Source organism: Phocoena sinus, chromosome 15 (genome assembly GCF_008692025.1).
Source record: "Phocoena sinus isolate mPhoSin1 chromosome 15, mPhoSin1.pri, whole genome shotgun sequence".
Lineage (NCBI taxonomy): Eukaryota > Metazoa > Chordata > Mammalia > Artiodactyla > Phocoenidae > Phocoena > Phocoena sinus.
The window spans coordinates 10708814-10830709 of NC_045777.1; the positions used below are offsets into that span (position 1 = coordinate 10708814).

The window sequence follows — 121896 nt, forward strand, 5'->3', positions numbered from 1 at the left end:
CTATAAACTTCTGTTTCTTTTTCCACTCGGCACCATGTTTTTGAGATCTAAATGTGTTGCTAAACGTACATCTAGTCCGTTGCTTCTAATTCCTGTGCAACCTCCAGGCATCCGCCATCTGCATCGCTTGTTCACTTCCCCCCCTGGGAGGGGCACTGGGAGGCCTCCTAGCACCAAAGCGACGCAAGCTGCACGTTCTCGTGCCGTGTTCCTCGCTTCGATATGAGTCCCCAGAAGCAGATGCTGAGTCAACTATTTGAGTGTAAATAATATATTACAGACAATGTCTATCACAACCCCTATGGACCCAGGTCTGGGCAATATACCAAAGAGTGGGTTTCCTGCGTCATAAGGTACATTCCCCTCAGTACCCCTGATGGCTTTCCCAGAGGCTATACCAGACTGCACTCCCTCCAGCAACGGGCTCTGGGGGTCAGACAATGCTGGGTTCCAGTCCTGTTTGATCAGGTCAAGGAAGGAGTCGCAGCTGGCTGCTGGAGGGGGAGGACGACAAACCTCCCTCATAACTAATAATAATACAGCAGGCCCACTGAGGGTCCACAGGGTGTCAGGCACTGGGCCAAGCACATCGCCCGTGAAATCTGCTTTAGTCCTCAGCATAACTCAGGGAGGTTGGAGCAACTCATAGTCCCATTTTACAGAGAAGGAAACTGCATCTCAGAGGCAGGACATGACTTTTCCAAAGTCACAGAGTGACTGGGCTTGAACCCAGATGTTCAGACTTCAGAGCTAGTGGGCTCTTCTGCTTCCCCGTCTTGGGGTAGTCATCAAGTTGCCCCCCAAGCTGGAGTCTAACCAGCTTTTTCTCAACATCCCCTGTATTTGTCTCCTATTGCTGCTGTAACAGATCACCACAAACTGAGTGGTTTAAAACAACAGGAACTTCACAGCATTGTAAATCAACTATACTCCAAAAAAAAATTAATTAAATTTTAAAAACCACGAACTTACTACCTCACACTTCTGGAGAAGAGAGGTCTCAAATGGGCATTACAGGACTAAAATAAAGGTGTGGGCAGGCTGCGTTCCTTTCTGGAGGGTCTAGGGGAGAGTCCATTCTTTGCCTGTGTTGGCTTCCAGAGGCTGCCTGCTTTCCTTGGCCCGTGGCCCCTTCCATCTTCAAAGCCAGCATTGGCCAGTCGGGTCTTTCTCACAGTGTTGCATCACTCTGATGCACCCTCCTACCTCCCTCTGCCATCTTTTAAGGACTCTTGTGGTTGCATGGAGGCCCCAGAGACTCCAGGAAAATCTTCCCACCTCAAAGGAAACCGATTAGCAACCTTATTTCCATCTATAAGCTTGATTCCTGCTTGCCACGTAATCTAACATATTCAGGGGTTCTAGGGGTTTGGATAAGGACACGGACATCTTTTGGGCAGGCCAGGGTGGGGACTGGGGGGATTATTCTGTCTACCAGAGCCCCCCTAGTGGTATCTACCCACACTGACCACTCGGGCCTGGGGTGGAGTGCAGCTTCAGCAGGGAAGTGGGTGCTGGGCGGCGGGCACTGAGCACAGGGAATACCGGCTTCTGCGCCTCGCCATATCTCTGCTAGCCTGGCCCTCCTGCCCACCCCAGCCCAGCCAGGTCAAAGCTACCAGCTAATACCATCCCCTCCCCGACCACACATGATCATCAGGTCAGCTTTGGTGGTCTGACACCACCCATCCATCTATGTGCGAGGCCCCCATCCCTGCTCTCTCTCCCTGATTTGCCCACACCCTCTCCTGTCCATCATCCCACAGCCAGGAAAGGCTGCCTCTAACTCAGGCCTCATCACAGCACCACCTATCGGTCACCTGGGTGAATGGCACCACTGGAATCATCCTGCAGCCTAGTCTTTCCCCCTCACCACACTTGTCCTGCAGCAGGTCCTGTCAGCTCTTCCACCAAAGTCCACCCCAAATCCATCCAATTCTCCAGAGCCCTCCACTGATCCAAACCTCGATGGTCTCTTTCCAGAATGACTACAGGGGCTTTCAGCCTGCTGTCCCCAACCCAGCCTGAATCTTCTCCTGAGGATGCCTCGCCCACGAGGAATAAACCCCAGCTCCGTCTGATGCCTGCCGATGCCCCCACACACATCTTCTCCTACCTTCCCCTCACTCACTCTGCCCAGCCACTCGGGCTTCACTTTGGTCTTTGACCATCCAAGCCCATGCCCAGGTCGGGGAGCAGGCTCTTCCCATTCCCACCACCTGAGACACCCTCCCCCAGGTCCTCCCAGGGCTGGCTCTGCCCCCAGGGTCCCCTCCTCCGAGAAGCCCTCCTGGGTTAGCCCTCCAGCTAACATTGACCCCCAGTCATTTCCCATCTGTCACCTTGTTCTGTTTTCATCACAACACCCACTACAGCCTGTGTACTTATTTAGAGACTGTCTCCCCCACTAGAACGTCACCTCCGTGAGGACAGGGCTGGGTCCGTCTTGTCCTCTGCTGTGCCTCCAGACCTAGCCCAGTCCGACACATGATAAGTGTTGACTGAATGCATGACTCCCTCAGGACTCCTCCTCCTCATGCCCACCATCGGAGCCCCTTTTTCAAATGGCTTCCTCTTCCCAAGTACACATATAGACCCTAAGAGGCAAAATCATTGAATTTCACCATGCTCGAGAACTGACAGACCTAACACTGTAGGGTAATTTTAAAAGATCAGCCTTTTTGTGAGGGTATCAGGCTGGGTGAAAAGAAGCATTATATTCCAGAAGCAGGACTTTGGAGCCTGTTTGAGCTATGATCCTCACCCGAGACTCTAGCGTGCAGAACTGTCGCCCCACACCCATCAGACTGGGTAACCCCAAGACTAAAGGCGCAGGAGAAGTGTGCCCACCCCTCGCTTAGCAAATTCCAGCATCTGGGCCTCCCCAGGACCCTGTGGCCCTCTGCATACAAGCAGCCTGAACGAAGCATGTTTTTTCTCTCCTCTCCATACTAACAAGTCTCTGAGACAGGACAACTTTCCACATAGGAGGCTGAGGCTTTAACTCACAATTGACTTGGGTCATGAGAGAAAAAAAACGAGGAATCGTTCATTGGGGGAGCTTTCTGCTGGAGGGAAATTGAGGAGGGTTGAAAGAAGAAATTCTGCAAGAAGAGAAGTGATTACAGATGTGGGGTTTCACAAGAGCTCTCCAGGGCTTGCAGGATGAGAGGAATATTCCTTTACCTTCATCACTATTCTTGCCAAACAGAATGTCGTTTTCCCTCTTGTCTTTGGTGGCAAAGAGAATGCAGCAGAGCTGAAAAGCGGTCCCACTTAAAAGCGATCTTTCCCCTTCAAGGGATTCTGGCAGGCTTTGCCTGAGGAGATGAGTTCCAATTTTAGGTGAAGTTAAAAACACTCAACTCTTTAAAATCAAATCATGTTTTTCAAACACGGGTGTACCCTAGTTTTCCAAAACCTGATCTGTGAAACTATAGCTTGCCCCAAAGATAAATGAGTGGCGTGAGGATTTGCTTTTGTGAAAGAATTTGTTAGGAAGGCACCCCTTTCAGATGTGGAAACCGCCGTGGCTCCTGTTAAGCACTGCTTCTCATCCATGCAGGGCTGCGTGTATGTGTGTGTACCCGCGTGTGTTTCCCCTGAACATGTCCATAGCACAGATGGACACTCAGGTATCAGAAATAGTTTCCATTTGTAATTGATAGGCTTTGCTGGTACCACTTGCATCCGTGGGGAATTGAGCTGGGGAGAGGAATGGTGATTTTTAAAAGCAAAGTATTAGACTCTTACTACTTTTCCCTGGATCAGCTGAATTCTGGAGAGCTCTGTTGCTGTCATGTAGGGGTCTCAGACTCAAATGCCTACAGGGGCCAGGAAGGAAACATACATGAGAGAAGTAAAGTGGGTGTTAGAAAGACAACAGGGAGGGGTAGGGACTGTGGTGTATTGTAGCGTTCATGCCCTGCCTAAAGGGGGCAGTCATTTCTCAGCTGGAATTTGGGCCAGACATTACCAGATAGTCTGATTTTTCAAAAGAAACCAAGATATACGAATTTTTACAGGAAATGTCTCCATTTTCAAAATCTTCTCCAAGCCAGGCAAAATATTTGTGAACCAAATGCAGCCCATGAGCTATGAATGAATAAGCGATCTCATTCTAGTGGCACAAACCCTTAGCTTTGAGGGTTGGGAAGGAAGAAGTCTATAGAAGCTGAGATTTTGACCTCAGTTTCTCAGAAGTGCCCTCATCGTGTTGGCCTCACCAACAGGAAACGTAATCATTTGTTAAGCATTTCTTGGAGCTTTTACACTGCTGGGCACAGGGATTCAGAGACGAGTAAAGCACACTCTTCCCCCAGGGAGCAAGTGGTCTACTAAAGGAGCCAGGCTTGCACACAGATCATTCGAAAACAGGTGACAAGTGCAGTGAAGATAAATGGTGGAGGGGGGGCTGACATTCGATTTAGCTGGAAGAGCCAAGGAGGGCTTTCTGGAGGAGTGAGCATGCCTGTCCGATTCATTCCTGTATCCTTACGATGGTGTTTACTGATATATGAGCAAACATGGCACCGTTGTGATAACTGTGCATATTTTGGACATTGACCCTGATTTATGGCAAGTGATACCAGTTTTCCATGTATGGAAGGAATACAAGGTGTCTGTTTGAGTTAAATACTAATAATAGTAGACAGTGGGAGTTCTCTGGTGGCCTACTGGTTAGGATTCCAGGTTTTCACTGCCATGGCCCGGGTTCAATCCCTGGTTAGGGAGCTGAGATCCTGCAAGCCACATTGTATGGCCAAAAAATAAATAAAATAATTTTTAAAATAATAGTAGACAGCAAGTATTGAGTACCTACCATGTCCCAGGCACTGTAGTAAGTGGTCTTAGACAGTACATAATTCATTGAATCCTCTCAGTAATACTGTGAAGTAGATCATATGGTCACACCCATTTTACAGATGAGGAATTGAAACACATTGAGGTCGAGTAACATGCCCAGGCCGCGTGGCTCCAAAATCTATGCTTGTAACCACAACAGCAGACAGACATTTATTACTCACAGCTCTGGAGGCTGGGAGTCTGAGATCAGGGTGCCAGCATGGTCGGGTTCTGATGGGGGCTCTCTTCCTGACTTGCAGGTGGCTACCTTCTCACTGTGCCCTCACATGGGACCTCTAGTGTCTCTTCCTCTACTTATAAGGGCACTAATCCCACCACGGGGGCTCCACCCTCATGACTTCATCTAAACCTAATCACCCCCCAAAGGCCCCACCTCCTAATACCAACCCATTGGAGGTTAGGGCTTCCCCCTGTGAATTTGGGTAACACAATTCAGTCCATATCAGCAAATATCTGCAGAATCAGCATCATCCGGGAGACTCAGGAGTCACTGTGGGTCTTTCCTCCCCTCTCCCCCCAGGCCCGAGAGGGATGTGAAGGCCCAAAATGACCCTCTTACCGGGAGACAATTCTGATTACGACTACAGCGCGCTGAGCTGCACCTCCGACGCCTCCTTCCACCCGGCCTTCTTCCCCCAAAGCCAATCACTCAAGGGCGTCTTTTACCGCCGAGCCCAGCGGCTGCGGCCACAAGACGAGCCCCGCCAGGGCGGCCAGCCAGAGGACCGCAGGCGCCAGATCATCATCAACGTGGGCGGCATCAAGTACTCGCTGCCCTGGACCACGCTGGAGGAGTTCCCGCTAACGCGGCTGGGCCAGCTCAAGGCCTGCACCAACTTCGACGACATCCTCAACGTGTGCGATGACTACGACGTCACCTGCAACGAGTTCTTCTTCGACCGCAACCCGGGGGCCTTTGGCACCATCCTGACCTTCCTGAGGGCCGGCAAGCTGCGGCTGCTGCGGGAGATGTGCGCCCTGTCCTTCCAGGAGGAGCTGCTCTACTGGGGCATCGCCGAGGACCACCTGGACGGCTGCTGTAAGCGCCGCTACCTGCAGAAGATCGAGGAGTTCGCCGAGATGGTGGAGCGGGAGGATGAGGACGACCCGCTGGACAGCGAGGACCACGACAGCGAGGGCCCCACGGAGGGCGAGGGCCGCCTGGGCCGCTGCATGCGGAGACTGCGCGACATGGTAGAGAGGCCACACTCAGGGCTGCCCGGCAAGGTGTTCGCCTGCCTGTCGGTGCTCTTTGTCACCGTCACTGCCGTCAACCTCTCCATCAGCACCTTACCCAGCCTGAGGGAGGAGGAGGAGAAGGTAAGAGCCCAGGACCACTCTCCTCCCAGAAGTGCACAGCCTTCTCACCTGCACTGTCACCTCCTCCAGGAGGTCTTCCCTGAGTGCACTGGTTGAGCAGCAGCCCAGTCCATCATTGTGCTTACATCTGTTTATAAGTGTGTTTATATGTGTGTTGCCCATCTCCACGTTCAAACACAAGCTCCATGCCTGTGCAGGTCTGCGCTGTGCCCTGCCTCCCCCCCAACATTGTCTGGCAGGGAGGAGGCACTCAGCCACTCCCTGTTGGATGGATGGATGGATGATGTGATTTATGATGTGATGTACCTGGCCCCAAGCTAAGCACATGACATATACCATCAAAATTTATTTCACCAACTTGCATCCTTTCTCAGCCTTGCTAATTCCCTTGCATGAAAATATCCCAGAAAGCTTTTTTGGGTCCTGAATATGAGTTTTATTGATAGATGTGTGTGTGTGCACATGACCTCAAATAATGAGCATTTCTTTCTGTTAAATAAGAGAATTCCCATAAAGTGCTTACTCCAGGGCCTGACGGGGTGTGTGTCCAATTCTCAGGGATACCACTCACTTAGCCAGCTGTTACTAGGAGCCAAGGGCTGGGCTGCCACTCTGCCTGCATCTTATCTTCTCAGCGAATCTTCCAGCATCCTGGTATGGGAGGTGTTCTCACACCCACTTGACAGCTGAGAACACTGAGGCAAAGCAGCTTGCCCAGACCCAGGTCTGACCGAGTCCCTAGTCTGGTTCTTAAACATGGAAGTATGGTTGCCACGTGGCAGCCTGAGACCTCATCTAGCCCCACAGTTCAGCCTCCTTATGTATGAGACCCTCAGCCTTTGAGTTGGGACCCTTTCCCCATACATAGGGGTTCTGGAAGCAAGTCTCAAGACAGACCAAAAGGTTCAGATGGTGCAAATTGTGTAGGCATTGGAGAAATAGGTAGTATGGCGGTAAGAACTCAACATAAATATCATGCCAGCCAGCATTTATTGAGCACTGGCTGTGTACCCTGCATGTGCTAGGGGCTTTACATGAACTCTCTGATCAAACATTAGAACCACTCACCACGTGAGGGTTTTCCCACACACATATATTATGGAAAAAGTAGCAATTTTTTGCTACTTTTGTTGCATTTTTTGTTTTCTTGCTACTTTTTGTTGCATTTATAACTCGCAGGGAGTTTCTGGCACTTCTTTTTTAATACACTGAATTTTAAAACCAGTGTTAAGAAAACAGCACTCAACCAGTAAAATGAACTTTTGAGAAGCATAAGGGGTAGTGATGAAGGGGGCAGGGCTAGAGCCAGACGGCCTGAATTTGAATCCCACTTCGTCCACTCTGGCTGTGTAACTGTAGGCAAGTTACTTAACGTCTCTGTGCCTCAGTTTCCCTACATGTCCAAGAGGCTGTGAACAGGCTCACCTCACAGCACTTGAGGGTTCAGTGAATGGGTCTACGGGAAGTGACTGGAACATTGCCTGGCGACGTGCGTGCAGGAAGTGCTCACTATGACGATTATACGTGCCTACCAAAAAAAGAGAAAATGCCCGTCATTTGAGACCTGTCTGCAAGCACCTGTATTTAGTGTAGATTTCTTCTTGGCTCCAACATACACAATACTGATTTTATCAGGAAAATACTAACAAAGCCACAGTTTTATTCAACTTCTGATACTTGCTTTAAAAAAAATACCCGGCCTTTTTCATGACTCAGTAAAAATGCTGTTCTTCTGCTTCATTTGGGGGACCAGTGGGGTTCACTGTTTCACCTGAGTACACGTTTGAGTGCCTACTGTATTCAGGCTCCACAGGGCAGACAGGATGACCAGAGTGAGTCTCCAGATTCAGGAAGCTCAAGTCTAGGTGACAGCCCCGTGACCATAAGTATGACACACAAGCCAAGGGGGCTCTTGTGAGAGGACCACCAACTGTGCTGGGGATACTTGGAGGGGAAGCACTCCAGGAAGGCTTCCCAGAGGCGGGGGCTTCCTGTCCCAGAGGTCTGAGATCTCAAAGCCTCACCCAGTACTAGTTCATCTCTCCAGCCTCTCACATATTCCTAGAGAAAAGCCTAGCAGAGCAGGTCTGGTAGAACCCAGCTGTGCCCGGGAACCGACAAGATGCCCCAGGTAGAACCATTTGTGCCTTCCCTCTCTGCCAAAGGCCCCTTTGAGATTGAGGTCCAAACCCACTGGGGACGGTCCACCGTCCAGTTGTATTGCAGACCAGAGCAACAGCTGGCAGCCCACATGACAGATACAGGGCACAGATGTGTTTGAGTGAACCATGGAGTGCTTTCTTTGTATTGAATTGTCACAACATTTAAAACCCAGGAGATTTCATGTAAAACTCCAAATTTCCAGCTTCTCTTAAAAAATTCGGTGAGGCAGCCTCAAGACCGAATTCTCCTGGGACAGCCATCAGGGGGCGACGAGCTAGATGGCTGCGCCCCCCAGCAGGCCTCCACCCCACCTGGGCCACCTCCGCGGCTTTCCCTTTGCCTGCCTGGCCTTCATCTGACACCCCGTCTAAACACCAGGCCAGGGCTCTTCCGTCCATCCTGGTAACAAATATGAATGGATCACTGGGTGCATGCTGGGCCTTTCCAGGCACTGGGGTCCTGAGAGTGAACAATACACAAACTGTCCTGCCCTGTGGGGCTACAGTCTCCTGGGGCAGGGGGGCAGGCAGGCAGGGCTGAGACAGATGATAAACATGGTAAATAAGTAACTTATTAAGCATATTAAAAGATGATGAGCCTTACGATCGAATAGAGCAAGGGGAATCGGGGTACCGGACAAAGGGGGGAGGGCTTTTAAACAGGGCAGGTCCCAAAAGCCCTCCCTGGGGAGGTGATATGGAAGTAAAGAGCTGGAGGAAGGGAGGGCAGAGCGATACGGGTGTCTGTGGGAAGAGGAATCCTGCAGGGAAAGTCAAGAAAAGTCAACGCTGAGCTGCGGGTGAGCCTGGGGTGTTGGAGGAGCAGTGAGGAGGCCCGTGGGGCTGGAGCAGGTGAGCGAGGCAGGGAGGGGGCAAGGAAGTGGGAGAGGTGGTGGCTTGGCCACCTGTGCCCCTGGGGGACTTGAGCCATCTCTCTGAGCCATGGAGGATGCTCAGCAAGGAGGGACAGCATCCGATTCATGTTCTGAGTCCCTCTGGCCGTGTGTGCGAAGTGGACTGCAGGGACCAGGAAGCCCAGGGAGGAGGTGCCTGCAACTGTGCCAGTCAGAGAGGGCGGTGGCTGGACCCAGGTGGGGCAGTGGACAGAGTGAGAAGTGCTTTGACTCTGGAATCATTTTAAACGAAGCACCAGTGGGATTTCATGAGGATTACAGGGGAGGCGTCAGGATGAGGCCAAGTCTGTCCTGAGCACCCGGAAAAATGGGAATGCTGATCGCTAAGAAGGGAATCCACAGTGGGCAGGTGTGCAGGCAATCAGGAGCCCAAAGAGACTAGATCGTAAATGTTCTCAACACAATAAACGGAACGATAATTATTCATACTGCAATATATACATGTATCAACTCATTGTACACCTTAAATTTGTACACCATGTTATATGTCAGTTACATCTCAATAAAAATAAATTTTAAGAAGAAAGAAATCAGGAGCCCGTTTCGGGACATGATGAGTTTGAGACACCTACCAGACATCCCAGGAGGCAGCCCGTCTGGGGGCTGGAGTTCAGGGGCGAGGTCTGGGCTAGAGAGAGATTAGGAATTGTCAGTGTTGAGATGGTACTTCAAGCCCTAGGTCTGCACGGGATCAACCAGGGAGTGAGCATAGCCAGAGAAAGAGAGGACTCGGGGCCGCAGGACACGGACAGGCACATGCCCAGACCACCCTTCACCCGGGTAGCCCAGCCAGGACAGAGCCCCGTGCCCCTTGCTGGTGGGACCGCTGACCTCTCCCCTCTCTCCCAGGGCCAGTGCTCCCACATGTGCCGCAACATCTTCATCGTGGAGTCCGTGTGTGTGGGCTGGTTCTCCCTCGAGTTCCTCCTGCGTCTCATCCAGGCGCCCAGCAAGTTTGCCTTCCTAAGGAGCCCGCTGACGCTGATTGACATGGTGGCCATCCTGCCCTACTACATCACCCTGCTGGTGGACGGCGCCGCCGCGGACCGCCGCAAGCCCGGCACAGGCAACAGCTACCTGGACAAGGTGGGGCTGGTGCTGCGCGTCCTGCGGGCGCTGCGTATCCTGTACGTCATGCGCCTGGCCCGCCACTCGCTGGGGCTGCAGACGCTGGGGCTCACGGCCCGCCGCTGCACCCGCGAGTTCGGCCTCCTGCTGCTCTTCCTCTGCGTGGCCATCGCCCTCTTTGCCCCCCTCCTCTACGTCATCGAGAACGAGATGGCCGATAGCCCCGAGTTCACCAGCATCCCTGCCTGCTACTGGTGGGCCGTCATCACCATGACAACTGTGGGCTATGGCGACATGGTACCCAGGAGCACGCCTGGCCAGGTGGTGGCGCTCAGCAGCATCCTCAGCGGCATCCTCCTCATGGCCTTCCCCGTGACCTCCATCTTCCACACCTTCTCCCGTTCCTACCTGGAGCTCAAGCAGGAGCAAGAAAGGGTGATGTTCCGGAGGACCCAGTTCCTCATCAAAACCAAGTCGCAGCTGAGCAGCATGTCCCACGACAGTGACATCTTGTTTGGAAGTGCCTCCTCAGACACCAGAGACAACAACTGAGCCCAGAGGACACACCCCGCCACCGCCACCGCCAGGACACCCCCAGCCCTACCCGCCCTCTGAGGCTTGAAGCTATCGCCATCACTGCAGACACCTTCTAAGGCACGTGCTGCTTCTGAGCGCAGCCCTGGCCTAGGAGTGACCGAGCCACGCCCCAGGGAGGATGTCCCAGCATCCATCCGCAGGGGGTCCCTGGTCCTCAGAATCCAGAAGTGAAGCCCAGCACACAGCCCTGTCGGTCCCCCCGCCCGCCCCAGCCCCCATGCCTGTTTCCCTAATAAGGAAATGGCTTGTTCTTTCCAACATGTAAATAACATGCCCAGCAAAGACTTGCTTTCTGGGGCTGCCTAGAGAAAAAATACCAACAGCAGCAGCTACACGTCTGTCTTCAGTGTGGATCATGTGCAACTAAAGAAAACCGGTGAAGAAGAGAGAAAAAGCCTTCCACGGAGCTCTCTTAAGAGAGGAAACGGCGCTTCCCAGCAAGGCCAGCCAGTGTGGGAACCAGAAGTAGAAGGGCCTGTTTCCTTGGGTCCTTCATGCCTGGTGGGGTCCCCGTGGGGTTGGAGGAAAACAGGGCAGGTACCTTTGGGAAACTGCTGGTAAAGACTGCAGTCCCTCGCTCTTCTTTCTCTTTGATTCCTCCCACCTCCAGGCCTCTCTTTCCCTCCTTTTTCCTTCTCTCCCATCTGCTGTTCTCCTCGTTTGCACCTTAAGGCCTTTTTCTCAAACTTTTCCCCCAAGGCACCCCTAAGCCTTGTAGACACCAAGTCAGCATTGCTGACTACAAAGGTGAAATCACTTCATTTTCTCTTTAAAAAAAATAGTGTGGATTTTTTTATTCTATGCCACATTTATTTTAATTTTTGAAAAAAAAATGCTTCAGACTGTTTATCTGAATCTAAATGTAAACCTAGATGACATTAGGTTGATGCTTTGGGAAGGTGGACCACAGTTTCCTGGGCCATCTGAGAGCATAGTCTGAAGCCGCCAAAGGCCTCCCTGGGCCCCTCAAAGACCTACAGAGCACCCACCCGACCAGGAACACCTCCCGATCTCATGCAGTGTGGATGGTGCCAGGTAGAGAGGGAGCCCCAGGGCAGCCCACCAGATTTACTCTGATTGCAGAGTTCAGAGCCCCTCGGTGCCAGTCTGGAGAGGGGGCTTGGCGCCCAGGTGGCGGTCACACGCCTGCCTTCCGCCTCACAGATACCGCAGCATCGCTGGCTTCTCCACCCCAAACACCTGCTGCCTTGGCCCCGGCTCCTCCCCTCGGCCAGCTGCGGAAAGCAAGCTCTAAAATAAATCTGGTCCCATCACACTGTCCTGCCTAAACCCACAGCGGCATCCATCACGCTGAGAATAAAGCATAAATGCCCGGCATTGCCTGGGCCTGCTGCCCTCTCCAGCCCCATTTCCCACGTGTCTCTCTTTCGCTCACTCCATCCAACTACGCTGGCCTCCACACTGCTCTTTAGAAGCATCCAACCCATTTCCCGCCCCAGGCCTTCACACATTCAGATCCCTCCACCAGGAATGCCCTTCCTGCCGAGCACTGCAGAGCTGCCTCCTCCCATCACCTTCCTGACCACTTGCCTAGAGAATCCCCTCCAGCGCACGCGCGCTGCCCGCGCTGTCCCTCTCACCCAGCTTATCTTCTCCATCCACTTATCGGCTTTTGGAATTGCCTTGTTTATTTCTCTGCTCCTCACTTATGGTCTGTCTCCCGCCCAAGGAGGTCAGTGCTATCATGGCAGGGATTCAGCGATAGAGCTCACGGCTGACTCCCAACAGCTAGCACAGGGCCCGGCAGCCAGCAGGTACTCAACAGACATTTGTGGAATGAATGAAAGACTGAGGGGAAGCAAGAAAAAGGGCCAGAAAGTAGAAAGGTTTTTGCTTTTAACACTGGATAGCGGGACGTCCGAGCACCTCTCCCTCTCCCTCTCCCTCCCTCTTTCTCTCCCCGTACCCAGTGGGGAGGCAGGGGCAGTGCTACCTCTGCACAGTGTACACGCAGTGATGCCGACTGGAAATATGCAAGTCACGAGGGCCTCGTTAAAGCCTCCCCCTGACACCTGCTTCCAGTGACTCACGCCTGAAAAGTAAGTGTTCCGACTAATTAGCTCTACCCTCCGGAGCCCGGTGGGTGTCATAGAGATCAGGCACTGCCGTCACCCGTAATAATACCTTAGATTTATGGAATGAGTTTGCCCCCCTCCGAAGTGGCTAAGAGAGAACGGAAGACAACTGAAAACGCAGAACAGAGAGAAACGTGACACACAAAGAGCCTTTAAAACTCCAGGGAGGGGAAAGCAAATACCATCTGAGGTGGGGGGAGCCCAGAGCGGGCCACGCTGGGAGGGGAGTCACGCGCCCACCACACCGAGGGCAGAGGAGGAGCTGGGTCACTGAAGGTCCAGGTTTCTGGCATCTTCTTGCCCAGATTCTCATCTGTGTTGGTGGCTGAGGTGGAGGCCCAGACGCAGGCGCCTCTCAAGACCTCCCTTGAGGGACAAAGGGGCTCGAGATACTGACCTTCACACCCAGAGTGGTGCTTAAGGATCCTTTGCCCTAATTAAGAATCCGGAGGCCTCAGGACACCAAACTAGCCACTTCTAGGACCAACATCGACTTGACTATAGTGGCTTTTCCACTCTTTTTTAGCAATATGAAATCTGATGAAGAAGCCCAGCTAAAAATTGGACTGAATAAGGGCTGTTCTGTTGGAAGTTGGGGGCACAATTCTTCTCCCGGTCCTAAGGGCACCTCCCTTTTGACCCCGGTTCAGACAGCTAACTCCATGCAGTGAAAATTACAGTGAGTGAAAATCACTGCTCTAGGGGAAACGGCAAAGCAGACCTTTCCCAAATTTGTCTTATTTTTTAGGTCACATGGACATCCCCCATCTATAGTTGAGCTCAGGGCTTCCCTAAGACTCACAGTGGGGACTGGGAAAGGCTGATTTCACAGTACAGATTCTCAGCCCACCTCAGAGGAGGGCTGGGACCTCTTACCTCGGGTACAGAATTTAAGGGGGAGTCAAAAAAAACCTTAGTAATCAAGATAAATCATATTTCAATGCAATATTTTTAAAATATCAAGACTAATGCTAAAAACCCATGATGAACAAAATAAAGACAGGATCTGCCTTTGCAACTGCATAACTCTGACCCACATACCTCTCTTTAGTTCCGGTCCTGACTGGACACCCCTGCCATATTCTATAGGACAGTTCCAGCCAGCCAAGCCAGTCCCCCAGGAAGCACAGGTGGGAGCCTTTAGCACCTGGCACCGCAGCTGCTGGGCATGGGCACCCTTCCCACTGGAGGGGATCAGAATGGCCACCAACCCCAACTCCTACCCCAGTGAACGTTTGAGAACCAGGCCCCTGCCCTCATGGGGCCCGCACAGTGATGGGGAGAGAGAGAGACAGTGAAATGCAAATTGAAGAAAATAATTTCTGATGTTGGTGAGCACAGGGTGACCTGGCAGACAGCGACGGGGGCCAGAGGAGAGGTGGAGAGCAGCCCCTGAAGAGAGTCAAGGAAGGACTTTCTGAGTAGGTGACATTGAAATGGGGACCAGGAGGAGGGGAAGGGGCAGCCATCCAAGCAGAGGGCACAGTCAGTGCAAAGCCCAGAGGTGGGGAAGCCCTGGACATCCCACCAGCTGTCGAGGGAGCCTGTGGGCACATGGCCCCACTGCGAGAATCCTTCCTCCTAGGGAGAAAACTCAGATCTGCAAAGTTGACACTCTTTGAACAAACATTTCCAGAGACCTTACTCTGAGCCAGGCCCTCTCAGAGCAGCTGGGGACAAAACAATAAAACAACAGAGCTGGACTCAGTCCCTGCCCCAGAGGTGCTTATTATTTAATGGAGAGAAAGACACGTGAATAGAAGATTTCTGCGCACGTGGGATGATGGGGGTGCAGGCGCAGGGAGCTGTACGAGCATGGAGAACGACATCAACTGGGAATTCCCTGGTGTTCCAGTGGTTAGGACTCGGTGCTTTCACCGCCAGGACCTGAGCTGGATCCCTGGTTGGGGAACTAAGATCCTGCAAACTTCACAGCACAGCCAAAAAGAAAAAATCAGCTAAAGGAAGCATGGTTTTCACTCAGATTTACATTTGCTAAAACGGCCTCACATACATTTTCCTCCAGAAAAAAAAAAAAAAAAATAGTATTCCTCCTAACACTGGTTCTCCTATCTCTCCATCCAGTCCTGTTAACTTGTATCAGGAATCTGGCCACTTAACCTCCTCCAGTGGTCCAGCCCCCATCCTCTGCCACGTGGATTGTTGCTGAAGCCTCCTCCTTGGTTTCCCTGCTCTCCTGCTTCCCCTCCCATCTGTTCTCTGCACAGCACCAGACGGACCCTGTTGAAACGCAACTCTGATCATACGCATCCTCTGTACAGAGTGTCTCCCCCAACCTGGTGACATTCCATCCCACTCAGTCAAAGCCAGTGTCTCTCGCGGCCCCAGCTCCCTGACCTGGTGTCCTTGTCTCCCTCTCATCTCTCCCTTCAGCTACACCAAACTCTTTATTCAATGAACAGACCAAATACAGTCCCTCCTCAGGGCCTTTGCACTTGCTGTTTCCTCTGCCTGGAAGACTCTTCCCTAAGGTATATCCACGTGCTCCCTCTCTTTATTAGGGTCTCTGCTCAAATGTCACTTAAACAGAGAGCCCTTATCTGACCTCATCCGCACAGCCTGTATAAAAGACCACACTCCTAGCATGCCCCCAGTGTATTAACCATGGCTTTTCTTTTCTGTATTCTGATGCTTTGACATCCGGGACCTTGCAGACCCTGCAAGGACTGCTCCTTCCAGGGACAGCCAGTTCCTAGAGATGGTAAACCACTCACCCGCAAGCATGCTTTTCAAATACAAACCAACCAATCCGGATTCCATACCCTTAGCCACCTTCTTCCACCTCCCTTTTGGAGCTCTCACACACCAGGCCACTGTCCACATGCCCTCATCACCCCAGGGCTAGATCAGACAACCAAGCACAGCCCTATGCCCCAGGGCTCGCTGAAATTTTTCAAACTAACCAATCCTAAGCCTGCTTACCCTGCCTCACCCACTCCTTCCCTCGAAAACCTCAGTAAAGATCTTGCCCACAGTTACCCCCTCCCTCTGCCTCTGACCAGCCCTGTGCTTCCCCATGTGTCCCCCCATGATGTGGCATGCCCCCTTCTCTTGGGAACTATGAGTATAACAAACTGTCTCTTCAATGGCAACTGATCTGTTGGCCTCGCCGTACCTGAATAATAATAAAATCTATATTTAAAACACCCAGCCCCTTAACCTGCTTCATCCTTCTCTGAGAGCCTTATTATCACCCAATACCTTATATATTTGTTGCTCATGAGCTTTCTTTCTCCCCTAGATGGTCAGCTCCATGAGGGCAGGGACCTGCACAGCAGTATCCTCAGTCTACGACAGCACCTGGCACGTAGTAGGTGCTCAATAAATATTTGCTGAATAAATGAATCTGTGGATCCCTTCTATACAGAGTCCTACAAAATACATACACATATCAACCATATTTGTTCATACATATGGTGGCATGACTCTCATTATAATCTATTCCTGTAAAAGGGCACCACAATTAAGCGGTCAAATAACCCACCCCCACCCCCACGTCACCAGATGATTTCTGCTTGGAAACCATCTCCACCATGTGAATTTATTTATTTTATTTTTTTGGCCACTCTGCATGGCATGCAGGACCTTAGTTCCCCCAACCAGGGATCAAACCCATGCCCCCTGCATTGGGAGCGCGGAGTCTTAACCACTGGACCGCCAGGGAAGTCCCTCCACCGTGTGAATTTAGTCCTCCATCAACATCCATGTATTTTTAATTAAATGTATAAAAAGAGGGCTTCCCTGGCGGCGCAGTGGTTGAGAGTCTGCCTCCCGATGCGGGGGACACGGGTTTGTGCCCCGGTCCGGGAAGACCCCACATGCCGCGGAGCGGCTGGGCCCGTGAGCCATGGCCACTGAGCCTGCGCGTCTGGAGCCTGTGCTCTGCAACGGGAGAGGCCACAACAGTGAGAGGCCCGCGTACCGCAAAAAAAAAAAAAAAAAAAAAAAAAATCATTAAGCAAATGTATAAAAAGATAACGTGGGAGTTTGTTTGAAAACATAAAACAGAGCCCGAAATATATATATATTTTTTTGTGTGGTACGCAGGCCTCTCACTGTTGTGGCCTCTCCCATCGCAGAGCACAGGCTCCAGACGCGCAGGCTCAGCGGCCATGGCTCACGGGCCCAGCCGCTCCGCGGCATGTGGGATCTTCCCGGACCAGGGCACGAACCCGCGTCCCCTGCATCGGCAGGCGGACTCTCAACCACTTGCGCCACCAGGGAAGCCCCCGAAATATTTTTTTCATTTTCTTTCCTGAGAAGAACGTGCCATTTACCCAAATGACCTGGAAATGTCCAAATAAATAAATTTGTTGTAATAAATTTAAAGCCACCAACTAGCCTTGCCTTTAAAAATAGGGGGCAAAAAGAATCTAATAGGACTACGTTCCAGGTCTGGATTACTTGGTAGCTATTGGCATTCCACCATGTCTATTATTATATATACATGGGACACAAAAAAGAAGTCCTTAGAATCATTCTCTAAATGACAAGTCCATTTAATAAGGACAAGCCCAAGGAGGTGGGTATGTGACCGCATTTAACAGAATAGCTGCTAGATAGACAAAAGCTGTTTCTCCATAAAGAAGATTAGATGGAAAATGCCTCATTTTGGAAGCTCAGAGGCTTTTGAAACAGGCATAAAAATTACTCAACAGTGAGAGTCAACCAAGGTTCCTAGGGGCAGTTCTGGGGAAGGGAAGGGGACTGGCCAAAGTGAAGCAATGTTGCCCTCAGCTATTCAGTCTTACCCATCCCAGACTGCTGGGCTGTGCTTTGATTTTGAAGGAGAATAAATTGGAAGGCCCAGCTGAAAGCACATCCCCAAACGCTAAGATCTATGGTTTCTGGCAGAGACTTGGGGGGGGCCCTCCAGCCTCCTCCACGTGCCCAAGGCAAGAGCCCAAGTTTGCCCAGAACTTCAGCAAAGGATCTGGGAGAGTTATGAGGGTAGCCTCATCTCTGTTAAGGAGGCCTAACCTATTTGCCTGCAGGGACCAGGGAAAGAGGTAGAGGGAAAATAAGTAACAACCACTCGTGTCTACAGAGTTGCGATCGGTGCTTGGACCTCACCACAGCCCCAGAGTTGGGGCAGTGTTGGGGGCAGACATTGCTAGCTGCCCATGTGAAAGCCGTTCCCCATCTTCCGCACCAGCAGGTCCCCTGTTTGCCCAGTCCCAGGGTTTACACCAACCATGGTTAATCCCATCACCCTTTGCAATGAGTCATCAGAGGTGGGCACATGACCCAGTTTTGGCAAACGAGACCCCAGAGGAAGTCTGTCTGAGGTTGCTGGGGAGATTTTCCCTCTGATATGAGAAAGCCCTTTTCTCCTCTTTCCTCCTTTCTGCCCTGGATGCTGTTGAGTGAAGACATGGGTAGAAGAAGCTGTAGTTGTCCAGCCCCCAGATGCTGTGTTGTCATAGCTCAGGGCAGCCCCCTCTCCAGGGAATCACAGCACCCAGAGATGCCTTCGAGGTTACAGCCCTACCCCACCAAGCCAGCTCACAGCCACAGCTGGCTGACACGGGTGCAAGTCCTCAGCCCCTTGCCTCCAGGTGGAACTTGTTCTGTGATGCTGTTTATACTTCAGAGCTCCCTGTGGGATCAGGCAGAAACTAAACTCTAGGCAAAACCACATCTTTGCTTACCTTTTCCCCTGCCCAATCCTGCTTCCCTTCTCCATTGCAGCTTTCTCCTGAGAGCACATCTGAATAAAACACATGCGCTTCATTCCCCATCTCAGCCCCCTGCTTCTAGGGAGGCCAGCCTAAGACAACAGGTGCTGAAGCGGGGCAGCCATACTCGTGACCAGGGGATGGCAAGTTGGAGGAAGGAAACCCAACCTGCCAAGCAGGGTGGATCTGAAAGATGCAAAGGGCCTGCTTGGGTCCGTAAGACATCGTAAAGCTGCTGAACTCACCCAGGGACACCTACCTCCAAATGATAAATGCCTTTCTGATTTAAGTTACTGCTACTTAGAATGACCAATCATCCCAGTTTGCCTAGAACTCAGGGTGTTCCCAGGATGCTGCATTTAGCATTTAGCATTCAGTGCTAAACTCAGAAAAGTCCCAGGAAAACCAGGATGAGTTGGTCACCCTACTGCTAGTCAGTCAGGCATTCTCAGAGGCAGAGGCATATCCGACTTGTAGTCTGAGGCATATCCGACTGATATGACTATAGTCCCCATTTTACAGTTGGAGAAACTAAGACACAAGAGGCAAAATGAGGTGTTTGTGGCCTCATGGCCAGTTAATAGCAGAGCTGGAATCAGCAGTCAGAACTTTTGACCTCTAATCCAGAACTCTTTCAGAAATACCTGTTTCACTGAAGAGGCGCTATTAGACCCCAGCAGAACACTAACTGCCAAGTTTAGTGGGCACCTGTAGTTTGCCTCCCCAGCATCCATCCCCCCAGCCTCTGGCAGTGGCCACTGGGACAGAAGCCCTAGTGGCTCATCTACCACCCATTCTCCCCTTCCTCCTTACTAACAAGCCCCAATTCTATCCAGGTGCACTGCCACTGAGATAAAGGCTATATTTTCCAGCCTCCCTTGCAGCTAGACAGGGCCAAATGAAAATGTTCTGGCCAGTAAGATGTAAGTGAAGTCTTGTAGGGGCTTTGAAAAGGCTCCTGAAGAGAGGGAAAATGGTCCTTCTTCTGTTCTCCCTGTTCCTGGAACATAGATGTGATTGCTGGATCTCTAACAGCTGTCTTGGACAGTGAAGTGACTCTGAAGATATAAGCCAAGTACCAAGGATGACAGAACAGGAACGTGAGTACCTGGGTCCTTGAGGGCATCTTAGGGCTGCCACATCCTGGACTCCATCCTCCGAATGGATGTTGGGATTTATATAGGCCCTATCAGCAAAGAACCTCTCTCTTCCTCACGGGATATAAATCTGAATGGTGTACATATGGGAGCCAAAGAACGGAGCCAATACAGAGGAAACAGAACCAAAGGATGGAGAGAGAGAAGCTAGGTTCTAATGTCAACAATGAATCCCTGGAACCAGCAGTGCCTGAAGCCATCCCTTCCCCTGGACTTTTCATTCATGTGATCCAATAAATTGGGTTTCTGTCGTTTTAACTGACTGATACATACCTGAACCTGAATCAGAAGTCCAGGAAGGGTCCTGTGGAGTTTAGCATCTATCAAGACACCTTTAACAATACGAGCATCTTCAAGCTGAACTTAGCACTCTAGCCAGCCAGTAACACTGGTCTTCAGAGGAGTCAATCCATATGGTTTTCTTAATTTATGTGAGTGGGACACCCTGAAGGAGCAGGAAATGCTGCAAGTCCCAGGACAAACAGGAGCCAGAGAATTCTCTGGAGCCAGAGAATCTCGAAGTTCAACTCCCTGACAAGCCACTGCCTTGTTGTGTGTCCCTGGGCAAGTTAATGAATGTCTAGTTCATCCTCTGTAAAAAAAAAAAAAAAAAGAAAAGAAAAAGGAAAAAAAAGGAGCAACACCCACCATACTGGGATGACATGAGGATTAAATGAAATAAAGAATACAAAGCACCAAGAACAGAATCTGGCCCATAGTCGGTGCTCCACGAACAGTAGCTATTGCTATTATTGTTAATTATTCTCCCCAAACTCAGCCAGCAACAATGAAAAGGGACTGATAAATTAATAGCATACACAAGGTAGTAGAGGTATGCTTTTGCCTGACTTTTTATAACATTTCAAGGGACTTTCGCACTTTTCTCATTTGCCTGCACAACGGCTGCTAATTACAAAGGCACGTTCACACTTCATTCCAAAAGACTTGGCAGAACCACAATTTGGAGATCTTTTCGTTAGCAGAGAATGGATGTGGCGGAGCTGCATTTTTGTACGATTACTCAGGGATCTGTGTTTCACCCCTGCCCTCCTCCTTGGCCAGTGTGGACCCCCTCTGATGCACGACTCTGGCCACTTGAGAAGGTGGACAACTGGCTTCCACTCTGCACGGTCCGTCGTCTGCCTCCATCACTGACTAGCTGGGTGGCCTTCACTAGTTACTTACCTTGCCTGAGCCTTGTTTCCTCATATGGAAAATGGAGATAATGATAACACACCTTCCTTCCACCCTACAAGGGCTGTGAGGAGATGGCGAGAGGATTAAATGAGATAATGCAGTAAAGTGCCTGGCAAAAAGCAGATATTTAGCAATAGTTCTTTTCCTAAAGCCATTTTGTAAAAATCGAAACAGATATTCTATCAGGCAGGATTGCTATGTTTCTAAATAGCAGAAAATCCAACTCAAACTGGCTTAAGGGGGGTGGGAGGGAATGTGGTGGTGGAGGAAGGAATGTGGAGAGAGGACATTTATAAGCTTGCATCACTGAAAAGTCAAGGTCACAGCTCAGTGTCATGAGGAGTCTTGTTTCTCCCCATCTTACGATCCCCACCTTGTCGGCTTCACTCTCATGATCCCTGTGGTGAATGCTCCTGTTTCACCTGGCAGCTGAAGACTCTCCCTCCCTGGTGACAACATGGCTGCAGCCCATGACAACATGGCTGCAGCAGCCCAGCCTCTCATCTTCTCAAGTTCAAGATCAAGGTATCTTTGGGATAGCTCCTGCCATAAGCCCTGAGATTCACTCTGACTGGGAGCCTAGATCACCTGCACATCCCTGAGTCAATCAGTGAGGCCAAGAGGAGGCGGTGCTCTGATTGGCCCTGTCCTGGAGATGTGTTCCACCTCACAGAGTAAAAGTGAATGATGGGGGCTTCCCTGGTGGTGCAGTGGTTGGGAGTCCACCTGCCGATGCAGGGGACACGGGTTCGTGCCCCGGTGCGGGAAGATCCCACATGCCGCGGAGCGGCTGGGCCCGTGAGCCATGGCTGCTGAGCCTGCGCGTCCGGAGCCTGTGCTCCGCAACGGGAGAGGCCCGCGTACCGCAAAAAAAAAAAAAAGTGAACGACGGATAAAAACAGAAGCAGAGCCAGCAGTGTCCCTCTAGCTCCCCCTACTGATAAAACTTAACATTGCACTCACTTCAAACTGGAGATGCTGGAAAGGAACTCTCCATCGTGGCAGAGCAGGTATTGAAGGGTGCATTTGGAGCTGAGAAGCAATAATAAGTAATTGGCAAACAACCCAGGGCTGGAGCTATAGCGGCATCTGCTTGGCAGGAGTTGTGGTCACAGAAATGCACAGCTGCAACCTATAGTAAGGAGGGAACGGGTAATAAATAACAACACATGTCTTCTACAAGTACCTCCCATTGTAAACCCAACCCAAAGCCGGAAGACAGGATGCCCAAGGGATGCAGTCCCTAACGGTCAGCTTCTCAGGGCAGAGAATAGGTCTGGGAGCCAACAGGGAATGCCCAGCTCAGCAGGCACAGTCGCTATCCCCATTTACAGCTAGGACAAGAAACTTGCCAAATCCACGTAGCACCCAGCTTCACCATGCTGAACTGCCCAGCCCTGGAGCCATTCTATGTAAGCAGCAGCAAGAGGAAGCAGGGGTGATGGCAGTGCTATAACAGAGACTCTTCAAAAAAGCTTTCATAGAAGCTCAAAGGTCAATGTTGTTCCTTCCAGCAATTGCAACAAACCTATGTCTACTTGCACAGGAGGACAGAGAAAAAAAAAAAAAATACTGATTTCAATCTCTTTCCAACAGGCTGCCCAGCAAGAGTTGTCATTTTCCAGGGGACTGTCTTTCATTTGCACACTGGCCCAGGCTGCTGTGGAGTGAAAAGTACGAGAGATAAAAGAAAAAGAGAGGGGGAGAGAAAGATGCAAAATGCAGCCCCACTGCACCCAAGCAGGAGGGACCCAATAATTGGAAAGCAAACCAAGTAGACAGTGCCTGTGGTGGGTGCTGCCTGTGAGAGGTGTGCATTGGATTTTAAACAAAAATATATTCAGCAGCTAATTTTTCTGCTGTCTGGTTGGGGCCTGAGCAACCCATTAGAGAGGGGACTGGTTTGCATTTGCCTTGGGAGATAGATGCGCTTTTTGGGTGATCGTAGCCTCTCTCTCCTAGTTGTGATCCAAAGTAGCTGGCTTACAGTGAGCCTGAGTGTGCTCTCAACCCTTGCTACTCAAACATGGACCTGTGCCCCCTGGATGCCTGTTAGAAATGCAGATTCTCAGGCCCCATCCCAGACCTGTGGAATCAGAGTCTGCATTTCAACAAGAATCCAGGTGATTTGTATACATGGTGAAGTTTGAGAAACACTGGTCTACACCTACGCTTGGTGGGACCAGAATCCTACGGAGACAAAGGTGAGGGGATGCTTAGCTTCCAGTAGGGCAACCAACCATCCCAGTTTGCCCAGGACTTTCCTGGCTTTAGAATTCAAAGTCCTGAGTAAACCAGGACACCTGATTACCTTAGCTGCTGCTCCAAACCACCTCTACCAGCTTGTGGAAGCCCAGATGCTTTTTAGAAGTCCCAAATAAAACACCCAGCTCCCCAGGGCCCTCAGGCTAACATCTAAGGGTGGTCACAAGTCCTCCGCAGCCTGGCCCCAGCTCTGCTTCCCAGCCTCCTCTTCTTTCACTTCTCCAGCCTCTCTTGAAAGCTCCAGGCACATAGGGGTCTGCAACCAGGAACACGGGCACGCAGGCAGAGGGAGAGGGGGCCAGACACAGGCAAGTGGCAGCTGATGGCATAAGAGTTCATGCCCAAACCCTCCAAGTTCTCTTGACCCCAGACTTCCGCGCGTGCAGAGTCCCCTCTGTCTGGAATGCTCTTCCCACCTGCCTTCTCACTCCCTATCCCCACCCCCCAGCAACCCCACTGTGCCTCTCTTCACCTCCACTGCTGCATCCCGGTGCCTACCTTGACCCCTGCTCTGTACACATTTGCAAAGAGACACAGCCAATCCAGTGAGGCGACAGTGTGTAATCGGGATTCATCACACAAGCCGGCCTAAGATTCTTATGCAATCCAGAGGTTCTCAGCCCTGCTCACACTAGAATCTTCCAGTGCTTTGAAAAATTATAGATACCTGGACTCAATGCCAGAGATTCTGGTAAAGAACCATTCAGATGAACCTGCAAGACATTCTCCCCCTCATCTCTATCCCAAAAATCTCAGAGAACTGGGCAGGGGTGGGAAACTCAAATGTAAAACTAAAGAGCCCAGACTGGCAGGCTGCATGTATGAATTAGGAACAGTATCAGGCATAGAGGGTGGCAGGGCTTGGAGAGTACACAAGCCACTCAAAAGATAGGTACATTCAATGGATGACACTACAGGTGGTTAAGAGGGAACAACTTCCCCTTGCTGAGCCTCAGTTTCCGCCTCTGTAAAATGAGTATGCTAATGATAATACCTCTCTCATAGGGTTGTGAAGATAGAATAAGTTACTGCATGTAAAGTGCTTAGAATATTGCTTGGCCCATAGTAAGCGTTCAATTAGCATTGCTGTAATTACTGTTATCTGCCAACCACAGCTCATAGCCTGTGCGCTGCCAGAAGTTTGCATCCCCTGGGCTACCTGGTCTATAGCTAGGGTTTGTAGTGAACTAGTATTTGGTTTGGTTTGGTTTGGTTTTTGTCTTCTGAACTTCCTTCCAGCTTTGAGGAATCCCCAACTTTATGGTGCAGAGCCAGCCTCCCACTATTAGACTCGCTTTCCCAGCCTCCCTTGTAGCCAGGGCACAGGCACGTGACACGGGATCCACCAATCAGATGCAGCTGCCAGCGAAGGTCAGGAAGAGGAAGGGACTGCTCAGACTTCCTGTTGGTGCCTGGTCTGTGCCTGGGCTCTGTCTTTGGAGAATCCTTCTAAACGGGGTCAGCCGTTAACACCGACACTTCCCTTTGTAGGAACAGCCTCATTCAAATCCAGGCTCCAAGTCTCCAGGTAGGTGACCTTGACCAAGTTACCTGTCTGAGCCTCCGCATCCTCCTCCACAAAAAAGGGTGCAAATAACAGCCCAAACCTCAATAAGCTGTTTTGAAAGTTAAATAAGACAGGACATGGAGAGCACAGCACTAAAACAGCGACCGTGGGTGCCTGCTCAGAACAATAGTTTTCAATGTATAAAATAAAATGTATAGGATTGCAACGGAAGCCTATCATACTGAAACACAGCTATTAAATATATATATATATTTGTGTGTGTGTGTGTGGTACGCAGGCCTCTCACTGTCGTGGTCTCTCCGTTGCGGAGCACAGGCTCCAGACACGTAGGCTCAGCGGCCATGGCTCACGGGGCCAGCCGCTCCGCGGAATGCGGGACTCTCGCAGACCAGGGCACGAACCCATGTCCCCTGCATCGGCAGGCGGACTCTCAGCCACTGCGCCACCAGGGAAGCCCTATTAAATATTTTTTAAATGAGTAGGTAGTTCAGTAATAAATGAACTTCTTTGTTATCCATGAATTAATAAGATATAGCAGTGGTTCTAATAATTACCATAATTTGGAGACACTGAGGAACATAAACAATATTTCAAGATACCTGCAGCAAGTGTAATGTAATATGAAAATATCTGGAATTTTCTCTATGACAGATGTAGGGGATAGATCTAGGAAAAAAGCTTTTTCCTTCTACCCTTGTAGGTTCTCAGCTGGGCTCTGCAACAAAAGATAAACAGGAGAAAAGCATAGAAATTGATTTAATAAAAGTTTTATGTGACATTTTCTCATAAGGACATGAAGACCCAAAGAAGTGACGAGGCCTTAGTGCTTATATACTAGGTTAAAGAAAGAGTAGCAGTTATGGAAAAAATAACCAAAATTACGGGGAGACTAAAGGAAGATAAGGACTTCCCTGGTGGCCCAGTGGTTAAGAATCCACCTGCCAATGCAAGGGACACGGGTTTGATCCCTGGCCCGGGAAGATCCCACATGCTGCGGAGCAACTAAGCCCGTGAGCCACGACTACTGAGCCTGCGCTCTAGAGCCCACGAGTCACAACTGCTGAAGCCCGCGTGCCACAACTACTGAAGCCCATGCACCTAGAGCCCACACTCCGCAACAAGAGAAGTTACCGCAATGAGAAGCCCGCTCACCGCAACGAAGAGTAGCCCCTGCTCGACGCAACTAGAGAAAGCCTGCGCACAGCAACAAAGACCCAACACAGCCAAAAATAAAAGTAAATAAATTAAAAACATAAAGGAAGGTGAAATATTTTCACAAGGTCTGTTTGTACAGATTTTTCTTGGCCTCCTCATCTTTGGTGATAGGACTGTTTCTTTCCTCCTGGTCCAGGGAGGGCCTCTTTCACCTGGGAGTTTATCCCCTGCTTTCAGGAAGAAAAGGAGAGGCCAGAGAGCCCTTTTTGCACCTGCTGTTTTTCAGGCTCAACATTATCAATATGCCAAAGCAGCACAGATGGAGGTGGCACGTCTTGAATTCCTCTGCAGGTCCTGAACTCCATCCTAGATCACGGGACGTGGCTAATACTACAGAGGTTTGCTGCTACATTTGTGGTGGGAGGAAATACTAAACTTCAGTTAGAGGTTAGTGAAATAAAGATGGATATTTTTTTCTCCCATCTGAATGCTAACTCTACACCCTCAGTAAAAAACGACCCTTGACCCAACACAAAGTAACACTTAACAATTAGCTAACCCCTCAGCATCAATTAGTGGCCTCTCCACCTCCCCTGATGTGTAGCTGACCTGAGTGAGTTAAAAAATGTCAGCTCGGCCATATATGAGGATTTGGCCAAGTTCCTTAAGACCTCTGTGTCTGTTTTACTCAAACTTAATGAACCCTCAGTGTGCAAAGCAAGGTCCAAGGCCCTACAGCACCAGGCTCATCTGGGAGCCTGTAGAAAGGCAGACTCTCAGGCCCCACCCAGACCAACTGCATCAGAGGCTGCATTTTAATGAGCTCTCCAGGGGACTGGTGCGCACGGTAAACTTTGAAACGCACTGTCTAAACTTCATGGCTGTGCAATCAGGATGAAAGAAGCTCAGGCCTAGAGACAACTTAGAATCAAGGCTGATTAGCAGTAGAAAGGAGGAGCAAGGAGGGAGGAAAAGGTTTGCAAGCAAATAAGCTTGAGGTTCCTTGGCCCATAACAAGTGCTACATAAACCCTTATTAATTTCCTCCTTTGGAGCGCCCATGTCCTCAGACGTATTAATCTACCAGAAGCTGGCATTCGTGTACTCCTGAGCTACACTCTGGGAGTAATTAGTTCAACCTGAACGGCAACCATCTATTATAGACGCTGCGAAGTGCTGTCTGTTTCTTGTCCTTCACCCCCACCTATTGGTCTTTCTGAGAACTACAAACTAGAGTCAAGACTGCTCTTCCCACTGACCCTGCTTGTAAAGGTTCAGGTCTGTAAAGTTCCATAAAGGAGGTAAGAACCCTAAAATACCTGTGCATCCGGAAGAAGTTCTCTGCTAGGCTCTCCTTTATTCTCCATGTTCTAGACCCTTCCATACCGGCAGGGGGAAATCATTCAAGTGGTCTCTAACATCTGTTCCATGTCATGTAGACATTTGATGGGCTCTCTTCACAATAGTTTCATGGTTTCAATCTTAGATTAGAAATCAATCCTAAAACTTGGATAATGTAAGCATGAGAAAAATACAGTCTCTTCCCATATCTTTACATGTCTGGCTACTTCTCATTCTTTAGTCCTCAAACTCAAGTGCCACCCCCTCTATAGTTTTGCCTTGGCCATCCTTTTTTAAGAAGCTATCACCCACCTGCCCACCTAGAACCTCCTTATCACATCACAAAGATTGAATTCCCTCATAGATAAAATTATTTATCACCTAAGTATGTTCTACCTGATCACCTGTTGATCCAAGCATAAGGTAAGCATCCTTCTATTTTGGTCTAATTCGACCCACACTATCATTTTCGGGGACTAGTGTTGTTACCGAGTCCAAGCTCATACTGCTCGCCACGTGACAGGCCAATAAATCAAGAGATGAGTTGCTGGGGCAAAGAATAGCAACTTTATTTGGAAAGCCAGCAGACCAAGAAGATGGTAGACTAGTGTCTCAAAGAACCATCTTCCCCGAGCTAGAATTCATTTAGGCTTATTTCATAATAAAAGGGAAGGGGGTAAAGTCCTGGTTCTAGCCAGACTCTGAATGGGATGTGTTCATTTCTTCCTTCCTGAAGCCATTCACAGGTGGACCTGGTCAGTATGTTTCCTGTGAGCTAAACAATGGTATTTTAGTTTAACACATGTTACCTGGGAGGCAGGGTTCCCAGAGATGGGCCATTATGGATAATTTAAGTTTATAGGCAACATCCCTTTAGTGATTAACTTGTAACAGAATACAAAGTGTTTTCCCAATGACAGTGTTAATTTTATAAATACACTTTTTTATGTAGAGGCAGTACTTTTTCATGGAAAATTGAGATCTTTGTCCCAGCAATTCAACTTCTAGAAATTTATTTTACAGAAATAAATAAGTATATGTACCTAGATGTTCACTGAAGCAGTTTATAGTAGAAGAAAAGACTGGGAACCAGTTAGGGGTCCTTATCCCAGGGTCCACAGACTCCCAGAGTGTCCATGGATAGATATGTTTTTCCATGTAATTGGTTTCTCTTGTGTCCCCATGTATCTTACTTTATGCTCTTAAAAACATTTTTTCTGGGCTTCCCTGGTGGCGCAGTGGTTGAGAGCCTGCCTGCTGATGCAGGGGACACGGGTTCGTGCCCCGGTCTGGGAAGATCCCACATGCCGCGGAGCGGCTGAGCTTGCGCGTCCGGAGCCTGTGCTCCGCAACAGTGAGAGGCCCGCGTACCGCAAAAAAAAACAAAAAAAACAAAAAAACATTTTTTCTGAGATGTCCTTTAGTTTCACCAGCCTGTCAAAGGGAACTATGGTGGAACCAAGCAGGACCCTGTGGGGCTCTCCTGGGCACATTTCTTTTCAGGTCCCCCATTTCTTATTTTCAGGATAAAGGCTTCAGCCTCCTAGACCTTCCCGGAGTACCAAAGGGCAGATTCAAACATTTACAAATCAGGGAAGTAGGAGAATGCAGAAACAAAGGCGGAGCCATCAAGAAATGATAGGGCAGGGCTTCCCGGGTGGCGCAGTGGTTGAGAGTCCGCCTGCCGATTCAGGGGACGCGGGTTCGTGCCCCGGTCCGGGAAGATCCCACGTGCCGCGGGGCGGCTGGGCCCGTGAGCCATGGCCACTCAGCCTGCGTGTCCGGAGCCTGTGCTCCGCAACGGGAGAGGCCACAACAGTGCGAGGCCCGCGGACCGCAAAAAAAAAAAAAAAAGAAAGAAAGAAAGAAATGATAGTGCAACGATTAAAGTAGGATCCTGGTTCCTCCTCAACGGATACACATAACAGTATCTTTGAATTCTGCTGGAACTAAGGCCCCCACCCAGGTGGAGGATGGTAACTTCAGGCTGAGCACAAGATTCCTGGAACACCACCCTGTTACCTCACCACCAACCAGTCAGGAGAAAGTCACACATCCTGCAGCCTTCATCCCAAATTTTGCCTATAAAAACTTCTCCTCAAAAGCCACTGGGGAGTTCAGGGCTTTTGAGCGTGAGTCACCCATTCTCTTTGCTTGGCCCTGCAGTAAAACCTTCTCTGCTCCAAACTCCAATATTTCTATTTGTTTGGCCTCACTACGTGTCAGGCACACGAAGTTGTGTTCAGTAACAATTGCACAAAAAAAGTTGAAGAGCCCCTTCATCCAAAGAGACCAGTTGATTTGATTGGGGTACATGCATAGCGTGGAATAGTCATTGAGCTATTTAAAAGAAGTAGGTTATCTACATGTAATGAGCTAGAACAATCTCAAAAGGACATTGTTAACGGTGTGGAACGGTGTGTATTATGGTCACATTTATATTTAAGAGAAGGGTATTTTCACATCTATGGTTTTGCACACACATACCATCTCGGGAAGGAGACACAGGATACCGATAACCATGGCTGCTCTGGGCAAGGGAACTGGGGGTCTGAGAGTTGGGGGTGGGAATAATAGTTCCTTTTTACTCTTTATCTTTTTGACTTGTTTGGATTTTTTTAAACATTGCAAACATCTCTTTGTTAAAAGTTCAATTTGCAAAGTTTAAATAAATCTCGGGCTTAATCCTTGAAGCCAAAACACTTAATAGAGTCTCGTGACACTTGTTGGGAAGAGATTAAATACGTGATAAAATGACTACATACTTAAACTTAAAAAAAAAAACAAAAAACACCTTACTAGGTCAAGTGCATGGTCCACCCTGCTCAGAATCCTCTCCCAGAAAAGGGCCCTTGGGGTGACACCAGTGGAGCATGGCTGTCACAAAGTGGATGGAGAGGTCCCCAATCTCTGTGTTCTCCCACGGATACCATGCTGTGGGGTCTCCCACACACACCCTTTTCCCTTTGAACCTTTATATTCTGTTGGAGAATATATAAGCAGCTGGACCTTGAATAAGAAAAAAATTTTATTCTACTTTTTTTTTAATAAATGTATTTATTTATGGCTGCATTGGCTCTTCATTGCTGCACGTGGGCTTTCTCTAGTTGAGGTGAACGGTGGCTGCTCTTCGTTGCGGTGCATGGACTTCTCGTTGCGGTGGCTTCTCTTGTTGCAGAGCACAGGCTCTAGGCACACGGACTTCAGTAGCTGTGGCCCGCGAACTCACAAGCTGTGGCACACAGGCTTAGTTGCTCCAAGGCATGGGGGATCTTCCAGGACCAGGGCTCAAATCCGTGTCCCCTGCATTGGCAGGCGGATTCTTAACCACTGCGCCACCAGGGAAGTCCCTTAATTTTTTTTTTTTAAGAAAACAGAAATGGTTGTGCACAACATTTATTGTTTTTGCATTTGCTGCCAGGAATGTTTGCCATGACTTTGGGGCCAAGCTGTAGATAGAGATCTGTGAATCTCGAAGCATGACGGTGTCCACTCTTCCTGAGTCCGTACCTGGACTCAGTCTCCACTTGGCTTGTTTGGATTGGTTTAAGCTGTAAACTGATTCAAACCTTTCTACACAAGCTGTGTATACATTTCAAACAGACCATCTATCACCCTGGTGGTGAAATCTGACAAGAACAATATAAAGTGGTTTATAGCACTTACTGATTTTAACTTGGCTAATGTCCCAAACTAGTTCGGAGATAAGGCAGTACTCAGCAAACTTCTGTTATTTGCCTACCATTGTCACAGTTTTTGTTGCATGTATTACTATTGTTTATAATCAATATTTTTCTTTAAATCTATTTCTCTTTTTTTTGCATTTTTGAATTTTATTTTATTTATTTTTTATACAGCAGGTTCTCATTACTTATCTATTTTATACATATTAGTGTATACATGTCAATCCCAATCTCCCAATTCATCCCACCACCACCACCCCCTCCACTTTCCCCCCTTGGTGTCCATATGTTTGTTCTCTGCATCTGTGTCTCTATTTCGGCCCTGCAAACCGGTTCATCTGTACCATTTTTCTAGGCTCCACATATATATGGTAATATATGATATTTGTTTTCCTCTTTCTGATTTACTTCAATCTGTATGACAGTCTCTAGATTCATCCACATCTCTACAAATGACCCAATTTCATTACTTTCAAGGCTGAGTAATATTCCATTGAATATATGTACCACATCTTCTTTATCCATTCGTCTGTCGATGGGCATTTAGGTTGCTTCCATGACCTGGCTATTGTAAATACTGCTGCAGTGAACATTGGGGTGCATGTGTCTTTTTGAATTATGGTTTTCTCTGGGTATATGCCCAGTAGTGGGATTCCTGGGTCACATGGTAATTCTATTTTTAGTTTTTTAAGGACCCTCCTTAATGTTCTCTGCAGTGCCTGTATCAATTTACATTACCACAAACAGTGAAAGAGGGTTCCCTTTTCTCCACACCCTCTCCAGCATTTGTTGTTTGTAGATGATCTGATGATGCCCATTCTAACTAGTGTGAGGTGATACCTCATTGTAGTTTTGATTTGCATTTCTCTAATAATTAGTGATGTTGAGCAGCTTTTCACGTGCTCCTTGGCCATCTGTATGTCTTCTTTGGAGAAATGTCTATTTAGGTCTTCTGCCCATATCTGGATTGGGTTTGTTTTTTTTTAAATATTGACCTGCATGAGCTGTTTATATATTTTGGAGATTAATCCTTTGTCCATTGATTTGTTTGCAAATATTTTCTCCCATTCTGAGGGTTGTATTTTCATCTTGTTTGTAGTTTCCTTTGCTTTGCAAAAGCTTTTAAGTTTCATTAGGTCCCATTTGTTTATTTTTGTTTTTCTTTCCATTACTCTAGGAAGTGGATCAAAAAAGATTGCTGTGATTTATGTCAAAGATTGTTATTCCTATGTTTTCCTCTAAGAATTTTATAGTGTCCAGTTTTACATTTAGGTCTCTAATCCATTGTGAGTTTATTTTTGTGTATGGTGTTACAGAGTGTTCTGATTTCATTCTTTTACATGTAGCTGTCCAGTTTTCCCAACACCACTTATTGAAGAGACTGTCTTTTCTCCATTGTATATCCTTGCCTCCCTTGTCGTTGATTAGTTGACCGTAGGTGCATGGGTTTATCTCTGGGCTTTCTATCCTGTTCCATTGATCTATATTTCTGTTTTTGAGCCTGTACCATATTGTCTTGATTACTGTAGCTTTGTAGTATAGTCTGAAGTCAGGGAGTCTGATTCCTCCAGCTCCATTTTTGTCCCTCAAGACTGCTTTGGCTATTTGGGGTCTTTTGTGTCTCCATACAAATTTTAGGACTTTTTTATTCTAGTTCTGTAAAAAATGCCACTGGTAATTTGATAGGGATTGCATTGAATCTGTAGATTGCTTTGTGTAGTATAGTCATTTTCACAATATTGATTCTTCCAATCCAAGAACATGGTATATCTCTCCATCTGTTTGTGTCACCTTTGATTTCTTTCATCAGTGTCTTATAGTTTTCTGAGTACAGGTCTTTTACCTCCTTAGGTAGGTTTATTCCTAGGTATTTTATTCTTTCTGTTGCAATGGTAAATGGGAGTGTTTCTTTAATTTCTCTTTCAGATATTTCATCATTAGTGTATAGGAATGCAAGAGATTTCTGTGCATTAGTTTTGTATCGTTCAACTCTACCAAATTCATTGATTAGCTCTAGTAGTTTTCTGGTGGCATCTTTAGGATTCTCTATGTATACTATCATGTCATCTGCAAACAGTGACAGTTTTACTTCTTCTTTTCCAATTTGTATTCCTTTTATTTCTTTTTCTTCTCTGATTGCCATGGCTAGGACTTCCAAAACTATGTTGAATGATAGTGGTGAGACTGGACATCTCTGTCTTATTCCTGATCTTAGAGGAAACACTTTCAGTTTTTCACCATTGAGAATGATGTTTGCTGTGGTTTGTTGTATATGGCCTTTATTATGTTGAGGTAGGTTCCCTCTATGCCCACTTTCTGGAGAGTTTTTATCATAAATTCGTGTTCAATTTTGTCAAAAGCTTTTTCTGCATCTGTTGAGATGATCATATGGTTTTTCTCCTTCAATTTGTTAATATGCTGTATCACATTGATTGATTTGTGTATATTGAAGAATCCTTGCATCCCTGGGATAAATCCCACTTGATCATGGTGTATGATCCTTTTAATGTGTTGTTGGATTCTGTTTGTTAGTATTTTGTTGAGGATTTTTGCATCTATATTCATCAGTGATATGGGTCTGTAATTTTCTTTTTTCGTAGTATCTTTGTCTGGTTTTGGTATCAGCGTGATGGTGGCCTCATAGAATGAGTTTGGGAGTGTTCCTTCCTCGGCAGTTTTTTGGAAGAGTTTGAGAAGGATGGGTGTTAGCTCTTCTCTAAATGTTTGATAGAATTCACCTGTGAGGCCCTTAGGTCCTGGACTTTTGTTTGTTGGAATATTTTTAATCACAGTTTCAATTTCATTACTTGTGATTGGTCTGTTCATATTTTCTGTTTCTTCCTGGTTCAGTCTTGGAAGGTTATACCTTTCTAAGAATTTGTCCATTTCTTCCAGGTTGTCCATTTTATTGGCATAGAGTTGCTTACAGTAGTCTCTTAGGATGCTTTGTATTTCTGCCATGTCTGTTGTAACTTCTCCTTTTTCATTTCTAATTTCATTGATTTGAGTCCTCTCCATCTTTTTCTTGATGACTGATGGTTTATCAATTTTCTGTATCTTCTCAAAGAACCAGCTTTTAGTTTTATTGATCTTTGCTATTGTTTTCTTCGTTTCTATTTCATTTATTTCTGCTCTGATCTTTATGATTTCTTTCCTTCTACTAGCTTTGGGTTTTGTTTGTTCTTCTTTCTCTAGTTCCTTTAGGTGTAAGATTAGATTGTTTATTTGAGATTTTTCTTGTTTCTTGAGGTAGGCTTGTATTGCTGTAAACTTCCCTCTTAGAACTGCTTTTGCTGCATCCTATAGGTTTTGGATAGTTGTGTTTTCGTTGTAATTTGTCTCTAGGTACTTTTTGAATTTCCTCTTTAATTTCTTCAGTGATCTCTTGGTAATTTAGTAACGTATTGTTTAGCCTCCACGTGTTCGTGATTTTTATATTTTTTCCCTGTAATTGATTTCTAATCTCATAGCATTGTCTTCAGAAAAGATGCTTGATATGATTTCAATTTTCTTAAATTTACCAAGGCTTGATTTATGACCCAAGATGTGTTCTATCCTGGAGAATGTTCCGTGCGCATTTGAGAAGAAAGTGTAATCTGCTCTTTTGGGACGGAATGTCCTATAAATATCAATTAAATCTATCTGGTCTATTGTGTCATTTAAAGCTTGTGTTTCCTTATTAATTTTCTCTCTGGATGATCTGTCCTTTGGTGTAAGTGAGGTGTTAAAATCCCCCACTATTACTGTGTGACTGTCAGATTCCTCTTTTATAGCTGTTAGCAGTTGCCTTATGTATTGAGGTGATCCTCTGTTGGGTGCATATATATTTATAATTGTTATATCTTCTTCTTGGATTGATCCCTTGATCATTATACAGTGTCCTTCCTTGTCTCTTGTAACATTCTTTATTTTAAAGTCTATTTTATCTGATATGAGTATTGCTACTCCAGCTTTCTTTTGATTTCCATTTGCATGGAATATATTTTTCCATCCCCTCACTTTCAGTCTGTATGTGTCCCTAGGTCTGAAGTGGGTCTCTTGTAGACAGCATATATATAGGTCTTGTTTTTGTATCCATTCAGCGAGCCTGTGTCTTTTGGTTGGAGCATTTAATCCATTCACATTTAAGGTAATTATCGATATGTGTGTTCCTATTACCATTTTCTTAATTGTTATGGGTTTGTTTTTGTAGGTCCTTTTCTTCTCTTGTGTTTCCCACTTAGAGAAGTTCCTGTAGCATTTGTTGTAGAGCTGGTTTGGTGGTGCTGAATTCTCTTAGCTTTTGCTTGTCTGTAAAGCTTTTGACTTCTCGGCTGAATCTGAATGAGATCCTTGCCTGGTAGAGTAATCTTGGTTGTAGGTTCTTCCCTTCCATCACTTTAAATATAGCGTGCCACTCCCTTCTGGCTTGTAGAGTTTCTGCTGAGAAATCAGCTGTTAACCTTATGGGAGTTCCCTTGTATGTTATTTGTCATTTTTCCCTTGTTGCTTTCAATAATTTTTCTTTGTCTTTAATTTTTGTCAACTTGATTACTGTGTGTCTCAGTGTGTTTCTCCTTTGATTTATCCTGCCTGGGATTCTCTGTGCTTCCTGGACTTGGGTGGCTATTTCCTTTCCCATGTTAGGGAAGTTTTCCACTATAATCTCATCAAATATTTTCTCAGGTCCTTTCTCTCTATCTTCTCCTTCTGGGACCCCTATAATGTGAATGTTGTTGCATTTAATGTTGTCCCAGAGGTCCTTAGGCTGTCTTCATTTCTTTTCATTTTTTTTTCTGTATTCTGTTCTGCAGCAGTGAATTCCACCATTCTGTCTTCCAGGTCACTTATCCGTTCTTCTGCCTCAGTTATTCTGCTATTGATTCCTTCTAGTTTATTTTTCATTTCAGTTATTGTATTGTTCATCTCTGTTTCTTTGTTCTTTAATTCTTCTAGGTGTTTGTTCTTTAATTCTTATAGGCCTTTGTTAAACATTTCTTGCATCTTCTCGATCTTTGCCTCCATTCTTTTTCCAAGGTCCTGGATCATCTTCACTATCATTATTCTGAATTCTTTTTCTGGAAGCTTGCCTATCTCCACTTCATTTAGTTGTTTTCTGGGGTTTTATCTTGTTCCTTCATCTGGTACAAAGTCCTCTGCCTTTTCATTTTGTCTATTTTTCTGCAAATGTGATTTTCCTTCCACAGGCTGCAGAATTGTAGTTCTTCTTGCTTCTGCTGTCTGCCCTCTGGTGGATGAGGCTATCTAAGAGGCTTGTGCAAGTTTCCTGATAGGAGAGACTGGTGGTGGGTAGAGCTGGGTGTTGCTCTGGTGGGCAGAGCTCAGTAAAACTTTAATCCACTTTTCTGCTGATGGGTGGGGCTGGGTTCCCTCCCTGTTGGTTCTTTGGCCTGAGGCGACCCAGCACTGGAGTCTACCGGCTCTTTGGTGGGGCTAATGGCATGGTGGACTCTGGGAGGGCTCACGCCAAGGAGTACTTCCCAGAACTTCTGCTGCCAGTGTCCTTGTCCTCACGGTGAGACACAGCCACCCCCCACCTCTGCAGGAGACCCTCCAACACTAGCAGGTAGGTCTGGTTCAGTCTCCCCTGGGGTCACTGCTCCTTCCCCTGGGTCCCAGTGCGCACACTACTTTGTGTGTGCCCTCCAAGAGTGGAGTCTCTGTTTCCCCCAGTCCTGTCAAAGTCCTACAATCAAATCCTGCTAGTCTTCAAAGTCTGATTCTCTAGGAATTCCTCCTCCCGTTGCCGGACCCCCAGGTTGGGAAGCCTGACATGAGGCTCAGAACCTTCACTCCAGTGGGTGGACTTCTGTGGTATAAGTGTTCTCCAGTTTGTGAGTCACCCACCCAGCAGTTACAGGATTTGGTTTTATTGTGATTGCGCCCCTCCTACTGTCTCATTGCGGCTTCTCCTTTGTCTTTGGATTTGGGGTATCTTCTGTGGTGAGCTCCCGTGTCTTCCTGTCGATGATTGTCCAGCAGCTAGTTGTGATTCTGGTGCTCTCGCAAGAGGGAGTGAACGCACTTCCTTCTACTCTGCCACCTTAATTTTTAATTGTTGTTTTAAAAAGCCACATACCATAAAATTTACCACCTGAACTGTTTTTATATGCACAGTTCATTAGTATTAAGTATATTAAGTATATTTTTGTGCAACAGACCTTCAGAACTTGCAAAACTGAAACTCTATACCCATCGAACAACAACTCCCCATTTGCCCTCCCCCTAGCCCCTGGTAACCCCATTCAACCTTCTGTTCCTATGATTTTATCTACTCAAGGTACCTCATATAAGCCTTGAAGCCACTGGCCACAGTGGAATCCAGAGCAAGTCAGGTAACCTCTGCCTCTTTTTCTTCATCTGTGAAGCAGGGATGACAATAGGACTCACCTCACAAGCTTGTGTGAATTAAATGAAGCCCTATTAATAAAGCTGTTTGAACGATGCCTGGCTCACAGGAAGTACTATATAAAGGATGGCTATAGTTATGATGGTTGGGACGTATTTATTTTCATGTATATTAGGGAAAAGATTAAACCAGTACAGCAAGCCTATGACTTCGTGAATAGAATTGCTTAAAATTCGACTAAAATATGTTTTGAATTTTTAAAAGTTGATTTAAAGAATGTTCCATTTTTTTTAAAGTACAAGTGTACAAAATGACAAGCTTTTTCAAAGCAAACTAGTGCCCCCTCCTGGTACTGGGGCAGCAGTGTTGGGCTGATCCTCTAACTGAGAAGCAGAAAATGAGAGAGACGGACCATGTCAGCTCCGTAGCTCACCTTCTTCAGAGACTGTTGTTCACTGGTAATCAAGGGCTCGATGTGGCCCAGGTGAAGGTAACCCATGCTCAGCCAGCCACCCTGCACCCACTCCAGGATCCGTCTCTGGTTCCCCAGTATGGCACTGCTCTGGACAGCCTGATTTTCTCCCGGGAATGTCTGCAGGCTTGAGGAAGCCCAGGGAACGCTCACCAGAGGTCTTTCCACTCCAGCAGGGGTCTAGGCCCCGCCAGACACATCAGAAGGCCTTCCTTGCCTTCTGGAAGGGCAAGTCACCTTTCTTGCCCCTGTGCTCTTTATACATCATGGCAGTTAGCACTTGGTAGGTCCATAGAACACAACCCAAATTTCTCACTGTACCTACCCAGTGCCTACGTCCTCTGACCCTGACCTTACACTGTCTCCTCCCCTCACCCCCTCCCACCTCCTGCCACACCAGCCTCTGTCCTCAAATGCACAGAGCTTTCTCCCACCTTAGAGCCTTTACCCCTGCTGGTTCCCCCACCCAGATTTTCACATGGCTCTTTCCCCACTTGCAGGTCTCTGCCTGCTGCCATCTCCTCCTGGCTGTCCTGCTGATGCTGGCCCCCAACCCTCTCTGCCACTATCCTGTTTTATTCCCTCCATGACATTCCCAATAGAGAAAGTATTGTCCTTCTCTCCTCACCTGTTTGTCATCTGCATCTTTCGCCAACTGTGAGCTCCTTGAAAACAGGTACCTGTCTGTCTCGCTCACTAAACATCTCCAGCCTCTACTCAGTGTTCAATGAATATTTGTTGAATGAATAAATGGTATCCTCACTTTACACACAAGGAAATTCCAAGAGGAGGAGTGACTTGCCAGACAGTTAGAAGTGTCCCCGAAGGTCACGCCTTTGACCTATGCCACACTACCCAGGTCCAGCCTGGCTGCAGCCGAGTCGGCTCAGGCATCCTCACTGAAAATGCTTTTCCCTTTTGGCAAGGGTCGGGGGGTCATTCTGACTCTGGTGACATCACATGGGGGAGACTTAATCATCGAGTCGGCTCAGGCCAGCTCCATGGAGCAATCCCTCAGCCCATGACTCACCCCCACTGACATTTGCAAAGAATGTGTAGATACAGTATCAGTGGAACTTTTCACTCACAGGGAAGAGTAATCGGTTTGCTCCTTGCCTCAGTCACCAAATTGGCAAGTGAGTTGCCTCTGAGAGCAGTGGACAAAAGGGGACCCTCATGCATCCTCAAAACAGACACACATGCAGATTTTTTTTTAATAGGTCATCACCAATTGCAAACCCTTATTCAGACCATGACATGGTTGCCAGAGTGATTCAAGCAATCATTTGACAAATATTTATTGAGCACTTCCTGTGTTCTAGGCACTGATATACAGCAGGGAACAAAACAGACACAAGTCTCACCCTTACAGAGCTGCCATTCTAGTGACTGAGACAGATGTAAACAAATAAACAAAGAAAAACATAATTATGTCAGAGGGTGACATGCCATGGAGAAAAACAAAGCATGGAAGTCCGAGAGAAGGTGTAACTTAAAATTGCATTTTAAATTTTTGATTTTTTAATTTAATTAAGTAAATGAAGGCCTCCCTGAGAAAGTGACATTTGGGCAAAACAGAAGGTAAAGCCGATGCAAAGGCCCCGAGGCACAAGTCTGGCATGTTGGCAGCATAGCTGTGAGGCAGTGTGGCTGGGGCAGAGTGAGCAGGAGAGAGCAAAGGAGACAAGGCCGTAGAAGTGAGAGGGCAGCTGGCAGTCCTCTGGACAACTTGGCTTTTACTCTGAGTGAGATGGGAGCCAGAGGAGGGGTTTGAGCACCAGTGTGGCAGGACCCACCTAGGTGTTAACAGATTCCCTTTGGCTGCTTTGGGAGGACAGATTGAGGCAGGCAAGGTAGGAGCAGAGACCAGGGATGCACCAGTTCCGGCTGGAAGTGATGGTGCTTAGACCAGCAGAGGTCCAGATTCTGGGTGTATTTTGCAGGTAGAGCTGACAGGGTTTGATGGCAGATGGGATGTGGGAATAAGGGAGAGAGAGCATGATTACAAGTTTCGTGGCCTCAGCGCCTGGAAGTGTGGTACCACTTTCAGAGCTGGGGACTCCGCGATAGGAAGGGTGGGTTTGGGGGAAGATCAGCGTAGTAAACCAGACTCATCTGGACTCATATAGATCAAGGTGATCCCAAAACAACCACTGACAAAAACCCAAACACCAGTCCAGCGCCAGGGAAACTGCTCAGTTCACGCAATTTACAAGCAGCAGAGAAAACTGTTGAATTCAGTTTTCAGAAGCTCCTGCTGGAAGAAGCTGAGAGAGAAAATGGGCTGCTAGAGAAAAGAGAAGGATGATTGCTGAGCACAAAAGCCTCCTGCAGGAGGAAGGGGGTGCACCTGAGCCCCCTCCCCATGCAGAATCCAGGACCCCCGCTTCTTGCCACCTTGGCTCATCAGCTCCCACTTCTGACATGGTTCAACCTCAAAACCACAAAGGAGGCACTTTCTAATCCGCAGCTTCTAATGAATGCCCAGCTCCCTTGGGAAAGAGCTCAACACACATATGGATGTGGGAACAAAAAGGGCCCAGTCCCTTGAACAGCCCAAAGCGTCTCAAAACGAATGGCAGGTGCCCTGATGGTGCGTCTCTCACTTTGTCCAATGTTCGTGCCTCTGAGGTGACTGACAATCCTGTTACCGCCCGAAGACAAACATCTCACGTGGCTCGGATCACCCCCTGCTCCTGGCGACAGCAGGCACAATTTCTGGTCACAATTAAACAAAACAAGAGGGTCTGGTGCCAGGGGAAGTGAGAACCACGGCCACTGTCAACTGTCAGCTTTTCCCCACAGTGATCCAGAATGAATATGGCAGGAGCAGGTGCGGCCCCAGGACCTGGTGACCTGAGGCTGAGAAACCTGGAGAAGACCTAGACATCCTGTGAGGGATCCCAGGACAGGACCAAGCAGGAGGCCTGAGGGTGCACTAAATCCCAGTGACAAAGAAAGAGCATCCCTCTGGGAGATCAAGGATAAAAAATTGACAAGGTAAGCAGAGTCCTAATTTGGGGTGAGAACGGCTGGAATTGTATTTCTGTAGTGGATCTTTTGTTTCTGCCTGCCCAGCATCTGTCTCCACTTCTGGCCACAGAAATTCGATGTTTATTTGGAGAACTATATTAATTACATTTTTTTATTCTGTATTTTTGATGCTTTGATGTTTGGGGCCTTGCAGACCCTGGAGGGACTGTCAGTTCCTAAAGATGGTAAATTTCTTGCCCTGGAGCTTGCTTTTCATATGCAAACCAGCCAATTCAGAGCCACACCCCCACTGCCTCCCCTGCTGGTGCTCACACTCCAGGCCACTGTCCACCTGCTCTGATCACTTGGCCCAGGGACCAAGCCACTAGGGACAGCCCCTCTGCCCCAGAGCCCACTGAAGTTACTCAAACTAGCCAGTCCTGAGGCTGCTTACCCTGTTTCCTTGTTCCTTCTCACGGAAACCACAAGAAAGGCTCTCGACAATGTGTCTCCCACCCCCTCACTCTGACCAACCCCCATTCTCCCCCATGACACGTTTTTCTTTTTTTTGGAATCTGTGGGTACAAAACCATCTTTTCAATGGCAGCCATCTCCTGATCTGTTAGCCTCATCATTCCTGAATAATAATAAAACCTACGTTTCAAAACAAAAACGACCTCTCCCCCACTTGCAGTCCATGGGTCTGTATGGAGCTTACCCTACCCCCAGCCCTATTTCAGGGGTGGGTATGTGACCCAGACCTGGCCAATGAGAGTATCCCATCCCTGCTTGCCATCGTTAAATGTCCAATGAGAGTCAGCCCTGAGATTTTAGTTAGAAGGATTGGGAAAGAGTCGTTGAGAGGGTGGTGTCTCATCTCTGCTTTGATCTTCTGGCTCAGCTCACCAGCAGGGTGGTGTTTCCTCCTGCTACGGTGAGCTGCACAGGTGCAGGAGTAGACCAGAAGGCTGAATTTAATTAGGGCTGGGATTTTGCCAATAGAGTATATAAACATAGCAAAAGGGGCAAGGGTGCGGAGTATGTTAGAAAGTGATTAAAGCAATGGAAAATAGAATCTAAAATGGGTTAGAGGAAAGTGAAAATATGGGGAGAGGGGAGCTGGGGAGTACAGTGAGTAGGTTGTAGGGCCATGGATTTGTACAGTCTGGTGGGCCAAGGCATTGTTGGAATTGAGGCAATAGAGGGAGTGAGTTGAAAGGCTAGGAACGGGGTGGAGCCAGGTTTGGGGGCCCTGATGCTTATATAATTTAGGGACTTTCATTAAGAAAAGGATTACAGGGAGTTCCCTGGTGGCCTAGTGGTTAGGATTCCAGACTTTTCCATGGCCCGGGTTTAATCGTGGGGGAACTGAGATACTGCAAGCTATGCAGTGTGGCCAAAAAAAAAATTACAAAATTAGTAGGATCTCATTGAGAGCTTTGAAGAGGGTCCAGGCAGGTGACAGGTCCAAAGCTTAAACTTCATTGTCTTCATGGTGAATCCACCATTGGCTAGAACCTTGAAATTTGTTATGGAGGAGACATGATTGATTATTGGTAATGAGATCAGGTCTGGGTCTAGGTTGCGATTTGATTATAAGTGACCATCTTTTGGTTCCAGTAACGCTTCACCTCTAAGAGGCAGAGTTTTGATAACAATGATTGTGGATTTTACCGTGGCTTTCAGCTGGTCTGCAGGCTGGGATTCTCAACTGCATTACAGAGAGTCTGGCTTTAAAGAAGTGCTGCCCGCCCCAAGTAGGTTCTGCCCAATTGGCTGCCCCAAACTCTATTACTATTTTGAGAGAATTGTTGTTTTTAATGGCTTTGGGTACTGAGAGAAGAAGCTTCTGGAATTCACATGGCTGGTTCACAGGCTCTTGAGGGCACCATCCTCCGTGTGTCTTTATCAATTTATCAATTACATAAACTATGACCATGACTTCACATAGTGTGGCTTCACCCACTGACGGGTGATAGAGTTTACTAATAACCAAATAAGGAACAAGAGCCTTAACATAGAGATAATAGGCCAACTTCTTAGACGGAAGTAAAGAAATCGTTTGATGAAATTAAGGCAAATCCGAAGTCTGAGAAGACCATCAAAATGGGCTCTGCCTGGAACTCTGTTTCCCCAAATCCGATTTGATCAGGGAACTAAGGAGAAATGAAGGTGGTTTGAAACATACGAGCTTCATTCCTACCGTCAAAGCAGGAACAGTGGAAGAATGAAAATCAATACAGGTCACAATTTTGCAAACCCTAGTGAACAAATCAGTATAGGCAAGGGCTATGTCCATCATCAAGGGCTGCTAACATCATAAACAAACAGACACCCAGACTCTCTGACTCCTGCTGCAGGAACACACCGCCCCCTGTAAAGATGTCTTGCCAAAAAAAGTCAGTCCTGAATCTGAACCAGCCACTAAACCTAAACACCAATGTGTAGGAAATACGGAGGACAGAGGAACATGTTAAATTACACCACAGGGCTGCGATCAGCAAAATCCAGACTGTGGGAAAATCTACAGGACACACAACCCAGTTTCTTCAACAAACATACTGCCAGGGAGAAGGAAAAGTTGGAGGGTGACATCTGTAGATTAAAAGACAGATGACTTAGAGAGTTAATGAGCATCTCAAGCTTTTTCTTTTCCTTTTTAATGATGCCTGCACTATCAGGGTATATCTCGTGTTCTCTCTTTTGTTTGGCATATAATCATGCACAACCTTTTTATTTCTTCGAGGTGGGAGTATATTTTTATTTCCTAAATGCCATACTGTAAAGATCAAATTCTTAAGTGTGTTTGTGCAATTCAAAAATAAAGATATACTAAGGTGGGGGTGGTGGTAAATACTGGTCTAGATACGAGGCAAACTTAATGCAAGTCTTACTTTTGGTTGTATTTTCCTTGTATATTATAAGCATTTATTTAACTTGTTGCAGTTTGAAGTAAAAAAAGCTCTAAAATGTATGTTCAACAATAGTCATTAAAATGTTTGCAGCATAAAAAAATTTTAAAAAAAGATAGATGACATATATCAACCAATTGGAATTTGTAGACTTTATTTAAATCCTCATTCAAACATTTTTAGAACTCTAAGATTTATGAGACAACTGGATATTTGAATACTTATTGGATATTTAATAATATTAAAGAGTTATTATTCAACATACAATAATGGTATTTCAGTTATTGCTTTTTTTAAGTCCTTTGTTTTTTTAAAAAAAATGTATGGATAAGATGATGTGGTAAGCAGAACTCCAAGATGATCCCCAATCACTAATGCCCTTGAGTGTGATACGAGGAATACCACTCACCCAATATGTTACATTATAGGCAAAAAGGATTGTTGTGGTTGTAAATAAGGGCCCTAATCAGTTGAGTTCATCATCAAAAGGGAGATTATCTTTGGTGAGCCTGGCCTAATCAGGTGAGTTCTTTAACTGTTATCTAGATATCAGGGACAGAAGAAGTCAGAGGGATGTGCTCCTGCTGGCCTGGAAGAAAGCAAGCAGCCATGTCCTGAACTGCTTGCAGGGGCGTATGACAAGGAACTACGGGGAGCTTCTAGGAGCAGACCGCAAGAGTCTGCTGACGGCAGGGAGAAGACGGGAACCTCAGTCCTACAGCTACGAGGAAATGAATTTTGCCAAGAACCAGTGAACTTCAAAGAGCACTTCAAGCCCCAGGTGAGAATTGCAGCTTTGACAAAGAACTTGACTTCAGCCTGGTGACACTCTGAGCAGAAGAGTCAGCTAACCCACACCCAGACTCCTGACCCACGGAAACTGTGAGATAATAAGTTTGTGTTGCTTAAAGCTGTGAGGTTTGCAGTCATTTGTTATACAGCAATAGAAAATGAATAGGAATGATAATGTTTGGGATTTCCTTCAAACTGAGGGAAAGAGGAGTGGAATGTCTGGAGGAGCCCCTGCAGAAGTGTGGTCCTCACCAGCCTTCCAAGGTTGGGGTTCAGACATTTCAGCAATAACTTTGGTTCTGGAATCTGCAGCTGAAACAACAGCTTCAGGAAGAGTAAGAAACATCCCCAGCAGGCAGGCTTTGCAGGCCAAAGAAATTTCCCATCAAGAGTCAGGGCCCAGGGGCTTCCCCGGTGGCGCAGTAGTTGAGAGTCCGCCTGCCGATGCAGGGGACACGGGTTCGTGCCCCGGTCCGGGAAGATCCCACATGCCGCGGAGCGGCTGGGCCCGTGAGCCATGGCCGCTGAGCCTGCGCGTCCGGAGCCTATGCTCCGCAACGGGAGAGGCCACAACAGTGAGAGGCCCGTGTATTGAAAAAAAAAAAAAAAAAAAAAAAGAGTCAGGGCCCAGGACGAACACACCTGCTCAACAAGAGCTCATGCCCGTTTCCCATAAGGACCCTAGAAACACAGGGCTCGAAAGGGGGTAGCAAACAGAAAGAGGCTTTGGACCAGCCCAGGCTGCCTGGATTCAAATCTTGTCTCTCCCACGTTCTAGCTGGGTAGACTTGACCCAGTTATTCCATTTCTCTGTACTTCAGTTTCCTTGCCTGTAAAACAAGAATAATAATAGAATCCACCTGACGAGTTCTCATAGAAATCAAATTAATAAGTATAAAGCACATAGGACAGTGTTGGCATTCAGTCAACTGAATTGGATCATTCTTTGCTATAAATGATTATCCTGAGTATGAAGGAAAAGACCTCAAATAAGACCCTCGCTTTTTTATTTGGCCACGCCGCGCGGCTTGTGGGATCTTAGTTCCTCAACCAGGGATTGAACCCAGGCCCATAGCAGTGAAAGTCGAGAATCCTAACCACTAGGCTACCAGAAAACTCTCCAAGACCCTCACATTTTAAAACTTGGCAAAAAAATAAAACAAACCTAGGACATATGTGTAAATGGATGTTCCCTCTAAATATGATAAGTGGCTAGTACCAAAAGTAACCTTTTAGTGAGATATTGCTCCTAATTAAAGGGTCAGCCAACTATAGCCCACCATCTGTTTTTTTTGGGGGGGTGGGGGGTGGGGGGAAACCATCTGTTTTTTAAATAAAGTTTTATTGCAAAACAGTCATGCCCACTGGCTAAGTAGTTATTGTCTCTGACTCCTTTGATGATGCAAGAGAGACAAATATGTCTCACAAAGCCAAAAATATTTACTTTCTGGCCTTTTGCAGAACAAGCTCTCTGTTCCAACTGGATTTATGTTCACTGGCTGTGATGTCTGGACCTTCAGCTTGCATCGCATGAAGCTGGTACCAGTGTTATTTTCTGCTGTCATTAGCAATAATAACATGGGTCTGGATTAGACCAGGAGGTGGGTGTGGAAGTATCATCGCCTGGGGGCTGTTCAAGGCTGGAATTTGCTTCCTTAGAAAATGCTATGGGCACAGGGCCGGGGCCACCATACCTGTGTTTCACTTTCCCTCCTTCAGCTCTTTAAACAGGGGGTCTCACGTGACTAGTTCAGCCTCTGAGACCCTGAAGCAACTGCACCTGTTCAGAGGGAAACAGCCCACACTGCAGCTGCTGAAGGACCCCCTACTCTACCTGGTATCCTTACAGGCCCTAAACAGCTGAGTCTGAGCAAAATAAGAAATGAGGGCCGATGAATTTGGCCCCTAACTGCTTTGGTCTTACAGCTCACAGGCGCCAGTGGATTTGAGCTCAGCCTTTCATTCCTTTCGACTTCAATTTACTTGCACCTTCAGTTACAAGGCATCTTTGGACATGAATTTGTCCCAAGGGTTATCATAAAGACTTTATATTCGAATGTGAGGCAATATACCGTTGGCTTGAATTATGGGAGTCTATATAATCTCGTGACCGCACCTCTGGTAGGCCATATTGGATAACAAAGCTGGACATAATGTGAGATGGGAAAAGAATAGGGAGTTCATTTTCAGTAGGGAGTAGGCTTGTGTTGATTTAAAGACCGTATTTTTCCCAGTCCACTGCTGAGCTATCGTTCTAGGAGGATCCACAAGAAGCACTGGCTGGTATTGAGGTTTAAGAAGGCAGGCCCAGGACTGGCATGAAAGACTGCTATCCCGCTGCCCACCCACCCCAGGGGACAGCCCAACCCCAGTTGTCCACAGGCTTAATAGTTGTGCTTTAGGGTCAGAAGAACAAAGGTGGGAGGAGGATACCTATTTCCCACTCCTCCCGTTTCCTTGGGTCAGCGGTTCTCAACCTTGGCTGCAGGTGGGAATCACCTGGGCTCACAGGCTTGCCAGGTTCAGCAAATAAAAATACAAGACGCCCCAGTTAACTTTGCATTTCAGATAAACAACAAATACGTTTGTAATTCAAGTATGTCCAGGCAATCTTTGAGACATTACTTGAGCTACAAAAATGTATTTGTTGTTTATCTGAAGTACAAAGTTAACTGGGCGTCCTGTAGTTTATCGGACCAGCCTGGGAGGGAGAACTTTAAAAAACTACCAAGGCCTAACCCCATCAATCCCAGCTTCTCTCAACCCTCGCTCACCCTCTCATGCCTCCACGGAGAGGATGACTGACTGATTTATCCCGCTGGTGAGTTGGGGCGAGGGAAATGGGCAAATGTTCTTTGGCCGCTTCCTGTCTATCTGAGATTGGTGGCGGGGGTGCACTCTAGTGGGTAGTAGGACATCTTTTTTCCCTGGGGTGGGCCTACCCGCTGGGGCAGTAAGTGCATGGTGGGGACGGGGTGGGACGGGGACAGAGTATTAGCCAGTTTGGCGGAACCTAAGCCAAGTCCTTAAGTAGCTTTCTTAGTTATAAAGGTAGAATTTTCACCTTCGTCTCCCTAAACCCCATGTCTCTTTCTCTGTTGGTTTTGAACCTCCTTAAAGAAGAAGAGGATGTTAAGAATTGACACTCCCTCCCAAGACCCCGACATCTGCCACCTCCTCTCCTCCAGGGCATATGCGGGCTTCACGTTTTAGCTCAAAAGGCCTTTCCTCCAAGAAGCCTTCCCCAGACCAAGGCAGATCCCCTGGCTGTATGTTTTCATAAACCCCTCTGCATTGGTTTTCTTTCTGGACCTTGACACAACTGAAATTCGGGGTCGCATAAATCTTTGTTGTGAGTCTGTCCTGTGCATCGTAAGATGTTTAGCAGCATCCCTGACCTGTACCCACTAGATGCTGGTGACCCACTCCCCTGCCCATCCCCAGGGTGACAAGCAAAATGTCTCCAGACATTTGCCAAATATCCCACGTGTGCTTTAATGTTCTGCTGCCTCTGTCGTGAAATTCTTAATAGTGTTTGAACGAGGGGCCCCGCAAATTATGTAGCTGGCTCTGTTTGTGCACCTCATTTTTTTAAAGCTTCTCTCCCACAACACTGGCTTTGAGAGCAAAGAGTGGGTCTACCTTATTCACTGCTGCACCCCCAGTGCCGGCACAGAGAAAGTGCTCAGAAAATATGCAAAGACAAGGAGCAAGGGAGAAGCTGAATGGAGACCCCCCACCTCTTTCCCGGACAGAGGAACAGAAGGTAACCTCAGCGGGCCTGCGTAAATTGCTCTGTTCAATAACCTTCCTTCCCGAGGCTGCCGGAACATTCTTCCAAGCTCCTCAAGCGTGTGGAGCAGGAAATGTACCCTGTGTGGTCTGTGGACGTTTCTCGCAGCCTCCATGTGCCGTGTCAGCTGGACGGAGCCGTAATCCCCGGGTGTAAAAAGATAAGGGCCCGGGTGGGAGCCTTCACACTGAATTTCTGAGCTCCACCCGTTCAAAGGAGGCCTTCATTTTGCATTAATTCTGGCCAGTTTAGCTTGTGCTCCCATCCACAAAACGGAGTTGACCTGGTTGCAAATCTTTTTTTTTTTTTTTTTTTTGCGGTACACGGGTCTCTCACTGTTGTGGCCTCTCCCGTTGCGGAGCACAGGCTCCAGACGCGCAGGCTCAGCAGCCATGGCTCACGGGCCCAGCCGCTCTGCGTCATGTGGGATCTTCCCGGACCGGGGCACGAACCCGTGTCCCCTGCATCGGCAGGCGGACTCTCAACCACTGCACCACCAGGGAAGCCCTGGTTGCAAATCTTATAGCCAGATGAGCAGAGGACCGCAGGCCCCAGTGAGGCAAGTACAACCAGCACTAGAAAAAGGCAAGTCTACTTAAAATGGGGACCCAGATTTCACAATAAATAGTGAAGGGGAAATTTTCAGAGTAAATAGTTTGATTGGGGCTTTATCTTGATAAACGAAAGTAAAATTTATAAAAGTAAGTCTATATTCACAGCAGTTTTCTTCGTAATGGCCAAAAACTGGAAATAACTCACATCAGTGATCAAATAAACTGCAGTGCAATCCACAAGGTGGACATCACTCAGCAATAGAAAGGAACAAGCTATTGATACACGCATGCAACAATTTGGACGGACCTTGTATCAGTTTCCGAGGATGACTGTAACAAACTACCATGAATTTACTGGCTTAAAAAAGCAGAAATTTATTCTCATGGTTCTGGAGGCCAGAAATCTGATACAAGGTGTCAGAAGGCTTGGTTCCTTTAGGGAGCCCTGAGGGAGAACCCTTCCATGCCTCTCTCCTAGCTTCTGGTGGATGCCAAAAGTTCTTGGCTTGTGGCTTCTTCACTCTCATCTCTGCCTTCTTCAGGTGGACTTCCCCTCTGTGTGTCTCTGTATCTCAAATCTCCCTTTCTTTTCTCTTAGAAGAATTCTAGTCATAGGATTTAGGGCCCACCATATATCCAGGATAACCTCATCCTGAGATCCCTAAATTAATTCCATCTGCAAAGACCTTGTTTCCATATAAGGTCATAGTCACAGGTTCTGAGGATTAGAACTTAGACATATCTTTTTGGGAAACACTATTCAACCCACTACAAACCTCAAGGGAATTATTCTGAGTGAAAAAGAGCCAATTGCTAAAGGCTACATACTGTATAATTCCATTTATATAACACTCTTAAAATAACAAAATTATTAGTGGTTGCCAAGCATTAGGGATGGGGGAGAGGTGGAATGGCAATAAAAGGGGAGCTGGAGGGGGCCTTGTAGTAAAGGAGTAGCTCTGTATCTTGACTGTGGTTATTTGAATCTACACTTGATAAAACTTCCTAGAGCTACACACACACACACACACACACACACACACACACAGACACACACACACACGAATTCATGTATAACTGATGAAATTTGAATAAAGTCTGTGGATTGCATTAATGTGATTTCCCTAGTTTTGATACTGTAGCATAGTTATGCAAGATGGGGACTTGGAAAACTGGTGGAGCATACAGGGACTCCCTGTACATTTTTTTTTTTTTTTGCAATTTCCTGTGCATCTCTAATTACTCCAAAATAAATTTTTAAAAATAATTTTATTTAATGGAAGTTAAGCTATTGCAAACTATGACCTCATTCTTAGAACAAAGACTAAATCAAGAACTCAAGAATAGACCTTTTTGTATAATTTTATTACATGTAGGAGGGTTTTTTAAAATATAAATTTATTTATTTGACCTAGAAAAATGGTACAGATGAACCGGTTTGCAGGGCAGAAATACAGACACAGTTGTAGAGAACAAACGTATGGACACTGAGGGGGGAAAGTGGCAGAGGGGTGGTGGTGGTGGGATGAACTGGGAGATTGGGATTGACATGTATACACTAATATGTGTAAAATAGATAACTAATAAGAACCTGCTGTATAAACAATAAGTAAAATAAAATTCAAAATTTTTTTATTTATTTATTTTAGGCTGCATTGGGTCTTTGTTGCTGCACGTGGGCTTTTCTCTGGTTGTGACAAGCGGGGGCTACTCTTCGTTGCGGTGCACGGGCTTCTCGTTGCGGTGGGTTCTCTGGTTGCGGATCACAGGCTCTAGGCACGCGGGCTCAGTAGTTGTGGACCACGGGCTCTAGAGCGAAGGCTCAGCAGTTGTGGCTCGCGGACTTAGTTGCTCTGCGGCATGTGGGATCTTCCCGGGCCAGGGCTCAAACCCATGTCCCCTGCATTGGCAGGCGGATTCTTAACCACTGCGCCACCAGGGAAGCCCACATAGGAGTTTCTAATACCAAAACTTCAAAATTGCCTTGGACCTGGAAAAGCATTGTGCTAAAGCCATTATCCCTGTATATCTGGCTTTCAGAAATTCAACCAAGGAAAAACAGTTCCCATGAAATGCTTGTTTCCAAATCAGGAAACTCAAGTGCAAAATTGTATTATAAATATGTGCACAGAGAGGGGCTTCCCAGGTGGCACAGTGGTTAAGAATCTGCCTGCCAATGCAGGCGACACGGGTTCGATCCCTGGTCCGGGAAGATCCCACATGCTGCAGAGCCACTAAGCCTGTGTGCCACAACTATAGAGCCTGCGCTCTAGAGCCCTTGGGCCACAACTACTGAAGCCCACACACCTAGAACCCGTGCTCCACAACAAGAGAAGCCACCACAATGAGAAGCCTATGCACCACAACAAAGAGTAGCCCCTGCTCACCGCAACTAGAGAAAGCCCGTGCACACACAACAAAGACCCAACACAGCCAAAAATAAATAAAATAAAATAAATTTTTAAAAAATCTTGAAAAAAATATGTACACAGAGAATCTTAAATGAAACAGTCTATGCAAGCCATGCATTGGGAATAAAGAATGTGTGTCAGAAATATCTGTGCTTAGCTAATGGTCTAGGTGTCCCAAGTGCCGTGACTCCAACCATCTACTCTGAAAAGAAGATCAGAGTCTGCACTGAAGTGAATCTGACCCCATCAGGAGAACAACAGTGGACCAACAGGGACAAGCTTCATAGCGGCCATTCATTGCACTCACAATGTCCCACCATGGCTCCAAGTTTCTGATGATGATCAAGATACATAAAATACTTTGGGAACAGCTGAAAAATTTATCCAGTCTACAATAGAAACTTCCCTAAAATGCTACCCAGGAACAGAGAGCCTGATCTTGTTAGTGACAGAAGGATTCCACTTTGAGGACAGGGCGTCCTGCCAATGAAGTTATTTCAGGGAAATCTATTGTTGGTAAAAACAGAGAAGAGGAGCCTATGAACAAGAGGGAGTTACCTTTTTCTCAGAGTTGTTGAAGGATTAAATGAAATAATGCAGGTGGGAAAGGGCTCTATAAATTACCCGTATAAAGTTAAGATATGAACGCCTAGAGGGCAAGCCCCATAGCCTAATTATCTGGTATCCCCAGAACTTGGCTAGTGCCTGGTACAGAGTAGACTTTCAATAAATGTCTGCAGAATGAATTCTTTCAAATCTCTTTTGCTAAGGAATACAGATTTTCCCCCTAAGCAGTCTTTCTTAACTGTATATATCAGTAAGAATAAGAACACACAGTTCAGTAGGAAAAAAAAGGGCTAAGAATAAACAGATTTTTTTAATTTGAGAAGACATTTAAGCACATGAAAAACTGCTCAAAATTACTTATAATAAAAAATGTAAAATAACGAGATTTTAAAAAAACTATCAGATTGGCAAAGATCTAAAAGTTTAAAAAGACTATGCTGGCGAGTGTGTTGGGAAATAGCCTTTCTTAGGCATGTTGGTATGCGTTAATACAGCCCCTTGGAAAGGGAATTTGGCACTGCCTACTCAAAATTTGAACTGGACATATCTTTTGGCAGAATTCCATTTTGAGGAATTCGTCCTATAGATGAACTCTCACAGGTAACCCTAGAACTCTGTGGGGTACATAGTAAGCACTTTATCATTATTGTTAAATGTATTTTTACAAAGATATACATATCAAGATATTCTCTGAAGTACTATTACTAACAGCAAAAGACTGTGAAAATCCTAAATGTCGTTCAATGGGGGAACTGGTTAAAGAACACCGAGAGCATGTATATGGCACTCTAAATGTCGGTTTAAAAGATTGAGGCTGAGGGCTTCCCTGGTGGCACAGTGGTTGAGAGTCCGCCTGCAGGGGACACGGGTTCGTGCCCTGGTCCAGGAAGATCCCACATGCCACGGAGCGGCTGGGCCCGTGAGCCATGGCCGCTCAGCCTGCGAGTCCGGAGCCTGTGCTCCGCAACGGGAGAGGCCACAACAGTGAAAGGCCCGCGTACTGCAAAAAAAAAAAAAAAAAAAATTGAGGCTGGGGACTTCTCTGGTGGCACAGTGGTTAAGACTCCAAGCTCCCAATGCAGGGGGCCCGGGTTCAAGCCCTGGTCAGGGAACTAGATCCTGTATGCATGCCGCAACTAAGAGTTTGCATGCCACAACTAAGGAGCTGGCAAGCCACAACTAAAGAAGCCGCCTGCCGCAACTAAGGACCCCATATGCTGCAACTAAGGAGACCACCGGCCACAACTAAGACCCGACACAACCAAATAAATAAATAAGTAAAAGATTGAGGCTGATCTATGTGAAATGAGAGAAACTGGAACGGTGGACAGTACACACTTTTTAAAAAAACAAAGTATAGGAACAGTGTAAATATCATTTATTTTAAAGAGCTATATCTACAAAAATGCATGTATAAGGCTGGTTACAGAGATTGGCTCTAGAGAAGGAACTGAAAGGATGGGAGTTAGTAGTGGGAAGGAAGACTTGCACTTTCTTAATACACTATTTTTTGTTTTGCTTTTAAACTTTTTATTTTAAAATAATTTTAAAGTGCAAAGATAGTAAACAGAGTTCCTGTATACCCTTCACCCAGTCTCTCCTAATGTTAATATCTTATATACCCCTGGTTCATGTGTCAAAACTAAAAACGATTTTTTTGAGAATTATAATTTTTTAAATTATTTTATTTTATTTTTTAAATTTTTATTGGAGTATAGTTGATTTACAATGTTGTGTTAGTTTCCGCTGTACAGCAAAGTGAATCAGTTACACATGTACATATATCCTCTCTTTTTAAGATTCTTTTCCCATATAAGCCATTACAGAGCATTGAGTAGAGTTCCCTGTGCTGTACAGTAGGTCCTTATTAGTTATCTATTTTATATATAATAGTGTGTATATGTCATTTCCAGTCTCCCAATTTATCCCTCCCCCCTTTCCCCTGGTAAACATAACTTTTTTGTTTGTTACATCTGTGACTCTATTTCTGTTTTGTAAATAAGTTCATTTGTACCATTTTTTAGATTCCATATAAGCGATATCATATGATATTTGTCTTTCTCTATGTGACTTACTTCACTCAGTATGACAGTCTCTAGGTCCATCCATGTTGCTGCAAATGGCATTATTTCATTCTTTTTTATGGCTGAGTAATATTCCATTGTATATATGTACCACATCTTTATCCATTCCTCTACTGATGGACATTTAGTTTGCTTCCATGTCCTGGCTATTGCAAATAATGCTGCAATGAATATTGGGGTGTGTGTATCTTTTCAAATTATGGTGTTCTCCAAAACTAAGAAATTAAGCTAAACTATAGACTTTATTCAGATTTCCCCAGTTTTTCCACTGATATCCTTTTTCTGCTCCAGGATTCAATCCAGGATACCACATTGCATTTAGTATATATACCTTTGAGCTGTTCAAATTTACCATGAGCATGAATTACTTTTTAAAAACTAAGCATGTTTTTAAACAAAGAGTATGATCATAACATTGATGCTTTGAAGGCATATTGCTTCTTTAAATTAGAAGTAAATGTTTTAGAGGATAATAAAAACTCCTTTTCAGATAATCATTGTGAATCATCTTTCAACAGTTTTTTTTTAAACAAAAGCCATTTACTACTCTTTTTCCTGCTGTTATTAAATAAACGTTCATTTATGGGTCTAATCCAGCCCAAAACACTACAGGTGCAAATCTCCCAAAGTATCAAGTGCAAACTCTCCTTTCCGTCCCTATACTCTTCCATCTTCGCTCTGATTTTCTATTATGCAGGTACGTTTTTCTAAAAAATTACATTCAATCACCAATTCACCAGAATACCAGGAAAAGCAAACGATATTGACTGATAGCACATGCAGCTCCCCAATTCCAATTTCTCAGTCCTTTGAAAAATATCACTCAAACCACTTTACATATTAACTTACATGACATTAAAATGAGCAAAAAGTATACTTTCCTTCAAAACTTTAACTAAGATGATTAGCTTATAAGTACAAAAACAATGAAAAACACACATTACAGGTGTTAACAAACTGTTAAAGCTGCTTTAGGTGTCTCCCACCACTCAGTAACATCCATGGCCACCAAGTTAAATAAGATGCAAATCATGTGTTTTGGTTTTTTTGTTGGTTGGTTGGTTTGGTTTGGTTTTTCCTGTTTAAGCCTAAAGGCTCTCTTCAGCCTCCTATGCGTATATTTCAATGCGAAAAGAGTTTTTGAATTTTAAACTTTGTTTTCAACATTTTAAAATTAGGAGATTTCGTGGAAAACTCCAAATGTTCAGATTTTCTTAAAACACTGAAACATTTGTCAACACTGTAACCACGTTCCTGTATGGCAAAGTGAGCTAGTTGTATAGTGGCTTTCGATGGGACCTGTGTTTCTGCTTCACCATGGTCCCTAGCTGACCACCTTTACTCATTTCTTTACTTGCCTAGCCCCTGGAGTTACTGAGTTTGCAAATCCCTTTGAGCTCTGTACAAAGTAGATAAGTCTTGTTCATTACGTCACTAAGAGAAACGTGATCCAAAAGTCCTGTTTTCCTTCTCAGGTCTCAAGTTTACCAAAAGGACATTTACGAGGCCGGCAGTCCCTGCTGTACACAGGTACCTCTTTTGTTATCTTAATACCTAAGAGCGATACTTGGTTCTTGGTGCTCCACAGTGCGATTGATGCTGCGTGTGTCCCTAAAAAGTGATACATTTGATGGAGAGGTGGCTTGATTAGGGTGGCAGCAGTCGAGACAGTGAGAAGTAGACAGATTTGAACTGTATTTGATGGAATAACTTGTTTAGAAGTGCAGGTTCTTCCAAAACTGCAGGGGAGGCTGGGAAAGGAGTCTGACATTTTCAGCACTGCCAGGAAAAAGGAGGTGGGAGTGGGAAGGCTGTGGGGTAGACAACTCAGAGCTTACCGCAGATGACCAAGTCAAGATTGTAAGAGCACTGCTTCCCTTTGCTCTTACACATAGCAAGCCTTTCCTGGGAGATTTCTTCTACTTGAGGGTCAACTGTTTCAACTCACCTGAACTTTGGTCTGTTAAATTCCAATTGGTTTCAGGCCTCCCTCATCTGGAAGCACTGGGTAAGGAAAATACTGTTAATTAAAAATAATGCCCCACACATCTTCCATCAATGTCACCCTACTCTGACACCTTTTAAACCAAGGTGCCACCAAGAGGGGAACTTTTAAAATATAAGCCTTTTCTCTTTCCTTTCCTTCAGCAACGTGTCCAACAAATGGCATTAATAGTCAGGAACAAAACACCTGGATAAGTCACAATTTATTGTTTTTTAAATTCTGAATAATTGGACTAAAGATTAGAAACCAGAATTGGTGTCAATATATAGGACTTCATAGTGAATTATAGTAAACTGTACATATACTATTTATCACCCAAATTCTGGGCTGATTTGATTAGCTTTCTCCCACATCCTGAGTGCTTTGGAAATTATATTTCATCAAAGGTATGAATTAACCCCTTTTACTGTTTTATTGCAAAATATTTTCCCTCTCCTGAACCATAGTAGTCTTCCTAATATTCCCAACCAACTCCAGAATTATCTTGAATCTTCAGCAGGTGCATGATTTCTAGTGATGAGATTTTACTCTTACCTGGACAGGTCTACCTCATGTTACATATGGAACCCTGAGAAAATACACCTATGAAAATAAAGAAATCTCCTGGGTAGAGCAAACTGGGCCACATACCTGACCTCAGGCTCCCAGGGGACCCTCTGCTTCTGTGGGAGGCAGCAGCTAATTAAACATAAACAAGCTTAAAAAAAACACAAAAACAACAACCACAAAAAAAAACACCTCATCTCCCATGGGAACATCCTCAGGTGACTTACTGCCCTTTTTTGACCCCCCTCCTTGGCCACCGTTCCATTTACTAGCTGTGACTCCTTACGCTGAGACTTTATTTCTCACCCTCCCTGACCAAAGTGGCTCCTGATTAACTGGATATTACTGCCTAGGTGTGTCAGAGGGCTCCCAGGGATTTCACTCTGGGGTTCCTTCCCTAGAGAGAGGTCTGCAAACCAAGTGCATCAGAGTACAATCGTGTTGCATCTGAAATACAAGCTCTTTCCATTCTGCGATTATCGGGGCTTAGGTTGTTTTTCAAAAATGAAAACATACAACAATTACAAAGTTCTCACTGAGAGTCAGCCTAGCATACTGCTTAGGGCACAGGCTCTCCAGCCAGACCACCTGGGTTCAAATCCCAAATCACCAGTAAGTGCTCAATAAATGTTACTTGTTATTTTACTTAAAATAAAAAACCCTTATTATGGTCTACAACCTACATGGTATGTTCCCTATCTCCCTAAACCTCACCTTGTTCTACTCTCCCCAGCTGTTCACAGCCTGACACGCCTCTTCAAGTTTCTCAAACATTACAGGTTTATTTGTCTCAGGGTCTTCCCACTTGTATTCCTTCCAGTATGGGATGTTCTCCCAGACCTAACTGGCTTCTTCTCACCACTCAGGCTTTGTGTTTCATGTCAACACTTCTCTGAATCTATCCAAAATAGCTTCCCCTCCCCACTCCAATACATCACATAGTTTTGTCTTTTATAGCACTTATCACTAACCTACTTGTTGACTTGTCTCCCCCGTCCATTTAAATGTAAACTCCATAGCAATAGGAAATCTTGTTTTTTTGTTTTTTGTTTTTTTGGCTGCACCTTGCAGCTTGTGGGATGTTAGTTCCCTGACCAGGGATTGAACCTGGGCCCCCAGCAGGGGAAACACAGAGTCCTAACCACTGGACCACCAGGGAATTCCCTCTTGTTCATCTTTCTTTATCCCAGAGCTTAGAATGGTAACTGGTACACTTGATGTTCAATGAAAAGGAAAAAAGTTATCTGGTTCAAATCCCATCTGATTGTAAAATGCTAGCTACAAGAGAAAAGAGAATTTCAAAGAATAAAAAGATCTGGGTCCTGTAATGGATACTTGTCGTATTCTTAACAGCCAATCTTCTGAAAAATCATTCCCTAATCTGAGAAAAATCCCAGGTTTATGAGTTCAGCCTCCCTACTGTAGATGTCGGAACTCAAATTCCCAGCGGCTCTTGCAGCTAGGATGAAGGCATGTGACCAGGCTCTACTTACCAGACACACCCTCATAAGACTGACTCAGTAGAGTGGTGGAAAGCAACTCTGCTCTCTGGCCCCTAAGCTGTGGCTGAGGTGTTGAGCTTTCTGGAAGAGCATGGAGGCTGTGCTGCCAGCTTCCTCTAGTACTAGATGGAACAGCACAGCATAGACAGAGTTCTCAGGTCAGTTCTGTGCATGGTCTTGGGCATCGTTCCTGGAAGTACAGTTTCGAGTCTTCCCCCAAATTCTCAGATCACTTTAAAGCTTTTTTTAAAAAAAAATTTTATTTATTTTTGGCTATGTTGGGTCTTTGTTGCTGCGCGTGGTCTTTCTCTAGTTGCAGTGAGCGGAGGCTACTCTTCGTTTGGCGTACGGGCTTCTCATTGCGGTGGCTTCTCTTGTTGCAGAGCACGGGCTCTAGACACGTGGGCTTCAGTAGTTGTGGCACGCGGGCTCAGTAGTTGTGGCTCGCGGGCTCTAGAGCGTAGGCTCGGTAGTTGTGGCACACGGGCTTAGTTGCTCTGCAGCATGTGGGATCTTCCCAGGCCAGGGCTCAAACCCATGTCCCCTGCATTGGCAGGCGGATTCTTAACCACTGCGCCACCAGGGAAGCCCTCAGATCACTTTAATAAGCCCTTCTCTCAATCAGTCAGGGTCAACTTCTGTTGCCTGTCCCACGGACAACCAGGTTTGCAGGAACTAGCAAATCTGCCTAACTTTAGGACATCTGTCTTTACAGTATGAACTAGTTCCTACTCTGTCCACCTGATTGTTTCCTGATATATATCAGAATTAGCTCACTTCCCAGGAGTAAGAAGTGTGACAGAGGCCAGCCATCTTTGTTCTCCTCTCCAGGTCTGTCATTTATTTCCACCTCTCCTTGGGAGAAACAGTCATAAGAAACCTGCTTTGTCTTTATAACAAAGGCCTATCATACTTTAAGCATGCCTATTCCAAAATGAGCTATAATATGTCTCACACTCAAAAAGTGATGTCTAATTTTGAATTTGATTATTAAACAATACCATCCTTTTATCATAAAACAAGAGTCTGTGTCAGAGGTTTCAAACTGGTGAGAAATTCTGACCTGCAGAGGGTTTTGTCTGGCCCACAACACTTTTAATCTTTAAAAATTGTACTCAGAGGGCTTCCCCAGTGGCGCAGTGGTTGAGAGTCCGCCTGCCGATGCAGGTGACGTAGGTTTGTGCCCTGGTCCGGGAAGATCCCGCATGCCGCGGAATGACTGGGCCCGTGAGCCATGGCCGCTGAGCCTGCGCATCCGGAGCCTGTGCTCCGCAACAGGAGAGGCCACAACAGTGAGAGACCCGTGTACCGCAAAAAAAAAAAAAATTGTACTCAGAGATACAAACATTTTACATTTACATCTGTGATTGCTGATGATTATAGCCTGCCACACAACAATCAGCTAGAGAATAGAGGCCCCCTTTTGATATATCATGGATTGTTCAATTTGCCTCTACTATATACTCACATACCAAATTTTTGGTTTTAATTTTGTTGCGTAATACGTTGGAAGTTGGGCATACTACCTGCCATTTCATGAAAAAGCTATTTAATAAGTACACAAACATAAAAACACCAACATTTTATACTGCTATAAAACACTGGAATAGATTAAATCAAAATAGAAAAGGTAAATTAAAGGGGAGAGGCGGGGAGCTGTTCAGTGGGTATAAAGTCTCAGTCATGCAGGATGGAGGCTTCTGGAATCTGGTGCCCAGCATGTGCACAGAGTTGACAATATTGTATTGTACATGTGGCGACTGTCAGGAGGGTGAATTTTATGTTATGTGGGGGGTATTTTTGCCACAATAAAAAAAAATGTAATTCACAACATTAACAGAAGAAAAAAAGCACATAAAAATGCAGAACTATACAGAAATTTATTTAATCTGATAGGAGGTATTTATCTACAGTAAAGCAATAATAAGTAATATTGGTTAAATATTCGAAGTTCTTCACCTGAAACTGCAAAGGAGAGAAGAATGTTCATTATTTCACTTTAATTCAGTATTGTATTTGGCATTCTGGCCATACAGTAAAGACAAAAATAAAAATAACAGGTTGGACAGGGACAAAAGGACAGGGGAGGGCAGAAGGCTGGGACCTGGGACTTGAAGATTCCAAAGCAAGCCAAACCATACAGTTTAGAAATTTCTGTATGTGTCCACATAAGGTGGACCCTAAAGTTAAGTCTAAGAAAAAACCAGTAATTTATAAAAGAAACTGACATGCTACAAAGGTGGTTTCTATCTTGCTAGACTGTAAATATCTTACTTGGCTATTAACTGAAAAGATTTAATAGAATGACCACTTCCCAGCTAATTTTCATTTTAATGTTTTAACAATTTACATTTTAAACACTGATTTCTCTAGGGCATGTTCCATCATTTGAATTAGAAATAACACCCAAAGAATGTCTTAGTAAACAATAAACTTAACTATATCATCCGTGATCAATTCAGTAAGTATATTACACCTTTCCAAGCAATAAAATGGACAACTTTAAAGAGCTTATTAATTGGGAGATTTTGAAAAAAAAAAGGCAGGACACGCAAATGACCTGCAGTTCAAAACACAAAGTCCTGTCACTTACATTCTATCCCACCTGTTCAACACACCATCCAAGTGCTGCAAACACAAGACAGTTTAGAGGAACAGTGTTATAACTCCTTAATTGCTAAATCACCCAGTAAGTTACAATTAAAAAGCTCCTTATAAAAAGAAGTCCACCTATCCGCAGATATTGGAGAATCCCAGTCTGTTCCGTACATTACTGAAAAAAATGCAAATACATTCATAAAGGCAAAAAAACTTTAGGTAACATGACAACCCACATCTTTCGCTGGTCAGACTCTACCGGCCATCTCAGTATTGCGGAAACGTTCCATCGATTTTGGCAGCCCAGGCCATGAGGCCTCCCACAACATCCCGAACTGTTAAAGAGTCTAAGTCTGTCCAGGACTGCAGGATCTTCACGGCTTTCTGGGAGTCATTGCCCAGTTTGCAGATCACATAAATGGGGAGAGATACCCCTTCCTGTGTGCCCTGCTTCCCTTCCTGGATTGCTTCTCCCAAGAGTTTCAGGCTCTCCGCATTCCTCCGTTCCAAATGTTTCAAAGGGATGTGTAGGGAGTGAGGCAACCGACACAGGTCCACCTCCACTGGAGGCCTGACGTCCAGCAACACGTGGGGTGACCCGGAATCCAGAAGTCGCTTATAGTCGACGACAGAAATTCGCTCCTCTGGGCTCAGTAACTGTAGGGAACGGCACTTATCGGTGGCCGAGGAGCCACAGAAGCTTTCGTAGTCCTGCAGATCAGTCACAGTGGGCCGCTCCCCGCAAGCTGCACAGTCGGGCCTGCGCCTCCGCAGCCGAATACAGCGGAAATGACCTCCGAGGGCATCAAAGAGCAACAGGCTGCCACTGTAAGAGGGACCCAGACCTGCAGCGATCTTCAACACTTCCAGCGCCTGCAGGCAGCCCAGGACTCCGGTAACCACACCAAGCACCCCGCCATCCGCGCAGCTGGTCACCGTCTCCGCCGGAGGTGGTTGCGGAAACACGCAGCGATAGCAAGGCCCACCGCCGTAGTGGTAGACTGTGAGTTGGCCCTCGAAGCGCAGGGCGCTGGCCGACACGAGGGGCCGGCCGGTTAGCACACAGGCGTCGTTAACCAAGTAGCGAGTGGGCACGTTGTCGGAGCAATCAGCCACCACGTCATAGCGGCCAACCAGGTCTAGCGCCGTGGCTGGCGTGAGCGCCTGGGCGTAGGGCACGCACTCCACCGCCGAATTGAGACGGCGCAGTGTAGCGGCGGCCGAAAAGACCTTGGCCTGGCCGGCCAGTGCCTCGCCGTGCAGCACCTGGCGGGCCAGGTTGCTCACTTCTACTACGTCGTAGTCCACAAGGCCCAGGCGGCCGACGCCGGCCGCTGCCAGGTACTGCGCCAGTGGGCAGCCGAGCCCCCCGCAGCCCACGACCAGCACGGACGCGGTCGCCAGGCGCAGCTGTCCCTGCACGCCCAGCTCAGGCAGCACGAGCTGCCGGCTGTAGCGCAGAATCTCATCTCGGGACAGGGCGGCCTTCGGCGGCAGGGGAGACACCGGAACCAACCGCTCTGACTCCTGCTCGGCCAGAAGAGCCGCCGCCAGCCTCCGCTTCAGGGAACTCAGCTCCTCCTCACGCTGGGCAACTTCAGCTTGCAAAGCGAGCACCTCCTCCCTGGCCGCCATGGCAGCCTCTTTGGGAGGTTGTCAAAGGCATTTCCGTTTCCGGCTTTCCCTCGTCTTGCGACTGGAATAAACTAAACAACTCTATGGAGCTTGGGGAAAGGTGATAAAGAGATATGTATTTTTCTGAAGCAACCGTCAGATTCAACTTCAAAGAGTCACAAGTCCTGACTGTTTCCAATGGAACTACGCAGAGAGCCTTAGGAGGACTAGAACTCGCCACCCGGACCATCCCCCTCCTCCCGGTTTTGGTACGTTCCGACGCGTCCTCTTCCCGTGCCGCGTTGACGTCATTCCGCTTCCGGCGCCTGGCGCAGCTCTGCCATGGCCTCCGGGGAAGCGAGTGGACTGTATACTAGGTCTCCGCGGGAGCCGGAGCCGCGCACCCCGCGACAAGACAAGTATTCGGTGCTTTTGCCCACCTACAACGAGCGCGAGAACCTACCGCTCATTGTGTGGCTGCTGGTGAAGAGCTTCTCCGAGAGGTAGCGCGCCCGGCCGCCCTCCTAGAGGAATGAGATGAGCTGGCTTTCCCGGCCTGGGTGTCGGCAGTTGGCTGCGAGAGGCGACCCCCTGCCTGGCTTCTCTTCTGTCTCCCGCTGGATGCCTTGGGGAGGAAGCCACGCTACGAGGAAGGAGGCGGATACTTCCCGGGTTCCCTCTGTGTCTCGGGTTCTTATCTCTGCCCTTGGGTTTTGTGACACACTCCTTTATTATACACTCCCTTATACTCCTCACCCCGCTTTTTTCTTAGAAGGGTTGGCCCCCTTTTATTTGTTTTATTTTATATTTGGCATGCGCCCGCAGCATATGGGATCTTAGTTCCCGGACCAGGGATCGAACCCATGTCCCCTGAGTTGGGAGCTCAGAATCTTAACCACCGGACCGCCAGGGAAGTCCCTAGCCACCCTTTTAATTACTGCGAGGCCGAAAGCCTGACCTCACTCCTCCCTCTATCTAGGTGGTTAGGATCTGCGGCAGGAGCCAGGACTCTCAGTGAGGCCGCTCACTCCCGCCCGGGTGCTGAGGGCTTATGTAAGCATGAGGTTTGGGCTCTGTGGGTTAGGGAGCTGCTACTGGGCTGGACATCCTTTCTGGAGAGGGTAGAAGGGCAGATTCGCTGCTGGTTGTTTGATGTGATTGTTAGAAACAGAGATTTTGGAGTTGAATTTGAAAGAGTTATACAGTTTTTTTTAAACTTCAGAAAATCGTGGTATCAGTACGAAGTAACTTGTTTTACGGTTGCACCAGTGGGATCATGTGTAAATCTTTGAAGATCTTTCCGTATCAGCACATACAAACTTCGCAAATTATTGTGAAAATTGGGTAATATCATATGGCTGTGTTCTAATTTTTCTAACCGGGTCATATCAATGAACACGGCTTATTTCCAGAGTTTTTCTGTTTTTCTCTTTTGACTTTAACTTTACAAATGAGAATAGGGACTTTGTGCACAACGTATTTAACAGCATTGAGAAAAGTGCTTGACACGTAAGAAGTGCTCCTTACACATTCTTACTTTTACTAGTATACCGTGGATAAAGTCTTTGTGGCGTAATTGCTGAGTCGATAGAGATGTGCTTAGTTTGATACTTAATGATAAATTGCTCTCAAAAAAGATAGTACCGGCTTAGGACACTCCAACATTCATCAGAGAGGGCCTGTTTCCCCACCAACCAGCCAGTTTTATTAAACCTACATTGTTGGAAATGTTAATTGGTGAAAGATACTGCTGTTTTGATTATAATTCTTTGAATGAAATAACTATCCTCACATTCACGGCTTTTCAAAGTTTTTTTATCCATAGCTTTTAACCCTTTTTTCTTTAAGTTATATTTTGATTTCTCAAGCTCTTTCCAGATGAGAGAAATTGTCATGTAGCTGATCTTGTTGAAGCTTGTCTTCTGATTATACGATATTTTTTTCTCTATTCTTTAATTTTTTTATGTAGTGCAGTTTATCTTTCAGTAGTTTCTGGGTGGATTTTTTTAAATCAAAATGAAGTTTAATGGCGGAAACAGCTATTTTCTTTTCAGACGGCAGTCAAGTAATCTAAAGTTTTCTCAGCTTGATTCCTTTAACTACCTCACCCTCAGGTGGTGTGGGTGCTTTGAAGTGGAGAGGTCAGTAATTTTGCTTATGAATGACTCCATTTGTTTATGAAGTATATCTCTTTCAGAACAACAACTAGAATTAACATCTTAACTTTTTTTTTAAGTGTTTATTGAATGTGTTACAATATTGCTTCTGTTTCATGTTTTGGTTTTTTCTGGCCACGAGGCATGTGGGATCCTAGCTCCCTGACCAGGAATGTAACCTGCACCCCCTGCACTGGAAGGCAAAGTCCTAACCAGTGGACCACCAGGGAAGTCCAACATCTTAACTTTTTCTGTCTTTACGAGCCAAATTTAATGCACTGTTGGAAACTGAAGTCATCTTATCTACTCTTAGAAGATAGGATGGGTTTTGCTTTCTTCCAAGTTTGCTGGGGCCGACTTTTTTAAGCTTTTGACAATAGAATGTGTTTTCTGGTTGATTTCCTCGCATTTGTTTCTTCAAGCAGGACCAGAGGAAGCAGAATGTTGCGTTTTGGGGGTTTGTCTGTATCTCCTTTTCTTTCCCCTTAAGTTTCCCAATAAAGTTAACAAAAAGAATGTTTTCTTTAAAGGAAGGTGGGGAGAGATGTGATGGTGATCACAGGTACATCCAAGTATTGTGCTGGCTTGTTTTTAGAATAAAAACTGTCACATGAAGTTAATGGGAACAACGAAAAGATGTTAATTTTGAAGCACTGACATCTTTTGTCATTCTATGCTCTTTTGGTTTTGGGGGGGTTTTAGGGTTTTTTTTTTGTTTGTTTTTTTTGATAGTGTGGGATAATGGGTATAACTGTTTGAAATAGTGATGTAAAAGACTGTCACCATTCTCAAGTGGGTTTTTTGAGGGTGAAATTAAATCAGATTTATTTATTCATGGCTTAAATTAAAAAGAATAATCACCCAGAGCTACTCAGCTGACTTGATATCTTTAAATATATTTTTGAAATGTTTTATGTAACTAAGACTTGATATTAAAGTTCCACAATTCCATTTCCCAAGTAGGTATAAAATTTTATATGATATCCTATCGTATATAATATATATGATCACTATAATTTTTTTAACAAAAGAGTATGTTTTCTGTGAGAATTTTAACATCTCAGGACTGTATAGCATTTTCCAGCAACGTACGTAATTGGGAGGTGACATAGTAAATATTTGACATTTATGTCATTTGATAATTAAAGTTTTCCTTGGTGCTTAACATGGCAATAAATTTCCACTTATACTGGGGAGGAATTAGTGATTTTAAAATCATTTTTTCATTTGAGACTACTGTCTCCAAGCAGTAGTTTAAATTTTAAAAAATTTAAATTTTTTTATTTTAGTGGCTTCAACTATGAAATTATAATCATAGATGATGGAAGCCCAGATGGAACAAGGGATGTTGCTGAACAGTTGGAGAAGATCTATGGGTCAGACAAAATTGTAAGTCATTTTTCTATCATATCAGTTATGTTTATATTGGGGAAAGATGATGGATGAACAGTGCTTAAATTCAGTCTGTCTAGAAACTGAAAAAGTTAAAGAGCAACTTATACACTTGGGGTTTAGATGCATTTTCATTGTGCTTGAGATTTTACATGTCTTTGATATGTTGAGTCAGTGGTAGGTTTACAGCAAGATAGCCTTTGGATGAACTCTGTTTTTATGTCTGACTCTGCAGATCAGTTTCCTTGAAGGGCAGAATTAAAGCATGATACTGAAATGAGAAGGAATATTGGTAGAGCTAGGTTGCAGTTAGTAATGTGTCTTGTTCTTTAGCACTCCCTTTCTCTAGGTATTCTCATACTGTCAGTAGAGAATCCTGCCTACAGCTAGCTTGTAGCTGGGAAAGGTGACTGATTGTTTTCATGTGAAACATGATTTTCCAGAGAACTTGGCATTTTTATTTTTATCTGTAGAACAGTCTTGTGGAAGTATTTAAATTGACTTTCTGAGTCTTAAACTTTAGATATTCCCACTGTGCCTTAAAGCCTGTTGTTCTTCTACAGGAGTAACTTAGGCAGATGTAGAGTTCATTTTGTAATAGCTTTGTAATTTTTATTTTTGATCAGTGTTTTGGCTTTATAAACGTTGGAGCATACTTGTGAGATCACTTCAGCTAATTCTTTGGCCAAAAGCATACATTAAATCCAGGTTTAATTAGAAAACACATTCTAGGCTTTGGGTATTTTGTAATTTGTATAGACCAGAATTTCTCAATCTCAGCACTACTGACCTTGGGACCTGATAGGTCTTTGCTGTGAGGGACTGTCGTGTATGTTGTAGGATGTTAGGATCATCCCTGGACTCTACCCACGATATGCAGCAGCAGCCCCCCTCCTCAGTGTGGCAACCAAAAATACCTCTGGATAACATCAAGTGTCCCTCCCTTTGTGGGCAGAATTGTCCCTCTTCCCAACAGAGAACGATTGGCATAGGAATAAAGAAGTCTCTTGGAATAGCCAGGACCTGGAAGCAACCTAAATGTCAATCAACAGAGGAATGGCTAAAGAAGATGTGGTACATATATATACAATGGAATATTACTCAGCCATAAAAAGGAACGAAGAAGTCTCTTGGAGAATCTTTATTGATACTTGCATTTCAAGAAATGGCAATTAAGCATCATAAAGAATAGGCTTGGGCTTCCCTGGTGGCGCAGTGGTTGAGAATCTGCCTGCCAATGCAGGGGACACAGGTTCGAGCCCTTGTCTGGGAAGATCCCACGTGCCGCGGAGCAACTAGGCCCATGAGCCACAATTACTGAGACTGCGCGTCTGGAGCCTGTGCTCCGCAACAAGAGAGGCCGCGATAGTGAGAGGCCCACGCACCGCGATGAAGAGTGGCCCCCACTTGCTGCAACTAGAGAAAGCCCTCGCACAGAAACGAAGACCCAACATAGCCATAAATACATACATACATACATACGTAAATAAAGTTAAAAAAAAAAAGAATAGGCTCTGGGTCCAGATATTCTTGATTAGTCCCAATAATGAAATAATTTCTGTGCAATTGCAGGAGATCTTAGTTGGTGAGAAGCATTTAAAGAAGTGTGTTACTCTTATATACATGGTAAATCTATCCTGTACTAGAGGTTCTTTCCATCTCACAGATGAGCAATTCACAGAACTAGCACACCTCAGTCCTCTCTGAATGTCTCCAGATGTACAAGTGTACAGAGGAGATAAAAACTGAGATTTTCATCCTTCTAGCAGTGACTTCCGATAATGCTAGGTTCATATTTTTGGCCAACAGTTCCTCAGTTTTTATTAAGTTCTGGGCCAGGGCTGATTCACATAATGTATAGAATACTTTCATTATGCACTTCCATTTAATCTGGGAACATCAACCTAACAGTGTTTTGAATACTTTTGTCATAGAACCTCAGCCTTGAGGTGTGATTGATTGATCTTAAGGAATGCCTGATGAATTGATCTCAAATTCTAAAACAACATGGTCTTCAAAGGGTTCCACTTTTCCCATCATCCAATAAAATGTAAAATAACGAGGAAAAAATAGCATTTACTATCGTGATTTCCGTGTGGTACCAGGGAAATTCCCTATTCATTCATTATTTTATCACTTTTAGGTCATTTAAACTAGAAAATTACGTGTGTGCACGTGCGCACACGCCAATAACAAGCTATGCCAGGGAGGGCACTTGCTTGCTTTTTAGGTGACATATATATATTTAGTTGGGGGAAAAATTAGGAACCACCTTACAATACCTCAGATAAAATATTCACAGATGCTTTGTTAGCCTTTCAAACTGGCTGAAATGAATATTTTAGAAAAAAAGCTAAAGAAAAAAAAAATTTAACTCTTGAGGTGAGGAAACAGACTAGAGATTAAGTGACTTTCCAAGGGTACATAGGTAATTAATAAATGGCAGGAGTGGGACCGTAGAAGAATTGGAGGCACATATTCTGAACTGTTAACAGTGATCACAGGGCGGGGAGGTATGAGATTTGGAGGGCTTCTATTATGTTTGATGTACATGGCTTGTTTCATCCCCCAACTTGAGATCAGATAGACTCATCTATATTTTGTCATTATTTATAGTTTAGTATTTTTAAAAATTGTTTTGATAATGAAGTGTAACACACATTCATTACTTTTTAAATGTCAAGCATAACTATAGGATTGAGAGATTTGACTACTTAAAAATATTTGGTTCATCCCCAAATACCAAAATATTTTCTCTGACAAAGAGATCAGTATCCTAATCAAATGTACAGAAATAAATATTCATAAAAACAAGAACTACAGGGCTTCCCTGGTGGTGCAGTGGTTGAGAGTCCGCCTGCCGATGCAAAAAAAAAAAAGAACTACAGATGGTCAAAAGTGAAAAAAATATGAGCCTCACTGATAAGAATTGCAAAATAGAGTACGATTAGCCTTTTCTTAGCTGCAGATTTATTTTTATTCTTTCTCCCAACCCGTTTTCGAGAGTACGGTAAAACAGATCCACTCAAATGGTGTTGATCCTAGTGGAAATTGATATAGTTTTCTGAAGTGTCACCAAGATTTTCTATGATAAAGATTTTTACAAAGTAAGGTTTTTGTCAAACAGATCATAGTGTCGTATGGTATTTTTCTAAGCAGTTGTGGTAAGCATTCTTCAGGGTATGTGCCCTGTACCCTTACACGCACTTCCTGTGAATTCACAGCTTCTTCTGATGACGGCTGAGTGAAGTGAGCTCTGTGTGCCCATTGCTGCCCCGGGGTCACACAGCAAATTAGCAGGGGGGTTCCATAGTCATCTACTAAGCCATCCTGCCTCGTGTAAGAAAAAGCAATCATACTGATGTGAGGAGGGAAAAAAAAGGAGAGGGGTGGAATTAGCAGTCTGAAAGTAAAGCACAGGAGATGAAACAATTTGAACTTTTTATTACATAAGAAGTAAACAAGTATATTCTTTTTTTTTTTTTTTTGTGGTACGCAGCCTCTCCCGTTGCGGAGCACAGGCTCTGGACGCACAGGCTCAGCTGCCATGGCTCACGGGCCCAGCCGCTCCGCGGCATGTGGGATCCTCCCGGACTGGGGCACAAACCCACGTCCCACATCAGCAGGCGGACCCTCAACCACTGTGCCACCAGGGAAGCCCAACAAGTATATTCTTGTCAAATGTAAATATTACCAGTAAAACTGAATTGGCCTCTGATGAGCATTTCTTGATCTGCATCCCAGTCCCTTCTCCAGGGGGAGACCCCGGCCCACATTTTGGTATATGTTACCCAGACCTTTTTGTGCACGTGTGTGTGTGTCTACGTCTATAGAACCAGGTAATGTGGTTTTATATGTGTGTTTTTGTTTTTGAACAGAAATGCGGTCTTCCTGTGTCATTCTGTTTTTTTTTTTGCGGTACGCGGGCCTCTCACTGTTGTGGCCTCTCCCGTTGTGGAGCACAGGCTCCGGACGCTCAGGCTCAACGGCCATGGCTCACGGGCCGTAGCTGCTCCACGGCATGTGGGATCTTCCCGGACCGGGGCACGAACCCGTGTCACCTGCATCGGCAGGCGGACTCTCAACCACTGCGCCACCAGGGAAGCCCTCTGTTACTCTTTAATTATACCTTGGTCATCTTTTGTCACCAGATTACCTCATTCTTTTAACTGCTCCATGGTACCCTATCTGTGTAACGTGGTTTGTATTTTATATAAACTTTTGAACGTTCTGAAAATTATAAATAACAAAATTATCCTTTGTTTGAAAAAAAGATTTTTAGCTAAAACATACGGTTATAGAAAATCTAAGATGAACTTTAAAGGATATGCTTTTTCAGGGCAAATACCAGATGAGGTCAGTATTTTGTCAGTAACAGTCAAGCACAAAATCAAAACCTGACATGTCTGGTTTGATTTTGTTCAGTGAATAGTAATTATTATAGATGATTGATTGAATGTCTAGTTCTCCTCTATATAAAAACTCATGGGGCTTCCCTGGTGGCGCAGTGGTTGAGAATCCGCCTGCCGATGCAGGGGACACGGGTTCGAGTCCTGGTCTGGGAAGATCCCACATGCCGCGGAGCAACTAGGCCCGTGAGCCACAATTACTGAGCCTGTGCTCCGCAACAAGAGAGGCCGCGACAATGAGAGGCCCGCACACTGCAATGAAGAGTGGCCCTCACTTGCTGCAACTAGAGAAAGCCCTCACCACAGAAACGAAGACCCAATACAGCCATAAATAAATAAATAAATAAATAAATAAAATAATTAAAAAAAAAAAATAAAAATAAAAACTCATGGGGTAGGAATGTATTTTGTCATCTTTGTTCCTCACCTAGACCTATAGCAGCTTGCATGTAGTTTTTAAAAAAAAGAGAAAATCTATCCTGCTTAAATTAAACTGCAAATACTTTGGAGATTGCAGTCTGAGGCAACCTGCTTACCCACTGGCAAGTGCCGGGGGGCGGGGGAGGGGGGAGGATAAGAAATGCTCAGTAGTTAGTCTACTTGAGCCCCCTACCTCAGAAACTTAGCGCCAAAACCTTGGCATTCTACTTCTCCAGAAATTTAGAGAAAAAAGGAAATAACAACTAAGTCAGTGTTTATATATGAAGCAAGAAGTGTAGAAAGACTAATTGACAAACTGTAAGGAGAAAGAATTTAATCTTAGGAATATAACCTGAAATCATGTCATTGGACCAATAGAGAATAAGATGAGGTCATCCAAGCATGGAGTCAAGATAAGTGGATGGAGTATCAACATTTAAAATCACAAAGGGAATTGAGAAAACAAGCATGGCTATCAAATATTCCAAAAAGGTATAGAATAAGTGAGTTAAATACTGTTTTCCTAGGAAGGAATCAATAGATATTGCTTAAAATGATAAATCAAGTAATAGACATAAAAAAATGTTTTTTTTGGTGGATAGCTCTGGGGTGCGGCAGAGGGCGGAGTTTAAGATTTGGTCTGTGGGGTTTGAGTGAAAGAATGTTACTTTTCCGTGAAAGCTATTAAATTATTTGATTTGTTACTAAATGCTTTTTTTACTTTGGCAAAAAATGTTAAGCATATTCTGCTTTAAGGTCTAATAAATGCAGCTGTATTTCTGTTAAAATGAGTGAGCACTTATTAAAAAAGAGTTTTTATTAGTCAGATTTTCGATTATTTGTGTTAAAATGCCATTTCTTATTCTTACAGCTTTTAAGACCACGGGAGCAAAAATTGGGACTAGGTAAGTAGAACCTCTCACCCCTCATGCCTGCTCCTTGCCTTGGTAAGATTATCCAGTGTGTATTTCCCCAGTATGGAACAGGGCCAAAATACAGTCACCTCCTGTGATGGTTTTTAATGATCTTAATGATATTCAGATGGTTTAACTTGAATTGCCTGTATGAGGCAAAGCCCACTTAGGAAAACAGAAACCACTGTAATTCTTTCAATATAGGGAATTTAATACAGAGAATCTAGTTACACAGGTGAAGGAATTGCTGAGAAGCCAAATGGAACAGTGGGGCTACTCAGAGATTAGTAGCAGCTGGAGCTCACTACCGCTCCTGGGCTGGAGCAACAATGGAGGAGATGGTGTTTTTAGAGCCGGGAACCCGGGCTGCCCAGAGGAGCTAGAATGGTGGAGTCAGGGATGCTTGGCAGAAGTGGGAGCCATGGATGGAATCTGGTCCATGCTGGGAGGCAGAGTAAAGGGGAGGACACTTGGACTTTTCCCCTTCTCCTTGAGATCTTCCTTCTTCCTGTGCCTCCCAAAGCTGCTTGGAAACCAGTTGACAAGAAAACAAATATAGTACCCTGCAATATAGAACAGAGAAGGGATCTAAGGGCAAACATTTAGACCAGCACACTCCCTTAGCTGTAAGTCTTTTGAACAGTTCTTGAAGTTACAAGTTTTTAAAAGGTGTTTATTTTTTTAAAAGGAAGCTTTTCCAGCTTTAAAATGTAAGTGGTTATAGAAAAGCTCAGATTAGGTCAGTCATTCTAAGATGAAAATCTTGAATGCCTTTATTTCTATTGTTGGTCACAGCTGCTTTATGTTGAAAAGTGGTATAATTTTACTGAAAAATTGGGGGAGCATGGAGGAAGCACAGTTCTTGAGAATTGAGTATCTGCTGTCCTGAAGACCCTCAGTTTCATGGCATGATCAAATGTTCTGAATATCTGAATCCAGAAGGTTCTTTGGGATTGAAATAATCTTGAAACTGCCATGAAAGCCACCAAGAATTACTAACCCGTCAGTGGAAATCCAGAAAGCTGTGGATAGTCATGTTTTTTAAAAATTAATTAATTAATCTGGTTGGCTCTTAGTTGCAGCAGGCGGGCTCCTTAGTTGTGGCTCGCCAGCTCCTTAGTTGCAGTTTGCAGGCTCCTTCATTGCAGCATGCGTGTGGTATCTAGTTCCCTGACCAGGGATCGTACCTGGGCCCCCTGTGTTGGGAGCGTGGAGTCTTAACCACTGCGCCACCAGGGAAGTCCCTGGATAATCACTTCTTTTTTTTTTTTTTTTTTTTTTTTTTTTTTTTTTTTTTTTTTTTTGCGCTATGCGGGCCTCTCACTGCTGTGGCCTCTCCCGTTGCGGAGCACAGGCTCCGGACGCGCAGGCTCAGCGGCCATGGCTCACGGGCCCAGCCGCTCCACAGTATGTGGGATCTTCCCGGACCGGGGCACGAACCCGTGTCCCCTGCATCGGCAGGCGGACTCTGAACCACTGCGCCACCAGGGAAGCCCATGGATAATCACTTCTTAACAAAAGAAGTCAGAAGAGTTCTGCCTTTCTAATAAGATACTGTGGTGATTTGGGGCTAGAGAATGCAGGAATTCCCATATCCTGTCCCTGACCAGTCACCCTTACCTGCCAAGTCCCCGAGGAATATTTAAGCATGGGGGTGGCTAAGTAATTGCTAGTTGCACCTTTGGCACCAGATACAGGGCCCTAGTGTACCAGCCTTACAGTGTAGAAGACACTCACTGTGTAGCTTTTGTGGGACAGGGGTGATGGGCTGAGCAGAAGCAGAGAGACTGGTTAGGTAGGGATCCAGGCATCAGAAGATGGTGCCCGGGACTAAAGTGAAATTGGAGACGAAAGAATGAAATTGAGAGTTTTGTTTTTTTTTAAGGGCTTCAAATGCTTGGCCTTTTTATTTATTTATTTATTTATTTTTGGTTGTGTTGGGTCTTCGTTTCTGTGCAAGGGCTTTCTCTAGTTGTGGCAAGCGGGGGCCACTCTTCATCGCAGTGTGCGGGCCTTTCACTATCGCGGCCTCTCTTGTTGCGGAGCACAGGCTCCAGACGCGCAGGCTCAGTAGTTGTGGCTCACGGGCCTAGTTGCTCCGCGGCATGCTCTGCTTCCCGGACCAGGGCTCAAACCCGTGTCCCCTGCATTAGCAGGCAGATTCTCAACCACTGCGCCACCACGGAAGCCCGAGAGATGTTTTTGATGGAGAATAACAAATAGGACGTTAGAGGACTAATGTATGCTTTTCAGAGGTGCTTAGCAATTTCTTCCCTGTTCAGATATATACCTAAGCATTTCTGGTGATTTCCTTTAATGGATATAAATATTTTCATTTTTAGGAACTGCATATATTCATGGGGTGAAGCATGCCACAGGAAACTACGTAATCATCATGGATGCTGATCTCTCACACCATGTGAGTGGTATATTTCTTTAGAGGCTACTTATGATAGTCTTAGCCTGTTTTACTGACCTACTCTTTATTCTTTCTAAATTTCAGCCAAAATTTATTCCTGAATTCATTAGGTAGGTATTTCTAATATTTGAAAGAATTATTCAAATCATTTATCTTATATTGATTTTGTACTTATTTTCATTTTTCATTCATTAAAAATACTCATGGTATTTTAAGTTTGCTATCAAAAATGAAACCAAGGTATAGCTTTGAGACATGTAAATATTTAGTTATGTGACTAAATGATATCTTTTAGGAGCCCTGAGAGGAGTAATCAACAGATAATTCCTTTGTTACCTAATTCTTACAGACTACAGAAAAATATGAAAAGCAGCTTCCCTGTTAAATGGAATTAAGCCCTGCATCGTAAGAGTAGAACACTATGAATACCTGGGGTTTATTCCAGGAATGCCAAAATCAGGAATCGGTCAAAAAAATTCATTTATCACATTAACAAAGAAAGCAGCATGACTGGGGACTTCCCTGGTGGTCCAGTGGCTAAGACCCCACACTCCCAATGCAGGGGGCCCAGGTTGGATCCCTGGTCAGGGAACTAGATCCCACATGCATGCTGCAACTTAGTGTTTGCATGCCACAACTAAGGAGCCTGCTGGCCGCAACTAAGGAGCCTGTGTGTTGCAACTAGGACCTGGCACAGCCAAATAAATAAATAAATATTTTTTAAAAAGAAAAGAAAAGAAGTGTGATTAAGTCTATAGATGGTAAAGCGTATTTGGTAAAATTCACTAGCCATTGCTAATTAAAATTTTAATATAGAAATAGAAGGAAACCATACTGAAGGAAAACATACTGAAGACAACCTGGTCCTAACACAAAGGTCTTACTTTTTGTTTTTGTTTTTTTTTTGGCCTCACTGCGTGGCTTGCAGGATCTTAGTTTCCCGACCAGGGATTTAGTCCAGGCCCTCAGCAGAGTCCTAAGCACTGGACCACCAAGGAATTTCCCCACAAAGGTCTTATTAAATGGTAAAATGTTGAGTCATTTCCAATAAACTCATTAATGATTATAGGCGTACAACCTATCATTAAACATGGAGATTTTAACTAATGTTGTAACATAAGAGTTTAGTATATATTGGTAAAGGATACAAAATTACATTTATTTGCAGGTAATGTAACTATATTTTTAGAAAACCCAAGAGACCATGCTACCTCTCAGAATAAGAATTTGGAAGCTGTTCTGAATGTAAGCTAAATACACAAAAACAGAATCAGATCAGGTCACTCACCTATTTAGAACACTTCCAGGAGTTCCTGTGAACACATGGGGAAAAATCCACACTCCTTTACTTGTCCCTCAAACCACCCGTGATGTGGCCCCTGCCTTGCATTCTGAACTCATCTTATGCCCCTCCCCCTTGCCTGAAGTGCTCTTTCACTGCTCCTAATGGCCAGCTACTCCTTGTTTGATCTCTGCATAAAAGTCACCTCAGAAATACCTTCTCTGCTTAGATCACCAATACACAAAAGCTCCTTTGACCTGATAAGGCAGTAGAACCAGTGGAGTAGAAAAGTCGTCCAAATGGCTAATAAACCTAAGAGAAGATATTCACCCTGGGATGTAGTCAGGGAAATGAAATTAAAATAACCGTGTGTTACTATTAGTTTTTCAAAATTAAAGACATATAGAACAATACATCCAGCACCAATAAGATGATAGAAAATGAACATGGATATTGCTGGAGGAAGTATGAGTTACTACAGCCTTTTTGGAAAGTAATTTCTGGTGATATCTGTTAGAATTAAAAATACTCATAAGCATTGCTTTAGCAATTCTGTTGAAAGCTCAACAGCTTTTTCTAATTGCCAGCTAATTTATTTTTTTCTGCAGGAAGCAAAAGGAGGGTAATTTTGACATTGTCTCTGGAACTCGCTACAAAGGAAATGGAGGTGTATATGGCTGGGATTTGAAAAGGAAAATAATCAGGTATATATGTATGTGCTCATGATTTCTCTATTTTTTTTTTAGTGTAACTACTAGAAATATGTTTTTAACAGGTATTTGGATTAAATTACCATGCTGCCTTGGAGTTTGTGGGATCAGATTGTAACTTCCAGAAAGTATTCCCAGATAGCTTCTTACCCACAGTTTTTCCTGTGTTAGAGTATTGTATTTTGGATGGTTTTCACTTGGGAAAAATTTGCATAAACCTTTGAACCTTTCGTAGAAATGGTTTAATTCAGCACAGTTTGTTCTGCTGGACCTTCAGCTTTGATTTAAGTGAACTATTCATCTATATTTTTGGACTAAATATGTAATTTTTTCCATATATATTTTTCAATAATTTAAGACACTTCATGATTTCAGCTTTTACTAAGCAGCATAAAGTAGTGAGGCTTTGGAGGCAGACCTGGGTTAAAATCCTGATTGTGTCTTTTAATTACTTGTGTCCCCTTGCATTTTACCTTTTCTAGGCTTTACTTTCCTCATGATAAGATGGAAATAAAACAAACTGTTTCAGTTTTCTATTACAGTGTAACAAACCATCCCAAAACTGAGTGACTTACAGCAACAATTTATTGTTTCTCACAGTTCTGTGGTTTGGCTACTGGTTCCTCTGCTGACTTCACCTGGGCTCACTCATGCAGTTTCCTTCAGCTGGAGGCTCCAAGATGGCCTTATTCATATGTTTGGCAGTTGGTACTGGTTGTTGGCTGGGCCATCTCAGTTCTCCTGCATGTGGCCGCTTACCTGGGAAGCTAGATCAGCTTCTTTACATGACATCCTAAGGGCAGCACCCAAAAGTACCAAGGCTGCAACTGCAAGGACTCTTGAGTCCTAAGCTCTGGGGCTAACACCAAATTAATTTTTGGTCAAAGCAAGCCCATAATCAAGGGGTGGGGAAATAGAATCCACCTCTTGATGGGAAGACCCACAAAGAATTTTTGACCATATTTAATCTATGGCACCTAGGTTGTTGGGAAGATGTGTTTCTATCTCTAAAGGATCTATATAGCTTATTGCTTTTTGTGTAACAACATAACTTTATATAAATTCTTACTGATAGTATTTTTTATCACCCACTTCATTCCTATTGAAGGTTCTGTTAGGTTAATGTCACTTTTGCCTCTTAACTCTTAAACCTTGGGCAAGTATTTCAAACATGTAAGAGCCTCGGTCTCCAGGTTTTCAATCCTCCTGAGCTTTGAAGTCATGTAGAGGGAAAATTATACACAACTGCTCCCTGTTTGTCCTCCCTTTCTTGTGCGCACACATACTGCAGACCACCTGAGTGGCTCTCCAGAGGTGGTGCGAGAGCACCAGTATTTTTCACAGGCTCCCAGATGATTCTGTTGTGCAGCCAGGGTTGAGAGCAACAAATCAGTGATCTCTCAGGCCTCTCTGAATTGTTCATTAAAGCTACTATTTAAAATCAGGGAGTCCCAGTCAGAGACAATTTACAACGTTTAGTTGGATCATTTAGTTGTTTTGAGTTGTATCTGTCATTAGTTGTTAATGTCTGCACTGACTTTATAGTATAAACTCCTGAGAAAGAGTCTGTATCACTTGCTCAGGGTCTCATTTGTATGGTCCAGAACCAGAATTGAACCCAAGTCTGTCTGACTCTTGCTGCATTTTAATTAAAAGACCCCAATTTTAAAATGCATTACCTTAAATAAATGTACAAATATATACATACAGACATGCGCACATACACATAAATACATATACACTCACATTCCTTTGATTACACCCATTTTGGTGGGTAAACTATGTCCTGGAATTTTTTGGTAGCTATTTGAAGGAAAATGTTTCTGTTAGCCATTATGCCAGCTATATCCCTAACCATGTTATTTATATGAAATAGACACTCCTGGGACTTCCCTGGCAGTCTAGTGGTCAAGACTCCACACTTCCAATGCAGGGGGCTTGGGTTTAATCCCTGGTCTGGGAACTAAGATCCCACATGCTGTGGGGCACGAGGGGGTGGGGGGGGGAGGAAGGGAGGGGAAGGAGAAGAAGGAAGGAAGGGGGGAAGGAGAAGGAAGGAAGGAAGAAGGAAACACTCCTAAGGAGTGCCTTGATGGTTACCCTGGCTTTGCAGAGAAACTGTTTTCTCCAGGCTGCTTCCCCTGCTGCCCTCCGCACCCCCGCCAAAAAAAAAAACCACCTTTTTTCTGAATCTGAACACTCTAAAATAATCTGAGCCCACTAAAATATAGCTGCAGTACCAAAGTCATTTTTTCCAAGTGTACTTCACATCTTTTTGAAATGTTAATAATAGCTATTAGTAATAGATTACAGTTGATTGATACCTAGTTGTGTTTGAAGCACAGATCCTAAAGTCATTGTTATGGACTGAATGTTTCTGCTAGAATTCATGTGTTAAAGTACCTTGTGCAGGGAGTGTTGGTATTTGGAAGTGGGGTTTTGAGAAGGTAATTAGGTTTAGATGAGGTCCTGAGTGTGGGGCACTTTTGGTGGGATTAGTGCCCTTTCAAGAAGAAACCAAGAAAGCTTGGCCTTTCTCCTCCTACCCCCACCCTCAGCCCCTCTGCCCCCCTCCACTTGAGCACACAGCAAGAAGGTACCATGTGTAGGCTAGGAACAGGATCCTCACCAGGAACCAAGTCTACAGCACCTTGATCTGGCACTTTTCAGCCTCCAGAACTGTGAGAATTGAATATCTGTTGTTTAAGCCACCCAGTCTATGGTATTTTGTTATAGAAGCCCAAGCAGACTAAGAAAGTCTCAGAATGGAACTTTTGGTCAATTTCCAGAGATTGCCAAAAACCAAAACCTTCTCCCACCTGCACACCTTTAAAAAAAAAAAAAGCCATTTTAATGCAAACTGACCTATTACCGAGTTGGAAACTGCCATCACTTGGTGATCTGAATCTGAAAAAGGAACTCCAGATCCCTGATAGATCACTTTTGTTGTCTTGACAGATGTTTGTAATTCTAAATCATGACTGTTGGCAAATATGCGAGTTGAGTTAAAAAATCTATTACCATTCCCACCTAGAGTTTGGAAGAATGAGTGTTTTATGGTCACTTCTACATGTCACATTCCAAGAATAAAAATCCCTATTTTCTGAAAAATGAGAACTACCAGATCTCCTTTCACTGATTTCTGTTTGTTCCATAGAATTAACATTTTTGTGAAATAGTGTTGCATTTATGAAGTCAGTGTAGCATTTTTAGCACTCTACACTTGGGTGTATTTCTTTTGTTTAGAAATTGTACTTTATAAAGAAAATCTTTTATTTGGCAGCCGTGGGGCCAATTTTATAACTCAGATCTTGCTGAGACCAGGAGCGTCTGATTTAACAGGAAGTTTCAGGTACAGTGAAAACCTGTGATTGTGTGTATTCTACTATTTACAATTTCTTGCCTAAATTTCTTGCTTTATAATGACTTAAAGAAATACTTTTCGTTTCTATCCCATTTTTGTTCTGGAACGCTAAAAAAGACAGACTGAAGTTGGTTAGGAGCTGCTAATGAAGCGTAAGCATCTTAAGGGAAAACATCGTACTTTTTAGAGAGTATGGACGACAGGTTCATGTGCTTGTTAACAGTGGTATCGCTGCTCAGCCCTTGAGGGGCCTGAGGTGACCATAGACTGCTCATTCAGGACGTTACTGAGATGGGCTTCAAAAGCAGTGCCTCTTCCAGTAATTTTCTGCAGCTTATAGCATTGTCCACAGAAAAGTTTAAAATCTTTAATATTTATATAGAGCTTTTTCAGTTTCCTTATTTTCCATGTTTTTTATTAAAAAAAAATTCTTGTTTAAATGGAGCGAAGCCTCCTGCTAGGTCCTTGGGGGTTTTTTATTTTTGTTTGTTTCTGGGGGTGTGTGTATTATCTCTGAAACTATAAAATTTCTGTTCATCTGCTTTAAGGCTGAGACCCATGCATTGGTTAATACTTTCTATTACTTGGCATTTGCTTCTATCCATTAAATAATGTTGATTCTTCCATACTTCGTTAGAACACACAAACACACAAATTTAGGAGCTGGTTGTTGAAGGTTAACTAGTTCCATTAGTGCAACTGCAAGTCTGTTGGATAGCAGTTCAGAGATAGTAAGACAGAGTCAAAAGTGAAGAGAGGAGCCATCGCAAATTAGAGGTCAGATAATGAAAATGAAACCACTCTAGAATTAAAATGTAAATTATTTTGAAAGCACAATTTGGTGTATAAAAGATAGATAGGAACCCCATAAATACATCTCTTCAGTTCCACACTTCGAGGCAAATGAATAATGTGTTATAAAGATCTCTGATTTCCAGAGGAAAAAAAAAGATTGTAATTAAAAAAAAAAAAAGATACTGTGGTGGAGGAGACAGGGTTGGCAATGAAGAGAAATAAATCTTACAAAGTGACTCTTACGGGAATAAAGTGACTCTTACAGGGAAAGAATTCGTAGCCTAATCCTAGTTTTAAAGGTACTGCTGAAACGTTATTCCATTATCCCACCATCATAGTTCTTCCCATAATCCCAGACCTCCCTCCCCTACTTAACATCATTTGACACATATCTTTAGTTTCTACTGCTAAAATCCCAAAACATGAAAAGGTGCCTGAAACACAGTAGGTTCCTCAATAAACATTTGTTATTGAATGATTATTACGACCATCAGAATCTCCTTTCTTCACATTTATTCCAGACTTACCCTTTTGAGTTCTGATGGAGACTGTGTGGGTAAAGGAGTGCATACCACTAATCCCCCTCAGGTTCCTCTAAGGACTGTGCTTTAGCCTTATAGCCACCTAAAAGCTTGAAAAACAAAAGGTGGGGTAACCTGAAAGGAAGCCTGAGAAAATATGTGAGTTCCAGGTATAAAGCCCTCTGGCATTATAGATCCAGGTGGCTTTAACTACCAAGAGAACAAAGTTACGGCCTCACCTAGCTTTCTCCGAAACAAAAACAGCAAGAAGAAAGAGGTAGGAGTTGCTGCCTTTCTACTCACTGAGGCTCAGGGTTTTTTTGTTTTTTAACCTCAGTGACTCTGAAAATAGGGAGCTCCTGAAGAACGTGACTGAGTTCACCCATAGGACTTCCCAGCTCCCGTCTTTCTTTGTAAATCTGATGAGCTCTGCCCTTGGCCTGCAGTCCATCTAAAGTTAGGGTGTGCATTCGCCCAGTTTAAGTGTCTAACTGTGACCTCAGTTGCTGATATCTGATTCCCACCAGGATTGCCTCATCCTGTGATCCCTACTTCCTGTCTTAACCTAGCTTAACCAAGCTCATCCTAGAGGGACTTAGTTTATCTCAGGAATTTATTTAGATCTCAGGAAATAGGAACTTCATAGACATTTATGAGGAAATGCCTGTTAACTACTTCTTTCTTGTTACCTAGTTTATATTATTGCTTCATCATCTGTCAACTCTGTTGTTCCAGTATTTGAAACAGTTTCTCCCCTTTCAGCTTTAAAAATAAATTAAGAAAATAAAAACTACAAACGATGGGGGGGTTCTCCACAGGATTCACTTTATCACCATATTTTTATAATTTCTGATAGTGTGATAGGAAGATAATTCTCTAAAAGATACTAAGAATTCATTTTCAGAATCGTCCCAAATTATTTACCAAATATTTTTATGGCCTTCCCAGTTCAGGACAAATGTATCATAATCATCAACTGTGAGAACTTTTCTATATACAAATGGCTGGTGAAAGTTTAAGGTTTTATAAATACCAGTGAACTTTTTGTAAGGTCAGGATACATGTAGGCATGTATGTTTATCCAGGTGTTCATATACATTTTAATTTCTTACAGGTTATACCGAAAAGAAGTTTTACAGAAATTAATAGAAAAATGTGTTTCTAAAGGCTACGTCTTCCAGATGGAGATGATTGTTCGGGCGAGACAGCTGAATTATACTGTTGGCGAGGTATGGTAAATAGTGTTATACTCCTCATAAAGAAACAATAGGGTTATACTCTTTATCATAAAAAGGTTAATTTTCATAAACTACTAAAAAAATGTGGAAGGCTTCCAGGTGTCCACGCAAAAGGGTGAAAATTAACATTTCTTTAAAATTAATATATTTGTCTTACCAAGATTTAAAGCATAACAGAAGGCAGCATTCCCTTTTAAATAAATAAAAGTTACCGGTATCTTCTTTCTCCTTTCCCTTTCTTCTGACCACTCAGCATTATGGGATGAGTCTGCTGCTTTTCCCCTTGTCTCAGCCATCAGCCACCCTACTTAAAAATGAGTGGTGAATCCCTTTTGCCCGTTGCCTATGAGTAAATGAAAAGGGCAAGAATTGGGGGAGCAGAGGGGATTTGTAATATTTCCAGCCGGCTAGTAAGTTCTTAGGGAACACTCTCCTTGTTTAACAATAATATTCTTATTCAGAGCAAGAAAATAGCTAACTAGAATGTTACTACTGTTGTGGAAGTTATAAGATTTTTAACTTAGTGCTAAAACAGTGACAGCTAAATTTGATGGACTACTGAAAAAAATTAGGTGAAAGGCCATTTTACTTTGGGCATATAATTTTTCTTGGAAGCTTGAGTAAACCAACTTAATATTCAGGATCAATGCTTTTCAAAACAGTTGTAGCTTTGGCTGGATGACCTATTTTTAGATAGTAAAATGCATGTTTAATTTTGAAGACTTGGCGGTGTACACAGTTGCTGTAAGAATCCCATAATTCGGATTTACCTTGAAGGACTTGCTATCAGCGGACTAATCTTGTTTCTGTTGTATGAGTAATTGTTGTATGCCTGCTATGCTTGCTTTCTAATATTTTTGAAGACTCACTTAACATATATTTTTTTAACTAGGTTCCAATATCATTTGTGGATCGTGTTTATGGTGAATCCAAGTTGGGAGGAAATGAAATAGTCTCTTTCTTGAAAGGACTATTGACCCTCTTTGCTACTACATAAAAGAAAGTTATTCATTTATACTTAATCATGTTCATTTCAATTTAAACATAAAAGAAGCCTGGTTGCTGATTTTTATAAAATGTATTCTTAGAACATAAATCATAAGGTAAGGTAAATTTCATGCAAATCTTTTTTCCTGAGAAACTCCATTTTACATGTCAAATTAAATTAGAAAAATGAGCAGCGTTCTCAATTTTCGTTTACATTTTGCTGTACTAAGACCTATAAATAAATGTATATGAAATTTTTGCATAAAAATGCTTTCATTAGCGTATGCAAATGCAGGATTTCTTACATGGGGAAGATTTTGAAATATTCTTTATAAAAACTGTGTTCAGGGGCTTCCCTGGTGGCGCAGTGGTTGAGAGTCCGCCTGTCGATGCTAGGGGACATGGGTTCGTGCCCTGGTCCGGGAAGATCCCACGTGCCACGGAGCGGCTAGACCCGTGAGCCATGGCTGCTGAGCCTGCGTGTCCGGAGCCTGTGCTCCGCAATGGGAGAGGCCACAACAGTGAGAGGCCCGCGTACCGCGAAAAAAACCAACCAAACAAACAAAAACTGTATTCATAGCTCTGGATTCATACCTAATACATGTCAGAAGTAAGAGGAGTGCTAATTATATTCATGAAATACACATATGATACATGGCTGTTTCTATATGAACTAAAAAAGAAATACACACCTCTGGCCCCCCCGACCTTTTTTTTTTTTTTGGCTGTGCTGTGCAGCTTGTGGGATCCTAGTTCCCCAACTAGGGTTGAACCGGGGCCCCCGGCAGTAAAAGCGCCGAGTCCTAACCACCGGACCACCAGGGAATTCCCAGCTGTAGTAATTTTTAAACAACTATGTTTTTTTCCTCAAAATATTTTTCATGTTATTTCAGGACCCTTAACAAAGCATACATCTTTAGTAATATGACTAAATCCCCTGTAGCTCTTCTGTTGAGAAAACCGTTCTGCCAGTTGAAATGTTCAGTAAAGCCCTCAGAAATATTCTATTTACCCACCTTAAGTGGGTATTGCAAAAAAGATTAATTTCCAAGTATAGCATAGCTTTTAGATCACGCAGTGTCTTTTAAAATTTTGAGTAAGGCATACTTTGAGCAAATAAGCTTAAGATCAAATTGACTTTCCTTAGCAAGTGAAAGGAAGGGGCATCTCTAAGTCATTTAATAAGCAGATTCAGTGAACAGTATTCCTACTGCTGCATTTTCCTGGCTTAATTTGGCTGCTGAAGAAACTTCAAGTCTGATTTTTCCATTTGCATTTCTAACAGATCCTACCAGAAATGAATACCAGAGTATAAAACCTTTGGTGTCGTTTTGAACATTACCAATTCCCATAGTTGAATCCATAGGACACATTCCAATAAGGGCCTCTACTATTCTGTTTCCCTTTTATGCAGAGCTGAACAGCTGGCCCACCATGGACCCCTCTTCCTTGGGGAAGTGACTTCTCTCATCACTACTAACAACTAGAAAATTTATTACCACTGATGTAAAATAATTTTTTTTGAGTGTTTAGATTCTTTCTCGTCTGAGCCCAAAGTTAAATTTTCATTGTCAACTCTGTGGAGCAGAGATTAAATAACCACCTCAGAGAGCCCACTATAAAATACTGTCTTCTCAGACCTCACTAGGGTAGGTACCTTTTGCCTTTGTTTAGTCTTTTGGTTCTTATTCCCACAATCATTACAACACTATCATTATTTACAGTAAATTATTTGAGCAGTGAAAACTTTCACCATTTGGAAGTTATTTAGAAAAGAATCTGGACTATTTAGATAGATTTTTGTAGTAAATCTGGTGACTTAAACACTGTAAAATCTTTTTAAACATTTACATGTGAATCCAGCATCCCTTTTTACTTTGTAAATGGGGCCAAGGATGAAATCCAGATGTTCTCCCTTTGTATTGGTATTATCTCTGTATGAAATCGAAGTATATCTAAGGAAAACTAAATTTAAAATTATTTTGCTTATTTCATATTAGTTCTTGCCTGTCTTCTGCAACATGGAATTAGCTTCTTCATCTTTGTTTCTCTAAATTGAATGTTTTGGGTCCCCTCCTCCTTTTTACAACTTTTTTCAGCTGTTTTCCCTTGAAATACTGATTTGGCTTTTAAAGATATAGTTTATCACAATTTCAGAAATTAACGGAATACTGTGTTGGATGAAACAGCTTGTTAAACCTGCTAACTGAAGCCTTAGACATTGAGCTATATGTAACCAAAATTTGTTCTGTTTTCAGTAAAGTCAGATTTTTTGCGGATGTTACGTATGGTTTGAAACTATTTTAACATGAAATTTAGAGAAACAGCAAAAGATAAGTGTAAGATGTACAGAGCACATCTTAACAGTTTGGTTAATCCTTCACAATTGACATTTATTACTTTTAAGTATGTCTAGCCAGTGATAGACACTCATATGCAGTCAACTATAAAAGGTGGATTCAAGAATGTTGAGAACACAATGTGTTGGTTGGGGTTGACCTAAATTTACAAAGGCCCACGTTGTGTCCTATGCTGTCCAAATTGCGGGAGCACTAAAAGGCTTGGGACTACAGTCTGGTTTTTAAGGATCTTGTGGAGGCCCACTGGCAACATCATTTCACATCCTTGGGCTTCACTAGCCCAGTGGCCTCAAACGCTAGGGATCCCACTTGTTTTCTTCAGGCCAAAGAGAAGAGTCCATCACTGATTCGGAAGAATGTCCAGTCCCAGGGCAACAGCCGGCCTTCTGTAAAACGCAGGCCTGTCCACTGAATAGCGCACCTCACCGCAAGGGGTCAAGCATCCATGGGGTTGGGTCTCATCTCAAGTGGGTGTGTGAAGCACGAGGCCCTCACACCTCATTTAAAGCAGGAGGTGTCGGGCATGACCGGCCAGGTGTGTCTGCCCTTCCGGCTGCTGCCCAGCCCGAGAGCGCGGGCTTCCCAGCACGTGGAGCCGCGGGGCTGCGCGCACGCCCCCTCCCACCAGATGTAGTCCAGGCCCAGCTGGGCCCGCGCAAGGATCCCCAGCGCGGCCACCTGACTGAGTGCAGCGCGTGCTGCGGCCCTCCGCTTGTGCCTCCGCCGCCGGCGCTGTGGCCAGAGGAAGGCGCCCGCCGTGCACACGGGCCATGGAGGCGCACTGCGGCCATTATCCGCGGCGCCTCCTAGTGGGTCAATGGCAAATCCTCTTGGTTCTCGCGAGAGCTCCCCCTCAGTGGGGATTATATAATGTCCCTTGGGTGGGGGTGGGGGTGCTGATGCCACCCTCCCTCAGAAAAAGTTAGTAGCAAACACAGGTGGGAGTAAGAGTTGTCTATGGTGGGGGGAGGGTACTATCCCCCACTGCCCCCCTTAGTTAGCTGGACAATGAGTCCTCTTATGCTAATGAGATACTTACGTCACTTCCGCTCTTTCTCGGCCGCCATTTTGGCTAGGGCAGGTTCGGGGACTCGCTCCGAGGCGCTTGTATTGTCTGCTGAGGGGAGACGCGGGATCAGCCCCCCTCCCCCGCCCGTTGCTGCCGCCGCCTCCGCCGGCCCGGTCTCCCCTCCGCCGCCCGCCGGGATCCATGAACTGAACTCCCGCCCCCCCGACCGCCGCCATCTTGTGCCCCCTCCCCCTCCCGCGGGCAACGCTAAGGGGGATTTTGGCGTCTCCTCAGACACAGCTCCCTCTCTCGGTCCCCGCTGCTGAGGAGTGAGAGGAGCGCGGCCGTCGCCGCCCGCCTGCCCGCGCCGGTGAAGCCGCCTCTCCCACACCCTCCGTCTCCTCCCTCCGCCCCTCCTTTGTCTGCACCGCTCGACGACGCTGCCGCCGCCGCCCGCGCGGGGACTGGAGGGAGCCGCTCGCGCCGCCGCCGCCGCCCGCCGCTCTGCTGCGCCCGCCGCGCCCCCCGGCAGCAGCCGCGGCCGCGGCGCGAGCCGGACCCCGCCGAGGCCGCCGAGCCGGAGCGCGACGAGGCCCCGGGCGCGCCCTCGCCCCCGCCAGCGTCGTGCCGCCGCCATCCGCCCGCCGCCGCCGCCGCCCGGCCCCCGAGCACGCCGGCCCCGCGCGCGCCTCGAGGCCGAGTCAAGGTAAGCCCGGCGACCGCCGCGCGCGGACCCACGGCCGGCCCCGCGGGCGCATTATTGTTGAGACCGCCAGCCCTCCGGCCACACACGCTCCTTTGCATAGTCCGGTGCTGACGGAGCACCCGCCCCGGCGCGGACCGCTACCCGGGCTCTTGCTCCGCGGTCCGGGCGCCTCCTCCTGCAGCCCGACCCCCCTTCCCCGCCCCGTGAGCCCGCGGAGGCCAGCAGCCGCCCTGGCCGCCGGAGCTTTTGCGGCTAGTGGCATCTCTCTCCACCCCGCCCCCAGCAAGAATCGAGCTTCTCCCATCCCTGGAACTACTCCCGCCCCCCGCCCAAAATGAGCCCCCCACGCACACCCCCAATCCCTGGGACGAGCCTTCTGCCAGGTCTACCCACCTTTAGTCGGGGGAGGGGGGAATAGATTGGGGGGCGGGGAACATGCATGGCACGGAGTGAAAGTCTTTGCTTCCCCTGTGCAATCCTTCCTCCCCAACAAGCCAGCTCCCCTCCTATCCTGACCACGGAGTCCTCCACCACCCCCTTTTCTCAATCGCAGCTGCCTGGTCAGCACGACCTCTTGCGAGCATTCTGAGCCCCAACTTTGCAGTGAGATGGTAAAAAATGGAAATCCAGAAAGCTGCGAAAGATTTTTTTCTTTTTTCTTTTTGTGTGTGTGTGTGCAATGAATGGGGAGTAGTTCTTTGAGCACCCTTTTATTCACCTCTTCTTTCCTCTGGGCTGCCTGCCTGCCTTCCCCTCCCCCCAAACCTGGATGCCTGTCTGCTGGAAAAGGCGCGATTGCTTCTCTTCCTCTTCTGCCCAAGACCAGGCGCTAAGGTCTAATAGTCTTTTCAGGCACACACATACCCACACTGAGTCTTCTTGATGTTCTTGCCTTCCCAATTCCTCTGGACAGTTCTTGCCATAACCCCATTTCTCAGACAAAGGCTTAGGAGGGAAAAGAACCAAACTGTTTCCTGTGTTTGCCATTTTGATGCTGTCCATCCCCACACACCCAATCTCTTTCCCTGATGCTTCTTGTGCCAGTGTCTTGAACCTTCAGAATGGGGAAAAAACAAAAACAAAAGAACTCTTGGGTAGCTTGATACAGTTTCCTTATAAATCCGCATTGTTGCTTCTGGTTTATGGCCTTGAAGAAAATACCAGCCCCCACCCAAAATGCACCGCAGCCAAGTCGGCTAAAGGCGATGAGTGTTGGAGTCAGTAGGGGGCGCATTCCCTGCACTGGGTAAGGCTGCAGAGGGGGGAAGGGCCCCAGAGCTAGAACAGGATGTGCTTCACAGCGCCTTCTACAGACCATGGGAAAATGGACCCAGCAAGACACACTCACACACTCTTAGTTGGTGAGCTGACAGCAACATGGTGAAGGATCAAGTGAGTCAAGAGCAGTGATTTTATTTCTTTTAAAGAATTCACCCTGCGTTTTAGAAGTTCTCTCTTTTTACTTTTTCAGAACTGTTGACCCTTAGACAACCCACATTTGTTCTTGAGGAATCATCTTGGCACATCCTTGGTACACAGATAGCCCCTTCTCTGGAATTCTCCCACCTTAAGCTTTGAATGTGTCACCATATCTTCCCAAGGTCAGATGGTAAAGGGAAAAGTTTAAAACCTCAGAGTAACAGGTTTGGGGGAATTGCTGATTACCTCCCTTCTTCATGGCCCCAACCTTTTCAGCTCTTTGAGAGTTGAAAATCCTTGAGGGATGTTAGAGTTTAGTGGGGTAGTAATTTTCATAAGTATGTAGATGGGTGTCATGATTTGCAAAGCCTTGTTGGTAAACATCAAGCCCATGTTGAGTTCTTCATTGTCAGACTCAACAGAGTTGATTGTAAAATTTTCTTTCTTTCCAACTTTGGACTTGCGGTTGCTGTTTGTTATCTCAGTAGCCAACCGCCTTTGCAAAAGTGTTGACACCAGTCTTCTGTGAGCACCCACTTTCATAGGGTGTGTTGATTTCTATAGATTTTACTCCTCTTGTTATTTCCATAGGTGTGAGATGCACAATGCGAAACCTAGGCCCCAGCTTTTGCACCATGATGCACAGGGTTGTACTTTTTGTACTGAACTGATAGGTGGCCTAGTGGTTATGCCCTGTACTACCATTTTGAGGATCTGGACTCCGTTCCTGCCTTGCTCTTTGGACCACATTGTCAATTCACACCGGTGGGTATATTCATTTTGGAGGGTGGGAACTGCAGCAACAGGGAAGCCAGAGACTTCTTCCTCCTTGGTCACCACCAAAGCCAGCACTTCCAAAATTTCAGCCTAGCCACATTCCTCAAGGAACGGGTTAGAGCTGGTTGCAGATGTGGGTTCTGAACAGAGAAATGACTTGTGCCTTGTTTAAGAGAAAATTTTGAAGTTGCTAATATTGTTTTAATCGTTTGCATTCTGCACTCTTGTGTATAAAATATATTAAGTATTCAATTACTGCTGTTTTGATGACCCAATCTCAAGAGTTGCTAAGCATTCAGAAACCTTAAAGATTCTCTGATCAGAACAGGCCTTTCCATGAACAGGTACTTGCTACCAAAGATGGATAGTGGTTGTTGATACTTAAGGGTACTTTTAAGACTTCGTTGCAGGTATTTTATAAAGATACACCAAGATAAATTTATGGGAAAATGAACTGGTGTATTCTTTGATACATAACCAGTTGGTGCTTAGGGGAGAATTTGCATTGGACATTTGCTACCAAGTAACATTTTGGTGAGTGAAAAGGAGGCAGCTTGGTTCAGGTATTCCACTAGAGACTTAACTAATTGCTTTTACAATTTGTTTAGTAATCAGAAGAATCAGATATATAATTTAAAGGGTATTGTAATCTTTAAATACTTTTTAGTATTAAGTAGATATAATTTTGACTTGAATTTGTGTTTGATATAGAATTATATTACTTTTTAAATGAGTAATATGAATAGCATTTCTTTGAGGGTGTGTTGGAGGTGAAGTTTGTGAAGGTGCTTTCGTTTGATTTAGCAAATTATACGTAAGATATAATGTTAACCGATGTCCTTAGTGGTAATAGCCATTTTTCCCCTGTGGGAAAACTTACTGTGAGCTCTTAAAAAGCATATATTCTGCACTTTCAAATGTTCCCTGATTTTGGCATTCCCTCTCCCTCCCACCAAAAAAAAAGAAAAGAAAAAAGGTCGAACAATTGGACTTGAAGGCTGGAATTTAGGTAAACTGTGAGGGTTCATTAAAAAGCCTCAATTAACTAGAGGGTGGGGAATGGGTATTCTATTTAATTGAACTTTAAGTAGAAGTTCCTTCTTTGTCTTGGCCCTTGTTGAAAATTTCCTAACACTGCCTTATTAGAGGCTGCTATACTTCGAACTAACTAAATCTTTGCTTTTTGGCTCTTACAGTCTCTGTGTAGGAAATAGAGGAGATTGGGCTATGAATCTCTAAAGACCCTTGTTCCTGTTTATTCTGAAAGTCATTGATTTTAAACATATCCATTGTGAATTTGTTTTGCTTAAATTTCTCTTTTTTTCCTTAAACCAGAGTGCAGGAAAAGTTCTAATACTATTTATATTAAAAATAAAACGCCACCATGTTGAACAGACTAAGTGTCAAGTAAGTTCTTGATTATTGTTATTTTGATGACCCAGTCTCAAGAGTTGCTAAGCTTCTAAAAACCTTGAACATTCTCTGATCAGAACAAACCTTTCCATGAACATGTACTTGCTCCCAAATAATCAGTAGGCTTTTATCAAGTAAAAATGAATTTTGATTTTTATTATTAACATACATGCCTACATTTATTATTTATATTTGATTGCTGAAAGCATAATTATATTAGGTACATTATATATTAAAGTAACTGCTTATAAATTTTGGAAGATGTTAAAAATAATTTTTAGAATTGTGAAATGTTAAATATTTAGCAGTCTGGTGGTTAATATATTTAAGGTGATGTACACATTTTGTGACTTCACATTTAATTGTGAAAATTTCAGTTTAACAAGGAACATAGAGCTATTCTGTTATAAAGGAGCAAGTAGGGATCCCTACCTTACGGAAAAAAAAGAAAAACTTCAGAATTTAGGTAGTATTTTTTCTTTTGAGAACCATGCATAAATAACAAATGGCATAAGTTGTAGTAGACCTTGATTTTGTTAATGGCTGGGTGGGTGTATACATAAAATACAGTTCACTTTTTTAGTGTTGAAATGACATTAAATACAAATAAAAGGTGCAAATATTGGAGATAATGTTTGGAAACAATACATTTGTGCAGAGAAAAAAATCAAATGTCAGAGTTTTTTTTACTCTGTTTAAATCTTAGATAAACTTTTTAAAAATGATGTGAAACTACAAACGTTTTTTTGAAATTCTTATTAGAACCTAATTTGTAGTTTACATCAAGGTGCCCAGTACTGTTGTGTAATGAGCTACTTGTTCAACCTAGACTTCCAAAGGACTTTCACTTTTAAAGAATGTCATAAAGTCTGTTATGTCTTCCAGAAGGTAAAATATTTTCCACAAGAGTGTAACTTTCATCTACTTGCCTAAGAGGCATGAACATTAAGAAAAATGTTGCTCACCTATGTAAATAATTTTAGTTAGATTCACAGAGCTTGATGTGTTATTAACATCACATGAACTTACAAAATTTTTTTCTCCCCTAGTTTTATGAGAACTTGTGGTATTAAGTCTTGAGCAAATGCCATGTTTGGCTGATGTGCATATACATTTTATGTTGTTAGTTTGGAAACTTGGCATTTGAAACTGGTATGAACCAAAGCCCCGCACTAATTAACTGAATTGGTATCTTGAATGTAGAGGCTGTTTCTTGTTTACATGTTGGCACTTTCCACCTTGATCGTTGAGACACTTTATAAGAACAGCCACCCATGTTTTGCCCAGCATGAGTGGCCACAGTTCCATGTGACTGCATTTTTGTTGTTGTTTGTTTGTTTGCCTGATCTTGTCCATTAGAAAGTGAGGAGAAGGGTGATTGTGCTCCCTCAGTCTCTTACGGTCTTAGTACCCCTTATACCTTTGTTTTGGTCATGACCTACCTTTGATATCTGCCAGTTTCGAGGTCGGCTTAAATGAGAATCCACATTCTGCCTCCCTGGAAAGAGAAGGCTCTCTACATATTAACAGGCCTCTTAGATTGGGATATATATATATCAACTTGATTATATGGGGATATGCGTGTATATATAGGAAGTCACGGATAAAATGTGAGCCAACTATGTAAAGTGAGTTTTGATTTAGGGGTGCACATTTTTGTTCTAATACGTGTAAAATGCAAAATTCTTTTCACTGTTTCCTTGCTTGGTTCTCTCATCTCCGTGTATGTGTTCCTGTCCTTTGCCTTTGGGACTTCTTTGAGATGCACTCACAGTCCTCTTTGGTTTTATTGATCCCTAGCTTAGTTCCAAGACAGCAGCGAGAGAAATCCTGATATCTCAAGAATTTTAGCAGTGTTCCAGAAATAAAGGTTTGGAAATTAAGAGAAGAGCATAAAAGACTTTGAATAGAATTACCAAGGGAAGGCTGCCCTGAACATATGCCACAGTTTAAGATTGAGTTATCATTCAAAAACATGCACATGATCTGTAAGAGACTCCTGCATTGACCATCTCTTAGAATTAAAAATAAATCCCTCGGGCTTCCCTGGTGGCGCAGTGGTTGAGAGTCCGCCTGCCGATGCAGGGGACGCGGGTTCGTGCCCCGGTCTGGGATGATCCCACTGCCGCGGAGTGGCTGGGCCCGTGAGCCATGGCCGCTGAGCCTGCGCGTCTGGAGCCTGTGCTCCGCAACGGGAGAGGCCACAGCAGTGAGAGGCCCGTGTACCGAAAAAAAATAAATAAATAAATAAATCCCTCCACATCCTAATTCCTTTTCCAGTAAGGGTATAGATTTGTACTTGAGTCACTTAGCTTTGGGTTGTTTGTGTTTGTTACTTCTCATATGACTTGGTTGATGTCTTTAATAAGGATGAACTATAAGTGTATAGGCCCCCTTGCTGGCCTTTATGATATTATAATATTAATAATACTGGTGTCATTTTTCTAAGCACTTCATAAACCATTCTCAGTTCTCTCAGGACTGATTTCACAAGTAGGGAAATCAAGGCACTACCGTGTGCAGTGATGAAGTGAGCCATGGAATATGTCTGGGCTGGTTCCCAGGTCTGTGTTTGGAACACAGGCTTTTATAGGGCCCCTGTGAGCTGTTTGGCTAATGAAGACCCACACATGAGTGCTTCATAACTTCTTAGTGATGTTTTGTGCTTGGATGTTAGCTAACAGCCAAGGATCCCAAGTGGGCTCCGCAGTTAAAGCAGTTAGCTTCACTAGCTTCTTTACCAGTGAATTGTGCTGGTGGTAGTTAGTTGAAGTAGCAACTGTATAAGGTTTGAAGTTGCCTGTATAAGGATCTAAAAAGAAAGTTTGTTTATGGTCCATTGCTTTTCCCAGTGTTTTGGTTTAGGGCAGTCTTGTTCCTTCTCTACTCTGAGCAGTTATTTTTGCTTAAACAGATAATTGCTGGCTTTTGCCCTCTGCCTTTTCTTTTTCTGAACCCTCTGTGCCCCATTTAAGAGCTTGTGGAAACCTGTGCTTCTCTTGAAAATCTGTAAGGCTTTCCTTTTCTGATGGGAGCTGGCAACAATTGAGGACCTATATGAGTGGTCTCTTGAAACCTGATATATCTGAAGAAACTTCTATCTAGTGGAAATGTGGTGGAATTTATTAAATGCACGTTTAAGTCAACAATTAGAATTCTTGATCTTGTGAAAGGTATGAACTGAGACTGGGTGTGTCCTAATGCAGGGAGTGCTTAGAATCCTGGTTTGAGATCAGAAAAATATAAATAAAATTTCTGTGGAAAGTGTGAGGATTGAGCCATCAAGTGGCAAAACCTGCTCTAAGAATAATGCTTTCGCTTAAGCCTTGACTCTAGGAGATAGCTTAGAAAAACGTGAGAAGGTGATTCAAATAAATTACATATTTTGTTGCTCAAGAATGGTGAGAAAAATACATTTCCCATTACTATGGGAAAATTATTTTGAGTAGTTTTGAGACAGCATGGAACACTTATTAAGGGATTGAAAATAACCTACTTTTTGTCTTAGGCCATTTAGATGAAGACCAGTAGCATGCTTCTGGAATGATTATAAATGGACATATCTGGATGTTCTCTTAGGCCTGCTCGTTAATTGATTTCCCTTTTTCACACTTCTCTTAAGCCAGGTTGTTCACCTGTATTGACAGCAAGCAGCACTAAGCCTAAGGAGTTCTTATGTAGGCAGCATGGTGTTGGAATCACTCCCACAGTATGTCTTGCTGGAATGCCTATTTAAAATGGAGTAAATTGGGAAATGCTTCCCATCTCACAGTCTCCCTGAAGCTAGATTGGGATGTTAGAGATGTTCTCAATCGTTTTTGTCCTTTTTTAAGTAGTGAGGTATCTTTCCCCCTTTCAAATAAAATTTTATGTGAACTGTAGTATATAAAACTGATTAAAGGGGCAGCTTTCACATTGTCTCTTAAATGTCAGCTTCCCCTCCATCTGTATATATCTCTTACAGTCTCTCAGCACACTCTGAGAAGTATACCCTGAAAACCGTTGGTTCCGTTAGTGTTCTAGAAGTTCTGGTGGTCACAGCTAGGGTTCTTGTCTGAAATCTAAATACTCAAAAGCAACAGGATAAGCAGCAGCGGTAATAACAGTTCCTAGTTGTAGGCACTAGTTTTTTAGTCTGAAAGCCTTAAAAGAGGAGTAACCCAAATTTTATATTATAGAAATATATATATATATTTAATAAGCAGACTCTAGGTCACACCTTTATATTTCTAAGTCACCTAGGTTTATTTTGGGTACTTGCGAATGTTCTATTGCATAACCGTTGTAAGTGCCACAGAGCTTGTAAAGTTAATATGCTAACTCTAACATGAATGGCTCACACAAATATATAAAAAACACTCTTACGTGTGAGTATAAATGCACATTGTAATGTGTACAGGAACAGATGTGTGGCAACCACATCTGATTCTCAGGAATAATGATAGTCTGTGCTTTTTAAGAGATTATATCCTGGTATGAACTCATAAATTTCAGAGTGATTGCTCCAGTATCTGACCTGGTTTAAGGTAATAATAATAATAACTGCTTTAAGTATTAATTGGCATCATCTTATTTAATCCTTCTGACATTTGAACAGTAGAATGGTGTTATACTGGTTATACCATAGGAGACAGACCTCCAGAGGTAAAGTAAGATTTTTAGAGTCACAAAGCTAGTAAGTGGCAGAGCAAGGATTTAAACACAGATCTGTCCACCTCTAGAGCTATATTCTTTCTTACTACATTGTACCATCTTTTCTAGCAGGGGAAAGCTTTACTGTACTATGTTACCCTACTTATTATAGAAGTTTAAAGTTATGAGGGAAAAAATCTTTACACGTGGCTGAGAGGTAACCTAAATATTTGTTCATGAAACCAGTGTAGTCCTACTGGAAAACACAAATTTTGATGTTGGCTATAGGCTTTATACTTAAACTTCTTCTCTCCGTCCTTGTGCTGTCATTTCAGTATCTTGTTACCTTATACCTAAAGTTCTGGCTATTTTGCAGATGTTTCAGATTGAGTAGGTAGGTCTGGAATGGGTGTAAGCTCCCTCAAGTGATTGTCACAATGGCTAGGCCTGGTATCCACTTTTCTACTTAATCTACTTACTCCAGACCTTTTTTAATGGGACCTGCCAAACACAACCAGATTAATTCTCTCAAAGCGCCATTAAAATTGTATCACTTCTCTACTCCAGTAACTGCAGCATCTCCTCAGTGCCTGCTAGACATGGCAGCAGGCTCTAGCTTCACACTCAAGGCCTCCATTCTATCCCCATCCTGCCTTTCCAGCCTTGTCGTTTATTACCACTCAGAAGCTTGACACAGCAGCCATTCTGACTCTCTGCAGTAGTTCCTAAAACTCTGCTTTTCCACCTCTGGAACTGTGCTAGGGAGACTTTTTTTTGCAGTGGGTGCAGATTCTCCAACCTAACATAGTGGCCGCAGCTCAACAGCTACTTCCGCCCTCTCCTGACTGCCCCTGCTGAGAATGAACTGTCCCTCTTACAGAGCCTCAGAGCATCTAGTTTGTGACACATCTGACATATTGCATCCTTTCCTGTATATATTTATGGGGTGTCATCTCTATAAGACTTTTGTAGGCAAGGACTGTTCATTCATTCTACACTTACTGAGTGCCTGCTATGTGCCGGCCAATGAAGAACGTGTTAGAGAATATAGCAGGGGAAAAAAACCAGTCAGGGTCCTTGTAGTGGACATTCTTTGCCTTGAATAGTGAGATGGCATCCTTGTCCTCCTGCATATTTTAAGGGTTCTATTTAGCCTATCAGTTGAGATAAGGACAATTAATCTGCGCTGAAAAATGATTCATAGTGATTCTAATTTAAAGACATAAATATCTCTTTACTAGTTGTATGAATTATACTTTCAGGTCATATTTTACTAAATCTCTTGAGATCACCTGTGATGAGCATTTAAAATAAAACTTTCTAAGTCACAGAGTCATTGTAATTTTGGTGATTGATAATGTGGTGAACCAGGCTTTTTATTTCCCATTAGATTCTTGGTTTGTTATTAATGAGCCACACCAATATGAAAGAAAATAAAACTTGCGTAAAATTACTAAAATTAAATTTTTCATCTTTCTGTTACCTTTGAAAAGGCTTCCTGTTTTATTTTTCCTGGGACCTCTCCCCTTTTACAGTTCTACCCTGTAACTGTTTGAAAGAAACTTAAGGTGATTTGAAAATTTAATACATGGAAATTCTGTGAAAATCATTTCTGTACTGCTGCTTCATGCTCTAGAATCATTTCAGTTTTGCAAAATTAAAAATAATTGAATTCATTAAAGTAACTCTAGCTGGATTAAACTATTAATTAAGGCAGAATGAATTTGGGCCTTTGACGTTGACAAAAGTGATATATTCCTCTGTTCCTGGCCTCTTGGAGTGGAGCAGATTTGCCAGGAAGGTGAACTCTCTACTAAGTTTTTTTTTTTTTTTTTTTAAGTGCTTAACAGTTTGGGGGCTGTTGATATATTACCATAGAGTCACTCGTTTAAAATTGTCCAAAATGGTCTGGAAATTTGTAAAGGCCTTCAAAGTTGTTCTTTTACATCCAGGACTTGCTCTAGAGGATCTATCCTGTTCAAAGGAATCTTAAACAGTCTTAACAGATGCTTAATATTCATAGTTTTGGCAAAGAGACCCATCAGTGATAAATGTCTCTGATTTTGAACCCAGATTGCCCTGCTGATAAAATTACAAGCAGCCTTATCGGGTTCCATATTCACTACTCTTGTCTTATGTTTTCTAGTAGCCACTTTTTTTTTAAACTTTATTTTTAATTGTGGTAAAATATACATAACGTAAAATTAATTTATCATGTTAACCAACCACTTTTACGTATACGGTTCTGTGACATTCAGTATATTCACATTGTTGTGCAGCAGTTACCACTATCCATCTCCAGAACTGTCTCCATCTTGCAGAACAGAACACTCTTCCATTAAACAGTAAATCCCCATTCTCCCTCCCCACCAGCCCTTGGCAACCACCTTCTACTTTCTGTCTCTATGAATTTCACTACTTTTAGTATCTCATATGAGTGTAATCATGTAATATTTGTCTTTTTGTGACTGGTTTATTTTGCTTAGCATAATATCTTTGAGGTTTATCCATGTTTTCAGTAGCTACGTTTTTAAAAATAAAAAGTAAAATTAATTTTTATTTATTTATTATTTTTTTTGTGGTATGCGGGCCTCTCACTGTTGTGGCCTCTCCTGTTGCAGAGCACAGGCTCCGGACGCGCAGGCTCAGTGGCCATGGCTCACGGGCCCAGCCGCTCCGGGGCATGTGGGATCTTCCCGGACCGGGGCACGAACCCGTGTCCCCTGCATCGGCAGGCAGACTCTCAACCACTGCGCCACCAGGGAAGCCCAATTTTAATTTTTAATCCAATATATCCAAAGTATTGTCATTTCAACATGTAGTCTATTTTTGGAAGGGTATTTATGAGATATTTTGCATTTTTATCATACTAAGTCTTGGAAATCCCAAGTATATTTTATGCTTAAAAGCATATCTCAGATGGGCAAAGAAGATGTATAAATGGCCCAAAAGCACATGAAAAGATGCTCAACATCACTAGTCATTAGGGAAATGCTAACTAAAACTACAATGAAAATATATCTCACACCCATTAAGATGGTTAGTGTTTAAAAAAAAAAGTGTTGGTGAGGATGTGAAGAAACTGGAACTGTACACTGTTGGGAGTGTAAATGGTAGAACCACAGAATTACCATGTGATCCAGCAGCAGTGTCTTGAAGAGATACTTGTACACCCATGGTCATAGCAGTATTATTCACAATAGCTGAAGGCGGAACAGGTGTCCAACAGGTGAATGGATAAATGTGATATATACATAGCATGGAATATTTTTCAGCCGTACAAGGAAGGGAAATCTGACATGATGCTCCAACTGGATAAACCTTGAAGGCATTGCTAGGTAAAATAAGTAGTCACAAAAGGACAGATACTTTGATTCCACTTACGTGAAGTACTTAGAGTAGTCAGAATCATAGAGGCAAAACAGAGTGGTGGTTGCCAGGTGCAGATGGGTGGGGAGAAATGGGGAGTTACTGTTTAATGGAGATAAAGTTTCAGTTTTGCAAGGTGAAAAGAGTTGTGGAGATGGATGGCGGTGAGGGTAGCACAATAAAAGTTTAAAGCACCTCAATTCAGTTCAGACTAGCCACATTTTAAGGGCCTAATAGCCATTTGTGCCTAGTATCTGCCGTATTGGAAAGCATAGTTTAAAAATGAATTTATAAAATTTTCAAGCAACATTGGTTTTCTTGCTGCTTGAGTAAATACTGAAATACATCTCTTCCTTTTGTTGTTTGAGAAAAATTATGCATGCATAAAATCTGGAAGGATAAGTATACCCCAGTATTTACTATTGTCTTTGGGTAAAATTATTTGTGTTCCTCGCCTTATCTACATCTTGTAATCTTATACTAGGCCTAATTGCTTTTTTTTTTAACAGCTTAAGATATCTTTCGTATACCATACAATTCACCCATTTAAAGTGTATAATTCAATGTTTTCTAATATATTCAGGGTTGTGCACCTATCACCACAATTAATTTTAGAATATTTTCTTCACAAAGAACCCAGTACCCCTTGGCAATCACCCTCTATTTCCTCCAGCCCTAGGCAACTTTAATCTCCTTTCTGTCTCTGAGATTTGCCTATTCTAGATATTTCATATAAACGGAATCATACAATAAGTGGCCTTTTGTGACTGACTCTTTTCACTTGGCATAATATTTTCAGGGTTCATCATGTTGGAGCATATATCGGTATTTCACTTTTTTATGGCTGAATCATATCCCATTGTATCAATACCATGTTTTACTTAACCATTTATTAGTTGATGGAGATTTGGGTTGATTTTCCTTCTTGGATATTATGAAGACTGCTGAGAACATACGTGTACAAGCTTTTGTGTGGGCATATGTTTTCATTTCTCAATTGCTCTTGTAACAAGAATGAACGGAATTTGGCAGGGGAAAGGAGGCTAAGAGGTAGTTAGTTGAGAGCCGACTAGTCTCCTGCCTACCCCTGCCCTTTAGAAAAGGAAAAGAGATGACGAAAGCCTCTGCTTTTCCCAAGCAATTTTCAGAAGACTGTGCTTTGAGTATTGATAATGGATAACTGGTCCATTATCAATAGGAGAGACATAGGATGTATCTGGTTTTTGAAAAGGTATTGTTTTGTTGAAGGATTCTAAAATTGTGGTTTTCATTTTGCAAGATATTACCATTACAGGGACTTCCCTGGCCGTCCAGTGGTTAAGACTCCTCGCTTCTACTACAGGGGGCACGGGTTTGATCCCTAGTTGGGGAACTAAGATCCCACATACCGCACAGTGTAGCCAAAAAATTTTTTTTTAAACTTTTAATTTAAAAAAATATATATATATATTACCATTACAGTTTGGATAGAAAGATATCCGTCAGATGTGACCATCTAGTGACTGTTGGCATCCACGGTGATGTTAAAAGCGCTTTAGGGCAAGTGGTCTCAGAGCTGAGTTCATGTTTCACTTCTTCGGATGTGATGGGACCATCTGACCTGAGGTAAGTGTGTGTATTCTTTTTTTTTTTTTTTCCGGTACGTGGGCCTCTCATTGCTGTGGCCTCCCCCGCTGCAGAGCACAGGCTCCGGACGCGCAGGCTCAGCGGCCATGGCCCACGGGCCCAGCCGCTCCACGGCATGCGGGATCCTACCAGACCAGGGCACAAACCCGTGTCCCCTGCATCGGCAGGCGGACCCCCAATCACTGCGCCACCAGGGAAGCCCTGTGTGTGTATTCTTAATCTCTGTATCTCTACTTGAGCTGGTTTGGCTGAATTATTTATGGTTATTTCAACCTTGGGTATTAAAGTTCTGGCACTTTCAGATGTGTGTATATAACATGCTGTTGTTTACTTTTAATTAACGTCAGATCAGAGCTTCATCTGCATGGGTAATGGGAAGAACACTGCATTCTAGGTCTCAAGATGACCTTGAGACCCAGCTCTGTCATTGACACGCTCATCACCCTTAAGCCAGTTGCTTCACCTCAGTTGCTAATCTGTAAAATGAGAAGAGTTTAGATTAGGCAAAACCCTAGGTTCTTTTCAGTGATTCAAAGTGCTGCTTTTTCATAACTGGTTTTAGTTGGAATATGAATCTCAATCTCTTGTCTCCTAAGGTGTGTACTTTGTTCTTCATTTTGGAATTAGAATGTTCATGCCCCTTCAATTGAGAAGATACTTAAAGACTGTTGATAGTTATTTCTCTTCTAATCAGACATGGATTCAGAATAGCGTATCTTTTTCTCATCAGCTAAACCAGCTAATGCTGAAAAAGGCAGCACATATGCAAAAAAAAAAAAAAAGGATTGATTGTAGTTATATGTGTAAAGTGGCTGCCACCAACACAAATGCACCTTTTAGGAGCATTAATTTAAAAATAATATCCAGAATTAGAGAAGTGTTGTCCCACTTGACCTGATTATGTCACATCTGGAATAACAGTTTATTCAGGGCACCACAGAGATTGACCAACTGGAGCCTCTTCATTGGAGACTGGCGTAGGCGATAACAGAAGGAATGGTGAAAAGAACTGAGCATGGTTAACTTGGAGAAGGGGAAGTCTTGAGAGGGAAGGAGGAAGTGTCTTAAAAACTTGAGAGGCTGTTAGGTGGCTATGTAATTAGACGTCTGTAGCTGAACTGAGAGTTGTGGGCAGGTTACAGAGCATTGTAAAGAGTAAAGTTGTGAACAGAGCTGTCCGGTGTGGGACAAGATGCCTGGTGGGGTTTGTGCTTCCTTCACAAAGTAATCAGGCAGAGAGTCTCTTAGAGCAGGGTTGTTTGTGGACAGGATTCACACATTGTTCATAGAAGGTGGCCAAAAGTATTACTGTGATAAAACATTTTTGTACAGGATGCTGTATTTAGATGAATACACTCATATTGCCTTGCGTAACCAAAGAAATAGTTACGAAAACTTTCTTCTTTTTCTTTTATTTTATTTTACATCTTTATTGGAGTATATTGCTTTACAATGGTGTGTTAGTTTCTGCTTTATAACAAAGTGAATCAGTTATACATATGTTCCCATATCTCTTCCCTCTCCCTCTCTCCCACCCTCTGTATCCCACCCTACGAAAACTTAATTATAAGGAATTTGATAATTGATTTGGTTAAACACTTGAAGAAAACCTTTTTTTTCTGAAGTGGAGGCAGTTTTATATTTGACACTTTACTCAGTTAATTGGGTTTCTTTTATTACCAAACTGAAAGAATAGTAAAAAATTAATGCAGTTAGTAGTTAAGAACAGAAGAAAAATTAGTTACATTTCCTGCCTGCTTCTTATCTTTATTAACAGTGTTCTAATATGATTATCCTAAGCAACATAATTGATGTTCATCATTTAAATTTAGCTTTTGGTGCAAGTGTGTCTTCATTGGCAAAGTAGTTTCTCTTTCTAATCCTTCTGGGCTTTCCAAATACTCCCTTTTTTAGCCTCAACACTACTGAACATTTTCTGGTGAGATGGAAAAGAGGGAAGACTAAAACTTTGCTTTTTTACCTCTGTCATGCTGCACAGTTTTATCTGCTAATCCAGAAGAGCATTCTACCCCTGGATAGTCAAGACCGTTCCTTGTTTCGTGGTATTTGGGATTGAGGAAGAGAGGAAAAAGAGGAGACCAAGCTGCCTTTATGTGAAGAGCCGAGCCTGTGGCATCCAGAAGGTCTTTTGCCAAACCTTATAGGAAATTGAAAGATAAGCAGCTTCTGTTCAGGACTGTGTTTTAGAAAAAGATTGAGGAGGGTGATTGCTTCCAGACTGAACTTAGGCTCTAGGGTCTCGATGTGTTCACGCATCGGAGGGTGGGTCTAGAAAGACTTTACAAGGTTCATTTTTTTTCAAATACAAATATTACATAAAGCTTTTTACATCTGGTTTAATTTAAATGTAGGGCTAGTGACATCCTGAAAAGCAAATAAGGTGTCTGTGTTCACCACTTTGGATCCCAGAATAGTCAGGAAAGATAAACACTTGCTGGTTATAAAAAGAAAGTGTCTTACAGTGACCACACTTTTTTTTTACTCAGTGAGTGATATTGACAGGTATTAAATATGTTGTTGAGGGGGTGGCAGGAGGAGAAAACAGCAGAAATATGGGAATGATTTTTTTCTTTCTGCCTAGTTTTTAACTTAATGGGTTCAAAATCCACAGAGATATCACAGATTTTTTTAAGTGCCATCATGGGTAGCAATGAAGTAACTGATGCTTTGATTCTCTTCGTGAGAATCTTCTTAAAATGCCTGTGTCTCTTAGAAAATAGCGTAACTTAATATTTTTAGTTAGATCAGTGGTTTAAAGAAGCTTCAAATATCTGACTCTTAAACCCCAGTGTGGATTATATAAATACTTGCACCAGCATTAAGTGGAGTATTGTTTTAAGGATTTAGGATCTGAATTTCTTACATATTAATTTGGGTTGATGATGTACCAAAAATGAAATTGTTTATATTGTAGTAGTTTGAAAGTCTTCCTAATTTATTAACTTAGAAAATATTGCTGCCTTTTTTTCACTAGTAATGGCATCTTTTCCAGCCTTTGATTCCCCCCCGCCCCCTACCAAAAAGGTATTTCCAGAGAGGCTGTATCTTTCTTAACAGCTTTAATGTAGAAATGTTTAAAAATAAACAACAGAGTATATAAACTATGTTCTAATCCTTAGGCTTACTGTGGGCTTCCTATAACCATATTCTGATCAAACTGTAATTTAGGGGAGATTTTCAGTGAACTGTTGGAGTTCTGCTGTAGCCATCAAACATCATGCTTTGGTTGACTGTCCGCTAGGTCCAGATTCTACATTTCAGTAGTCTGCCACCTTGGCATAAATTTGCATTATGAGCTTAGTTTAGACAAGTAACTATTTCAAGGAGATAACTTGGAAATGGAGAACTTTTCCTTCTTCCTCTTTCCATCAACCTGACCCCCTCCCTCCACTTTTTATCTTTTTTATATTTCAACTAAGATTTCTTTAAAAACAAGGATTTCACCCCTTTTAAGGTCAGGTGGGGTGGTGGAAACCACTGGTTTAGTCTAAGTAACTTGTGTTTAGGTTTTAGCAGGAAGAAGTATCTATCCTGGTCTAGCTCTCAGTACAGTGTTAGAGATGTTTTTTCTATGAAAATTCTAGATTTGCATTCACAGTATAACTGATGCAGTAGTTGTCATTCTGGTATATGTTCAAATTTCAGTTCCCAAATATTAGAAAGTAGCAGGGTTATGCCTGCAGGTGATGGAAACTAGGACACACCATCATATTTACTGGCATGTTAAATTAGCACCATATGTTCTTATTAGGAACTTGAAACATACAAGAATGCACGTAAAAATATGAAGAATTTGTATACTGGAAAATGCCACGCTAGATCCATACTTGGAGTCGTTTAAAATATCTGTAGAAGTTTGATTTGGAGGCTTTTTTTTTTCTGCTGGCTTGATTATCTGTGCCTAGTCAAAGGTTTGATTGGGTTTTATGGGGGTTATTTTTGTTGTTTTGTTTTTACTTTCTGATGGCACAGTTATAAATACTTTTCTTCTGCCCCTAAAAACAGGGACTAAATGATGCCATCCTTGATATGGTGGCTTTGCAGAGGGACTGCGATACACAGATAAGCCCCATTGACTATTGGTACATTAGGTCCTGCAAATCTTGCCTTAAGCCTGCTAAACTAGTCCTCTCATCTGTTGGGTTCCCCTCCATCTTCCTGACCCAGATGAGCCCGAGTACAGCCCCTGACTAGATCCAAGCCTTTTTTTTTGGCAGAGCTCTGGTTTCATAAATGATTATAATTACGTTTCTCAGTTAATGACCTCTTTGCCTAAATGAAGTTCACAGTCATTGATGTTGTATCATCATCCTTGTACAGTCCTCTTATACAGATTCAGCCTGTAGATATTTCCTCGTGAGATAGGTTCTCTCGGCCTTTATTTACCCTCTTTGTACTTGGTGTAAAGGAGTACTTTTGCTTTTCGTATTTGGTGAGAAAAGAGGTACATGTATTTGATCAGTCTTACGTATTGTTATAATTTATATGGTTTTAAGTCATCATGGCTACAGATCTCAGATTTTCATTTCAGCCACCTGACTCTTGCTTTCTGAGGAAGGAATTGCTTTCTGAGTGGGAATTTGGCCGGGATTATTGGTAAAACTTTAATGTTTTGGCCCTAATTAGTAGGTGTGGGTATAATTTGCAGATTGATAAGGAGGGTGGCTGAATTATTCAACAGTGAATTTAAATCATTCTCAAAAATCAATAATTTTAAGTCTAGTTCATCAGGTAGCATATGCTTAACCAAAAGTTACTTAACTTCAGTTAATAAATCGCAGACGTTAACTCCATTATTAATGGGTTTGAGCTTTCCCCAAAACCTTTTAGAATTTACAAAATGTTTTACTCTTTCCATACAGTGTTTTTGATTAATGAAACGATGGGCCAACGCCACTTTCAGAATAACTGTATCTCCCTGACAAATTCCTATTCTTCCTATTAGTCTCAATTCACAAGAATAATTATTTTTCATAAAATTCCCCATCTTCCCTTACTTATTCACTTCACTTCTTCTCTGTCCCACTACCCAGTGGGTCTACCAGAACTTTTGGTTGCAAGTAACATGAACCAAAACTTAAGCAAAAATGATCATGTGTTTTTGTTCTTGTTCATGAAAAGTTTGGGGGAGGGATGGTTCAAGGGGGCTATCTTTCAGGCACAGCTAGATTGAGGACCTTAAGCAGTATCAACAGGAGTGTTTCCCTTTCTGTGCTTTTCACATCGTCACTGTCCGCCCTGTTTGGGGCACATGTCCAGGTTTGTACTAACCAGTGTCTGCAGAGATAGAACACTAATTGGTTAACCTGTGTCGTATGCGCGGTGGAGGAAGGGCCTCTTAACTGACAGCACCTCCACTGCGGCAGGAGTGGCTCCAAGAGGAAGTTGGGCAGGGAGAAGCAAGCATCTTTACTCCAGTGACCCAGTGCCTGCTGTATACCCCAGAAGCGATGGACTGTTGAAGGGGAAGAGCTGTGTCCTGTTCAGCTTTCTGTTTCTAGCACATTAATCGGCAGGGTGCTCCAAAAATGATTGATGAACAGTGGTTTCATTCTATTAATTTGGATGTTTTTCCCTTTTTTATGCCATGAGCTGTGAAGTTTATGGTTTGGCTGAAGGGAGCTCTCTCCTTGGTATTGGGAAATGGTGCTGACCTTGTCAGAATGGCCATCCTGATAGCCAGGGAGGCTCAAGAGAAAGGTTTAGCCACTGGGGACAAATGTGGAAAGTAATCCCACCCTTCTGCATTCCTTTCAGTGCCCATCTCTAGACAGTTTCTGACATTATTGTAAGACATCTTCCTCCCTAAGAGTAATGATTGTAAGAATTTGTTTTCATCTCTTCCTATTCAAAAGTGAGGAACACCCCTTAATCTCAGGCAGTCAACTTCCTGTTTACTCTGTCCTTACCCCTCAGTTAACAGAGTAAATAGAAAGGTATGGGCCCCAAGAATCAGACAGATAACATCAATGAACCCTGAAGGCAGCTGTTGATTTGAAGTTGTTTCTTAACAGCAGGTGATGGGCTGAAAAAAAACAACAACATAGGGCCCTTGAGTTCTTTTTCTTATCACCCATGATTCTAACATTAACTGGTAAGAATTTGTTGGAGACTTTCTTACAAGGAACGTTTGGCTTGTTACAGTCATAGAAAAGCTTAAGAAATAGACACAGGAAATGGAGGATGGGAGTAGGAGGGAGCCTTCTTTGCTTATTATATTCCTATACTACACACCTGCTTTATATACTGAGAGAAGTGTTTTATTTAATAAGCGAAAAACCAGAAGAATCTCTAAGTGCTTTTGAGGATGCCAACACATATGAATGTGTTATTCTAGCTCCAGATGGACAAAATCTTGGAAATGGCCTCCGCAGAGGGTACCTCCATCTGGGGAAAGGGGCAGATGATAGAATTCCCAAGGTCATTAGAAATGTCAGAAATCTGCTTATGAAGACAGTTATAACCTTAATTCAGAATATTCTACATTTTTCAATGTAAACTTTTTCTCTTTTTTTTTCTTGGCCGCACTGCACGGCATGCGGGATCTTAGTTCCCCAACCAGGGATCGAACCCGCACCCCCTGCAGCAGAAACGTGGATTCTTAACTACTGGACTGCCAGGGAAGTCCTGGTGTAAACTTTAACTTGGATTCCTCCTAGCTAATCATAGAACAAATAACTTTTTTGTAGCATTTTCCAATAAGCAATGTAACTTTTATTTATAAACCTGTTTACTTCAACTCAAATAAGTAAACTCAAGATTTACTCTATTGCTGAAGTATCACCTTCTATAAATAAGCTTTTCGTAACTAAGCTCCCTTAGAGCATATTCTTTCTTTTTCAGAAACGTAGGTGGATAAATTGGGTACAACGAAGCAGCGAGGTGCTTCACTTGGAGGTCTTGAAACAACTTTGTTAGCTGTGGGTGGGCACTTGGAACACCTGGTATTTTCCATAGGAAACTGGGTTTTCCTTTATCCTGAGCTGCAGTTTGGCTCCCTAGGATGTTTTCTGTAGGGGGCGGGGGAGGCGGCATTTCCAAATCTGTGTGTGTGTGTTTTGCTGTGCTCATCCAGGAGGCAGGGAAAGCCAGAAAGGGCTGCCTCTGGGGTACGTCTGTGCTCTGAAGTGAAACAGGATTCACATGGGATGTTCCAGAAGAACTGGATTTTGGCCCGTGGAGAGTTGATAAAATGAATGGAGAAACAAAATGTCTCTTTTCAGAATTGGGTGTTTATGGACATTCATTTTGATGCCTGGTCTCTTCAGAATTAGCCTGTAACACTTCCTGTATTTCTGGAACACTTTTCTTGTATTTCTGAAACATTTTTCTATCAGGTGGTGCTCTCTAAATGACCTAGTTTGTGCGAACCTAGATTTTTCTTTTTAATCAGTTTATTAAGCAACTGATTTTTTTTAAACCATCAAAAAGATGGTTCAGAACAATTTAGGAATAAAATTTCCACAAGGAATAATGGATTTGGCCTTGAACGCACACTAATTTGTATCAGAACTGACTTCTGTTAGCTAAATGATACACAGATTATTAGATGGCAGAGTGCAGAGGACACCATAGTCATGCTTCATAACTAGGAGTTCCATCCTGAGGATGTGTTTTGCAGTGAACTGCATTCATCTTTTGGCCTCAGGTACACTAAGTTCTGGTAACATATTGAGATTTAGAATTTCTAGAAGTTGCTGGGACATTTTGGTAGGCTTCATTTTTTTTCCATTTTTCATAGTTAATATTGATGTTTGGATTTGAATAATAAGTGAGGTAACATGATATCTTATTACATGTGTATTAGTTGACTTTATGATTGTGGTTTACAGATGGTAGTGGTATTATAGATTGACAGCCTTGATTAATTAGAAAACCAGATTTTCATGTATTGAATACTAAATTTTAAATCCAGATGCACTGGCTTTTGTTTCTGCCTGTTTTTGATTTTTAGAACTACTTTATATCCTGCAAAATTTATTTGGATTATTAAGTCGATGATTAGTTTTTACACTATTTTGTAGGAAACATTTATGGTCACATTGGAAGCCATACAAATTCTCAGCTGCCCAAGTTTTATTAATTTTATTTTCTTAACCTTTGTTTTTAAGGAACTTGGGAAAGTGGGTCTAAATTTCTACTTTAATGTATTGGGTCATTTAAATAATTTTTCAATTCCCTCATACACACATAAGCTTTTCATTTTTCAAAAGGGACCCCCCCCCAAAGTCTGTAACAGTTATTATTTGCTCTGGTGCTGAGTGCCCAGCTTTCCCCATCTCAGCATTCATTCCGTGGCATTAGTGAGTGCCTTTGTCCAGGTGTGGTGCTGGCTGGGGGGCAAGTTACACAGCCATTCTTGTCTTTCGTTTGGGTGGTGTGCAGAAACTTACGGTTACCACAGCAATACGAAGGGTAGCTCCCAGACAACAGAAACATTTCCCCTGGCACTCAAAATGTGGTAATGATGCTGAAATGGTGAACATTTTTCTGTTTTCAGAGGTTCAGCATCACAAGGAGAAAAGCACTCACACTTGATTTTGAAGTAATCGGTTGGTATATAAACCTCATTCTCGACTTTAAATAAGCTCATCACCAAACTAGTTTTTTAAAAGTCTAATCAGAATTGTGCCACATTAGATTCATGTTACCTGTGATATAAAATGTCCTGTTAAAAATAGAAAAGATCAGAGAGTACTTATTTTGCCTGCCTGCTCTAAGTATTCAGAACATGCTGGATAAGGATATCTATTCACCTTTTTTGTCAGACTGGGCCAGGGTTTGTGATCCTACCATCAGTGGAATTAGTAAATATCACAAGTTGTACATGTTTTGACTTGACTTAAATTTTTTTTTCCAATAGAAACTATGTTCCAACTTCCTGTCAACAATCTTGGCAGTTTAAGAAAAGCCCGGAAAACTGTGAAAAAAATACTTAGTGACATTGGGTTGGAATACTGTAAAGAACACATAGAAGTAAGTAGCATGTCATTTTTTAAATTTTAACATGACTCAGCTCCTGATCCATTACTTTGTGTCAGTGGCCAGGATCGTTAATTCTTTGGGGTGATTCTGTATTTTAACTGCAGCGTTAGCTTTGCCTGAGCTTTCTCAAGTAGCTTAACTTGTTCCCTTCTCCCTAAAATGGGCTTTTTCATCTTTGCATCCTGGAGCAAAAGCAGTTACCGCTGAGGACGTACCACATCAGTCATTTTTTACTAGGTGCTTTAAAATGGTCTCTAAATTCAAATCCTTAAAACAACCCCTAGGGGATATAGGAATTCTTATCTCCAATTTACAGATGAGGAACCAGTAAAGAAATAGGTCCACCTCACAGCTGAGCATGTGGCAGGGCCTGTCTGTGAGACTCCAGAGCCTGTTCTCATTCTCATGTGCCTGAATGTTCTGATTGACCTTCTGATTGTTGAGGCGTGGTGGTTTGGGTGCTTATTGTCTCTTTCCTTGGGATTTGAGCATTTGTTGGCCCTTTTGACCCATCGTAGACTATTATAATCTTCCCCTAGGTAACAGTTTGGACTTCACAAACTGTTTTTCTAGCCTTTTTATTCTGTGAGCTTTATTAACAGCCCTGTGGGATAGCCAGTGTAGTGGTCTCCTCTTCTAGATCTCATTACTCCAGGTCTTGTGGTTAGTTGATCAACAACCTCTGATTGGAAAGAAATGTTTAAAGCTATTTTCCCCACTAGCCTTTTAAGTTCCAGCTGGCCAGGGACCTTAACTACCTTGTCCATCTTTGTATCCTCAGCACTTAGCATAGTGCTGGGCACGTAATAGGCACTCAGTAAATGTTTGGATGGAATTGAAAGTAAAAAAGCAATTTCCTTCATGCAACAGGTTTTCTTTTCCTGGTTCCTGTTAATCCTACTTTAGGGGTATATCATGAAGACTGAAGCTTCTCAAAATTGGATTTCTCTAGTTATGTCGTCCCTGGTGTGGCAGTTCAGTCCCTCAGTTTCAGGTAGATCTGCCTGATGAAACAGTCCATTTACTTCCCATGCAGTGGGGTGATCTTCACAAGAATAAATAATGCAAATGTTAAAGGTACCTTTTCTATCCTGCATTTGATTTGTTCCTCCCATTACTGCACCCACTACATACTCTGGAATATATGTGTACTTGATTTTCCACACTGAACTGTGACCCTTTTAGGAACAAGAGGAATTTTACCACAAAACTCTTTATGTTCCTGTCTCAGGGTGGAGGGGATCAAATTTTTACACAAGAGTGTAAATTTAACATAATACTACTTGCTTTCTTTGAATAGCTTTCCTCCTTTTGGGGTTCAGAAATCCTGAGTTTTCGTTCCAGTCCAATCCCACCCCACCCCCATCTCCCACAAAAGACTTTTCTTGCACAGAACCAGAATATCTCATCTGTAGCACTATAAGTGAATGTTGCTCTCTTACACTCCATTCTAATATTACAACTGATGAGTTATATAGTACTCTTATGAAGGGTGCTTTGGTATTAATATGTGGCTGAATTTTTTACTTACTTAGTTAGAACTTACAGTGGTTTCTTTGGAAACCTGGTGACCATTAGGGGAATGTTTAGTTGATATAAAAAGTTCAGTGTAACATCCATATGCCTTTTTGTATTTCCTAGAGCTTTATCGATCCTAGTTTAGTTCTCGGTGGTGTCGATTTTCCTATGCATCTCCCCAACCCTAGTTAGAGATAGGATTTATATGTAAAGTTGAGCTAGAGTTGATACGTTTTTGAAACTTCTTTCACTGTTTTCTAGGATTTTAAACAGTTTGAACCTAATGACTTTTATTTGAAAAACACTACATGGGAGGATGTAGGACTGTGGGACCCTTCACTTACAAAAAACCAGGTAAGTGGCACAGGAGACTTCCCCAAAAGGCAGCATCCTCCCTTTTCAGTTCTACATTTTTCATGGTATTGCATTGTTGTAGGCAACAACCTAACATGGGAAGTGCTGAAACTGATTGTTTCATATATTCCTAAGAGGTAGGGAAAATTAGGAAGAACTTTTGGTCTTTTTTTTGTCATTGTACTGAAACTTCAAGTGTAAGAAGAATAGGAAAGTTTGTTACTTAAAAGTTGTGAAGCCCACTGTATACCAGCATTCCCCTCTCCTCCCCTAACCCCTGTCAAAAGTTTTTTGGTTCTAATTCTAAAATGTTCCCTCCAGCATTCTGTTCATCTAGGTTATCCATCATTTTTCTGTGTTGCAATCCTTGTTTTTTTCTAGAGAAGGGAAGACAGGGCTCTTGCTTCCATTTACGTTTTCTTACTCATCTGTGTTGTCACCCAACCTCTCCGGGTAGCCTAAGCCAGCACATGGGGGATGGGACAGATGGCTCTGTAGGATGGCAGAGTGGTGCAGCTTAATTTTTACAAATTGGAATTAAAAACAGTATTAGGTAATCAAGGGCACCAGCTATGCCGGCAAATATCAATAGGTGATGATATAACAAAAATGAAGTTATAGGTGATTTTTTTTCCACAGGGAGAAGTGATTATCAATTCAAACTGTACCACTATTTATTTCAAGTGATTGTAGTAATTCAGGATTATTGATCTGTTCATCTGTTGGAACATACTTGGCAGGGAATCAGTACTTTTAAAATCCACCTCAGAAATTTGATAATATAGTCATATGTTTCTTTCTTAGAAATACCCCAAGAAAGGGTATTAACCAGCAGTCTTAAAATATGAAAGCTTTCCAGTGGGACACATCACTTAGTTAAATTCAGTTTTACAAATACTAAAAAAGGGTTGAGCTTTAAGGAAAAACAGAGTATTTCATTTTGGTATCTGAAACAAGGTAGTATCTGAAACAACGTAGGTTTCTTAGGTTTACTAGGGGTAAACCTAAGAATTGGTATCTGAAACAAGGTAGGTTTCTTAGGTTTACTAGGGGAAAAAAGATCACCTCTCACCAAACTTGTGTTTCACCTATCTTCAAAGGACCAACTGCACAGATGTTAATGAGCATGGTTCTGTAAGTTGCTCTTTGATACCAGTATATTCTGCAATGCTTTACGTTTTTATTGGCTTTTTAACACCTTGCTTTCCTCACAGTCTGTAGGAAATTTTTATTTAATTTCTTAATTTGAATCAAAGCAGCTGTCACTTCATTACTTCTTTTGAAGCTGCTCTTGCTTAAGAAGGAACAGCATGGCTTGTAGAAGAAAGCCGACTTTTCAAATCATTAGTTTTTTGATCTCAGTGAAAACTGAATACTATACTCTACTTTGATCAGAGGGGGGAAATGTTTGAGATTTTTGAAGATGAGCCTTTTTCTCTATGAAAATTTTTCCATGATGGGGAGGATCAAAGGTGTGTCTTTATATCATATGCCTAATTGCACTACAGCACTCTGGGCCCTGAGTTTTACTATATAGTGAATCTGAAGCCTTCAGCAACTTACCAGTTCACAGAGTAATTGTAGTGATTTCACCTAGCTTCTTATTATCCTTTCTAACTAAAATGTTTATCTTGAAGCCATTTGTCTTTGGTTTCTCTAAAACTAATGAGCAAATGTGACTCTGGTCTTTTCTAAAAACACTGAGGAAGAACTTTGAATGGAGTTTTTATTTACACTGTGATGCCAAAACAAGTGTTTAAAACAGCTTTCTCATTTGAATATTTTATCAATTTATTTTGCATTTTGCAAAAGGAAAAAATGATACTCAAATCTCAGTGCATTAGAGTTTCAGTTCTAGAAATAGCGTTATGTCTCTTAAAGACTGTCGGTGGGGGGCTTCCCTGGTGGCGCAGTGGTTGAGAGTCCGCCTGCCGATGCAGGGGACACGGGTTCGTGCCCCGGTCCGGGAGGATCCCACATGCCGTGGAGCGGCTGGGCCCGTGAGCCATGGCCGCTGGGCCTGCGTGTCCGGAGCCTCTGCTCCGCAGCAGGAGAGGCCACAATGGTCAGAGGCCCACGTAACGCAAAAAAAAAAAAAAAAAAAAGACTGTCTGGGGGAAAATAGCCTAAAACCTGTTACTGCTTATCTGAAGTGGCATTCTGATTCCAGTTTTTGTCTTTTCTTTAGGACTATCGGACAAAACCTTTTTGCTGCAGTGCTTGCCCATTTTCTTCAAAATTTTTCTCTGCCTACAAAAGTCATTTCCGGAATGTCCATAGTGAAGACTTTGAAAATAGGATTCTCCTTAATTGCCCCTACTGTACCTTCAATGCAGACAAAAAGACTTTGGAAACACACATTAAAATATTTCATGCTCCAAACGCCAGCGCACCAAGTAGCAGCCTCAGCACTTTCAAAGATAAAAGCAAAAGCGATGGCCTTAAACCTAAGCAGGCTGACAGTGTAGAGCAAGCTGTTTATTACTGTAAGAAGTGCACTTACCGAGATCCTCTTTATGAAATAGTTAGGAAGCACATTTACAGGGAACATTTTCAGCATGTGGCAGCACCTTACATAGCAAAGGCAGGAGAAAAATCACTCAATGGTGCAGTCCCCTTAGGCACAAATGCCCGGGAAGAAAGTAGTATCCACTGCAAGCGATGCCTTTTCATGCCAAAGTCCTACGAAGCTTTGGTACAGCATGTCATTGAAGACCATGAACGCATAGGCTATCAGGTCACTGCCATGATTGGGCACACAAATGTTGTGGTTCCCCGATCCAAACCCTTGATGCTGATTGCTCCCAAACCTCAAGACAAGAAGGGCATGGGACTCCAATCAAGAATTGGTTCCCTCGCTTCTGGAAACGTCCGGTCTTTACCATCACAGCAGATGGTGAATCGACTCTCAATACCAAAGCCTAACTTAAATTCTACAGGAGTCAACATGATGTCCAGTGTTCACCTACAGCAGAACAACTACGGAGTCAAATCTGTAGGCCAGGGCTATGGCGTTGGTCAGTCAGTGAGACTGGGTCTAGGTGGCAACGCACCAGTTTCCATCCCTCAACAGTCTCAGTCTGTGAAGCAGTTACTTCCAAGTGGAAATGGAAGATCTTACGGACTTGGGTCAGAGCAGAGGACCCAGGCACCAGCAAGATACTCGCTGCAGTCTCCAAATGCTTCGTCTCTCTCATCGGGCCCGTTAAAGTCTCCTTCCCTCTCCCAGTCACAGGCATCCAGAGTATTAGGTCAGTCCAGTTCCAAACCTACTGCAGCTGCCACTGGCCCTCCCCCACCCAATACTTCCTCAACTCAGAAGTGGAAAATATGCACAATCTGTAATGAGCTTTTTCCTGAAAATGTCTATAGTGTGCACTTCGAAAAAGAACATAAAGCTGAGAAAGTCCCAGCAGTAGCCAACTACATTATGAAAATACACAATTTTACTAGCAAATGCCTCTACTGTAATCGCTATTTGCCCACAGACACTCTGCTCAACCACATGTTAATTCATGGTCTGTCTTGTCCATATTGCCGTTCAACTTTCAATGATGTGGAAAAGATGGCGGCACACATGCGGATGGTTCACATTGACGAAGAGATGGGACCTAAAACAGACTCTACTCTGAGTTTTGATTTGACATTGCAGCAGGGCAGTCACACTAACATCCATCTCCTTGTAACGACGTACAACCTGAGAGACGCCCCTGCGGAATCTGTTGCTTACCATGCCCAGAATAACCCTCCAGTCCCTCCAAAGCCTCAGCCCAAAGTTCAGGAAAAGGCAGATGTTCCTGTGAAAAGTTCACCTCAAGCTGCAGTGCCCTATAAAAAGGATGTCGGGAAAACCCTTTGCCCTCTTTGCTTTTCAATCCTAAAAGGACCCATATCTGATGCACTTGCACATCACTTAAGAGAGAGGCACCAGGTTATTCAGACGGTTCACCCAGTGGAGAAAAAGCTCACCTACAAATGCATCCACTGCCTTGGCGTGTATACGAGCAACATGACCGCCTCGACTATCACTCTGCATCTGGTCCACTGCAGGGGTGTTGGAAAGACCCAGAATGGCCAAGATAAGACAAATGCACCCTCTCGGCTTAACCAGTCACCAGGCCTGGCACCTGTGAAGCGCACTTATGAGCAAATGGAATTTCCCTTGCTGAAAAAGCGAAAGTTAGATGATGACAGCGATTCGCCCAGCTTCTTTGAAGAGAAGCCTGAGGAGCCCGTTGTTTTAGCTTTGGACCCCAAGGGTCATGAAGATGATTCCTATGAAGCCAGGAAAAGCTTCCTAACAAAATATTTCAACAAGCAGCCCTATCCCACCAGGAGAGAAATTGAGAAGCTGGCGGCCAGTTTATGGTTGTGGAAGAGTGACATTGCTTCCCATTTTAGTAACAAGAGGAAGAAGTGTGTCCGAGACTGTGAAAAGTATAAGCCTGGTGTGTTACTGGGCTTCAACATGAAAGAATTAAACAAAGTTAAGCATGAGATGGATTTTGATGCTGAGTGGCTATTTGAAAATCATGATGAGAAGGATTCCAGAGTCAATGCTAGTAAAACTGCTGACAAAAAGCTCAACCTTGGGAAGGAAGATGACAGTTCCTCAGACAGCTTTGAAAATTTGGAAGAAGAATCCAACGGAAGTGACAGCCCTTTTGACCCTGTTTTTGAAGTTGAGCCTAAAATCCCTAATGATAACCCAGAGGAACACATACAGAAGGTAATTTCTGAGGATGCTTTAGAGTCTGAGAAGCTAGACCAAAAAGAGGAGGATGGTTCAAAATATGAAACTATTCATTTGACTGAGGAACCAACCAAACTAATGCATGACGCCTCTGATAGTGAGGTGGACCAAGATGACGTTGTTGAGTGGAAAGATGCTGCTTCTCCGTCTGAGAGCGGCCCTGGTTCCCAACAGGTGTCAGACTTCGAGGACAACACATGCGAGATGAAAACAGGAACCTGGTCCGATGAGTCTTCCCAGAGTGAAGATGCAAGGAGCAGTAAGCCAGCTGCCAAAAAAAAGGCTACCATGCAAGGTGACAGAGAGCAGTTGAAATGGAAGAATAGTTCCTATGGAAAAGTTGAAGGGTTTTGGTCCAAGGACCAGTCACAATGGAAGAATGCAACTGAAAATGATGAGCGCTTATCCAGCCCACAGATTGAGTGGCAGAATAGCACAATTGACAGTGAGGACGGGGAGCAGTTTGACAACATGACTGATGGAGTAGCCGAGCCCATGCACGGCAGCTTGACCGGAGTTAAACTGAGCAGCCAGCAGGCGTAAGGGCCAGCTTCTCTGGCATTGGTGACAGATGCTGCAGCCTGGAACTCTGTGCTCCTCTCAGTATGATTGCAAAGCTGTATTCTAACTGGTACCGCCTTTTGAGTGCTGGGTCATCAGGCTGTGGGGACATGTGGCCACTCCGATCCACGTGGTTATTTCTAAGTCTATGACACATGATTGGCTGATCTTGCTTTAGAACGTGCTGTGACAGGCACAGTAACTAAATGTGAAAAACCAGTAAGTTGGGGGCTCATGAACGCACACGAGAAAAAGCAGAGGTTTATTTTATCTGCCTTCTCAACATTTCTTTCCCTCTGTAAAATGTTTGGTTGGATGTCCTTGAGAAGCGTTCTCTTGATTCAAACGGTAGTGTAGGGCCAACATACAAGCTACCAGTCCAATGTGTATAGTAGACTTTGGGGAAATTGATTTTTTTTTCATGTATTCATTCTGAATAGTTGAAATGTATATTTGTACAGTCTTTTAGACCTATTCAAGTGATGCTTCTGATATTGTTATTGTGTACCCATCATAGATTTGTTTCTTTTTTAGTGTTGCCCTTGCTGTGTTAATAAGCGCTGTATCTAGTTGAACTAGCAAAAGCCTGAAACTACGCTAGTGTGGACTTCGGGACCGACTTAGTTTTTGCACATAACCTTGTACAATCTCGCAACAGAGGCCAGCCACATAAGATATATATCTGGACTCTCTTGTATTATAGAATTTTTCTTGTTCTGAATATCCTTGACATTACAGCTGACAAAAACAAAAACTGGTATTTCAGATGTTTCCTGAAATCTTTTAAGCTAAAAATCACATGCAAGAATTGACTTTGCAGCTACTAATTTTGACACCTTTTAGATCTGTATGAAAGTGTGTTGTGTTGAAGCAGCAAACCAATGACTGCTGCCTTTTGGATATTTAGTTTTATCTTTAGTTAAACACCACCCTGGTGTAGTCATTTATACCATCTAATATATGACACACTGTTGTAGTATGTATAATTTTGTGATCTTTATTTCCCTTTGTATTCATTTTAAGCATCTAAATAAATTGCTGTATTGTGCTTAATGTAAATATTTGCCTTATTACACATTACAGTCCTGTGTGTCCATTATGTCTTGTGCCAGTTGATGCCATGGCTCTCTCATCAGAGATAGAGGTACAGCCACTGAGGAAACTTGTGGAAGACCAAGATTTGCTGCCGTTGGCATAAAGAATGCTTTCTCTCAAGGCACCTGTTGCAAATTCTTTGGTTTGGTTTTTGTCTTTTTCCCTTTTTACTTGCTAAGATAAACATCCTCGAGTTTTTTCAGTTCCCCTTTTGTTAAGGAGCAGAGCCTGCTTATATATGTAAATGTATCGATGATAAAAGGATGTAAACATAAGTTAGCATTCATTTGCAAGCAGAATCTTAATGCCCTGGTGTTCTTTGTCTAAATGAAGTAAATGTTAGTTTTCACCTTATAACGGGAACAATTGTACTAAACAGTCAGCTATTCTCTGCTTTTGTTATGACTCTCTGGACCATCTTGCTGTTATGAAAAAGGCTTTGGAGATCACACGTTTGGAGGGCTGTCAAGATACAAGGAGCTGGTATGGTGCGTTTACTATGCATGGATTCCCAAGAGCCAACCCCGTACTAAACAGAAAGTTACAGAGGCAGAATTAGGCCAATGTTTTTGGCAGTTAGGACCGTGATGGGATGGATGCTCCAATCCGTGCAGAGGCTGGTCAGTCACCTCTCAGGGACATTGGCCTAAAGCGTTCTGAAGTGGCTAGTTTCCATGATTTCTGAGACTCTTCCCAGAAGGTTCATCTTGTTAATGCCTTTGCTACCCAGGAATAAAGGTTTGACCGGCGTTCCCCTACGATGTAAAGTCGTGCCTCTCAAAAAACAATACAGGAGAAAGCACAAAAATAGACTAGAACCTTTAGGGTGTTCGGGGCTGGCACGGAGCTACTTTAACTCCATTATACAGATTATAAATTCTGTGGACACCAGCTAGCATTTAGGACAGGATGTCCCCAAGTTAAGATGCTACAGATTACCCAATCAGAAAAACCGGCATTGAGAAGGTCTCTTTCCCTTGAGGACAGTAATACCAGCTGCATTTAAGCCATCTCACATTTGTTTTGAAATTAGACTGCCTAATTAAAAGGTAGGAAGAATTTAGCCTGGGCTTATGAGGCCTACATGGAGTACTAGTGAGACTTGTGCAAAATAGTGGGGCGGGGTAGGAGGACGTTCCAGGTTGGACATTTGAACAAAGATAGATGAGTATGCTTCCTTGCTGAGGTGGTGTGAATGGGCCTTGTTGGCATATGAGAAGAGTTTAGCCACCTAAGAACTGGAAATAAAGAAGATTTCCAAGTAGAAATGTTGCAGAAGCCCTAAAAGTGTCTCAATAAAAGCCATTTTAAAAAAATGCTGTTGCTACTGTTTGCTTTTGGAATAATCTGGAAATAAAAACTGGCATTCTGCCATCTTCTAATTAGAGAAGGTCTATAGCTGTAGATTGAATAATCCTGTAGATTTGCTTTTTAACAAGGAAAAACAAAATTCCAGAGAACTTTTTGCCCTTTAAATTGCCTGTGGCCATGAGTCTCAGACTCAGATTGAGTAGCACTATGGTTTCTCTCACTTTTCAGCACGTTGAAGCATTTTCTTGTCCCATCTTTGGTTCCCTGTCATTGAGCAGTACAGGGTCTTCAGCAAACAGCTCTCTGTCCCCTCTTAAATTCCAAGTAAAAAAGGATCTGCCTCCTTTTCTCCCCTGTGGCTGTGTTTCTGTCTGCTCGAAATGCCTACCCACTTGGGAAGACGCACAGTACTTCAGGAGGGAACAAAGTAAGTGCCAGACTTGAAAATGCTCCATCAAAGACTGGGAGTGCCCCGCCCAAAACGCTTCCCTGGGAGCCATTCAACTTGCTTTTGCCAAGTGAGTACTGCCATATAGAGGGGTGGCTGCCCACGTTGTGGGCTACCAGCACCCAAACCTTGAGATGGGGCTCCCAAATCACCTCTAGGTGATTCTGTGCCACGCGAGCTTGAGAACCACTTAGCTTGAGTGATGGAAAAATCTACTTTTCACCAGCGAGATTAGGTAGAGCATACTGAATCTGGATTCCACAGAGCAGCCGGTCAGCCTTCTGCCCCTCCCTTAGGCAATGATCTTTTCAACCCATTGTGACCCTTAACTGCCAACCCACCCTGTAGCTCACTGGCCTGGCACCAGTAGCAGGCAAGTTTCACCAAAGTGTCATGTAGGAACATTTCAAACTCCTAAACCCCCAGAGGACTGAAAACAAGGAAGAGACTGCTCTCACCATTCTGAAATGCATTCCAACATACCAGTTATTAACTGGCCACCATGATGTACGTGGTCTAGGGAAAGACTCAGCTGAGAGAAACTAGACAGTCAAGTTAGAAAAAAAGGTGTTTTCTGCCAACTACTACTAGAAGGCTAGCTCAAAAACGGATCCAAACTTGCACCAAAGCAGGATCACCGTTTGGTAATTCTTTGCATCCTGCTACTTCCCATCAACTTACTCCACTTTAAAAAGTTAACTTTAACATTCACTATAACAAATCCTAGTGGAATTACAGCTTAATGGAGTTGTGTTCAAAAATTGGCATATAAGGCAAAAACTGCATATATCCTGAAAATCCTTAAGTCATGATTTCAAAGTGCTCCAGCTAAGAGGACACAGGAGGGAAAAGTCCATAGTCATTTCCAGGACACATTCTCTGGTTTTTTCCAGCTTATGTACAATGTTATCAGTATACCTTAGAAAGGTGCAAGGCCATTTAAACCTAAACTGGTTTTTGCAATAAAAATCTTGCTGTACCTTTATGAATGTCTTATTACCAAGTGAAGCAAAATGGATAGCCTAATAAGCAAATTGTTCAACTTTTGGAAACTGATAGAGCAAGAGGCTAGAAATAAAAGGGCTTTTCCAATGCATTTGATGTCAGCGCCATGCTGGCTGCTATCTAGAATGGAGCAGAATGTGACAGCTGTGTACGTGGGGCAGCCATCTGGGAATCTAAAAATTAAAAGACCTTGCCTTGGGGACCATTGGCGAAAAGATCACTGCACGACTTGCTGGTGGCTGCAACTGCTGGCACACAGCTCTACGGGCTTCCCCCGGAAGAGGACTCCGAGAGAGGCTTAAACACAGAGCCCTCCAAGGAGGGGACCTCCAGGCCAGGGGTGAGATTACACCTTTCCTAGGAGTTCAACACTGTTCCTGAAAATGCCTGGGGCTCAGCACACATCCCGAGTACATATTTACTCAAGAACTTTCCAAACATCACAGAAGTGTTCCTGGGACTAGTTGTAGGACATTAGGTTCCAAGATAATTTGAGTCCTCAAAATGGTCCTGCCCCGATTCCCTAAACCACCCCCCCCCACACACAAAAAGAAGTCCTCTAAAGGGAGTATTAGTACTAGGTTTCAGGTTTCAGGACAGGAAGTTTCAGAGAAGCCAACTTGTCCCAAGATTCCAGCTGGCAGAGGGGAGATGCTGACTTGGACCCAGGATATCTGAGTCCACAGCCCCTGGAATTCCCAGCCACACCATCCAGCCTTGATCTTGGCTGAAGACTACCGTCTTAAGAAAGGCTTTCCCTGCTATGAATGCAAAGATGTGAGCCTTGGTTTCTAAACCAACACATCATAGTTTCCCTGGCACAGCGTTTCCCAAACTATACTCGTTCACATTGCCATCTTTGTCACTTTTGCCACATCTGCCTAACAGCTGCTTTACATACTTAGTACGTTTCGACTCCCCTTTTTGAAAGGGAAAACTATCTCTACAAAAAAACAACCAGCATAATTTGCCATTAATGAAGGCATCCCTAAAAACACATACAAAACGTTAGACTAAAAATGTGCCACCTGTCATTGCTTGCTGAGGGCTGTGAGCCTGAGACTTGCTCTGTTTGTTAAAAAGGAAAATCAGAGAGGCCCGGGGCACACGAGCACCAAGATGAGACTCTTTCCTTGGCCCAGACGAGACTGGAAGAATTGGATGTGTCTCCATGGACTCGTGTTACCTGATGCATGCCAGGTGGCACCAAACCATTTGTCAAGAGATGGCTCCGGTTCAGAGTGCCTCCCAGGGAAGGCTTTGCCCAGTCATTACCCAGCTCTTCTTACCTGGCTTCAGACTCCTTTTTATGAAATAGGGCTCTCACTGGCAGTAACGGGAACTCCAACTCAGATTGGGCTTAACAAAGGCGACACACAGGTAACAGCTGTGGCCGAGGAGGGCAGGCTGCTCAGTGATGTCAGCAGGGTGTCAGGTCCTCTGTGCTTCCGTCCTGCCACCCACACGGTCACCATCCTAAGCAGGGACCCTGGTGTTCGTGTTGCTTCCCGTTCACCTGCCCTGAGAGAGGGTTTCCCCTCCCTTACCACAGAGGGAGAGTCCTGAACCTGGAGCTAATTGGACCACTCCAGAACTAGTTTCTGTGGCTGGTAGGCTTAGGCCAGACCTAAGCCTCGGTGAGTCACTGTGAGCTAGGATTACCTCGATGGGCTTAGATCAGGCAATACCCATCTCTGGAGCTGGGGTG

The 121896-nt window shown here is 43.9% G+C and overlaps 5 protein-coding genes and 1 long non-coding RNA gene across 14 annotated transcripts in view; 4 read left to right on the forward strand and 2 right to left on the reverse strand.

Moving 5' to 3' along the window:
- Nucleotides 1-16341, forward strand: part of KCNG1 (potassium voltage-gated channel modifier subfamily G member 1) — a 22368-nt gene extending 6027 nt beyond the window's left edge. The window contains exons 2-3 of the mRNA XM_032607208.1: nucleotides 5387-6186; nucleotides 10112-16341. Of these exons, the coding sequence (XP_032463099.1) occupies nucleotides 5413-6186; nucleotides 10112-10882 (1545 nt within the window). The 5' untranslated portion in view covers nucleotides 5387-5412 and the 3' untranslated portion in view covers nucleotides 10883-16341. The remainder of the gene's footprint in view (nucleotides 1-5386; nucleotides 6187-10111) is intronic.
- An 8429-nt stretch (nucleotides 16342-24770) lies between these two features.
- On the forward strand, nucleotides 24771-44528 carry LOC116740755. Its single transcript, XR_004345946.1, has 3 exons — nucleotides 24771-24869; nucleotides 40674-40868; nucleotides 44300-44528. It is a non-coding gene; the product is annotated as an uncharacterized LOC116740755 (long non-coding RNA).
- Nucleotides 44529-59862: 15334 nt separating this feature from the next.
- MOCS3 (molybdenum cofactor synthesis 3) lies at nucleotides 59863-62455 on the reverse strand. The gene has a single exon (XM_032606620.1). It carries the CDS (start codon nucleotides 62238-62240, stop codon nucleotides 60873-60875), a length of 1368 nt encoding a protein of 455 aa, XP_032462511.1. The 5' UTR covers nucleotides 62241-62455; the 3' UTR covers nucleotides 59863-60872.
- Nucleotides 62456-62529: 74 nt separating this feature from the next.
- DPM1 (dolichyl-phosphate mannosyltransferase subunit 1, catalytic) lies at nucleotides 62530-84300 on the forward strand. Of its 3 annotated transcripts, none has more exons than XM_032606621.1 (9): nucleotides 62530-62722; nucleotides 65665-65764; nucleotides 71468-71501; nucleotides 73853-73929; nucleotides 74014-74039; nucleotides 75820-75915; nucleotides 79205-79273; nucleotides 81716-81830; nucleotides 82732-84300. In XM_032606621.1, exons 1-9 carry the CDS (start codon nucleotides 62562-62564, stop codon nucleotides 82834-82836), a joined length of 783 nt encoding a protein of 260 aa, XP_032462512.1. In that variant the 5' UTR covers nucleotides 62530-62561; the 3' UTR covers nucleotides 82837-84300. The 3 variants fall into 3 exon arrangements, with proteins under 3 accessions (XP_032462512.1, XP_032462514.1, XP_032462513.1); XM_032606623.1 differs by lacking the exon at nucleotides 62530-62722 and adding an exon at nucleotides 63670-63728; XM_032606622.1 differs by lacking the exon at nucleotides 62530-62722 and adding an exon at nucleotides 64199-64360.
- LOC116740740 (translation initiation factor IF-2-like) lies at nucleotides 71858-88916 on the reverse strand. Of its 3 annotated transcripts, none has more exons than XM_032606624.1 (2): nucleotides 86226-86863; nucleotides 71858-72073 (listed from the first exon to the last, which is right to left on the reverse strand). In XM_032606624.1, the coding sequence occupies exon 1, from the start codon at nucleotides 86830-86832 to the stop codon at nucleotides 86227-86229; it is 606 nt and encodes a 201-aa protein (XP_032462515.1). In that variant the 5' UTR covers nucleotides 86833-86863; the 3' UTR covers nucleotides 71858-72073; nucleotide 86226. The 3 variants fall into 3 exon arrangements, with proteins under 3 accessions (XP_032462515.1, XP_032462516.1, XP_032462517.1); XM_032606625.1 differs by lacking the exon at nucleotides 71858-72073 and adding an exon at nucleotides 85201-85572; XM_032606626.1 differs by lacking the exon at nucleotides 71858-72073 and having other exon boundaries at nucleotides 86198-86300; nucleotides 86624-88916.
- On the forward strand, nucleotides 86259-117388 carry ADNP (activity dependent neuroprotector homeobox). Of its 5 annotated transcripts, XM_032606617.1 has the most exons (5): nucleotides 88964-89085; nucleotides 90433-90504; nucleotides 109022-109134; nucleotides 110923-111015; nucleotides 113204-117388. In XM_032606617.1, exons 3-5 carry the CDS (start codon nucleotides 109027-109029, stop codon nucleotides 116309-116311), a joined length of 3309 nt encoding a protein of 1102 aa, XP_032462508.1. In that variant the 5' UTR covers nucleotides 88964-89085; nucleotides 90433-90504; nucleotides 109022-109026; the 3' UTR covers nucleotides 116312-117388. The 5 variants fall into 5 exon arrangements, with proteins under 5 accessions (XP_032462507.1, XP_032462505.1, XP_032462508.1 ...); XM_032606616.1 differs by lacking the exons at nucleotides 88964-89085; nucleotides 90433-90504 and adding an exon at nucleotides 86259-86901; XM_032606614.1 differs by lacking the exon at nucleotides 90433-90504 and having other exon boundaries at nucleotides 88950-89085.
- The last annotated feature ends 4508 nt before the right edge of the window (nucleotides 117389-121896 follow it).

Coding starts and splice junctions, on each gene's coding strand:
- MOCS3 (XM_032606620.1), bottom strand. CDS start 62,240: ATGGCGGCCAGGGAGGAGGTGCTCGCTTTGCAAGCTGAAGTTGCCCAG.
- DPM1 (XM_032606621.1), top strand. CDS start 62,562: ATGGCCTCCGGGGAAGCGAGTGGACTGTATACTAGGTCTCCGCGGGAG. Junction 71,502..73,852: donor GGAGCAAAAATTGGGACTAG/GTAAGTAGAACC, acceptor TTTCATTTTTAG/GAACTGCATATATTCATGGG. Junction 79,274..81,715: donor GATTTAACAGGAAGTTTCAG/GTACAGTGAAAA, acceptor AATTTCTTACAG/GTTATACCGAAAAGAAGTTT.
- LOC116740740 (XM_032606624.1), bottom strand. CDS start 86,832: ATGGCGGCGGCACGACGCTGGCGGGGGCGAGGGCGCGCCCGGGGCCTC.
- ADNP (XM_032606616.1), top strand. CDS start 109,027: ATGTTCCAACTTCCTGTCAACAATCTTGGCAGTTTAAGAAAAGCCCGG. Junction 109,135..110,922: donor ACTGTAAAGAACACATAGAA/GTAAGTAGCATG, acceptor ACTGTTTTCTAG/GATTTTAAACAGTTTGAACC. Junction 111,016..113,203: donor CTTCACTTACAAAAAACCAG/GTAAGTGGCACA, acceptor TCTTTTCTTTAG/GACTATCGGACAAAACCTTT.